The sequence below is a fragment of the Glycine soja genome, chromosome 11 (genome assembly GCF_004193775.1).
Source record: "Glycine soja cultivar W05 chromosome 11, ASM419377v2, whole genome shotgun sequence".
Lineage (NCBI taxonomy): Eukaryota > Viridiplantae > Streptophyta > Magnoliopsida > Fabales > Fabaceae > Glycine > Glycine soja.
The window spans coordinates 40,197,790-40,307,387 of NC_041012.1; the positions used below are offsets into that span (position 1 = coordinate 40,197,790).

Consider the following 109,598-nt stretch of genomic DNA (forward strand, 5'->3'; position numbering starts at 1 on the left):
AAAAACATTGAAGTATACTTGTGAAAGACATAAATTGGGGATAACGTGTGGATGGGCTTGGTAAAAGGTACAATTCACGTAAACGTTAGTCAACCGAATCAGGCTTTTGCTATATCCATTTTCCATTTTTGCTTAGTACACTATCTTTTGATGTTTTTTTAAAAAAAAAATTATTATCATATAGACCCTTTGTAATTTATACTTATATATCCCATTCCCATATGTATACGATGTCAATAGATCCTTTTAAGTTGGGTTCGTGAAGTCAGCTAGCAGCCCAATCCATCAAGAGCCATACATCATATAAGGGTCACACCTCTTAGCGGTCTTACCCCCATATCATAAGTCATAGTAACTCCTTTGTTGAGATTTTTTAGGGTCTCTTTAAATTTTATTTTCTTATCCATAAAAATTAAATACAATATTAGAAGGTTTATAAATATAATTTCAATAAAGAAATAAATTCAAGCAATACATTACTGTATAATAAATATATAAAATAAACTTTCAACGATTAAGAATAACATGCAATAACAAACACAAATATTCCAATAATTGATATAAATCAAGCTCGACCAAAATATGCAAGTTGGTAACAATATTACTAAATTAATCTTATCACTATTAATTTTTTTATTAAAAACAATGCAACACAATAGTAGTTATTAGGAGTATAAATAAATAAAAATTAATATTATATTAAAAAATTTAAATAATAATTATTTTAAAATTTATTTTTCTTCTTGTACAACAATTAACAATTATTTTACAAGGGAGTGAGTAAATTCTCTTAATTAAGAAGCTTTGCATCTAAAATAAAATAAAAAAAATTGAAGCAACATGTTTCTGTTTAACAAATATATAAAATAAACCTTTGAATGATTAAGAATAACATATAAACATTGCAAGAATCGGTATAAATCAAGCTCGACCAAAATATGCAAATTGGTGCATATATATGAAACAGAGATATTCTCAAGTCTGAGACTTGTGTTGGGTATCGTTGGAATCAGAGCTTGTAGGGTAACCAATTCCATGGCGATTATTAGGGAACATAACGAAAACAGTACTAGCAACTGCTCCAATAACCGGTGGCACCACCTGCATCAGAATCTTCTCAGCGGACTCAAACGCCGGGTAGAAACACCGCACGGTGTTGGTGTCAAGGAGTCCAAGCACAGCGAACACAACCAGCGAAAAGAACGCATGCACGAAGTCCCCGAACCGGAGCTTATACGCCGATAAATTAACAGACTCCGACGCCGGGGAAGGCCAAAGCCCCTTGGCAGTGACGAGGGCGTAGTGGCGCTCGCCGTCGCTGCCGGTGTAGCTGTCGGTGAAGGAGGCGAAGGCGCAGTTGAATGCGCATACGACAAGGAAAGCGCCAGTGAGGTACTTGTGAAGAGTGGTGCAGTGTCCGCTGTTGGTTACGACAGGGATGAGGAACTGGAACAGAAAGACAGTGCCGGTGGGAAGGAGCTTGACGAGGTTTCCGAGTCCCGAGAATGTTTTTGTGGACATTCTTGAAGATGATGAAGAACTACCAGTGGCTGTTTTGGAGGCTATAACCATGTTGTTTTTGTCACTCATTTTGTTATAGCTAGCTCTTGCAGTTGAAATTAAACTTGACAAATTTCTTTTTTATATAGAAGCGGGGAGAGGGAGAGAGGGAGTTAAAATTAGTTGCTTCTACGCAACGTGGGGAGGAGGAGGAGAGTTTAATTCTTGATGTAATCTTGCTTTTGCTTTTGCTGTTGCTTTTGGTTTTGGAAACAAAGAAATTAAGACAAACCATACCCACCCTGCAGCTTCAATTCTAATTCAAGCTTTCTCACGAGCGTTTTTCCAATTTCTTGTACCCTTTAAACGTGACTTCCTTGTGGCTTCTGCTTACTGCTAATTAACACTCGTAGAAGGTAGAAACCAACTGCATGTCCAAATACTCACTTTTTTTAGTTATATATATATTTACATGTAGAAATTGGTAGATATTATGGAATAGACTACCTAATTAATGAATAATAATCGTTCCCTTTAGAGGCAATAGAGTTCAAGATATTTTCTAAATATTAACATCCGGATGTTAATATTTGGAGTTATATTATTTAGTATAACTTTTTATAATATAATTTCTGTACGTAGTTAATGAAAAACTTTATATTATATATGAACTAATAAAAATCATTATAAGTGTCTCTTAATATATAGTTTTTCTAAGAGTCAACCAATATATTATACTATATGTTAATTAATTTATAATTAGATGACAACCTAAATTTACATTGAGTGCATAGATTATTTATTCCATTCTTATACTACTTTTTATTTCTATTAAAAAATTGTATGAATACAATTATTCTTATTTTTGGGGGGTATTTTGCCTTGCAACTGAAAATTAATTGAATGAGTTCAGCAGAATATGAAGCGGATACTCATTTGCTAGGTAGCAACCGTTGGATGACGTTATTTCTTGAGTAACAAAATTCTGAGCATAGAGTTCTCGTTTTCCTGGCTTGTGTGTATATATTATCCTTTCGCTGGTGGGAGGTATGCTTCATGTTATGCGTGTAGGATAACCCAACACTACCAATGTTTGACAATTATTTATATTAATCCTTTTTACGAGTAACAAAAGGTTTTGTTATATGTTGTGACTTATATGTTCTTATGATTTATCCACTTATTACCAACAATTCTTTGAGGCCAAACAGCTATATTATAATTGATTTAATATTTTATTAAAAAATTAAATATCAAAGTAAGCTTTCTCTCTCTCGAACATCCTCGCATTTTGCTGACTATTTATATGATAATATCATATAAAAGAATTTGATAATTACTTATTGAAATTATATTATATATACTGTTTTGTATACTTTTTTATAACTAATCTTTTAAATAAAATTCCCAATTATATGAATATGAATAGTGTTGTGTGAGCATTATTAAAATAATAAGATATTTATATGGAGATTTCTAGTTGCAGATTGTTTTTATTAAATATTAATTCATTTGAGAAGTCAAATTAATTCCATCTTCTTCTTTCTTTCACGAGGATCTTTTTTTTTTTTATAAGAATTCAAGGGGATCTTATACTAATAGTAAACATAATAATATTAAAACTTCATAATCATTCAGCAAATCAGAGTTTTAGCTTCCATAGCATGAAATTAAATTTACGTCCACGTAATTCAACTATCATCAGTTATCCCGCTTCGTATAAATTCTAAGCCAAATTATATGAAATAAACAATATACTTATTACCAAAAATCATATATAACCAACTTCGTCGATCAATTCTTGTACGAGGAGTGTTTGTTGTTTTGGGAAAAGTTATGTTTAGCTGAAATTAGTTTGAGCAAGAGTAAGATCATTCACAAATTCCTTGGACGGTACGTGTACCTTTTAAACAAACCAAGCGAGAAAGTCATGCATAATTAAATGATTGGTATCATTTGCATTCTGTGCATCAAAATTATATCCTTAAATATTTTTTTTCTGTTTTCCATCAATGATTGATTGGTATCAGATTTCGCTTCCCTTTATTGACTTTACAATATTAGAGTTAGAAAAAATAGCTAACTGCTGGATTTGGCTATTGCTCTGTTATTACGCACTTGCTGATTGAAGTTCTTTACTCCAACCAATATTTAAACCAATGAGAGGTTGAGATTTGAGAGTTGCGAGAAGTAAATAATGCTGCATAGTGCATACTAGGTACAAGGGTTTTTGTCAAAGGGTACAGTGGTATAAAACTTATTAATTAATCACAAAAAAGTATTGTAGTACTTCAAATTTATATTCTTTTGTGTAACGGTTAAAAGCGATTTTGTCATGATAATTTTAAATATTTTATACCTATTACCGTTGTTTACTCATAAAGTTTGATAAGTGTAAAATTTATATTTAATTGATAATCAATTTTAATTAAAAATAATTAGAATTTTTTTTATTTTACTGTTGTTTTTAATGAAATAATGATGATTTTAATATTATTTTAACTTTTGACAAGCATGAGTCAAAAGAAGGAAGATTACAAGTGTTTTGAAAAAAAAATAATGTAAAATCTTGAAGAAAAAGTTAAAGATTGGAACAGTTCGTTTAGCGTATAATACAGGTCCAACGCGTCAACTCACTAAGCTCAGAAAGCCGCACTTAAGGTGAGGTCACATGAATTTTAAGTTATCTTAGGTCAACTAGTAGGAAGTAAGGGAGAAAGACGCATCGAGACTCAGAGCACTCAAAGCCTGAGCATCTCTACTAGGGAAAACCTTCATCCTCTAGTCATTCTCCCATCTTCCTTTATTCATCTCTCTTCTTCTATGCGCATCAATCCCTAAAGTGTAAAACCTCTCATTATAATGAGAGGCTAAACCCCATTGTTGGAAGCTTGACGGATCAAATTCTTGTAATGTAACTCTTCCTTACTATCTATTTTCAGATTTTATTGTTCTTTTATGTGCCTTATTGTTATTAATTGTGGTCTGATCACCCATACTCATGTATTGTTTAGGAAGTAATGCATTGAAAAATGATTATTTTTTACAGAATTGGAAAATGACATCTAAATGAAAACATGTCTAGGAATAGAGTAATGTTGTTTAGCTTATTTCATGCATCTTTAATCTTAAACAATTTACTATTTTATCTTTGCAAAGGAATTTGGGAGAGAAAATAGATAAATTAGACGGGAAACTAACGATAGAGTATCATAGTAGATATGGATAAAAACTGAAATAACATTAGATAGAAAAAAATTATTAACATTACATTACAAGTATTTTTGGTATGCTAAGCTCCAACACATTTATATTTTGAATTCATCCTTCACATTTAAATTATTATTTCTTTTTCTTGTCATTTTGCCTTTTACTTTCCCCTTTAATTTCTCACCTACAATTTCTTATCTCTTATATTCTATCAATTACTTAAAAATTAAGTTTATATTAATTTAAGTACAAATAACGTTCGTATAGACTCGACACTCAAACTTTTATTTTACTTTATTATTTGTAACAAATTCATATATGAAATTATAATTTTAAGAGTGACAAATTGAGTCAACCCATTTCTTCCTATTATTATTTATTAACCTGTAAAAAATTGAGAGGACGAGTTTACCTATTTTTGTATAGGCTGAAGTTTTCAACTCTTTCCATTTTGTCAAAAGTTGATTTGCTAAAAGTGAAAAAATAATAAAAATGAAAAAGTGGATTGACGGGTTGATGAATTTTCTGAGTAATAATTAAAAAATTAAAGAAATCCAAATATGCATTAACATAAACATGATCCTCTCACCAAAAAAAAAAAGTATATAAACATGATCCACCTCTAACTCACTTTCTTGGCAAGTTGGTGGGACAAATGAAAATAAGTTGGTAGGTTGAAGTCAAATTGTCACGTGGAAAAAAACAAGTTAAATATGTTCGTTCAATTAGTTCAACATGCTTTATAACTCAATAATATATATATATGATGGTGGTAATAAGAAATTAAAACTTTACAAATTACTCAAATCTCTCTACTATTAGACCGAGTTTAATAAGTTTAATAATTCATCTCTTTTAAATAAGGGCTTACTTATATTTTTAATTCCCTTACTCTGGAAGGTATTATAAGTTTTAGTTCTCCTTATCTCAATTGCTCACATTTAATCTTTCTAGTTTTTCAATTGTTAAAATAAAATTAAAATCTATTTATAAATCTATAGTCAAATATATGATTTGATTTCTGAGTATAGAATAAGATCTTTTTACAATAATAGTAATAAAAACAAATTATTTATCAAAGTAGAATAGTATGAAAAATATTTATTGTGCAAGAGTTGTTTTTGTCACGTCAGATTCAGGAAATGTAATTCTGACTAATGTTTTGTGTTGTAACATTTGTCCTTTTTCATGAAGCTCTATCATGGTTATAGTATCACGTTGCAATGTTGGCACATGTGAAATTCTTACACGATACTCAATCCTAAATGTATTAGTATCAGGAGGCGTCATCCTGTGTACCATCTTTTGTTATTTTTTTAACTTTGGCCCGTCGTTTTCCTGAGATGAATAGGAGGCATCTTCCAAGATAATGCACCCAATGCAATTTTTCGAAAATAGAAGCGGTTTGATTCTAAAAGATGTGGCCTTAAAATATTATCGTTCCTGATCCTTCAAAATTACATGTCAAAGGTCGACCAAAATCTACACACATAAAAAATGAAATACACTTCACAGAATTACGACGTAGATAAACATGTAGTCATTGCAAGTGTGAGTGAAACAATAGGAGTAACTATTGGCTATTTCGAGTTGACTATGGCCTAGATCAAGAATGAAAATCAAAGCAATCCTTTCGTAATTTCAATGCAAATTGTACTTGTTAGCTTTCATTTAATGTTAACAGCTTGTCTTTCCTTTAATATTCTTAGTGCTTCTTTCTTAATTTTTTAGTTTCTATTGCATCCACTTTGCAATTTTATCACAATTCAAATCGCATCTATTATAAACATAATTGCAATGGATATGCCATCTTGGATGGTGCCTCCTATTCATCTCTGGAAAGCAACAACGACTGATCAAATTCCACATGATGGTGCCTCTTGTTCATCTTCGAAAACAACAAAAGACGTCACACAAGATGGCACCTCCGGATACTACATCTAGAATTGAACATCATGCACAAACTTCACATGTCTCAACAATGCAACATGATACTATAATCAAGATGAAGCTTCATGAAAAGGAACAAAAGGTACAAACAAGACGTCACTCAAGATGACATTCCTTGAATCAGACGTGTAAAAAACAACTCTTGCATTGTAAATATACTCTATTTTCATAAATATTTTTTTATTACTATTATTGCAAAAAAGTCAGAATAATGTAGGATCACACCAACCACATACGAGAGGGCCGAATGTAAGAGTGTTACTCCTAGCATTATTGTTGGTGCACCTAGCACTAAGCACGAAAAAATAGAAATATCCCTTACGGATCAATTTGATCCGTAAGTTAATTTTTAAGACTTACAGATCCACTTGATCCGTAAGTCTTTTATAGATCAAGTTGATCTGTAAGGGGAGAAATTAGCAGGGATAACTTTTCAATTTTCAAAGAATATTGGGTGCACCTAGCAACACTCCGAATGTAAACATTCATTTTATGGTCGTTTATGTGGGCCGGTCACACATGCAAAACGGGTGTTGCTAGGTGCACCCAGCATTATTGCTGGTGCACCCAACATTTAAGGGAAAAAGATTGAAATATCCTTGATCTGTAAGCCTTTAAGTTGATCCATAAAAGGCATACGGATCAAGTTGATCCGTAAGTCTTTTACGGATCAAGTTGATCCGTAGAAGTCTTACGGATCAACTTAATATGTAAGCCTTTTACGGATCAAGTTGATCCGTATATTGATATTAAGCGCATACGGATCAACTTGATCTGTAAAAGACATACGGAATAACTTGATCGGTGAGATTTATGGACCACCCTCATGCACACACATCACAAATGCGAAGAAAGGACAAGGATAATTTTAATATTTTAAACAAATATTGGGTGCATCTAGTAACACCCATGCGAAACATAATGTACTCTTGCTTTGTGGACCAGCCTTGTGGAACTAATGGGCTGCACAGAGCTGAGCCAAAATAATCTTCGACATATGAAGCAAGGGTAAACAAAAAACTTTATCATTTTACTAGGATGGTTGTGAATCTGTGAGATTCATTTACCCAACTTCATTTATTTGTAGGGGGTCCCACAAAATACATTAATACAATACTCATCTTTTTATGCTTTCTTGAACGTAACATGTATAATTTGCTTCAATTGGATTTTCAAAAACTACAGTCTGGGAATTGGTTCTGGAAATAGTTCCTGTAGGATAAACCATTGTCATTTTCCACATTCCAAAATATTTGTACACCAATACACAGTATAAGCTTTCTCAGCCATGGATATTAGTAGGCTACTCAGGCATTAAAACAATAAAAACACTCTTCTATCACTTAATGTTATTTTCTGGAATATGTTTAGTTTATGTCAAGTCTTGTAGTTTCTTGTTTAGCTACAATTGTAAACGATTTCCAATTTTATTTTTAATTATTACCGTAATCTTTTTATTATCAAATATTTTATACTTAAAGATTATGTTAATTAAAATTTAAAAGTATTATGAAATGAAAAAAAATGTTTTTTATATTTATTTCGTTTAATATTGGACTTCATTATTGCATAATTATTAGTATAACAAAAAGTCAAGAACTAGTGGAAAAAATGGTTTAAACTTTAACTGATCGTATGGAAAGAAAATATTTATTGTTAGTTTTAAAAATTTGTTAAATTATTATTTCAAATAGATAAAAAAAAATTGATACCATATACATATATTATATTTTCCTTTCTGGAGGAAATTAATATTTTTGTTGGTTCAATGTCAGACACATTTTAAAAATCTACAATCATATTGAAGATTTGGTTGACACATAACATTCAACATTAATTACATAATTAAAGCTGACAATATCTTTTCTTTATAAAAAAAAGGAGTTAAAACTGAGGCAAAAGTTTTGTTTTGAGAAAAGTGGATATGGTTCTGCATGGCATAGTTTATTTATTTAATTTCTAAATTTATTTCAATTCAAAGCCATTTTAAAAAATCAAATTCTTTACAAATCAATTTAGTAAAAGAAAAGAAAAAAAAAAAGTCACCGAACCAATTGAGAATTTCGTTCACACAGAACAATCATAATTAAAGAAGACACAACATGAAAATAAAGAGAGAGAAAAAGAAAAAGTTAAAGCTGACAAAAAAGTTATAGTTTTGAGAAAAGTGGATCATGATTCTCCATGTCCACGCCGTAGTTTTTAAGTGAATTTGAATTTTTATATTATTTTGAAAGGAATTAATTTATTCTTTCATTTTTATTTTATTTTTTGTTTTGTCTTTGAATTGAAATGTGCATAAAAAGAGAGTGCCTTTATGCTTAGACAACCTGGGTTTCTGTCCCAACCATACTTTGAAATCCGATTTTTGATTATCGAGACACTGCGTCATTGGTTTAAATGATAGGTCATTAATTAATTTGATTAAAAAATTTAAATTACATATGTATTTATATATAAATATATAATTAATATTATTTGAATAATAAATATTTATATATACTATAAAATTTAAAATAATAATTAATAATAAAAAAACATCAAAATAACATTATAGAAATATTTTTTTTTTAATTTTTTATAAAATTGATTAAATCGAACCGATTCAGTGTTTGACATGAAAATTCCGAATCAAATTGGATGACCAATCCAATCTAATAATAAAATTAATCAAATTAAATCACCAAATTTCAATTAGACGGATCCAACCGTCCAAACCAAATCAAATAAGTATGCTCACAACACAAGCAATAACACAGATAAATACAACAGCTGCCGACATTTGAAACAGGCGTGGCTATACTCATTTGTCTCTACACTCCACAGACAATGGCACAAATCTACACAATTCTCATTTTCACCAAATACCACACCAAATTATCGAGGTCTTTCGTCTCTCCTCTTCTAAACAAAACACAGAAAATTATAGACCACAATTTTATGGCTTAAAGAAGACTTCTCATCAAAATTATTTTAGAGAATTTACTTATATTTTGGAATTGGAAATGCACAAAAGCATAACCCAATCTTCTCCACCAAACCTTGGTGAGTTGGTGGCGTTTGCTATGCTATCCTCTGGTTGGCACAAAATATCCAAGACCAATTATTCTATGATCAAAGTAATGAAAAAATGCAATGGGACAATAATTCAGTATCTTTCATCCTTATACTGTTTCAATATTAGTATTATTTATATAAGCTAGTTTGTTTTTCTAATTTTAATTAATGATAATTCTTTTTGTTCATGGAGACTTTTATCTCAGATTATTTCAGGATGAAACAAAATAAATAAATAAAAAAGAAACAACGTCAAAGATAATCTGAACCTGGCCACATTTCCCTATTTAATTTTTCACTTTACATTACAAAAGGGTATACAGACCTACAAGCAGAATCGATTTTAGCCCACATAAAGAACCCCATACACTTCCGGATTTTACAAATCAACCCCCCATCTTCCTCCCTTTTTTGTCTTGTTTTTTTAATATAACTTATTTTTTCCATTCCTACCTGAAATTACAACCTAAACATACCCTTCACAACCCATCCTCCACCACCACAACCACAAGATCTTACATTCTTACAAGATGTCATAAATTACTCCAAACTTCTTTTATTAACACTTTCGCCCCCAAACTTTCCCAATTCCAGATCTGCCTTCCCGTTTAAAAAAATCACGGTCGGGTCATAACTCCAAAATCAGAGGGGCGTAAAGGAGAAGCAGAAGATTCTAGATTAAGGAAGAGAACGAAGAAAGGAACACAAGATAGGTTAGAGTCGGGTCAGACCCGACCCGAAATCCGGAAACGGCACCGATTCGGCTCATTCAAGCCGGAGAAGACGCCTAAGATCACGGGTCGCAGAGTCGGCAACCGCCACCGCCGGCTGCCTCTTCGAAAAAGACGGCAAGGGCAGCGCGCTCGGCGACGGCGACACCGCGAACGCGGATCCGGCGTAAATCTCGCGCCCGGACCTGAAATCCACGATCCGGATCTGCTTCGGGACCATATCCGGGTCGGGTCCGAGCCTCTGGGTCCCAACCACGACCAAATTATCACCTTCCTTCTTCAAAGCCTCTGTTTTCAGCTTCGAATCGAGCGATTCCCCCCTCCGAAGAATCGTGACCTTCTCCATCTCCAAACTCGAAAACCTCGAATCATCTAAACTGGGCCTTTTGTCCACAACCCGTTTTCTTTGTTCGGGTCGGGTTGTCGGCTTCCGGTTACCCCTGAAATAATTGTTAACGTTATTGTTTTTGTTGTTGTGGTGGGTACCATAGGTTCTTCGCCGGGAAAAGCCAGGCGGTGGAACACCGATGCGTTGGGTGAAACAATCTTGTGGCCGTAGAACCTCCGTGCCCATGATGTAGAATTTGAAAATAGAAGAGAGAGAGAGAGAGAAGGGTATAGATCTGAAGGAGGTCAAAGTTTTGTTTGGCGTAGGATGTTATGTTTTGGAGGTTGTTCCTTGTTTAACATATGTTGTGGTTGGCCCTCACCGGAAACAAGGAAAGACGAGGGGTGAAATGGGAAGAAAAAGAAAGAGAGGGGGTTGAGTCTGGGGAGGGAGAGAGAGGGTAAAGGGTGATATATAAGATGGGAGAAAGAGGAAGGAGACAAAGGTGGGGTGGGTTTCCACCGACTTTGCGACGCGCGTGGAGATAGAGAGAGTGGGTTTCATTTGACAAGTGGATCGGGTCTTTCCGTTAACGGTGGACGTTTGTTCTTCAACACGTCACACCCCGAAACTGACGTCAGGGAACGGCGCCGTGTGGGCTCGGTTAGTTGTCATTCTCGATGACCATGTTTCCAGGAAATTATTGTTTTCGGTGGGGTCCAGCTGTGGTTGCCCAATAATTATGCTATTTTCAAGATTTTTCTTTTGAAAATATTTATGTATGTTTCGGCCATCTTCAAAAGATTTGCTAAAAATGTAAAAATTGTAGGAATGGTTAGCCTAATATGCCACCTGGTCATTTCTCAGTAGTCTACTCCCACTCCCACTCATTACTCAACTATTCAAACTGGGAAATAACATTGTCATTTTTCTTTTATCGATACGTATTATTACGAGGTTTGGTTGGGATGATAGAAATAATTTAAAGAATAATAATAAAAATAAAATTAGATGAAAAATATTAATTTAAAATAAAATATAAAAGCTGTAGAACTTATTTTTATTTTATTTTCTATTTTTTATTGTCCCCTCCCTTTTTTCTCTTTTTCCTCAAGTCTTTTTATTCGGCTATCATATTAATTTTATATCTCATTTTAGACTTTTGCTTACTAATTAAGGAAATTATTAAAGGTTTAAAATAAGTAAAATATCCAATTATTTTAATTATAGTAGTGATAATGAAAATAAATACACTCACAATTCTAAGGCAACTGCTGCCCCAAGGAAGAACCTGAGAACAAAAAAAACTCTCTCTTCTCTCATTTAATATATGTGTAATTAACCAAAACAAATCTTTCTTTTCATCAAAAACTCTACTATGTTTAATTAATGTGAAAGAGAGAAGAAAGAAAAGAAAGACAGATAAAAACAAATATGGGAGATAATTAAGGTCTAAAAATAAATAGAAAATATAGAAAGTTGTTCCTAATAAATAAGGAAGATAGAAAAAGTCTTGAAGGACTTTTATTTTTAAAAAACTAGAAGAGTAGAAACAGATGGAGTAGTAAATATCAACATTAGTAGTTAGAGTAAAAATTTTATTTAAAATAAAAAATAATATTAATATGAAATCAAATGAAAGAGACATTTGAATATAATAAAATTGATATGAAATAGTCCTAAAAGGAAATAATATTTATGTGAGAGTTGTACTTACTCAATTCAGTAATGCTTAGTATAGTCAGTTCAATAAGTGTAACAGGCTTAGGCTTGAATTAGTGAAACAAAATACTTATTTTTTTAGGAGAATCACACATAATTTCTATACGAGAAAATCTTGCTCAAATTGGACATAATTATTATGACTGATAATTTTCTCTCTCGAAATATTCAATACAATTATTTAAATAGATTAATGCGCTGGTTAATGGTCATTAAAGATTACTTGTGTTTCTTGGTTATTTATTGTGTTAATATATAATTAAATGAATTGCATAAATCAATAGTTATAAATTAATATAATAATTTTACATGGAATTCTTAATTTATTTAATGTTATGTATTAATTTAAAAACTTAAGATTTTAAATTCCTTAACCTATAAGTTTTTATAAACTATCTTTTATAGATGAAATTAAACTTTTATATTTTAATAAATATATCAAAATATGGTTATGCTTTCGCGAGCCATGCATTGGTATATTTGTGCGACTGAATTTCCCCCTAACGAAACTCTTTTGAGTTCGATAGTACTATTGGGAGACTTTCCATCTAGTGCCGGACACTATGTTAATCAAGTTTATTAGTGTTAGCCTAATATACAAACATTATCTTCTGAACAATATACACATATCGATCAAATGAAACCACACGATTTGACTCATACTACTATTAATTTGAAATTAATATGTGTGCATGTTTATAAATAGAGAGTGATGATTTTGCACTTCACATGGCTTTGTTCATGCTCTTAATAATGAATGTTGTTGAATAATTCATTCTTATCTAGTTTTTAAAGAGCATCTCAACTTGGCTGTTCCCTTACCACCTATTTATTTTCTAACCTTCGATCATTCTCTAACCTATTTTATATTATTCATATAATATATTTTTATAATATTCTTTTATAACATTATTATTGTCATCATCACATCTTTCATCTTATTATTTTATATTTCTGTCTCTTTCCTTTTAATCTCTCTCATGATTGTATAAACTTTTTAACAATTTTGTTAATCAAAATAATTAATAATCCATAAAATCAAGGCTAATCTTTATAAAAGATAAACAAAAAAGATGTCCATGCAATATATTTAAAAGTAAGGGGTGAAATGGACATTTCACCTCTCTTCATGGGTGTCTGTGTTCGAATGAAGCAAGCGCAGTTTGAGTCAAGCTTTCCATTGCTTACTAAAACAGAAACACTTTGCCCACTTGAACCGGTTCTTGTCTCATTGGATTTTTTTATAAAAAAAAATAACAATAACCCCTTTAAATTGAAAATTCACTTTAAAAAACAAATGAGAAGTTATTAAAACTAATTACCTAAATTATTATAATATGATTACGAAAAATCACTTAAAAAATTAATTGTTAAAATTTAAATAGTATAATTACGTATATATACACATTTAGTCAGAATTTGCAGCATTAATTTTTGAATAACAAAATTATTATTCTTATCTTGAAACTTTATTATTTTTTTTTCAATTTGATTCTATAACTTTTTTATTTTAGTTTGGTCCATTTTATCAATTGTTATTTTTACCGCTACATTTATTTGTCAATTATTATAGTTTTTTAAAACTGTGGTAGTTTTTTACTACCACAAAAATCAATATGACAAAAACGTACCAAAATTGAAAATCATAAAGAGATAAAGGATTAAGGTTAAGATTTTATCAAACAAACAGCCCAGAGAATTCACAAGTCGTATGTCAATTTTGAAACCACACTATAATATTACTTTTTTATTCATCGTCACGAAAGTGAATTTAACAATTTAAGAGGTTTTCAAGTGAAAGCTTAGTCAAAATTCTCATAAAACTTTATAATGTGTATTAAGCGTAAAACCAATAAATATCATAAAGTAAAACCATTACAAAAAACTTTGAAGAACTGTAATCACACTTAAAAAAAATTTAAAAAGTTTTGATAAGTATGTTCAATGCCTTATTGAATGTCACATGTAATTGTTGTTGTTAGGACCTAAAGTTATCTAGCTGTTTAACAATTCTTTTAAGGTAATTTAACAAATTTTGTTAAGTTGTTAACATTATTTTAGATGATGATGTAAGAGTTAATATATTATCTGATATATATATATATATATATATATATGTGAGATTAATTATATTTTTATTTCATAATTACAATACCAAATAAATCAAAAGCCTAATTAAGCCAGGTCATTATATGTGTAAAGTAATACATTAATTATTATGTCATCGATATGTGATCATTGGTGTTGCATAAAAAAATTAGTTAAATAATTAATAAAATAGTAGTAAAATGATCAAAATCGTACAAATGTGATACTTAAATAACCTAATTGGTACAATTAAAATTTAGAGGATCGTACAATAACAATGTGTGTATGAGAGAAATTAATGAGGGGAATATGATATATATTTTTTTTGCCAGAAATATGCTTGTAAGCAAAGGTCTCTATGCATGTATTTTTATTTATTTTTTGTATGTTTCTACATTTCAAAATCACAAGGGTCAATTTAGTGAGGAAGTGCAAGTAATATTCATGAGATCATAAATTTTAACCTCAATACAATTTTGCTTTGGACATGGCTTAAGTTTTTGCACAATGGTTGATCACAAGCTAACCATACACCTCAACACTAGTAGCTTTGTTTGGATCCTGAAGTTGAATCTCTCACCTCAGTCTTAGGCCATTGACCCCAATGTAGATCTTGCGTCTTGCACTTGCCTAAACATGGACTATCGTCGTTATTTTACCCATAAACATCGTTGTTCTACCAATTTGCTTATTTTAGATTTTCGAATCTTAATTTATAAGTGATCATCGTCGTTGAACATCAATGCGAAGAATTGGAACATTAATTGCTACTTTTGACATCCCAAGGCCAGTCTTGGAGATTGTACACGTAAATTAAATAGTGTTGAATAGATTCCCAACGTGTTTGGTAACACGTCTATTGCTCTCGGACGTGGATCCAGTAGAAGTTATAAATAGCTTTTGCGTCTTACTGATTTTAACGTGAAAATCTGACTATACGTACGAGCAATTTAATTAACGAAGCGAATCGATATAAATATATGAACAAATCAATCGTCGTCATTACTACTTTAAAAAAGTTATTGTTTACGCATAAAATAATATGTTAGTGTTTACGAAGTTTAATAAATGAAAAATATTTCAGGTAATTCAGTTGATAGACTTGTGTAAGTTATACATATTATACTGAAATTATATTTTAGACATTTAGTATTCTAAAGTTATACATCTTATAATTTTTTAAAAATCTAAAATATCTTTCTTAGTATCGTTTATATATATATATATATACATATATATATATATATATATATATTATGAAGAAATAAAAAGAAAAATTAAAAAATATTAATAAAATAAATATAAAGAAAATAAGTTTTTGAGTTGATATTTGCTTAAATTTTTTTAGGAGTAAATCATATATATTTTTTTAACTTATTATTTACTAAATGATTATTTATTAGAAATTAAATATTTAAATAATTATGTAAAAAAAATTGCAACTCCCCTTTAATACACTCTTGGATCCATCCTTAAGCGGGGATAATTTAAAAAAAAACTAATTTAATGATAAATCAAATTATTAAAAGATTAATTTAATGATAAGTATTTAAATATAGTGTATATACAAATATAAAAATTATTTACGACATTAATTTAATGATATTTAATTTTAAAAATAAATAAAATAGGGCATATAACATTAGAGTTTTGTCTCTCTCTCTCTCTCTCTCTCTCTCTCTATATATATATATATATATATATATATTTTTTTTTTTTTGCTGGATTAGAGTTTTCTCTATATTATAATCGTTGCACTATGCTTTCCTTTTATTTTCCTTCGCCCTTTCAGTGTTTTCCATTGTAGCTCCCTTTGACTTAGTTCAGGACCCAATTCAATGTTGAGTTTTAACTTGTTTTTTGAATAATAATAATAAATGATTCTCTATCCCCCACATGTCTGTTTCAATAATTTTTGCTAGAAAAAAAAATGTAGTGGAAACAAATCAAATATGGTTTTGAGTTTTCATAAGGTGTGGGGTCGATTAAACCTTTTATCATAATAGTTAATTAATTGCAAAGAATATGCGCGCTGTGTGTGTTTTAGTCTCGTTTTTCCTGTACAGTTTACAAACACGGAATAGAAACTAATAGCATGGGAAGGAGAGATGAAACATCCAAAGAAGGGATAAGTGGCTTGAAAGGAACATGGGTACGTATCATTCAAAGGTGGGATCACAAAATGGGTTGGACTCATTTGTCAATTCATTTAACTCATATTTTTGGCGGATTAGATTAATGTGCTAACTTGTTTAATTCGTCAAGAAAATAAGGTGGGTCGGTCAATTTATCAGCTTTCTTTAATATAATAATAAGGTTATATATACATTCATGTTTAAGTCTTAAAGGATTGAAACAAAAGTTCTAATGATCTAATTATTCCAAAAGTATTAACTTCTTCTTTCGCTATATTTTTATAATTAAACTTGAATCCTTTATATTTTAGAATAAATAAGGAAAATTAATTAAGTGATAATTGACCCAACATATACAAAAATGATGCTAGGTTAAGTTTCATATAAATGACAATGTTGATTACGTTAATTCTAGTATGGCATAAGAGAAATTGAGCCAAGTTAATATATTTAAAAAATCTCTTAAAAATTAAGGAGAGAAAAATAACCTAAAAAAGCATTTGATTGGAATGTGGCATTTAAAAAATATTGCATACCCTAACCTGTCATTTTCTCTCTTAAAAAATATTGCATACCCTAAAATAATCAAATTTGACATAACCTAATTAGACTTATATATTATTTTTTTAAAGATCCAACCCATAAAATAATTAAATTTATCATTATGTAAATTAATTATTAAATATAAAATACATTAAATTTTAACCATAGTTTATTAAATTAAATTATTCATGATTTTTTTTATTTTTTAAGTTGTTATTTTGTTTTTATCTTGATTTTATTTATGTTTTCTCATGTTAATAGTCTATATATAGTATTTCATTTTTATCCAAAATAAAATATTAATATTGAAAATATTAATTTTATTAATTAAATATTATCACAAATTGATATCTTTTAAGCACATTTAGTATTATATACTTAGAAAATTTCAAACAAAAATAAATTATTGTTATAAAAAATTAATTTTATTAATTTAACTTGACCTAACCCATTTATAATCGGAGGTTGATTTTGATCAAATATATTAACAAAATTATACAAACTAAATTTAACACACAAAAATTTAACCGAGTTGAGTAATAAATTTAGTCAAACTCAATCCCTAAAGACTCTTACTTCCTTTGGATAAGTAAGTTGACATAAGATCTTGAATTCTATTACAACATATCTTATTTTAAATTTTTTTATGAGGATAAAATTTAAAGAGAAAAAGAAGAAGAAAAAACTCTTCAAAGTTTATTTATATAAAAAATAATTATAGCAAAATTGCAAGAATAGACATCTAACATGATGCGAAGTTTTAAAAAGAGAAGGAAAATGCAGGAGTATATATATATATATATATATATATATATATATGTTGTTGATAAAAACGTCATTTTAATTACTAAAAGTTAGTTAATATACGTGTGACTGTGTGAGTAAACACACATATATTCAATAATAATTAATATTTTAATCTCAAAGGTCACTGATATACAACGTGAGAGTAAGCACACATGATTAATGGTTTAACTTTTAACTATACTAATTGAGTAGTTAGGTAATAAGAAATGTCCTCCTAATCCTGAAATCTTGACATGATGAACGACCTACCTTTGACAAGTTGAAAACATGAATTATGGTTAAAACATTATGTTTGTTTTTAAAAAAGATGTAAAAGCTTCCTACATTGCCTTAGATTTTCAAACATTGTATTAACATACCATTACCAATGTAAAAATGTCCCACCAAATGCTCCTTTGCTGTGAAATTTCAACCATGATGGGAAAAGATCTGGGCAATTATTATAGAACAGCTTCAAACCAAAGATAAGAGGAACACATAGAGAAAATCTACTTGCACATCATTCAGATTTCTGGCTCTAAATGATCGACCAAAAGTTATGGTCACAAAGAAGCTGATGAGCAATCAAAAGCATTCATTAATGGGTTAGTAATTATATGCGATGATGAATGGCCCACTGAATACAGGAAAAATCTCAAGGTTTTTCGTTTCCCATCTCAGAGGCTGAAATGAAGGTGACACAAATTTTCAACCCCACAAAACTCGACATTATTAATTAGCACTAACAAATCATGTTTACGTTTATCAATAACTACACATCTGGGCCGATTGGCCCTTTATTCAACAAAAAACAGACTAAAGTACTTTCTATTTACACGCTACAGTTTTGATAAGTACAACCCCATATCCCCTTTTTATATTTAAATCACCCATTATACCCTTTTTCCTTAGCAAATATGGGGTGTGGAAATAGAAAGTGCCTAGACTAAATATCTAAAAGCCCAAAGGATGATTTTGGGGTCAGTTAGCCAGATGAATAAAATATTCATGATAGTAAGTAGTCAAGTCAAGCCATCCATTCTGGAATATAAATTTACACTATGGAATGGAATTTTCAGAATACAATGATAGATGCATGATACAATAATGGGAGTGTAGAATACAATAGCCCCAAATTAAGGTGCTCGGCACATAAAGCCACTCCAATTGAAGTAAGCTGTGCTAGGCCCATGCCATGCAACCACCGCACTCAAAACCTCAAAATCAAACGAAGCAGGTACATACAAGCATATATTTTAGTGTATGTTTAAATTTCACATGAGAGAATTGAAAAGCATTTTAGTCTCAAAGTAACAATTTTTTATTTTTTATTTTGTACTCTAAAGTTCACGTTATATATTAGAATCCGTAAAAAAAAATAAAAAAATTCAACTTCAATCCAGACATAACTTACTCTTTCAGGAGTCCTTGGGTTTTACGCAAGTGTATTTGCCGATTGAAAGAATGCAAAACTGAACAAGTGACCTTGTCTTGTTCTGAAACAACTCTATCTTCTGAAGATGTTTTATCAACTAAAACGAAAAAAGAAAGAAGGTGGGTGCACTACAATAATTTTTGGATTTGGATCCTCTCCAGCAAGGATAAGGACCGTAGGATTAATCTTATGAATGAGATTATGGTGAAGACCATCAGAGTCGTGGACCACGTGGTAGTAAACATTAACGACTTACCAATAAAATGAGAGCTTTCCACTGTCGAAACCGAGCAAATTAAACCAGCGGCGTCGACAAATAATCTTTCACTGTTCCATTGCAAAGAGAATCTTTCATTGGAAAATGATCTCTTCATAATGCCGCACTCTTATTCAATAGCTGGATTTGCTACTTTCATCTCGTGATTCACTTAGCTGCCGACCAAGACAAGGTCCCAACTGGTTCCTGAATCCGGTTCAGTTTACACTAACCAATTCTTTTAGTTATTTATTTTCATTTTCTGTTTGAGATTAATTACCGGAGAGTTTGCTAAAGGAGAATGCTTCGCTCTCCAACACAGTGAGAAGGCTCACCAGAGATGTATCCAAGGTGCAAATTACGTTCTTTGCTTTCTTCTGAAATCTGATTTTTTTATTCCATGCAGACTGCAGTTGTTGTTGGACTAATGGGTGGATATTGCATGCAGTTGGAGACTTTCAGAAAGACGCTTATGAAATCACTTCGCGAACATGAAGATAATTCTCTACGTTACTTTTATTCTATTATTATATTATCATTAAATGTTAACAAAGAGGGGTTAATTAGGAATCAAAGTTTAACATATATTTTTTAAGAAAATATTATCAATTCATTTTTATAAAAAAATTGATTATTATTTTTAATTAACTAATGTGTTTACTATTATTATTATTATTATTATTATTATTATTATTATTATTATTATTATTATTATAATTATTTATTATTATGGTTGTAGTTCTTGTGCAGAAGTATTTGTTTTGGTGTGCAGAAGAAGTTTTTTTATTTTTGTTTTTTATTATTATCTTGGCTTGACTTGGCTTAATTTATTATTAGTTTAGTAATCTTAATCTGCGACTATTTGTGAAATATACTAAATCAGTTCAACAAAATACTGTATCTACTAATGGGATTCTTTGAACGAGAAACCTTTTGAGATTTATCAATTTAAATCATGAAATTTTTCCTATAACTAATTAAGCTTGTAGCATTGCTTGGGCTTCATCTTACGGAATTTTGATAATTATCATGTCCGTTTGGTCAAATAAGCAATTGATTAATTTTGTGTAATATGCTGTCCTTTTTCCATTTCTTTATCCACCCTCCCCTTAAGGATCATTATGGATTTATCTTAAAAAAATAATTAGCATGTTTGCATTGTCTATGATAGTAGTAGCTAACAAATAAGATATTTATTTCGAATGTTACTGGGGGACGTAACATTTGGTTTGCATTTGAGTTTGGCACAGGAAGGAACCCCGGACATTGCCGCTAAGATACATAGTCAAGCAAGTTTCACCTCCACATCGCAATTTGGAGGTACTTTCAACTTGTCTGCTATTCATTATTCACCTTAATTTACTCTTTTTTGATCTATTAGTCTAGTTTTACAACAAGACAGCATTTTGATCCTACTGTGAATAAGCTGTAAGCAAATCGGCTTAATTATTTTAAGCTTCCAACAAACAATTATTTGAGCAGTATTTTTCTCATTTTGGGTTTTGATAATTAAGTTCTTATTTGATTGCAGATGATGATGCTTCTTCAACGCTTTCTTCTAGATCTTCTTCGACGCGAATAAACACTTCTGATATGGGAAGTTATTTAGCAGAGGATCGTGAGTCTGATGGTGAGTACTATCATCAAATGGGGCAATAGTATACATATCTTGTTTTTATGTATCATCAAAATAGACACGATGGTGCCTATATCTTTGGTTTGGTATTGCTGAAAAGTGAACAAAAATATGCTATTTATCTTCACCATTCTTGTGTATTTCCAAAAATATCTTAAAAAAAAACTTTGTTAATTTTCTCAACATGATTAAAATTCTGCACAATATTGTTAATTATATAGGTTGGGTAATTAACTACTAACATTTTCGTTCCAAGCCATTAACATTAACTAAATCCATTTATATGTAAATTAAAAAAATAAAAATACAAAAGCCATTGGTTAGCTTCACCTCTACGTGCCAAAGACGTGGGAGGGAGAGAAGTTGGTCATCCCTACGTGCAAGTTCATAAGCCTCTCTCCAACCAGCCACAGCCTTTTAATTAAATTTGACTATCTTAATTTCGTACAACTAGCTTGCTTATTCATTTTAATATTTTTTTTTATATCAAAGGGTGGAGAAAATTCAGATATGCATTAAGAAGAAACAAACAATGAATGAGCAAGAAACTAATTAAAGCCGTATTTGGGGCAACAAAAACCGGTGTGAGATAATGACAAGGTTGTAGTATTATCATAGAAAGACACAGAAAAATCATGCCAACCGCTACTTTCATTTTCATGTCTTTCTCTTTCTTCTCTTCCTCTCTGACTCTATATGCGTGCGCGTCATTCCCGTGGCTACCCTTTTGGTTCTCGGAAACTCGATCGTCTTGCCTAGCCTAATATAATTGGCCACCATGACCGATGAACAACGAGAACCACAAGCTTCCCCGAGGTAATGACTATCTATCTTTCGTTCATGCATATATGTATTCTTTTTACTTCTTTATTGGTGCATGTCACCATCACATTCTATTTGTTTTTTCATGCAACGTTTGTTTTTCATCTCATGCATCCATGGTTTGTCAATTTGTGTTTCTTCTATTAGTTTCAACTTTCAATTTGTATTTTTTTTCATGTTGGTCTCCTTAATAATATTAACCGACTAGTGAATAAATTAATGTACATTTTTTTTACTTCCAAGTTTTCAACCATGTGATGATGATCTTGATGTTGCTTTGATATTTATTTTTGTCTTGTGGTTCTGGCTGTCGGTGGCATTTGATCATATATATACATGATGGTTGCATTGGAATTTGTTTTTAGTCTCTTAGGCCATGCATGTCCAATATATTATTGTGTCATGCTCTTTGGTTTTTGCTGACAAAAGATTATGTTGGAAGCAATGGCGTCCACAAGTTAGAAAGAAAACAAATAGCTGAAAGAGAAAGAAAACAAATAGCTGGAAGGGATAGATCGGTTTTTAGAGGCAGGCGTCCACGACCTGGGTTTTCTGATTCATTTTCAAGCACTGGTAATTGAAATTCAATTCCCTTTCTCTTCTTTTCTTGTTTCCAACACTTTTTTGTTTTTGTTTTTTCTCCAAACATGTTGTGTTGAAGTGTTGAAATTTGAAACCTTAACTATTTTCATTCATTTGTTCTTTTTTTGTATTAATGCTGAAAATGAATACCATATTAGACTTGGAAGCTTTAGAGATTGAAGAGGGCTCTCCTAGGAGTCAAGGGTCTGAAACCCCAAGTTCAAGGGCCAGCACTTCTGATTCGGAGAGTCAGGGATCTTTTGCTGGGGCACCTAATACCAATAACCAATGGCGGGGTTTCTTTAAACTACTCAAGAAAGGATCACAAATGCCTTTCCAACCTTTTCACCCACTTAAAAATGTTCCAAAACTGACAAGAAGAAAAAGCAAGAGGATCAGGGAGGACCTCATTCCTTCTCTGAATTCTCCAGCTCTTCATGCATCTTTTGACGCTGAGTTTGGCTGCTTCAAATCTTCCTGGAAAAACTTCACTCTCGCCGAGATCCAAGCTGCAACCAATGACTTTAGCCATGGTATGCAATTCTCTTTACAGAAAAATCAAGTTTCTATTGATTTGTGTTAGCTAATCCATGGTAATTGGTATGCTAATCCAATAAGTCATTAAGTAGGATCTGTTTGAATAAACTTCTCTGTAAGCACTTAATGGATTAAAAAGAACTATTGCTTTGTATTAGCTAATCCAATAAGTAGGGTCTATTTGAATAAACTTCTCTGTAAGAACTTGTAGGAAAAGAAACCAAGAAGGAAAAATGAAATAAATTTTTCCGTAAGTACTTATGGAGAAGTTTATCCCAACAAACTCTTAATCCAAGTAACTCTAGAAACCTTTGTTTTTTTTTTTTTTTAATGATGATATATTGACATCATGTTAGCTTGGCTGATAAGCTATATTATATATGTTTACTTTTGAAGAAAATTTGATTGGGGAGGGAGGCTATGCTGAGGTTTACTTGGGCAAATTGGAGGATGGAAACTTTGTTGCCATTAAAAGGTTGACAAGAGGGTGCCAAGAAGAAATGACTGCAGATTTCTTGTCTGAGCTTGGCATTATAGTGCACGTGGACCACCCAAACATAGCTAGATTGATTGGATATGGTGTTGAAGGAGGAATGTTTCTTGTTCTTCAATTGTCTCCACATGGTAGCCTGTCATCCATACTTTATGGTATACATACTAACTAACCATTTTGAGAGTTTCTGGAATGCTATGCAAATTTTGGGATAATTACAAAAGTTATAATTACCTTTTTCGTTTTTCCTTTCATTTGCATGATTTCAGGACCCAGAGAGAAACTGAATTGGAACCTCAGATATAAGATTGCTTTGGGGACTGCTGAGGGCCTTCGCTATCTGCATGAGGAGTGTCAAAGAAGGATCATTCACAAAGACATCAAAGCTTCTAATATTCTTCTCTCAGAGGATTTTGAGCCTCAGGTGCCTCATATGCCTCACAAATCTGATTATGGAACTTCTTCTGTTCTAAATCAGTTTACAATCTTTATTGTTTCATCTAAGTAAGTTTGTTTAATGCTAATCTTACACCAGATATCTGATTTTGGGCTTGCAAAGTGGTTGCCCGACCAATGGACTCATCACACCGTCTCCAAAGTGGAAGGCACATTCGGGTTTGTATATTTAACATCTTCACAATCTTTCTATGTTTACATTTTTTTTTCTTTCCTTCTTTTCACCAATTAATTGACACTTTTTTTTTATGTTTTTCTTTTGCATTAACCTTGGATGCTACAACAGCTACCTTCCTCCTGAATTCTTTATGCATGGTATAGTAGATGAAAAGACTGATGTCTATGCTTATGGTGTGCTATTATTGGAGCTCATTACTGGTCGACAAGCTTTGGATAGCTCACAGAAAAGTCTGGTGATGTGGGTATGTCTGCCTTTGCACAAACAAATACTAGATTTTTATTAACCATCTTGACAAGGAAAATGTTTAATATTAAAAGTAAATAGGATAAACGATTTCTACAGAATCATCCAATTCAGCTGTCGTGCATGATAAGTTTGCTGACTTTTATAATAAATTAATAATCACTTAAAAAGTTATACCTACCATAAATTCTAATTTGTTGACAGTGAAAAGATACTTACACTAACCGTGCATAGAAATTAAAATCTAATTTTAATCTACCTTTTTACAAAATAATCATTGCAGGCAAAACCTTTGCTAACTGCAAATAACATCAAAGAGCTTGTGGATCCAGTTTTGGCTGATGCTTATGATGAAGAGCAGATGAAACTTGTAACCTTAACAGCTTCTCTGTGTGTAGACCAGTCCTCAATTCAACGACCGGATATGAGCCAGGCAAGTCCTTTATATATTCAGTAGATTGCTAGAGAAGGTTGACTTGTCCAAGCATCTTTGCACCAACCACTTATCTGAATTAATAGAATTCTCTCATATTACCATAATATCATTCTTTCTCTCCAAATGACCCTAACAATGTATGGAAATAATAGCTGCAAAATGGGTTAAGCATAAATAATAGCTGCAAATTTTGGTTAAGCATAAATAAACAAAAGCTTTTAATGTTTGTGTTTTTTTTTTTTCCTGATTGGATGCAGGTATTTGATATACTAAGAGGGGAAGAAGAGAGCTTAAGAATCATGGAAGAACGATCGAAGTCAAAACTTCAGAGGACATACTCTGAAGAACTCTTTGATGCAGAAGAGTACAACTCAACAAAGTTTTTGAGTGAGAGGGATCGACACATGGAGACTATTCTAGGCTGCAGTAGCTCTGTTACAGACGATGAAGAGAAAATCTAGCATATGGCCAGTGATTCAGATAATGTGTGTACAAGGAACTACATAAGTTGAAATTATAGGTCAGTGTGATTTATTTGCAGAACATGAACTGATTCTGATTCCACTTGAGGATCCAGAGCTGGCCAGCACATGATGGGGTTGAAGGGGTTAACAAAGACAGAAACTGAGGTAGAGGCAGAACCTCGTGTGGATGTAGCATGCTTGTCAATATTTTTATTTAGTCAAAATGATGATGAAGTTGGGGTATAATTTGTGAAGCCCAATTAAAGCTTCAGAATGGTTGCAGTGTCAATGATCATCATCAATTGCAAATACCCTTTTCAGCAAGTTGTTTAATTTTCTGTTGTAACCATAAGCAGATTTGTCCAAGAAAATTTCCTTTTATTTGTTCAATTTGTGCCATGTGATTTTTATTTTATATCTCTTCCGTAGTTGTAAATTTTTAGCTTTTAGTTTTCGAATATAAATTTAAAATTTCAAAACAAAATGTGTCTTTTTTTATATATAAAAAACATAATGTGTCCGTTAAAATAAGTATGAATTGGTTTTGAATCAATTTAAAACACTTTTAACTTCTTTTTCTTTTCAAAAAATGTTTCGGATTTTTTTTAATTTTTAATCGTAAAAGCAATCCATTTAGACTTAATTTCTTCATATTTCTTAAAAAATACACATTATTATTATGATTATCATTTCTTATAATCATTATTTTTTTAAACTATTATTATTATTATCATTATTATCTTATCTTTATTAGTCACTTATTATCATTATTGTTATTGTAGTTATTGTGTTGTGATTTCCTATATTTATCCTTTCGTTAATATGCCTTGACAGTTGACATAACAAAAGCATTTTTGTAACACTTAAAGTGCGCCTGACACTATAATTTTTAGTATTAAAGTGAAACCTAACATATAACTTTCCCTCCTCTGTTTTGCCCCACTTTATTGACATTTATTAGGTTAAAAAGTGCTGAAAAAATTGAGCTACTAATAATTAGGAGTATTCATGATCATGAATACAAACAAGGGAAAAAAGAAAAAAAAAGCAGTATTATTTTGCATCTATGCTTGATGGTGATTTGATTTGAGAACGACCATTTGATTCGAAAAACAGAAAGAAAGAATTGGAGTTATTTTAAAACAATCCCATTTTTCAAAGTCAATATATTTCGTTTAAGCATACGTCTAAGATCGTGTTTGGATGCATATTTTTGCAGTAAAAGAAATCATTGTTCAAATATAAAAAGCATATATTCATTTCCAAACAAGGCTGCTCTTTTATTTAACATTGGTGTGAAATTGTGTTTAAACTATTATTCTTTTTTTTTCCAATAATTATAATTAAGATTTTTGATTACCTTATAGAATTTCAAAATATTCTCACACCAACCTTGATCATTTGTATAAAAATTTAATCACATTTAAAATTTTTATCTCTTTCCAAAAAATGTATCATGCGGATGGATAGGGAACCTATGTTCTACCCCGAAAATGCAGCTATGTTGAATAAACCTTCAAATTCATTTTTGAAATATTACTCTTAAATCATTTTTAAAATAAAAAAATATAAATAATCTTTCAAATATTAAAAAATCATGTAGTAATTTTTAAAAATGAAAATGTCTGTAAATTGCTCCATGAGTTTTTAACTAAGCCAATAATAATTACTTAAAAAATGAAATTAATCATGATATAAAGCCTTCAAAAAAATCAAATGTCTCTAAAAGTTTGTTCTTCCTAAAACAAATCGTGTAAAGGCAAAGTACAGACAAAGTTAGTTAGAAATTGAAAGGGAAAGGGAAACGAAAATGAGTAGTAGGGTTTGGTGTGTGGTGATGGTATCAGCGTTGGCGTTGATGTTACAATGGCACGAAGCATTCAGCTCCTACGCTGGCTCCGCAAGTGCGATCATCGACCCTTCCAAGGTCAAACAAGTTTCGTGGAAACCGAGGTCTGTTTCTACTTTCTACACTACACATCGTTTGCATATGAAACTCAATTTGGTACTCAGCGAATGATAATGACAATGATTTGGATGTGTTTGGTGCAGAGCTTTCGTTTACGAGGGTTTTCTGACGGAATTGGAATGCGATCACTTGATTTCCATCGCCAAATCGGAGCTCAAGAGATCCGCGGTGGCCGATAATTTGTCCGGCGAGAGCAAGTTGAGCGAAGTCAGAACGAGCTCCGGCATGTTCATTCCAAAGAACAAGGTTGGTTCCCCCTTCTCTTCATTTATTACCTTTTATAATTGAATTTTTATGTGCTAGTGGTAGATCCGATATCAATCTTATAAGTACTTAGTGCATGTGGGGATGTAACGTAACTACAAAGGAACATTTGTTTTTTTTTTTTTTTTATCCATAGGAATTGAATTCGGTACCAGGGGGCTTATAACACTCATACAACATCTCAACCAACTAACTGAGTTAATCCTTGTGAGGAACATTTGTTTAATGTCTTTAACTTGGTTTTTTTTATTTTTTATTTTGACAAAAAATGGTAGAACGGGTAGACACTCTCAATACTACAAGGCAGGGCCCCAATAGCTTGTTGGGACTATTATTAGTAGAGCCCCATTTAAAAGATTGCTGCACAGGTCTAGATCACAAACAGTTTTACCCAGTCATAGATAACTCAACTAGTCTTTGAGTGTCAGGGGATCTCCCTAAGGAGGTTAAAACAATTGCATTGATCATTCTAGTGATTTGGAAAGTGAATTCCATCTATGAGAGAGAGAACATTCTCTAGTGATTTGGGAAAGTCAATTCCACCCATGGTTTTATTTTTTGTTATTTTGCATGGCGAGTTAGGGAGTATAGAGACTGTTTATAGAAGAATAACACGGTGAGTTACTTAGGGACAATATTCTGATTGGGGTTTGTGAGTTTTCCTAGTTGACAGGTTTTGTAGAGACTATGGTGGATATTTAGGCTTGCTCTGTTGTTTGAACATTAGTGGGTTCAACTTGTAATTCATATTATAAAAAAGAAAAAAACTGTGGTGGGTACTTTGTATGAAATGTTTTTTTTACTCTGTTCTGTTATTTTATAGGATCTGATTGTTGCTGGTATTGAAGACAAGATTTCATCATGGACCTTTCTTCCAAAAGGTATGGTTTATATAAAATCATGATGCAAGTCTGCATGGTATTATTGTAAAAGCTGTGGAACTTATATCTTTGCCCTGCTGATACTTGATACTAGGTTTGTATGACTTTTACTTGGATGTAATGGGTCGACTGCAATTATGATTGCCATTTGTTATTTTATTACTAATTTTGTTGGTTTTTCTCCTATAATGTCTGGATTATACACAATCAATTTAGGTTTTGGCCTGAAACGCTAACATTACAAGTGAATGAGAAGGTAGTCTTATTATTATTCTCTGTATCTTGGCACGTTTTGTTATCGTAACAGTAGTCTTTGGCTTTAAAATAAAGTCTTTTAAACTAGGGCTATAAAAAACATAGGAGGAAACCAATCGTGAATATGTTTTACTTGTCAAATAAAATATAAGCAGATTATTCCAGGACTGAACTGTGATGCTTGTTGGGCTCTGGAGCTATTATGATTTACAAAGTTTTTGAAGTTTTAGGGATCCCATTCTCTCTCTTCCATCTGCCTGCCTACCACGGCCTTCCAAAGTTTATCTTCCTGTCTTATTCTGCATGTCAGGAAAACCCTAATGTGAGTGTGATGCGTGGAATTGTTTATTGCAATTCTCCATTCCTCCAAACTTCTAAAATTCCACTGTGATCTTTAAACTTGTCCCAATTAAATAAAGGAGGCTATTATCATTTAATAATTTAAACAAGGAAACTGTGTTGATTGCAATATTGCATTGGGTGTCATCTTACGTGTTCAGTACATTCTTAATAGCAGTTTAGAAGGTTTAAAACCAGGACCTACATTACTTTATTTCCTAATAAAAACTTTCCAGTTTTATATTCTTAATAAAATAGGATTAATTAAAATAAACTGATTTTTTACTGAATACTTAATTGCTTTAATTTATTTAAATTTACCTTTTCCATAACTCTCAACATTGACTTTAAAGATGCTATGGTATATGGAAAGCATGAAGGGACTCTCATCCTTTTTTTTCCTGGGTATGCTACCCAACAAGCATTCAATTGGCTGCTGGTTATATTTAATAGAGCCACAAACATTTGTTACATAATCAATATTCAATAAATGCTTGACAACTCACCATAAGTACCATATCCATCCGGTACCATGGCAACTTCCAAGAGGGAAAGGAACAGTTTAAAGCATTCACAGTTTACTGGAGAAAATCAGAAATAGAGGGGCCAAAGAATAGTTATTGTGAATCACAAGTATCTTGTGCAAATAATCTTCATAAAATCATGTGCCTAAAAACCTCTCTTCATAAATTCAATTATTTTGTCTAATCAGTTAAATAATGACAATGTATTTTCAGCTTCTCTCCCTTCCCCTCCCCTCCCTAACCACTGAAAGGAAAAAAAAAAGGAAGATGCAATAGTCAATTCATTACAGTATTTGATTATTGATTTTCAGAAAATGGAGAAGACATACAAGTATTAAGATATGAGCACGGGCAGAAATATGATCCTCATTATGATTACTTTGCTGATAAAGTTAATATAGCTCGGGGTGGACACCGAGTTGCGACAGTTCTCATGTATCTCACTGATGTAACCAAAGGTGGTGAGACAGTGTTCCCTGATGCAGAGGTTTGTCTAGTATTTCACATATTTCCATAGATAAAAATATAATCCTGGTAAATAATTGCTTTTATAATTTGTCAAATTAGAGTTTTCTTGGCATCTGCATAGTTATAATGGCCTTGAGGCCTAACTCAGATCCTTATTTAGTTCTACAATTTTCTTGTGTCAACTGAACTTATCACTAGGAACTATTCGATATTTAAGTTACCCAAAATGTCTTGTGAGATTACATTCATGTCAGAGTTTCTCTCATTTCTTCACTAGTTGCTTGTAATTATTTTTAGTTTCTGACTATTTTAAGATTAGAGACTGAGCAAAAACTTTTGGAGTTAGTGTTTATACCTGATTGGACCTCTTTGGTGTATACTCAATTGGGTAATAATATATATTGACTGTACAGTGTACTTCTAGAAGATGCATGCTAAGAACAATTCAGTTTTTTGAGAAAGGAGAGGTTGAGGAGATGCAATAGCTGAGGAGTCTGAAAATTCCTAGTTCTGCAAAGGAAATTGTTTCTACCTTTTACTTCTAGTGACGAACTTTGATAAGATAACTTTATAATTCTGGTTTCAGGAATCTCCACGTCACAAAGGTTCTGAAACAAATGAAAATCTCTCTGAGTGTGCCCAAAAAGGAATAGCAGGTGGGCAACTGAACACATAGTTAGTTACTTCTATTGTTTTTCTTTTGTATTAATGTGTCAGCCACATTTGCTGCCTGTCGAATTATGTTAAATTAAATCATTAATTTTCTCTTCCTTCCTTGTATGGGCAATTCACAGTGAAACCACGAAGAGGGGATGCACTTCTTTTCTTTAGTCTCTACCCAAATGCTATCCCAGACACACTGAGTCTACATGCAGGATGCCCTGTAATTGAAGGTGAGAAATGGTCAGCAACAAAATGGATTCATGTGGACTCATTTGACAAGGTGGTGGGAGATGGAGGGGATTGCAATGATAAGCACGAAAACTGTGAGAGATGGGCTACCCTTGGAGAATGTACTAGTAATCCCGAATATATGGTTGGATCTCCAGGCCTTCCTGGCTACTGCATGAAAAGTTGCAAGGAATGTTAGAAGTGTTACTGAATGCTTTCCAGATTCCACATGGTATTTTTGACGTTGACTCAAATTTCAATTGGTTCTCAGATTTTTATTATGTATTTTCTTTTTTTGTGAATTGTATTGTATTCTGTCTCATTATAATTAGCTCTCAGATAGTGTTCTAGTGCATGGTCACACTTCAAGAGGTACATTTCGTCGGATACTTTGTATGTAAAACTACAAAAAAGGAAGTATACGTTGTTTTATCCCATGTTATTGTTTCCCCTCATTCTCGTTTTGTCAATTTGTCACGTTCACTTGTTGCTTTCATGGAATGAGAAATTTCCTGAAGTGATTCAAGAATTCAACAACTTAGCTGGGGATAGAAATTGAAAGAGAGGCAGAATACTTTTCTTATTACCGAGTAGATGAATAAGAAGCCTAATTGCAGATTGCAAAACATACTTCACTGCATTTCATATTGGGGATTTCACTGACTGGATCATGAGACATTATAAATTTATAGCAACTATTCGTGAACCTTATTTTAAGGAGAAGCATTTTGGCCACTATGGTGAAAAGAATAAGAAAGTAGAAAGTAATTGTAACATCCCAATTTTTGTAATCTAGCTTAAAAAGGATTGTTATTTATAAATAAATAAAGTTTTAGAAAAATGATGAGATTTTATAAATAAATAAATAAGGAGATATAATTATTAATTAAAATAATGATTTGAGAGAAAATAAAAAGGGTATTTCATTTATTTGTTTGATAGAAAATAAAATAGAGTTTGTTTTTATAAAATAAATATAGAGCAAATAATAGGCTGAGTACCCTAGGTATAAATAGTTATATCAAGTCAGGTGCCTCTTTTTGGCCTGATTTTTGTTTTTTCCCTTTTCCTCTCAAAACTCTTTCTTTTTCCTGCAGTCCACCAAACCTGTCTTAAAAAAACAACGATCTCGGGCTCATTCACCATTGGATCGTCGTGAAATTTGAGCACCACGTTCGCAACCCAATTCCGAGCATTCTCACCGTTGGGAATTTCGATATTATGTCTGAGCTTAGAGGAAAACCCTTCGCATTGTAGCCTTTTATTTTCCCGCAGAAATCCAAAATTGTCTCGGTAAAACTATGATTTCGGTTTTCTTAACCGTTGGATTTTTATGAAATTTGGATATGTTGTTCGAAATTCAATTGCTCACACTTTCACCGTTGAGATTTTTGAGATAATATTCGTGGAGAGACAAAAAGGAATCGCATGAAGACAGTACAAGTGGAAGTTTCAATCTCTTCTTCGTCTCTCTGACGTTTGGGAATTCTATTGGAGCAGTCGGAAGAATAACTGAAGGAATCTCAGGAAACCGCTAGAGATGTTACTATCGCTAGCTGAAGACACGTGAGTCCGCTCAGAGGTAAGGGATGAGTTTATCGCAATTGGGGGTTAGAATGAACATGTGTAGGGATCCTTAGAGAACTAAATTTGGTTTTATTTTGGGATGTTTATTGAATTATAATTTTTCTTTATGATTATGAATACAATATTATTGTGTTCTATGTACCAATTGATGTCCTAATGAGAATTGATTGATAAACTTGAGTGTTCTTGATGTCTTTGTGTTAATCCATGATTTTGATTAATTGATTTTGATACAATTGTGAGGAACTATTTCAGAGGTTTTACATTCCATGTTGTGATAAAATCTTTTGTATAAATTGTTATGTTGAGGTTATGAAATGATGATTCAAAATGTGAGTATGTGATAAATTGAACATGTGACAGATGATGAAATACATATGTATTGAGATGAGATGTGTGTATTGAGTTGTGAACTATGAATTGTGCAATCACACAATTGTAAGACTCTTTAAGGGCGAAGAGTATTGTGATGAGATCCACTGTGGGAACCCGACGAGTTAAAATGATTTTGAAAACAATTGAGTAGATGTGTGTATTGCATAGTTCATAAGTAAAATGTATATGATTCATGAGGTGTAATAACATGTTAAATTGAGATTATACCATTGTGATTGGGATTAAGTGTATGTGATAAATTGAGTATGTATATGATTGAGATATATATGTGCATTGAGTTGTGAACTATGAATTGTATAATCACACGATCATAAGTCCCTTCAAGGACGATGAGTTAATGCTAAGTCCCTTTTAGGGCGACAAGTTGATGTTAAGTCCCTTTTAGGGCGACGAGTTGATGTTAACTTTTAGGGCGACGAGTTGATGCTAAGTCCCCTTTTGGGCGACGAGTTAATGTTAAGTCCCTTTAAGGGCGACGAGTTAATGATAAGACCCTTAAAGGACGACGAGTTAAAATTATTTTGAGAACAATTGAGGAGTCGTGTGTTTTGTACAGTTCATAGATAGAGTCTGTGTGCTAAAATGTTTTCTGGGTTGGACCTGAATCAAGAGGGAGAGACCCTGACGGACTCTTCGGAGTGTAGGCCTTGGGGGTCATACGGTTTGAGTGCTCCTTTAAGCCTATGTTGATCCCAAATGATTGGAGCATTCTCGCAAAACACTGTGACCTTGACTGGTCTCCCTATGATATTACCTAGTGAGAGTGACTTGACTTACTATTGTGTGGTTTGTCTTGTCATGTACTCCTAGGCGCCCGACGAGGTTTTTCACTGACATGGTAACACATTGCATATAGGCTTGAGTCTTAGCATAACTGTTGCATACGCTTGCTAATTGTTTATTATGAAATTGATGTGTTATTATGTCTTGATCGGAGTGTGTGATTCCTGTGTATTGTGATTAATGATTGAAAAGTGTGATTGATGAATGACAAAGTGATGAAATAGTGTGAGATATGCTAAGTAAATTGTATTTGGCTACTATATGTTGTGTTGTTTCTCTCTAGTAGTTAGAAATGTGATAACTCACTCCCGGTTTGCTGTTTGTGTTTGGATCCTATGATGATCTTGAACTTTGTGTTCGGGGGAGCAGATGAATAGGTGGATGACTATGAAGAACCTTATGCTAGAGGACACGGGAACACCACGCTCTGATAGAATGTGACATTAGGATATAGGTTCTATATTAATTGTATGAAACTTAGATGACATTCTTTGAGCCGAGATGACTATTATTTATTTGAACAAGTTTGAATATGATGTAGAAGAAAGTGAATGTGAACCTTTTACCCATTTGAAAGGCTTGTATTTAAAAATGTTTTAAAAATACTTTTAATTAATATTTGAATTTTTATTCCTTTATTAATATATATGTGAGGGGTAGAGGGTGTCACAGTAATCATTGTAGGGCAGTGACAATTTTCTTCCTGTATCTAAGAGGTACTGTGTTTCCTATTTGGTGATCATTCTTTCACTAAGTCAGTGTTTTGTGAGTAAAATGATATCTCTAGTCTCGTGAGCATTATCTGACAAGTACAACATAAGTAAAATTGTAATTTAATTAATCATAATTTACTTTGAAAGAATAAATACAAAGAAAGTATGAATGTTTTCATGTTTTGAACACATTGATTTTTTATTTAATATTTTCTTTATAAAGTACTATTAAAAAAGATTAATAACTAATACAGCAAGAAGATATACTAGTATTCTTTTTTGATACATATATAACAATACTCTTTATAAAAAGTAGTAATTGATAAAATTTCTTCATGAAAAAAATATTGATGTGGTCCAATCTTCTTAATGGTGTCTCAAAATTAGTAAGTTGATTGTAACTCTTTGGTTGCATACTCACTCTTGTGAATATGGTCTCAAAATATTGATGTGTTGAATAAAGTTACACACATTTAGTTTATTGTGTGAGCAATCCATGCATGCTAGCTTTATTGTTTTTTTTTTTTTTTTTGGGGGGGGGGGCGTGATAATTTCTGCAATGCGCATGGAGATTTTAACCAAATTAATTTGGATGCTTTTTAGCTGTTAAAACATGCTATTATGGATGCGATGACAAAACCGTTGTCCAAATTATATGAGAAGAGAATAGAAAAGCTAATGTTGAATTGGTGATAAAGACACTTGGTGGGAGCATAGCCTTCCAAATCTCAATGGTCATGGAGTATATAATGGAGAGGAAAGGATCACAAAGAATCCGATTAAATCAGAGGAATGAGAAAGGTGCCCATGTTTTGTGGTCCTAGTGTTCCCAAGAGACGCTGCTTAGCTCAAGCTCCAAAAGATTCATGCTCCTCTAAGTGCATTGTACCTTGCAGGTGATGGCAACAGCCATAACTTACAATATCTTTTTTTAATCTCTATCTTTCCTTTTCTTTTTCTTTGTTATTGCAACGAATAGTATCAGATTGATTGCAAAAACTAATTAAATTGTACTAATAGATAGCAGTGAGAATAGTCATTGTTAGAAATATTCTGAGAAAGAAGATGAAAGGAATGTTGTGTTGTGGCAACAACCATTGTCTTGAAAGTAAATTTTGATGGACCTCTAATACAATCTGATATTCGGTAGCAACATGTTCCATTGGAGGCCAAAACGCGTTGGGGTCTCAAAAATGCTCAGAAGAATATATAGTAGGAGAAAAGTATAGAGAAAATAAAGTGGGAAATGTTGAAAAGTAGAGAAAGGTTATTGACTTATTTGGTAATCAAAATTCACATTCTCATTCCTAATATAGTGCACATGTAATCAATCTGTTGGCAAAGATTTAAGAATAACTTTTAATATTACAGAAAATATATGGATATGAATAATGGAAAACTTTTTTTTTATGTTTTTTCTTTCAAAAAAAATGAATAATGGCTAACAAATCCATTTGAATAAAAAAAATTGTAACTTCAAATATGGCAACAGTAATAAAACAATAAATATGCCAACACTAACAATTAACAAAGAAATGATTAACACATAAATCCTAAACCCTAAGTACGAAAGTAAATTAATACGAGTGGTTAAGAATTTAAAATTAACTTTCATTCTTTTCATGAATGTAGATTCGACTCTATATATGTGGTGCTACTAAAATCTTGCTCAATAATGAATAACTTTTAAAATAAATATTCTAAAGATTAACAATAATGGAAGAAACTTAAATATATATATACTATCATATCACCACTGAATGTATTGACCAATTGATATATAATTGTTTTAACTTAAATAATGACATTAATTTCAAGTCTTAAATATATTTTTTTATTGAATTTAAGTTTTACCGTTATAGGATTATGTAAGTTTACTTCAGCTAAATTGTCACTAATAAAGTCTAAGATAGTATTTGATAAACTAAAATGAAATGAAAAAGTGAATTAAAATATGAATTCTACCTCATTATATCATTCATTTAACTTTTTTTTTTTCAATTGTTTTTCACCTCTATCAAATGGAGGAGAAGGTGTACTAAAAGTTTAGAACATTTAGCGTGTAATATTATTGGTACAAGTGTTGAGAATGGAGGGATAGAGCCATAGATGAGGCGGGAATGAGTAATGTGTAACAAATAGTTAGGAATGAATGCTATAAATAAGAGAGAGAGAAGTGGTAGTGGGGTCCTTAATGGTGCATGAAAAATAAAGCAAATCGCAAAGCCAGAGAAGAATAAAAAGCCTTTCTCCCGGGGCCAGTCCAGTTCATTGTAGAGAGCAGACACCAACACCAAACCTTAAAATTATTTTGCCCCTCTGCTTCTCTCTCTGTCTTTCTCAGAAGGTATTCTCTTCATTTCTGCCACTCCTTGATTGAGCAATAATAAATATATAAAAATATTACTATTGTGTAACATAACATAACAACCACCACTATCTTCTTATGTTGTTTTGTATTGTGTGACAGACAACTCAAAAAAACCATGGACGTGGGTCAGATGCAGAGACAGTGGATCGACTACACCAAATCCCTCTTCCTTGAGGTAACCCCCCAACACACTCACAACTTGTCAATTATACTATATAACCATGTTCGTGTTCCTCCTCTACTTTTGTTTTGTTTTTATTTATTTATTGGTAGATCTGTTGTTGGGTTGCTTTCAATTCCTGATTTGTTTGTTTACTTATGATGGTGAGAGAAGGGCTTCCTGGATGGTCAGTTTCTGCAACTTCAGCAGCTTCAAGATGAGAACAACCCTGACTTTGTGGTCGAAGTTGTCTCTCTCTTCTTTGAAGATTCTGAAAGGCTTCTCAAAGATCTCACCTTTGCCCTGTCAGTACTATTATTATCATCATACCACTCTCCTTCTTTTCCTTCCACAGTTCATGCATTCATTTTTCACGCATTTAGAATTTTGAGTTGTCCCATCTTCATTCAATGGTGGTTATAATTGGACCATGCACTTAAAAAAGGCAACTTCCAAAGGTTTATAATTTTTTTCAGTTATACTTTATTTTATTATTTTAATGGTTAGGATTTCATGCTGTCACCTTTGTGGCTGCAGAAAATCAGAAAATCCACACTTGTTTATAAATGAACTACTGATTGTGTGAATGTGTGAAAAATTGACTGCACTGAATCTGCTTCTCCTTGTTTTTCTCCCCTTTCCCTTGTTGTCAGCTACAATGGTGTTTGTTAGACAGTTGTCTTATGTTAAGTGATGTCTTTTGAAAAGTGCATGATCTTCCATGTTCATGGGATTTTTTTCCTGTGCAGAGATCAGAATGGTGTTGACTTCAAAAAAGTTGATGCTCATGTGCACCAGTTAAAGGGTAGCAGTTCAAGGTATGAAATTTTATTAAAGCCAGCCAAAAATGTAAAATCCCTCAGAATCCGAATAAATTAGACTTTTAGTGCCATTAAGCTGTGTTTGGACCTGTCCTTAAAATGCTTGTGTAACTATTATTGGTTCCTAAACAAGTAGAGTATTTTATTCTCTAATACTCATAATAAAGACTAATCAAACTTAATTAGGAGAAAGTAGAGTTAAACTATGCTGTTTTTTCTTGGTTTGCTGAGACAAATTTGTTTTTGTTTGTCTGGTCCACAGCATAGGCGCGCAAAGGGTGAAAAATGCCTGCATTGCTTTCCGCAACTTCTGTGAGGAGCAGAACACAGATGCGTGAGTTGCTAATCTTCAGAAAATTGTTTAATAGTGTTTAGCCTAAGTAAAAAAATTTGAATGGCTAAGAAATTTGAGCATATGTTAAATGAATGCTCAAGTGCTAGTTTTTGTAATTTCATGGTCTGATCATGGAAAGTTTTTGATTGCTACAGGTGCCTCAGATGTCTGCAACAAGTGAAACAAGAGTACTGCATAGTCAAGAATAAGCTTGAAACAATGTTCAGGGTAATTAGATAAAAAAAAAAAAAGTTGAATAACATTCTATTACATTCTGGATTTGAAATTTATGTTTCTTTTATGGATACTTTGTTGCAGCTTGAGCAACAGATTGTGGCAGCTGGTGGATCAATCCCTACGGAACTGAGTTTCATTGGGTGACTGAGAGGGTTTGTAGAGATGCTTGTATTATGATCCTCTTTGTTAAAGATTATCCTTTATCTTATTAAGTCCATGGTGAATGTATGGGTTTTTATAAAGATAGAAGTTTTCCATCCAATGTACCTTTTTCTTCACCAAAAAGCTCTTCATAATTTGTAATCTCTTGCATGCTTTAATGAAGGATGATAGCACCATTAATTGAACTTTCCTCTTTTATCTCTCTTCCAAACAAGGAAGAAAATTAGTGGTGACAACACAATACAATCCTTTCAACACCAAATAGTCTAAATGAACATCTGAATTATGAATACCTTAGTTGGATAAACACTTATTTGGCACTTTCTATTTCTCTCCATCTTTCTCATTTTGTTCCATCATACTATAACCTATTACACTATCAAATTCTTTCTTTTTCAAGGTATAAACTAGTATCATTGGATGTACACAAAACTTTACTCTTAGCAAATATGTTTGGCCATGGGGAATGATACATGATTCTTCATTAGACTTCCCTGAGGTGATATGGGGTGGACTAGTGATGGTGATGCATCAAATGGCAATGTCCTATAAATGGCTTTATTTTGGCTGAAAGAATATAGTGGTATAAGCTTGTTGGCATCCCTTGGTTGAAAAATATAGGGGTATAAACTAATGGAGTTGTAAAGCCACTTTATTTTGGAATAAGAAACTGGTAAGGACGGCAAATAATTATTTTTAAATTGGTGTGGAAGATAAGAGAATCTTGGGAAGATATGATTCTTTAGAAGTCAAATCATGATGTAGTGGCGTTGTCCCTTAACGGAGTAAATCAAAGGAAATGAATGCCCAACATGGCCATGGCAATAGCAGCAAAACATGATCATCTTTGAATTTGATGTTGATATTCTTAGGATGCCTATCCGCAAGATAAGACATGCCAACCCCACAATGCTGTCAACTCACCAATGGCACGCTCACGCACATGCGCAGAAGTTTATGGTCGTTTACGCCATTTTATTTTGATTTAAATATTTTTTCTTCTTGTAATTTAGTTTTTTTTAATCCTTATAAAATATATTTATTTTAATTTTTATTCATAAAGTATTTTAGACAACATTTTGAATAGGAAAAAAAAAATATTGAACAGTTTAAAAAATATTATTTAAAATATTTTAAAGACAAAAAATAAAATAAAAATATTTTATAAAGATTAAAATGATTTTTTTGATTGGGACAGAAAACTAAAAAAATATTAAATTATAGAGATAAAAATATATTTAAGTCTTATATTTTTATATGAGAAAGTTTATGAGTTAAGTAGGAAGATTTTTTTAAGTTAAAACTAACCTTAAGATTCAATAAATATTTATAAAAATACTTATAAATTATTTACTAATTAAATATTTATATATAAAAAAAATGAAACTCAAATTCTTGTGAAACGTGCTTTCTTTTCCACTGAATTAATTTGTTAAGGTCGTTTTCTTTTATACAGTGAAACGTGATTTTTTTCTTTTTCTTTTTTGGGTAGAGAGCCGTAACTGCTTATTGATGATAGAGTCTTTAAACTTTGAATATTATATTTAGAAGTGTATGCTCGTTTTTTCACGTTTGAGATATAAAATTTGTAAGATTTATAATGTATTGTAGCACATTGTTTCATCCAAGGTTAGTAAAATTTTCATGTTGGAATATAAATGGTAATTACAAAATGAGAGCCAAAATCAGTATAGGTTAATCTGTTGTATTTTGCTCTTAAGTATTTATTATACCCTAAGTTACTTTTATTTGTTCTTTTCCTATATTAACTTGAAAGTCTGCATTAAAGCTTGAAGAATATCAACCACACAACAAAAAAACTATAGCGTACATAAAATCAGAAAAAAGATTTGCTACTTTTAACAGGGAACCATGAACAAGTGCTCTCTAGCTTTTATAATAAAGAATGTGGATGACTCCATTTCCTTATTTGATCTTCAAAGCTTCCTACCTTAGCCGATTGGTTCCAGTCACCGAGCCTCTTTGAATACTTTTCATGATAAGCCTTGGCATTCACATGGCTTAAAATTCTCACCAATTTCCCCTGTTCCTCATCCACCACCATTTCTCCATCGATGGACTCATCTCCTTCGGCCAACACTTTAATGCCCTTGATCTCAAATTTTTCTTTTAGAGATGAAGGGCCGTCAGCTAGGACAACGGCACCTAGAATTTCCCCTAAGAATGTGTCCTACAACATTATAAACACAAGCCGTAAGTAACAAAAACAATGTAGAAAACCAAAATGTTAGTAACGTAGTATCATATGATGTATAAAAATTAAATTCAATCTATGGAGTAAATAGTGTATATATTGGTAATGTAAATTTTTTATACTGTTTTCAGTTACAAATTGACATGTGTGATAAGTGTGTTCATATTTATAATTTACAATAACTATATTAAGAGTCATAATTACTACCATTTGTGTTTATCATGTTGCATTTATAATTTACAAGCTGTATTTATCATATGTATTGTGGTACTTCTGGTACCTGTTTCTAATATATATTTTTTTTGCCGATTTAAAAAAATGATTTGTTTGATAGTATTTTTTTTTACCCTGCGTTGCATAGAAATTAATCACAAATTAAACCGTTGAGTAAATATATACACAGTGAAAAGAATTTTTAAACTATCATTCAACTACAAATTGTTAAGTATGAAAATATTTTATTTTTTTATAATTATTTTAAAAGTTATATCTACCATAATTTCTAATTAGTTGTCTGTATAACTTTTTTTTTACATTCACCATACATAAAAATAAAACTCCAAACCTCTATGCTTTTGGTGATATTTTGTTCAAATAATTCTAGAGTCGGTCCAATTCCCTTTTGTTTCAGGCTCAAAAACTAAAGTTATAGCATTGAAGTTATACCATATGGTGATATCTGTGGTGGATTTGCTTCAGACGTTGTAGCCTTAATAGCACACGCTTGGAAAACACAGTTTCAGGTGTTTGTTCTATCCTACGCAACCAGCATAACATATGTGAAAATGAACTTGCTTTCTGTTGGACACTGAGTGGAATGAGTGTGATGTTAACTTCTGATTGAAACACTGTCTTGGCTGCTAAAGGATCCAGGAACATATTAAATTCTGCATATTGGTTGGAAGGAACAGAAAATATATTTCCTTTGTCACAGACATTCCTGCTGATGTGTCCCCCCATTACATAAACCTCCTGAAACATTTTGGAACTATTGTGTCATGTCATTACTGCAAATTATAATCATCTTAGCTACAAATCTTCCCTGACATGGTTAAAACATTCAAGTTCAGGTTTTACTTTTGTCTAATATCTAACTTTCATCAAATTGACATGGAACAAATTTACTTTTTAGGGACTATTCTTACATCAACTTTTGAAATTAAAACTTTAGTAATAAATTTCATTCAAAGGTTAGAAATTAAAACTTCCCCTGTTCAAACCCCAATATCACATTGTATAAAATAAAATCCTCCAACCTTTTATCAAATTTTCACTATATTTTCTACTTCTAAAATTTTAAAACTATTCCACATCTCAAATCCATCACAAGTTCAAAAAAGTTGGATAAAAAAATGAGAATTTGGTAGTTTTAAAAAGAAGAAAAATGATAAAGAAATCATATTTTTTTAATTTTAACAATATAAAGGTTTAATTAACTAAAATATATTAAGAGACTAAAATCACACACAATTTAAATTAGAAGGTCTGAATTACTATTATTCTAAAATGTTGTACAAAAGTTGTATAATATAACTTACCTCAATTCTTGAGCTTATGTTTTTCATTGATACAACCTTTGCCAAAGTAGTTAAGGGTCCATTGGTTAATACTGTAATTTTAGATTCTGGTTCCAGTGTTTGCATTATAGACTCCCAAATTTCCATAGCCAGTGGTTGTCTGAGTTCAAGGTGATCAGTATTCTGAGAAGTCTCAAACTTCATGGAATTTTCAAGTGTATACCTAATCAGTCACAACACACCAAATTGTTAGTGTATATCACGGGTAACAATTTTTATTTTCACTCTTATTATACATGTGCTTGTATTTTAACAAATTTTAAGCTCTTAACATTTCCATCAAAGCAAACCTACTCCAAGATGGTAAATTTTAGTGGTTTCTTCCAATATCAAATTCTCATATTATTATTTAGGTGAAAAAACCTTTTTTTTTTAATTCTTTCTTCAGTATAGTTTTTAATTTTACACAAATTCCATCATTTTAGTGGCAATAGTAGCTTCATTTCTCCACATAACCATCATGGTTCCAATAATTCCTTATGCATCATAATGTTGATGAGCACTTTTAAGGCAGAAAAGTAACTTGAAAAGAACCTTCTGGGACTACGTGGTAAATCGCGAGCAAGTCCATAAAGAGTATCAGAGTCCAAAAACCCACCATTTCCATGGGGAATGGCTTTAACATACTTGCAGTTTCCAGCGGTTGGGAATATTGGATCTGATTGATTCATTGGAAAAAAATCACCTAGACCAACTGGGATATCGTCACGACCCATCATGTGCAATAAGTCATAGATAACATCTATTGTTGCGGCATTTGCCCACCCAGTTGGGCTTACGATGATTGCCTAAGCCAAAAGTCACTATATGAGTCCATGTCTCTATATATATAAAAAAAGAATAAGTATAATTCAACTCAATAAATCTTGGATTTTAAGTGTCACATAACAAAGAAACATAAGTGCACAAATTACAACTAAAGTAGTTATGCCTTGAATTTAGATTTGACAACCTTCCCTCTCTAAAATTTGTGTTATAAAAATAAAAATATCCTGATTAAGATAAAAGATCATTAAGTGTTTTTTATTTGGGCACATTTTTGTGTGTCAATCTTTAAGTTAATACGGAATACCCAAATAAAAAAAAAAACAAAACTTAGTATACCTTAAGATTTATCACTTCAACATCAACTTTAAGGAGATAAAATAGAGCAAGAAAATCTCCTACGCTCATGTCCATGTCAAACACAACTGGTTTACCCAGTGTTTTGTTTTGAAAATCTGGCATGTAAGTAACTTCTTCGTAGTAAGGAAATTGTGTAGTGAAGTTGAACCTCCCGGCATGTTGTGGTTGCTTTAGCACCTGTGAACCACCACAATTAAAGAAAAAAATCCAGTTACTCATATCACTTTATATGGTTTGGCTACTCTAAACTGGAGTGACAGATGCACTATTAATTTAGAACATTAATGATTGAAAATTGTGATATTATCAAATATAGATACTTCAAAATGTAATTTAATTACGATCTCAACCATTGATTTTCTAATTAATGATTATTATTGCACTTTATCCTCTAGGGTGCGTATGAGCCAAATTTATTTTACAGACCCAATAACAGTTAGAGCACAAATTATTTAGTGATGTGATTCCTTTAATTATTGTTTTTTTTTTTTTACCTAAATATTGTGTAAAGCAAAATTGGAAATGCTTGAGCAAAATAAAAGTGAACTCACATTCAAGAAGCTTTTGAAATATTCTTTGTCAAGCTTACTCCTAACGTCCCTGTTAGGCTTTGCTTTAGTGGCGACAAGTACCTTCACCGAGTCAGGACCATCCACCTCAGCTGTATAACCGTCCTATGTAGCACATTTTGTATAAATAAGCATAAAAATTTTGTTATATGTTCGATTATTTGTGCAATCTTAAAGTTTTAAGGAAAAATAGAAAAGCAAGTACCTGACATCTCCCTTTCCCATTCTTCACAAAACAAAATTTATCTCTAAGCCCTTGTTGAACATGACCACTATGCACCCCGCCTTTCTTTAGATTGAATTTAGGAACTTTGAGGCCATCAAAAAATGGGTTGGAGCCATCAGATATCCCATAAGGTTTGTTTGAAGTAATTACAGTTATGTTCATGTACTCCATATGAGCAAATTCGTTTTCCCTTTTATTTTTTTTATTGGAGTTTCTCATGCTTGAGACCGCTACACCAGATGCGAAAGAGTCCCACATAAAATAACTCTGATAACAATAAGTCTTTATCAATATAAATTCCTTTTTACTCCATCACACAAAAGATATGTTAACAAGTGAAATTATAGGCATGTATGATATATGCAAACGTTATTAAGAGATTACCGTATAGAATTGGTTGTCAAGCTTATCACGAGCCATTTTAGCCATTTTCAAGGACTTGAAACAATATTGTGCTTCATATGTGTCTTGACTTTTTTCAAATTCATTAAAGAATTCTTCATTGATGGGGATTGTGTTTGTTGCATCAAGAGGAACAAGGGTAACAGGTATACCAGAATGAATCACCTAAAATGACATGTACTTTTTGGTCAAGAACCAATCACATCTTTCATTTATCTTTGCATGTAAACATGTCAATCTGAACCTTGAAAAGATTGAATGCTTATTTGATTATAGTTGCCATTAAGGGTTAGTTAAACAATGATGACTATTATTTACTTAAAAATGACATTTATTCAAATGAATTTAAATAATTTTTTTATGCTATAATATAATATAAGTACAAAACTTAAATATAATTATGTGGGTGGTGTTTGTGTCATTTTTCAATCAAAATTAAAGTTTATTATCCATATTATTGAGGTGAAACTCCAATTTTGATGGGAGAACAACACAAACATCACTTAATAGTTGTATATAAGTTTTGTCCATATGAACACATAAAACATTAGTGCCATCATAAAAGATGTTGGAAGGCCCTTTAGATAATATAATGCATGTTAACTTGTTATACATATAGTTTGAGACTGACCTGGTATGCTGCAAAAGGGTCACCAAATATATTGAACTCTGCATAAGGGTTCGCTTCGTAATTTGTGAATACATTGCCACGGTCACCACACTGCCCAGGAATGCAAGAAAAGGATGCATTTTTGGGGCAACAACTAGTTGGGTCTGTTGACCTCACAGCACCGCCCATTATGTAAATATGTTGTACATTTTTCTTCAAGTGTGGATTGTTCATGAGAAAAATAGCTATATTTGTTTGCACTCCTATCACAATCAAAGTTATAGGACCTGCAGATATTTTGTCAATCAACACTTGTTGAGCAGTTGGTTGTCCTAAGGGAGTATATTTCCTTATCCCCTAATTTCATGATGGAATCAACAAGAAAATGAGTATTAGTATATAGAATACAAAGTATCAGTTCAAACAAATGAATCAATTTTGTTGTAATGTAATTCTAAACAGTTTCAAGTCAAAGGTAAGTTGTCTAGAACAATTGGTACACAATTATGGTGAAGCTAACATTAACGAACATTATTACTAAAAGGAGAATGTTGGGGAGTTCAATACTATTTTTTTATATTATCGTAAGGAGTTATTATCTATGATAGGTAACATGTTCAATTTGACAATGTATATTATACCTGTGGAAGGAAAGCTTTTCGGATGCCATAAATAGTATCAATATCCAAGATCCCTCTATGGCCTATTGGAATGGCCTGTCTGTATCTGCAGCCTCCTGTCGTTGTCATTCCCTAATTCAATGAAATATTATTTGATCTAAATTTCAATCATGAACACGAATATGATGTTGTATAAAACTTAAAAGCAATTCCACATGTACTTTTGGGGCTATTTTTTAATCAAAATTGAAGTTTCACCTTGGTAATATGCAAAATAAAGGTTTCCATTAAATGTCAACACGAATTACCAATATGAAACTCCAATTCTAATCTATGGCCAATACCAAAAGTACCTATGGAATTGTATCTACATTTTGTCCTATGATGTATTATATGCTCCGTGTATTTCTAGCTACTTAGAGGTTTCCTAAAGAAAATGAAAAGGCCACACATACTTGTTCTATAATTGAAAGATATCCACCCACATTTGGGAGAATGGTACCGTCTGGGAGTATTCCACCCTCACCTCCCATTCCAACTGCTATGTCATCTCTCCCCATCATGTAAAGTATGTCATAAACTTGATTCACAGCATGTCCGACATTAGTCCAAGCATTTGCATTGATTGTGACTCCCTACAGATGTTGGTATGAAGACTCAAAACATCACAAAATTCCAATCCCTGAATGGTAAAGAAATGCTTAAAATGGTTCACAACATAACCATCCCCCAAGTAATGCCATATATGCAATGTCAGCTTCATAAGATCAAATTGTGTGGGCTTTACAACACATGGAGACGAACAAAGTACTACTACGTATTGATAGCCTTTTTTTTTTCTGAGAGAAATATTGATATCTTTTAAAACACACACTTATGGCTTATCCAACAAAAAGAAAGAACACACACTACACACTTTTTAATATGACAATTCCTTTATTAAGCCAACAGAAACAACAATAAGTTTTGCTTGGAAAATAGAAATGATTTCAACCAAGGAGTAAATGATTCAAGCCAATCAGTAAATGCTATGATTCACAGTGAAAAAACTCAAAAAGGAGAAGGAAATAAAGGCAAGATTAACATGTGTTGCTCAATTTGCTTTGGTTCGCTAACCTCCAATTGAAACTCTGATCTGTTGAGCTTCAAAAGGTAGAGAAGAGCAAATACATCATCAAGATCAACATCCGTATCCAAAAGAATTCGACGAGGCTTGGCCGCCACAGTAGTTACTAACATAATGAATACCACAGCTACCCATACCCTCATTGGAAACATTGTCTCCACTCCAAGTGCAACCCACCAGAATTCTCTTATGTTCAAATACGTAACAGAGAATGACAAAGATTCAGAAAGAGGTTTGATGAAAATAGTAAAGTAAGAGTCATGAAAAGCATGCAAAGGAGAGAATTCATGTATTGTGTGGAGGAAGTGAAAGGCACGTAAAAAAATTATAAGGAGGTAGAACTAGAACTAGAACTAGAAGTACCTTACTGGCTTGTTAGAAAGTAAAAATGAGAAGCAATTTAATTTACGTGTTCATTGGTTTCGTAGTGCATAGCATAACATACATACTATATTAATCTATTCTGACAATCTACATAGAAGGATGAAGAGACAGAGAATTAATTAATTTATGGAAAATAAATATAAGCTGAATGAAAGAGTATAGTAGTAAAATTGGGGTGATTCATGATCTGAGTTTAAAGACCAATGCTATTTTATTCCATTTTTTTGGTTGAATAACGTCGTTACAAGTGTACTTGTTGCTGTTTGGTCTTCCAGAAAGGACGAGAATGGAAATAAAATAAAATAAAAACTATTTTATTCTTATCTTTGCGTTTAATTTTACCGTTTAATTAATCATGTTAAAGCGGATGATTTTGACTTATTGATAAAGCAAAAAAAAGAAGATAAACAAGGAAACAGATAAAAGAAAAAAAATGAAGGAGGAAGATACCAACACACACAGCTTTGGTGCTGTAAAGGATGATACAGTGAGCTTAGCTTGGTTGCTGCTATTAGTGGTGATGGATCATGGTGGCTTAAAGATGGAACGTTCCATTTTTATTTTGAGTGAAAAAAAGGGAATCAGAGAAAGGACTTAGTTATTGAATGGGTCCGAAAGAGAGTGTTAAAGAATGAGAGTGACAAATGGTGATGATAGAAATTGAAAGGATACAAATGGGTGAGAGCTGTGTGATGATCTGTTTGTGTTCGTATGTATGTTTTGGTGTGGAGAAAAGAATGTGCTCTGTGTAGTGTAGTTGAGAGAGACAGAGGGAGAGAGATAGTCAAATAGTAATAATACTTTCCATTGCAATTTTTACAAAATTTCAACACTTTAATATTATTCTATTCAATTAAAATCTAATTTAGTGAGACAACATGCAATAACTATATTCCTAATAACTAAAAGCGGTTGCCCGAGTATCAAATGCTATGCTAGTATTGTTATATATAAAAAATAAAAATAAAAACAGTGTGCTAAATGGATGCCTTTCTCAGTGGACGAAATCTCTATTATTTTTCAACTAAAAAAGGAAAATAATTTTCTTTACAATTTGGTCAAAAAGTGAACGTATTTTTATAGATGCAATAGGGCACCGGCACTACTTAGCATATTCTTGCCACCATATGTAGAAATTTTGCCTAAAGATGTTTTGTGTGCTCGACCTAAATTCTCTTTAGCTTTTAAAGTCAAATGACTTGAGTGGAGGCAGCGAAACTTACTGTTTGCTTTTTAAAGTTGAGTTTTAATAAATTAGCTGATTTTTCTTTTTACATATAATAATAAATTAAAGACTTGACTGTACTTCTGATCCTCTCCTTTTTTAATTTCATAATTTGTGTTCCCTTATTTTAAAATTGCTCAAATCTAATCCATCGGTGGCAAAAATTCACAAAAAGGTTTTATGGTAAAATTTGAATCCATAGCCTCAAACTTAGTACATACTTTATGGTAGAACTTGTTGGGTTTGTCTTCACCAAAACTTCTATTGTCATGTTTTGGAAGATTTTCTGTTTGCATTTGTCTTAGAATGTTGTTTTTTAAGTACAGGAGGTCATGATTTACACCATAAAAGGTTGTTCTGCTCACCATCGGTTTGCTTAATTAGCAAATTCCATAGCCTCGCTAGCTCAGCAGCACAAGAGGTCACAACTCGCACGGACACATGTTTAAAGGGAAATTAATATTAATAGTCTAGCAGATTCATTTGTTAAGCATAGATTAGCCATGCGCATGGGGAAATGTTGTTAGTATTTTTAGGATAAAATATGTTTTTAATTTTCAAATTTTCATATAAAATAATTTAGTCCATAAATTTTATAAAATAAAATATATTTTAAATTTTTTCTCTCAATCCAATATTAAAAAACATGCACAAGTTGGAGAGTGCTTTCCAGATACCAAAACCATTTTTTTATAACGTTAAATTACAGTTCGAGAACTAAAAATAAAAATATATTTTATCCATTTTTTTTATTTGCTTACATCTCGTTGTTGACACTCTAGAGCTTGATTTTAGCGATAGCTATTTTGGTTTTTTGGGCTATTAAGCTCCTTTTTATCATAATTTTTTTTTGTCAAAAAAATAAAAAAATTTAAACGAAATCAAAATGGTAACATATTAACTCAAATAACTAAATTAAATAAAAGAATTAAAGACTAAAGTACAGAAATTATAATCTTGCAAAAGTATAATGAGTAGAAAAGCTTCAAAATTTTAAAATTTTGAATGACAATTACCCACTCATTTATCACTTTATAAAAAAAAGTGTATTTGGTCATACATTTCACAATTTTGGACCATACATTTCATATCCTATGAGATATCTGTGAGCACCTGTATTCTAGTTGGCTTACACAGAAGTGCCAGTAATATTTACAGAATTTCTAATGTATTTATATTTTATTTAAATTAGCACATGATAATTTTAAGAAAAAATACATCCGATTTTATAACAATTATCTGATTCAAATAAATAATCCTATGTGTAAAAAAATCCATTAAAAAAAACTAATCTTTTAAATGAATGTCAATTCAAGTGACTAGTTCTAGCACCCAGCTAAGAAATACCCTGAGTCACTACAAAAAAGGTGCTATGCTTTTTGCGACAAATGACTCTCTTTAGCTTGGGTCAAACCTCGCTTTTGTCCTTCATTAACCGCTCTTGAACTTTCCACACGTGAAATGTATATAACATGCATCTTTTGGGGTTGAAGAAATAACTATGTTTTTCCCCCTAGCTTAGAGAATGTCTCCTCTCAATATACTGGATTAAAGTTTAATCTTTGCGTAATATAGTTTATCTAATTTTTTTTTACAAAATAAGACAAATTTTCCGGCTAAAATAAATAACTATATGGATTGTGAATTCATGGTTTGGAAAATTAGACCAAATTGAACAAAATATCAGTTAATTAACTAGTTGGGGAAATCCAAAGCAATCTTATTTTCAATCAGCCGGTCAAGAATAGACTAAAATTATAACAAATCAATATACGGGCCGATTTTTAAATTTTGCATTATAAGAGAACTAAGTAAGAACACCATATGTCCTTATAATTATTTGAATATTAATTTCTTATATTTTTCTACAAAATTATAATTGATATGTGACAATCAATGTTCTTTAAGAAAATATTTTTTATAGAAACCAAAAGCAAGACTATTTAATTAAAATTATTTAAATTTAAAATATCATTACCGTCTTTATCTACACAATAAAATTATATATATATATATATATAACCGTTAGTTTGCGATAAATCACGCAAGATATTTTTGTAGAAAGGCATTGCATTAGTCCTACAAAGTACAAAATATGTGTTACATTGTCACTAGGACCACAGACCCAATATGTGTTACATTGTCACTAGGACCACGTCACTAGGACCACAGACCCAACTGACAAAGTATACACGTGAAAGGCTTGGCATATACTAGGATGAAGTTTAAAGTGTGTGACCCCTCTCTAGCTTCTTATCTATAAACCAACACGCATACCCTGCTTTTTCAAACCAATAGCTTGAAATGAATTGGAACCTAATGGATGGATGGATCCATTGACTCCCCCCCCCCCAAACTGAATATTATTTTATATTATTAAATATCCAAAACTTAATCATAAACCCTTTTACATAAACAAAAAATGGCTTAGAATTAATTGAGTGATGTGTACCATCTTATTATATCCTCTCTCTTTTTTTCATATTGGATATCATTGTTCCATCTTCCATGAAGCTTCCTTCATCCAATGAGCCTTTCTTTTTTATATAATGATCAATGGGGTTGTTGAATGTAGGGCATCACACTCAGGAGCCCAATTCCATCTGAATCATTATTCCACACACCACAATGGAGGTTAAAGTTGACCTATTGAAGGTAATTAATCCCACGCAAGAGCCTCAAAAAAGAGGTATGGCACACACTTGCATGTATAATAATCCGAGAATGGACTCTATGACTTAAGGTTGTACACATACTATTATGGTAGAAAATGATTACAAGTAAGAAAACATTGGCCAATCAATTTGAAGGAGAATGCACTTTCAGTGTGTTTTTGGATTAGATAATAACTTAAAGGGGTCATCCAAGAGCATGCTGGAAATCATGAATCTTCAAGGCACACACGAGCATTTAATAAGGATGGCATTTCTTTTAAGATGTGTGTGAATGATCCACTTTAGGATACAGATAAAATTCGGCCCTTTATATATAATCATGCTATTTAATTATCAAGATTCGTTTTTCATGCACTCATAATAATAAGTCAGTGTTCTCCTCCGTAAGCCGATCGACCCTATACATTGTGGGCATGTACCATGATAACTCATTTTCAAACTCTGGCACAAAAAGTCAGATCCAACCACCAATAGCATGCCAAGATGTTGTAGCTATTGTTGATGTGCTGAAATAATAAGTCTTGGTCTTTAGATCATGTTTAAGCAGATAATGCTTAAATAGGCTTTTATAAATGATGCATACTTACGAATTGCTTCGATATAGTCAAAGATGACACTTTGAAAAGGATGAACAGAGCCTCCTGCCAAAAGTCATTGTTAATATTTAAGGTCAATTACCTGGATTTGCTGGGTTGAAATCTCAGCTGAAAGTGGTATCCAATATTTATAAATTGGGGAGTACGTTATCCAATGCACAATTATTTTCTAGAGAGATCTTAACTATTTTTTATTGGAGACAATCCTACTTACTGTATATCCAAGACTTAAACATGAGATAACTGTGGTTCAGTTAGAATAACTTCATGTTAGATAGGAAAAGAACATGGTTGAAGAGGAAAACAAAGCGGGAATTAAAGCTGAGTTGTAGCTTGAGTTCATACTCAACGTAGACATTAACAAAATTGGAAGTGGCAGAGAAGAAAGGAGAAAAAAATTGTTGATTTAGGGATTTTGTTTATTATTGTTGTTGATTTGGGGATTGTGTAAGATCTTGGTGATTTTTTATTATGACAAACTGGAGGAATCATTTTTAGTAGTTTTTAACCTTCAGAGACTATTTCATACCTGATTAAAAGCTCTATCAATTATTTTTTTTACAGTTTTTAACGGTCACAAAATGAATCACCACAAAATATAAAACAAAATAATTAAATTGATTATGTCATAATTTAAGGGAGAAGAAAAAAAAAGTTAAAAGGTTTTGGCAAGTCAAATTTTGGTTCAGAACCTAAAAATCAAATTTTAAAAAAGTTAAAGGAGTAAAATTATAATTAATCCAAAATAATTTAATCATATAAAAAGTAAATTAAATAATATTATGCAATAAATAAAAAGATTAATTATACTTCTGATCTCCCATTTTTAATTTTTTAATTTTGATCACTTATTTTAAAATTGAACAAAATTCTAGTCCATCCATGGTGGAAATATAAAAAAAAAAAAAAATACTCAAGTTAAAATTTGAACCCAAGATCTCAAAACTTAGTGTATATAGACTTTCATAAGAAATTAAGAATCATTAAATCACTTAGCTTGATTAAAATATAGTGAAAAAATATATTACCTATAATCACTATAAAAAAAAGGTGCTTTTTACATTGGTGTTTCTAAAACAATTGTAAAGAACCGTTTAAAAAGTATGACGGAGAACCAAAAATTTACATAATTTTTTTATCAGCAAATATTAATTATTAATTTATTAACAAAGAAATTTGAACCTATAATTTATTTCTATCTCCCCCCTTTCTCCTTTACCACCAAATCACATTATATCTCATTACATAAATTTGTTATTACTAAATAAATAATATAATATTATAAAATCAAACAAACAATTAATAACTTATATTTTTAATACTATATATCTTAATTATCACTTAATCACTTTGTATTAAATAATTTCCTCTTTTATAAATAATTTTTATTTTTAATCATAACATTTTTTTTTCTTTGGATACTTTAATGATTAACCACTCTCATTAGTTTAAGACGTACACCAAGCTTAAGGATGACTCCATTTCCTTCTTTGATCTTCAAAGCTTCCTACCCTAGCCGATTGGTTCCAATCACCAAGGCTATTTGCAAACATTTTATGATAAGCCTTGGAACTCATATGGCTTAAAATTCTGACTAATTTTCCATGTTTCTCATCTACCACCATTTTGCCATCTATGGACTCATCCCCTTGGGCCAAAACTTTAATGGGCTTGAGTTCAAATTTTGCATTTAGATTTGAGGGGCCATGGCCATTAGCTAGGACAACCGCACCTAGAATTTCCCCCAAGAATGTGTCCTACAACATTATTATAAACACAAATCGTAAGTAGCAGAAACAAATTGTAGAAAACCTATGTCCTTTTTGTCCAATCACAGGAAATAAAAGATTAGTACTGAAGTTTACCATATGATGATATCTATGGTGGATATGCTTCAGACGTTGTAGCCTCAATAACACACGCTTGGAAAACACAGCTTCAGGTGTTTTTTCTGTCCTACGCAACCAGTGTAACATACTAGAAAATGAACTTGCTTTATGTTGGATACTAAGGGGAATGAGTGTGATGTTGACATCTGATTGAAACACTATCTCAGCTGCTAAAGGATCCAGAAACATGTTAAATTCTGCATATTGGTTGGAAGGAACTGAAAATATATTTCCCTTGTCACTGACATTCCGGTTGATGTGTCCTCCCACTACATAAACCTCCTACACATTTTAGAAGAGCTATGTTATGTCATTACTACACATTACAATCATCTTAACTACATTTCTTTCATCACATGGCAGAATGTTAAGGTAGAATGAGGTTAGAATATTCAATTTTAGTGTTTTCTTTTGGCTAAAATATAACTTATATCAAAATGACAGGAACAATTTTCTCACTTTTCTATGGCTACTCTTGCATCAACTTTTAAGGCAATTATCACTTTTCTATGTTATGAAACTCTCACTTTTCAATATAAACTTTTTTCAAAATAAATCAGCTAATTTTTTTTAAACTTTTTTTCTTTGCAAAACTTATCAAATTAAATATCCAATTTCTTCTAAAAATAAAAAAATTCAAAACTTTTCCTTTTCAAATTCTAATGTCAATTGTATAAAACCATTCATATTTTAACTAGTTTTTTTTACTGTTAAACTTCTATAATTATTTAGACCTCAAATTCATCATAAACCTTAAATATTGGATTAAAAAAAGAATTTGAGAATTTTTAGATAGAAGAAAAATGACAAAAACTCAAATTTACTTAATTTTAAAAATAAAAGTTAATAGGCTAAAAAAATTAAGAGATTAGAATCACACACATTTTAAATTAAAAAAAAAACACTTATTACCACTATTCTAAAATGTTGCAAAGCAAATGTATAATGTAACTAAATTACCTCAATTCTGGAGCTTATGTTTTTAACCGATACAACTTTTGCTAAAGTAGTCAAAGGTCCATTGGTTAATACTGTAATTTTAGATCCTGTTTCCATTGTTTGCAATATGGACTCCCAAATTTCCATGACCAGTGGCTGTCTAAGTTCAGGGTGATCTGTATTTCGAGGAGCCCCAAACTTCACAGAATTTTCAGATGTATACCTAAGCCACATGTTAATTTGTTAGAGTTTATTATAGGTAAAAAAAAGAGAGTAAGTTTACAAGCATGCCACTTGAATAAAAACCATATATAACAAACGTACCCAAGTTAAAAGATGCATTGATATATAATAATTTTTTATACTAAAAAAGTGCAATATCATAATTTGATGGATTGTATTATTTCAGTTTTACACCATTGTATTCACTACTTTCATTTCATAAGGATTGACTTCTTACACAAACTACATATATAGTGAGTCTTATGTAAGAACTCAAAAGGTGAAACTTATGCATGAATACAGTGGAAGAATAATAGTACTCTTTTTAGTAGCAAAATATAGGTTTCTTTTTTTCATATAGCCATAATAATTTCAATAATTTTTCGGGCATTATAATGATGATGAGCACTTTTAAGGAAAAAAAGTAACTCGAAAAGCACCTTCTAGGGCTACGTGGCAAATCACGAGCAAGTCCATATAGAGTGTCAGAGTCTAAAAGTCCACCATTTCCGTGGGGAATGGCTTTAACATACTTGCAATCTCCAACAATTGGAAATATGGGGTCTGACTGATTCATTGCAAATGCATCACCTAGACCGACTGGGATATCATCACGACCCATCATGTGTAGTAAGTCATAGATGACATCTATTGTTGCAGCATTTGCCCACCCAGTTGGGCTCACAGTGATTGCCTAAACCAAAAGTCATTATGTGAGTCCATGTCTTTGTGCAACAACATATAAGTATAATTAAAGCTATAGTATAACTCAACAAATTAATAAATACGAGCTTTCAAGTGTCACGTAACAAGTAACATAGCTTAACAAATTACAACTATAGAAGTTATGCCCTGACCTTAGAATGTACAATTTTTCTCCTCCCTTAAATTTTTAGAGTAATAATAATAAGATCAAATGACGTATTTAATCTTTTATCTTATTTATTTAGTTCAATTTGATCCTTAATCTTTTAAAAAGTTTATTTTGATCCTTTATTTTTTTAAATAGGTTCACAATAATCCTTCCTTCTATGAAAAATTGACACCACTAATAATTACACATATTGACGACTAAAAATTACTAAAAATATGTTTATCAGTTTCCCTTCTTCCTTCCTCTTCTTCTACCTGCACACACCAAAATCTTTCCTCAAATTCCTAACTCCTTTCTAGTATTAGTACTATACCTCCACGTGGTGGGGCGATAGCCACAATGGCCTATGAAGGGGTCCAAGAAGAAGCCAAAGTCGCCAATCATCATAGCGCAGGAGAGCACCAACATGCTCCATGCCTACATACTTGAAGTTGACAACGATTTATGGCACCGGTTAATTTTTTACTTTTGAACTATCAATTTTTTGTGGATTTGTTAAAGGGTATATGTGTGCGCCTGTTATTATAGTTTATGGATAATTTTAAATGCTAGACTTGAGTTGTTGTGGTTGTCATTAAACTAAAATGATCTATTTTGAATTTGCAATAGATGACATGTTGTGGATCATAAAACTTTGAGATTTAAGAAGAACAAGAAATATTATTAGGGTTTTGGGTTTGCAATGGAAGAAGGAGAGAAAGAGGAGGAAGGAAAAGGAAGAAGAGAAGGAGGAAGATGAAGAAAAAAAACTCACATTTTGTAGTGTTTTTTAACCGTCAATATCTTTATTTTATTAACAGTATTAACTTTAGATGAATGAAATGAAAAAATCATTTTAAAACAATTTAAAAAAATAAAGAATGAAAATGAATTTTCTAAAAGAGAAAAGACTAAATCGAACAAAAGAAATAAGATAAAAGATCAAATAGGTTATTTGACTTAATAAAAAAAAACTTATTAAGCTAAAAGATTTTGAAGAGTTTTTTTTTTAATTATATAAGCACATTTTCCATGTTTTTTTCAATCTTTTAAGTGTAGAACACCTAAATCAAAGAGTGAAAAATTTAAATACCTTAAGGTTTATCACTTCAACATCCACTTTAAGAAGGTAAAATAGAGCAAGAAAATCTCCTACACTCATGTCCATGTCAAACACAACATGTTTCCCTAGTGTTTTGTTTTGAAAATCTGGCATGTAAGTTACTTCTTTATAGTAAGGAAATTGTGTAGTGAAGTTGAACCTCCCAGCATGTTGTGGTTGCCTTAAAACCTGTTAACCACCGAAATTAAAGCAAAATTCAGATACTTGTATCATTTTATAGAATTTGGTTCCTTTAAACTAAAATGATGGTTGCATTTTAGAGAATAAAGTGCACTCACCATTGATAATTAGAACATTAACGATTGGGATTGTAATAAAATCAAATATAAATATTATAAAATCTAAATTAAGTTAACTACAATCTTAACCATTGATTTTTTTAATTAATATTGTACTTTATATTATCCTATAAAGTGCATAAGAGCCAAGCCCTATTTATACGCCCAATAACAGTAAGGGCACATAGAATTTAGTGGTGTGTTTCTTTTTAAGAAAATATCTCATAAAACAGAATTGAAGAGGTTTGAATAAAATAAAAGTGAACTAACATTCAAGAAGCTTTTGAAATATTCTCTGTTAAGTGGGTTCCTAACTTCCCGGTTAGGCTTTGCTTTAGTGGCAACAAGTACCTTCATTGAGTCAGGACCATTCACCTCAGCTGTATAACCGTCCTATACAGTAAATTTTGTAATAAATAAACACAAACATTTTCTTATATGCTTGAGTATTTATAAAATCTTAAAGTTGAGCAAGGAAAAAGAGAAACAATTACTTGACATCTTCCTTTCCCATTCTTCACAAAGCAAAATGGATCTCTAAGCCCTTGTTGAACATGACCACTATGCACCCCATCTTTTTTTAGATTGAATTTAGGAACTTTGAGGCCATCAAAGAATGGATTAGAGCCATCTGATATCCCATAGGGTTTGTTCGAAGTAAATACAGTTATGTTTATGTACTCCATATCTGCAAATTCATTTTCCTCTTTATTTCTTTTATTGGAGTTTCTCATGCTTGAGATTGCTACACCAGTTGCGAAAGAGTCCCACATAAAATAATTCTGTTAACAATGAATCATTATCAAAATGAGTTTCATTTTACTCTACTAAACAAAAGATATGTTAATAAGTGAAAATCGCAGGCACATATGATATATACAAACATTATTAAAAGATTACCTTATAGAATTGATTGCCAAACCACGCATCACGAGCCATTTTCACAGACTTGAAACAATATTGTACTTCATACGTGTGTTGACTTTTTTCAAATTCATCAAAGAATTCTTTAGTGTATGGGATTGTGTTTGTTGCATCAAGAGGAACAAGGGTAACAGGTATACCAGAATGAATAACCTAAAATGACATGTACTTATTGGTCAAGAACCTATATCTATGAATTTATGTCCGCATATAAAGACATCAACCTAACCCTTGAAAAAGTTGAATGCTCAATTCATTATATTTGACAACAATAATTAAACAATTATTACTATTATTTACTTAGCAACGACATTTATTCAAAATGAAATTGAAAACATTAACCTAAACTTTGAAAAAACTAAATGCTTAATTGGTTACAGTTGACAACAAGGGACAATTAAATAATGATGGCTATTTACTTAACAATGTCATTTATTCAAAATGAGCTTGAATATTTTTTATGCTCTACTGTAATAATATAAATAAATAAAGCATTAATGTCATCATAAAAGATATCAACGCATGTTAACATGCTAATAACTTCTCCATATAGTTTGAGCTAACCTGATATGTTGCAAAGGGGTCACAAAATATATTATACTCAGCATAGGGGTTAGCTTTATAATTTGTGTACACGTTGCCGCAACCATCACATTGCCTAGGTACGCAAGAGGTAAAAGCATCTTGGGGGAAACAACCCGTTTGGTTTCTTAACCCCACACTACCACCCATGATGTAAATGTGCTCCACATTTTTCTTTAGGTGTGGATTGTTCATAAGGAAAATAGCTACATTTGTATGCGCTCCTAACATAATCAAAGTTATGGGGCCTGTAGATATTTTGTCAATCAACACTTGTTGAGCAGTTGGTTGTCTTAAGGGGGTATATTTCCTTCTCCCCTAATTTCATGATGCAATAAAAAAAACCAATATTTAGACTACAAACAATTGAAACAAATTAATCAATTCAACTACAATGTAATTGTAAATAGTTTCAAGTCAAAGTTGTTGCAATGCGGCTAATTGTGAACAAATCAATCAATTAATCAATGTGATTGAGTTGGTAATTAGAACAATTAGAATACCATTATGGTGACATTGACTTGTACTTTATTATTGAAGGACAATTAATGTTGGAAAGTTCAATTTCTATAGTACTATAATATGGGTAATTATACTAAAGGCAACAGGTTCAAATTGACAATATTTATTATACCTGTGGAAGGAAAGCTTTTCGAATGCCAAAATTAGTATCAATATCTAAAAGCCCTCGGAGGCCCATAGGAATGGCCTGCCTGTATCTACAACCTCTTGTTGTTGTCATTCCCTAATTCATTGAAATGTCATTTGATATAACATATCAATCGTGAATAGAAACATAATGTATTATTGTATGCTCTATCTATTTCTAGCTACTTGGAGGCTTACAAAAGAAAGAAAGGAAAAAGGTGACACATACCTGTTCTATAATTGAAAGATATCCACCTACATTTGGAAGTATGGTACCATTTGGGAGTATGCCACCCTCACCTCCCATTCCAACTGTTATGTCATCTTGTCCCATCATGTAAAGTATGTCATAAACTTGATTCACAGCATGCCCAGCATTAGTCCAAGAATTTGCGCTGATTGTTACTCCCTACAAACGCATGCATAAAGACTTAAAACATCACAAAATTCTAATCCTTTAATGATAAAGAAAATGCTCAAAATGGTTCACAATATAACTATTTCCCAAGTTATGTCAAATATGTAATGTCAACTTCATTACATCAAATTGTGTTGGTTTTACAACACTAAAAACAAACAAAGTACTCACAACAAGAAATTTGCCATATATATCCTCATGAACACTTATATAGGGATAGTCATTAAATTTGTATGTATAGAGATATCATATACCTACAAACATATAATGGGTGAGTTTGGTTATGCTTTTTTTTCTAGGAAAAAAAATACTTATTTTATAAAAAAAAAAGTATTTGGATAAGCTACTCGTTATTACTTATGAAAATAAGCAAATGCGAAGCGAAGTTGGTGAAAACAGGGAGCTTGATTTAATGAAATTTTGGATGTTTTTAAGGACGAGTTTACACAGCAGTCGATTCCACCTTTCTTTTGTCTTCATCATTTCTGTTAGAACAATCGTGACCTATCTCCAGAAGTGTTTCTCTTCAGATAAGGTTTATGGAGTGTGGGATCTTCATGAAAGACTTCAAATCTTGGTGCAAATCTTCCAACACCCCATGGAGGCGCTCCACCCTGCCATTCTCCATTGCGCAAGGTTTGCATCTGGCGTGGCGAGGTAGAGGTAGATCTGTACTGGCAGTCATGTTAGTGAATGACTTTGGCAGGTGGCCCGGGGAAAAAGAGAAAATCTGATTTCAAATTCAATCACATTATTTTCCCCTAAATCTCAGAGATCGCATATCATCCTCGTCGTCATGGAGAGCATCGAACGACCTCACTCATTATGAAACCAAGTGTTGGTGCCGATTTCTTCTATGAAAAGGAATCATTGATTTATTGGTTACCATTTTACTATACGTTTTCACAGAATGCATCAAACCTGGGGCCATGTATTTATGGTTATATCGTTGTCTTATGGGAGCTTCGTGGCATCAACTACAAGATTTATCTTTGGCATTGTGGGGGCCTTTGTTGTAAGATCCTCGCTTTGGTGGATAGCAAGGTTGGGATCCTCAAAGGTTTGTTATATGATACAATATTTCTCTGGTGTTGATTTATTTGAGAGGAGGGACTCTAGATGGTGTAGACATCATATGATGTGTTTAATTTGTTCATATATTCATAGTACGTGGTGGAAATTTTGGAGGATAAATCACTTTTTACTTGTATTCTTTGTGAGGGAGAAGATATTTCATTTATGTTTCACATTGTATCCTCTCTTTAATGAATTTATTTGCTTATCAAGAGTGAGAATTAATCAAGAAAAGAAATAAATGGGAAGGTATGAACAAAGTGTAACAAGTCTTTGGTGTTGTTAATGAACTACAATGTGTACGTTTCAGCTACCTGATTATTAGCTTAGCTTGTGTCAACGCATACTATGAATGAAATGGAATTTTATAGGGTGTTTGTAGTTCCTATCAATTTAAAGCCATTATTTTATGTTTGTAGTTCCTAATTTTATTTAACCTGATGTGTCTCTCTTTAAGTTTACTTCTTCAAACTTCAAAGCTGAATCGTGAAAAGTGAAACATTAATAGTAATACATAAATTGTTTGAAAGTCATCATAATTACGGCTATCCTAAGCCCACCTTAGTTGTGGTGGATAATTGTGGGAAAAGAGAAGTGTGTTAAAGTTTCAAGTAGTGTTATGATAAAGTACATAAGGGAGGATCAATTCTCACCTTATAAGTTGATTTTGTAAGGTTATTTTATACTAAAACTTGCATTATAACATGGTATTCTAGCTTATCTTAAACCCATTGGTGGGTCACTTGTGTTAAGGCAGTGGACAAAGAAAGGTGTGTTGAAGTCTCACATTGATTAGAGATAGTATTATGATAGAGTATATAAATGAGAAACATTCATCATCTTACAAATTAATTTTATAGGATTGAATTACGTTAAAATTTGCGATGTAATAAAGATTACATATGCCAAATGATGTAATGTAATGTTCTATTACTATAACATTACTTTTATTTATCAACAAGTGTTTGTTTCTATTATTATATGTAATAGAAGTAGGTTTTGAAAATGTGAGTATATATTACATACACCATAAATGTATGGCTCTATGGTTATACCATATTGAGATACAATAAATAATTTATCTTAAATATTGCTAATATTTATTTATATTTATACAAATAAATTTTGAATCCATTGCCAAAATTTAGGGATTATAATCAAGTTATCTAAGGAAACTAAGGGCTCGTTCGTGTGTTGTTGCATGTTTTTGGTTTTTAGTTTTTCAATGTCATTTATGGAATAAGATGTGTTCAATAAAATTAGAGCTAAAATAGTTTTTAATTCAATTTCAAAATATTTTTGTATTCATTTTCAAAATCAAGAAAAAGGAATTATGAATTTAACTTTTAGTTTTAAAAAATACACTTTCACTGTCACCACCACCACCACCATAATCGTCGTCACCAACACCATTTCGTCACAATCACCACTATTGTTGTTGTTGTTATCACCATACCACCATCAGTATCACAACTATCATAATTGATGTTGTTGTTATTATCACCATGACAACCTCCCCCACCACCATTCTTCCACCATTGTCATCATTGTTGTCACCACTCTTATTGTTGTTGTCGCCAATGTCACAATTTCTATTGTCACCACCATTAGTGTTATATATCTTTGTTATAATTGTTATTCTAATGATTGTGTTATTTTCTTAATATATTTATTTTTGTTGTAAAAAATATATTTTTTCAAACCCTTTACTATTTTTAGAAGTTTTAATTATTTATTATTTTTTATTATTTTTATGTGTTGATATTTTTTTATATTGCGTTATTTCATAGTGTGAAACAAGATAAAATTAAATAATTGATTATTCGTCTTTGATTTGCAATAACTTTTTAGAAACTAAAAACAAAACAAAACTGAAACTAAAAACTCAAAACTAAAACAAGTTTTGATTTTTAAAAATTTAAAAACTAAAAATAAAAAATTACCTTGAACGGGACCTAATTTTATGATCAAGTTATAAAAAATAAATAATATTTTAAAGTTGTTTAAGGAAGATAAATTAACTAATAGAAGTTTTTGTATTTTTAGATGAAATTTTATTTCCATCTGAAAATTTATGGATATTTTTTAGATGAATTTAGGATGAATTTGAAGTTTAGAGACATTTCTCATATGAAATCCAAGGAAAAATAAAAAATATTTCAGCCAAGTAATGAGTAAATCATTATTAAACTTAATCAGTGAAAACAATGATTCGTGGTAAAAACAAACAAACAAAAATAGAAAGGAACAATAAAGGCCAACATCAACGTGTTGCTCATCAGTTTGCTTTGGACTACTAACCTCCAATTGGAACTCTGATCTGTTGTGCTTCAAAAGGTAAATAAGAGCAAATACATCATCAAGATCAACGTCTGTATCCAAAAGAATTCGACGAGGCTTGGCCATCACATTATCCAAAGCAACTCCAAGAGTTGTTAACATAATCAATACCACAACTACCCAAAACCTCAATGGAAACATTCTCCAGGGTCAAAGAGTGACCAGAATTCTCTTATGTTCTAATGTGTAATAAAGAATGAGAGAAAGATTCAGAAAGAGGTTTGGTGAACATACAAAGTCATGAAAAACATATTTTGTCTGGACAAATAATAAAAAATGATAAAGATTAAAAAAAATAACATAAAAAGGTTTTATGTATTAATATTCATAAATTTATTTTGTCTGTTTGCACTAGCATATTTATTTGTCTACTGTACAAAATTTATACAAGATTATAATTTATTAAGAAACTGTCAATTATTAAATTACAACATTAAAACTGTACAGTCATATTAAAACTGTACATGTACAAAAAGTCAATATAATTAATAACTTCATAAAGTATATCTTACACCAAATCAGATTTAACTCAGTTTGGTTAAACACACTATTATCTTACACCAAAACTAATAAATATAGTATGTCTAATAATCAAATACTCACTATCTCATTATAATTGTGGTGCAAAAAGAAAAATTAAGTCTCAAAATAATTATTATTTTAACTTTTTTTAATATAATAGTAATTACATTAAAAAATAAGTTTTTTAGTAGTGATATCTCTTATAATATAAATGATGGACAACAAAAAACTATCAATGAATTCATGAAAATAAGGTTAGTTTTATAAAATTGTCATTTTTTTATCTAATTGTTAGTTTTTCATTATCTGTCAAGAAACTTTGGATGATGATGATGATTATGGAACAGGAATAAATATAACAATTTCAAAACAAATTAAAGTCAAACTTCAAGATTCAGAAGAAAAAAAAAAACCTTAAACTAACATATTGATTCTATAGCATTTACAAATATATTTTTTACAAAGAGAAACTGAAATACATGAAGGTGTATTTGATGGAAAATATGGTTGCTAGCATGGAATTGAGATGCCCTTGCTAGGAGATCAGCAATGTAATTAACTTGTTGCCTTTTATAAGGAGATAAGTTTTTGTACATACTATCTCTTGACCTATAATTATTTTAAACAATAATAAAATACTCATTTTGTTTCCTAATGTAAGTGTTACGTAAGAAGAAAATTTAAGACGATACTCATTGAAAAGTGTACCAATTCGTTCAAGTAATATTTTAAAATGATAAGATTGAGTATTGTTTATGTAAGGATTTTGTTTGTACTCAAGATAGTGTATACCCAATTTGTGTGCAATTAATGAATGAATTTAAGAAATGTGATTTGAGTCATTTTGTTTGTAAATTAGATATTTATGTGATTCTAGACTAAGGCTAAGCAAAGAAAACAAGCACGAGGAATGGAGAAGAATTGTGAACGCATGAGTTGATTATGTTGGGGGTTTTCTACCGAAACTTCTCTTAACGTAAGATAATTAGTTTTTCTTTATTTAATAGTACTCTAGTTACCACCTACATTTATTGAAGTACTCTAACCATAATTCCTCACCTTAGAGAGACAATTTCCCCTAATTCATTTCTTAATCCCTCAAGAACTAGCTAACTAAATTAGTTGAATTGCATGATTAACAGAGATGTATAACCAGGCTAAATCACCTCACACTATCCCTAGCAATGAAACATTTTAGATGTTCTTTCCAGTTCTAAGGATTAACCGTATTTTTCAATGCCTAAACCCTAACATAGCATATAAATGGGTGATCAAACCAAATACATGAAAATAAGCATAAAAAGAGACAATGAAACTACTAATAATATTAAATAGATAATGAGAGTCATCACATCAAGAGAGTTTGGTAGAATGCTCTCCAACAATGAGTTGTTTAGCCCCTCATTGTCATGAAGGGCTTAACTATACAAAAAGGGTGAAAAATATGAAGGGAAAAGAAATGAAGATGAATAAGTGGAAAAGGAGTGTCTCCCAATGACTATCTTTTTCTTCTTCCTCAAGTTCTAGGATTCTATTTTGTCTCTCCACGAACACCCTTTTTCTTCTCTTTTTTCACTTAAAAATCATCCCGAGCCGAGATTCCACAATTTTGCGCTAAGCACGGGTAAGTGGTTGAGCGCTAAGCGCTCCTTCGCATGACTTCAAATTCTTCAAGCTGCTTTTTAGTCGCGCTAAGCGACAACAACTCGCTAAGCGAACCTAGTGCGTTAAGCGCGAATACTGAGGCTTCAACTTTTTTCCTATCCCTTACCTTTGTTTCTACAAAATAAAAACCACCAAACAGTATAAATTAGCGGTTTAAGACATCTATTGCACAAAAACTCATAGGATGCCAAAATTCCAATGTTTCACACAAAAAAAAAACAATAAAATAGAAAAATATTACTTATTCTTATATGTTTTAATTACATAATCTACTTATACACATCAGTTGTCGGGTAGAAGGAGTAATTGAAATTTCAATGCATGAAAACATTTGTTAAATTTAATAAATATCATTGTTAATATTATTATGAGTAAAATAAAATGTCCAATAAATACTATATTTATTGAATATAATATATAGTCAATAATCGAAAAAGAAAATATAGTCAAACCTCGCACACAAAAAGAATCCTTAACCCAACATATTACTCTGGAGTGTTTAAGCTTCTATAGAGGTTTCACACAATCGTCAAAAGGAGAAAGAAAAAGATAAAGAACTGAGATAGAGAAAATAAACTCAAAATTCTTATTCTCAGATTCAATTACATGACTTCCTACTTCTTATTTATAGATAAATTTATAAGAAATAAAGAGCAAATCCTAAACCAAACCTAATGATTGCAAATCCTTAAAAGATAAATCTCAAAATACATATCCCAATTAGATTATTAACTCGAAATCCTAATAAAAGAAATCATAAAATTGAAATATCTCTAAATACCTTTAAATTTGTCTCCATGTCACGCCTGCCACTGTTTTTCATTAATTTGACTTTTTTATGGTCAAATTTGCTCGGGATACCTTCAAGAAAAATTTTAGCGTTGATTTTGTGTTGATCCAACTTATACAACTTAAAATATGCTCAAAATACTACACCTATATTAAACTGCAGATGGAAAATAAAGTTTGCAACTTGAAGTCGAAATCCGTTTAGGGTCTAGACCGAATCTATTCACGACTTCTTCATCAAAGTTGTAGATTTTCTTTAAGCTTTTCATAGACACCAACATACAAAACTCAGCTGGAAAATTAAAAAGGATAAAAGTTAAAAAGATATTTTTAAAAAAAAGATATAAAAATCAAGAATAAAAAAATTCAAAAATAATTTCTGATTAATTCACAACTCTAATTATAAATAATTTTTATAACATAAAAATAAAACTTGGTGTTGAAAATATTAAAATTATCATTGATGATAGTTTGTAATTGAGTTATACTATAAAAATTGTGTATATATTATTTTTCTTATAATTAAGAGTCTTTATGTTTTTTACTTATTTAGGTTTTAATATTTATAATTTTATTTATTAGCGATATAATATTATTTTTAATCAAGAGTTAGTGCAAAATCATAAATATATTCTCTGTAAGAGGTAATCTTACTCTAGCCAAATATAAGCTACAAAATTTTCACTCAGATTATTTAACACAATTATATATTTAAAGCTCAAACTCAAGATCACTATGAATCAATAAAATTAAAAGAAATAATAGACTGTTGTTCCATTCATTTTATGCTTAATATAAGTTGCTTAAAAGGTAAATCATATATTGATGTATCTGCTGTTGCATGGCCTTCTAAACACATCTTTAACAAGTTGCTTAAAATATATTTTTTTCTTTTTTTACCACAAAAGTTTTCATAGTATATTATAACAAATGATTTTTTCATAAATATGAATGTCAATACTTTATGTTTAGATTTTTTTTTCCCCAATCAAAGTGTAGTGATACTTTTTAAAAAAACGCGTAAAAAACATTTCTCAAATATTTAAAAAAATTCCTTCATCATCAATGCAAACTTCAAAGCCCAAAGTTATGAAGATATAATAGGGCAGCAAGGAATTGTGCTCGTTTAATAGGGGACAACACTGTACACTAACCGAGGCTTTATGTTCATCCATAGAAACGTAAAGAACAAGGTATAGATCAATGTAGCAGATTTTTTTTAGGGGACCCTTTCTATAACTAGGAAAATAGAAGAAGTAAAAAGAAAGACACGAGAAATCCCATGTAGCTAGCAAAATATAGTATGGATCCAGACACATATGTACAAAGAGCATGAACTATAGATAAAGCAAATTTCTCCTACGAATTCGACCTTCTCTTTTATTTGGAGAAGCAGGGGCTTCATCACTCCCAGGAAATTCCCACCTGACAACATCACCATCCCAAGCCGAAGAGATCATCATTGGATAATAGGGGTGCCAACTACAATCCCTTACAGGTGCCTCATGATGATCAAGTTTTGCAACTTGTGCACCACTTACCTACAAATAATGTTTATAGGCATTGATATCAGCTAAGCTAAGTCTTCATACAAATGCAGTAGCTGTTGATAAAATAATATATAAGTAATTCCTTTTACCAGGTCATATATGTAAACAGATGAATCACTAGACCCTGTGTAAATGTACTTTTGACCAGTGCTGCAACAAGAAATACACAAGAACAATATGTCATATTCTCATTCTTCAGAAAAATCATAAAAGAAGCATTATTGAAAGAGGAATGCTACCAAAACATATTCCTGTCACTTAACTAACAGCTATTGAATTGGTTTGCCACTATAAAATATATATAGGTATTTGATTTCAAAGTAAATGATCACAAGCAATTTCAACACCTAAATATGTTGGACAAGTTTGAATCTTATATCATGTAAAAGAACAATACACCAGAGTAAGAATGTTCTAAAAGTATGAGTTACCTATACGAAGGAGAGAAATAACAGCGCACTAAAGTACGCAACACTGAGTGACCTTTATATGTTGCTAATGACTGATCATGAGGATGCTTTAAATTTCTTGCATATTCAGGGTAGTCCATCCATCGATAGTCCCACTCATCATCTCCAAGGCCAAGACTGTTGGTTTAAGAAATAAACATAATTGTTAAATAAAATGGAGTCACTTTTGTTTATTTTTCTTGGGCTTAAGTGTTGACCATAATAAAATATCATCCCCATGTCAAAATCAAAATACATAACAATGAGTAGTGAGTCTATGCACAAAAACACACTCATGTGGAAGAGGAGTTAAGCTTTACGATTATTAAAAACTAAGATGAATAACCATCCAATATATCTCTTGAAAGACAAAGTTCCACTTATGCAACATCAGTAAACTACAGTCAGTAACATTGTAACAACAATTCTCAGTTCAGTGGTTCACAGTTGACAACCAGAATAACATTTATAAGGGGTTAGAAATAGAATCAATCAGACTCGTTGTAACTTCCAAACTCAATGAATAATACTTCATGGTTTTGCAGATTTTATTTTTCAAATTACTGTAGTTTTGTTTCCCAGGGGGAGAGGGGAACTGTTACAGCCACATTTGGATTGCCAACAAAGAGGTCTTATCATAACCAAGCTCATTTAAAGAATTTAAAGATCACATTGAATTTAAACAAGATAGGCCTATTTTTTTTTTTGTTTTTTTTTCAATTCATGTCTCTGTATATTCTTTCTTCCTTCTACTTATTTCTCTTTGAAATACCTACTCTAACATAAAAGCATTTCAAGTAGGTTATAGAGGGAAACAATAGAATTCATTAGCATAACTATGAATCTACATAACAAAGTGAGAGATAAAACAGATTTACTTTATTGCATTAGAAGACATCTTCCTTATATCCCATAATTTGGTAGTTTGATCTTTTCCATTAGAAATTAAATATCGACCATCCCCACGGCTATCAATGAATGTAATGCCTTCTAAATGTCCCATTAAGATACCAGCTGGTTGTCCTTTGGCGACAAAACAACGCCTATCCCACACCTGCACAAGGTCACAACAGCTTTTTGTGGAATTCCTCCAACGAGCAATTGCAAGCAGAAAAACCAAAGCTATGTATTGAGAAACAAAAGGATAGACATTTAAGAGTGTCAATGAGCAGCAACTAGAGAGCTAGGTTAATCGTAAGCTCATTTAATTATAAGCCAGGTCCAAGCTTCAAAGAACATTGTCCTTGGGCTTGCACCTTGAGAGATATTCTGCAACTACATTCATAAATATGTATTTATTATATATATGTCATATTTAATAAAGTACTGAGTATTTAATGGAGAATTCGTTCCTTAGTTTTCAGCATAAGAAAAAGATATCCATCTCTTGCAAAGCTTAGTTCATTGAGTCACAAGATTTCAGAAATACTCTTACTAATGCAAGCAAATCTAAACAACCCAGTCACTATAGTATAAACATTGCATGACTTTGATCAACAGTTGACACTTGTATTGTCCAACTTTGGACTCTTTATATTGTCAAACTTTCTCTTCTCTTCAGCAACCTAGCTAATTCATTAATCTAGAACACATCAGATAGGCAGATACCATATTAAATGTTAGAAACCATGTTCACTTTTTTGACAATTAATTTGACTAGTAACAAATATGCTAATAGCCACATTTCAACTAAAACTTCACAAGCAATATAGACAAGCAATAGAAAGCCTAAGATTTTTTCACAAAATCATCTAAACCAAAAATTCCAAGCATTTGACGAATATTCTTACAAGCATGAAGACTTAAAAAAACTTCATTTATTTTTTTGATTGGCACTTTGAGGAAAGATAATCTCGAAGAATTTGATTTCTCAAAAAGAAAAATAAATCAAGAAATAAGCTTAATCTTGAAGAACATCTATATGCTGGTTTCATTTTAACATTTTGAGGAAAGTTAATTTATTTGATAAAAAAAGATTATTGTTCTGACAAAACTTTTTTAAAAAAAAATAAAAAAAAATCATGATATCAAATACTTACATGTCAGTTTTCAAGTTAGTTGTATTGGGTCCAGTCCAGAAGAAGAAATAGAGAAATGAAATTCCAGACTTCCAGGCTCTCATGAGGTATATAAATTAAAATAATATTTCAGAGTAAATTTACTACACATTTCTTCATAGCAAGCTACTCAGGAATATTAAGTAAATGATGAAACAAATGAAAACTATATCCTTAGCATTACAAGAAACTCCTAAGCCAATTGCATTGCCATCAACTAAGATCAAATTGCATCAACTACCCTTTCACCAGAGCTCTAATGCCATGATCAGTACTGTAAACTTAACTTGCCAATAATGGAATAAAGACATACATTAAATAAAAATATTGCTGCCAACATAGATATTAGTGGATATTAACAAATTCAACATAACCAAATTATGAATGTTACCTTGATAAAACTATCATCACTACCGGAATATATTAGATGGCCAGATTCATCAGCAAAGCAGACAGTGTTAACATCAGACTGCAACATGAAAAAGGCACATCAGATATAATCCAATTTCTATGCTCGCAAATAATGGTCCTCCTGGATTCACTATATGCCACTTTAAATTGATGAACAAATGATTAACAATTATATACAAGTCATTCTTTAAAGATGAAGGAACGGGAAGAGAAGATTCTCAGACTCAAAATTTGGCTGTCTTAAGGTCTATGCTTCCCCAAAACCCTTAATTGCTCCCACAATGAACCACAAGATTCAGTTTTGACAGATTCAGGTCAACGTATCTAAATTGAGTTTCAGCCTTTATTCTGATTTTAAGCAGTCAGCCAACTTTCAATAAGATTCCTAATATATTTGAAACTTTTTTTTAATTATTCAAAAATAGAAATTATAGCAAATAATATTATAATACCTGGTGAGCAGGTATTCTAAGGCTCAGCTTATCTGCTCCAAGATCATATACACATATCGAGCAATCACTAGTTCCAGCCACAAGCTCCCGCCCATCCGTTGAAAATTTGACAGAGAAAATTCCAAATTCATCATCACCATTATCAGAAGAGAAATTTAATCCATAGTGAATTTCCTGCAATAATAGAAGGGCTCCTGAATGTAAATAAAACAATTATTTAATGTGTCTATACACACACAGATGCATACATACACTTTAGAGAAATATACTTTAGGTTAGAAGTTTAAAGCATAAGAACAAATATGCTACTTAATAACAATAGATAAGCAGGGTGGCTCGTTGGCTGTGTCTTTAACAAAGCATTACAAATTTTCCCATTCTATATGTGAGTTTGGAGAGACCTCATCCTATGACCTACAATTCAACAGTAGTAGGAGCATGCTTGTGACAATGTAAGAATCATTTCATTATTTTACAGATTCAAATTGCTTAGAATAAGGAGCCAAGTTTTGCATTAGCCACTAGTATATCTTAAAAAACTAACTCATACAGTAATTGCAAATAATATAACTATCACACAACTAGGAAAAAACTGTAAATGTATAACATCTTCCTACTTCTTTACAATATTATAAAAAGCTATGAAACTATATTTCTCTGGCTATAATGAATGGGAGTGAGAAATTTTCAGTACATACTGTAACATTTGCTATTGATTCTATTGTGCCAGATCCCACAGTAACAATATGGATAATTGGTGACATACTGGCATAAACCTGCAATAGTTAGTTGGCAAATTGTCAAATGTGAGTTGCAACAAGTTAAAAGAAACAAAGTGATAAATAGCTCAGACTTATATAAGATTCACATTCTTAATTGGTTGTTTATAACAGAAAATTATTAATCCTAGTAATGTCCATGAACGCCACCTCCATTGTCAGTCAACTCAAACTTACAAGATAGAGTTGATCTGGCGAGAGAGATGTATCAGTTACTGTCCATCGTAACATTCTAGCAGAGATGTCCTTTTTAACTTTCCAGCCCCGGTCAACATCATAGATCCTGATGTGGCTTCCCTGTTTTACAACAAAGCACAAACAACTAAAAGTGAAGATCTAGAGACCCTTATGCACTTGTACAAAACTCTTAAATTTAACAAAACCTTCTTTGTCTTCATACATATTTATGTACACACTAACTGCGATGATAATGATAATACTAATAACCTGGAATCCAGCAATTAAAAGAGAACCATCAGCCGAAAACTGTGAAACATACGCACGGCTTTTCATCCGACCCACAATCCAAGGACCTTTGGTAGGCAAATAGCGGCTTAACACATGACATCCATCTGCTGATGAAAATCTCCCTCTTCCAGAATAATTACCTTCTCTACCAACCAACATTCTCACAGTAGATACAGGTAACCTCATCCTACCAGGAACAACACAACCCAAAAGCTCATGAGGACTTGACCTAAGTTTTGTGAGCTGTGCAATTTCATGATCAAGATGATCATCCCTTTCTCCAGTTATTCCACTTGAAGAAGATTCATTACTGGCACTACCATCACTACAAATACTTTTATTTTTGTTCAATCGACTCATAATTCTCTATCTATATCCTGCGAAAAGCATAAGTCCAATAAGAAATACTGAGCCAGAAGACTTATTAATCACAAATACACAAAAATCTTGTAATTTTGAACTGTTTCAAACCCAAAATGACTATCAATACTAACATTCAGTGCCAATAGAGAACCCCTTTCAGTCTCAACTATGAAGAAGCAAGCCAAATGAAATAAAGCAAAAACAGATGTTGCTCAGAACCAAACGTTTTTCAAGTATAGTCCTTTTTGGTTTATGCAACAAAAGCGTAGGTGTGAAAATTGAAGAGAACCACATAATTAAACAAAAAGAAAGGAACTTTAGTCCAATTATGAGTATTAAAAGGAAAATGAATATCCGGGTACCAAATGACATTGCACTGCACTGCGACTTATCAAACAGTTGAAGTAAAAACTGAAAAAATAAATAAATAAATTGAAAAAGGGGTTATTGAGGAATGAAGATTGAAGAAGTGGACCTCTGATTGGAACACGAAGTAGAGTCTTGATTCACTTGTTTTGCTTCGGTTTTTGGTGTAGCAGTGTGTGTTTGTGATGAAAATTGGAATGAGCGAATATTAAATATTAGAAAATTGGAAATGTCAAAGCCCCTTCATTTCCTTGGCTTTGCTTGATTTCTTCTCAATTTGCATACGTAAACAACACAACACATACAAGGTGTTACATTACAAACTCCCAGGACCCAGGTAGCGTCAATCTTTCGTTGAATTAAATACTATTAGAAAAAAAAAAGCTTAAAAAATCTGATTATGACATTAATGCATACTTGTATTAAAATTAAAAATCACGGTAAAAGTATACTCCCTCTCTCACTAGTCTCAAATATAAATATAAGAAGAAAAATAATATAAAAAATATTTTTCAATTAATTTTATCTTATTTAATGATATTATTTCTAAAATATTTTTTATTTAATTGAGATTTATGATTTTTTTTTATTTTTGATATCAAATTCCAATGAAATATAAATTGGAAAAAAATATTTTTAATTAAAATTAATATAACTAAATGTAATTAGTTAGTGTGATATTTTTTTATTTTTTTATCTGTAAAAATTAAATATGGTAACAAGAAATTACCATACTCACATCTCAACCAAAATAGAAAATTGTCACTGTAGTAATTGTTCTTCAAAAAAAAATCATATCTATTTTGTTCGTCATTTATAAAAATAGAAAATATACATGAATTTTTTTCATTAAAAAATTAGTCAATTAATTATAATTACTAAAACTTTTCAGAAACACATGTTTTTAGTTTCCAATAAAGGACTAGAATCACAACACTTTTAGTGAATGTAGAGAAAAAAAATATACAAATTTTTATATATAATAGCTTAAACTAATATTTTAAATTTTAAAATATTTTGAACTTTGAAGGAATAAAATTATATTTTACCTTAATATTTTCAAGAGATTAAATATTTAAAATTAATATTTTATAAGATACTAAAATGATTAGAATTAATGAGATACTATAAAAACATATCGTACTCAATTAGAAAATAGTCAAAATACTTAATAAAAATTATTTATTAAAATATAGAAAACTAATATTTATATTTATTTAAATCAAAAAATTAATAAAGTATATTAAATGATATATTTCAAAGTCAAAATAATATTATAAATATACTCATTATTTAAATAATTAAAAATATTTAATATTTTTATATCAGACTTTATTTCTAAGCCGTGTAAGATATATGTACAAAAAGCAACTAGAATTTTGATATATCTGGTTGAGGTAATAATTATCATCCATTTTATAAAAAAACGCAAATTAATGATGAACTGAAGAATTTGGATAGTTCCCAAATTTAAATTTTTCATGTCTGTATTGCGACAAGCAGAAGAAAAATGCTCAAATTATCGCATACTACTTACGTCTCCGATCCTTTTTATAAGTAAATATTGAATAGTGTAACAAAAAATTTGCAAACCAATTAAGTTAGATCCTTTCCTTTCTAATCCTTTATATAAGAATAAAATATTTATTTTATTTTTATTTTGATTATAAAAAGTATATAATTATATTTATTGATCTATTAATAAAATTTAAAAAATATAATTAGTTAAAAAAATTTAAAAAAAAATCACCACTTAAATCATTTAATGATATGAATAATTTAGAAATGAAATTAAAATTTATAATATTATTAATTAAAATTAATTAATTTTATTATTTTTGATAAATTAAATATTTATTTATTATATATAGAAGTAGAGATAGTAATATATATATATATATATATATATATATATATATATATATATATATATATAGTTTTTATTATAAAAAAAACCCTTAAATTTGATAGCCTTCCTCTTCATATTAGAAAACCTCAACGCGTCTCTATCCACCTGTTCCAAATTCGAACAACAAGGCATCACAAGAATCTTAGGTGAATTTTTTCAAGCAATTAATGAAGCTACAGCTGTATTACTTTTTGTAAAGTAAACAACAAACCATTAAAAAAAATCAGAAGAGGCAGAGGCACGGTGTTACAAAATATGGTTTATTATTATTATTATTATTATTATTATTATTATCAAATAAGCTAATATGATGCATTATTATTATTACTACTATACAACAAAAAAATGGATATGGCACACTGTTATTTTATGCCTTGACGTTTTTAAATGTATCTAAAAGAATTTTACAAATGATGGTGGTAATGATTTGACAAGGTCTTGACTGTTGCTGCGTGGTTTTGCTCTTTTATCTCTATGGACTAATCCAAGCCTGAATCTCTTCCAAAGTTTTTCCTTTGGTTTCTGGGACTAATTTTGTGACAAACAGAATAGTTAAGAGGGAACTTCCAGCATACAAAAACAAAGTACCTGTCCAAAAAATAAAACCATATAAATACATTTCACTAATTATAGTCATATGTGCACAAGAATGCTAATTAACTGTGTTTCTATAGTTCTATTATGTGCTTACCAGGAGAACTCCAGCTCATAAGAGAGTTGAAAGTATACGAAACTATCCAAGCTCCTAGCCAATTAGCCAAAACCACCAAGCTTCCAGCAATTCCCTTCACATGAATGGGAAAGATCTGAAATATGAAAAGTAGCATTAGAATTAGATAGTACATTCATTAATTTCTTTGGTTTTCCTACCATCAAGATAGGAAAAAAGAAAACCCTTCATAAATTTTTAACTTCTGGTCTTTACTTCAACTATGTTCTTTGAGGGGGTCTTATATAGGAGGGACAATAGTAGCTCCAGTTGGCAATCTTTTGTTCCCTTTTTTTTTAATTGGAAAACAAAAGAACTTTTTTGAAGCAAATATTGATGATTGGCTACCATTTCAATGTTGACTAGCTTTTCTTTAACTATATGCTACAACTTACAAGAGCCTACCTATAACATTATAATTTTTTTTTTGGGTCAAATGATACATACCTCTGACATTATCACCCAAGGAACTGGTCCTACACCAATTGAATATGCTGCTATGTAGATCTGATCACAATAAGATTCAAAAAATGGAAGAATTTCAAGTTTAAGTAGAATTTGAGAGAAGGGGGATGGTTTTTGTTTCAGTAAACAATTGAACCTAAAACTTCATGTAAACTACTCAAATTTCCTCCCTAATGGGTAGGGGGATGTTGTAGAACAAAACTCACCAACACACCAGCAACTGCAAATATCGGTGCGCACTCAAGCATTAAGCTTTGGTCCTGATCCATCAAGTCATAGAGACGAATTTTAGAATAAAGACACACACATACACACAATTTATGGAGAAAATATTGTACATTTTATACTAAAAGACTTTTTTTTTTTTTAAAGATTATTTTATACCAAAGACTTGCCTTGAGAAAGAAAGCAATAGCGGCAATAAAGCAACCTAAGAATGTCCCAGTTGCGGAAACCTGCATGTGTACAAGAGTTTTTGTTAAGCACCAAAATTCTTATTCCACTCACTCTTAGTTGGTCTTGTTAAATAAGTACTTGCTAATAGATTTACCATCATAAGAGGTCTCCTTCCAGACTTATCCATCAAAATGGCTCCCAATACAGTAAATGGAACCTGCCATTCATTGTAACAATCAGAAGAAGTTTAAACAGAATAATGTAGTTACACTCACATGATTAATTTATGAGAAACCGGTTGAGTGATCAACTACCTGCAAACAAGCATATGCTATGGTACCAGCTTTTCCTGAAGAAAGTCCTGCAGATCAAGTAGTTGAGAAATAAATATGACACACACAAGAAACATGTTTCTCTTGATATTCTAAAATCAGCATGTATTATTTCTCACTTACCAGCTGCTATAAAAGTCTCGGCTGTGTAGAATCCTATGCCATTAATTCCAACAAATTGTTGGCATACCATCAACCCGACCCCAATCTGAAATTGTGACAAACAGATAATTTAGATCCTTTGAGTAATTATGCCCATTGTCACAAAATTTCTGCTGGAGAAGTGTGGCACTTACAACTACAGAGCGCACATGTTTGCTTTGGAACAAATCCAACAGCTTAATCTTAGGAAGGCTTCGAAGAGTTTCAATAGAGTCCTGTTTGGCAAAAAAATAAGTCAGCTCAGGTTACCAAACATGTCAACTTCTTTGGAAATTTCTTTGAAGGTTTTCAATCAGTAAAGAGAGCTTGGAAAGTACCAGAATTTCAGCAGCTTCATCAGAAATATCAACATCTTTACCCCGAAGTCTCCTTAAAGCTAGTTGAAATTCTTTTTCACGGCCAACCTTAGCCTACAAAAAATACATACATACATGTTAATTTTCATTGCTATTCCTGTTATATTTATATATAATAAAATAAAGGAGCATTTGGTCCTTAGATAATGATTCTAGCTTAATAATGCATACCAGCCATCTGGGGGACTCAGGGATAAAGCACAAACCAATCAGCAAGCAAATGCAAGGCACTAACCCTTCAAAGTTCAAACCAAGCCAACAGTTATACCTCTCTACCCATAATTTATTACACCTTAGGGTACAATTCAAAACTAACGTTATTATGTACTTACCCGCTAGTGCAAGTTTTCTCCAATGTATGACACTTCCTAATAAGAATGAGACTGACGCTCCAGTAACAATCAAAAGCTGCAAAACAATCAAAGTCAAAACCAAAATTCAACTCAATTATACTTAAACTTTAAAATTTTAATCAGAGAACAAAATGCATTAATTCTTAATATTCCCTCACCTGATTTGTTGTTGCAAGTCCTCCTCGAAGATTTTTGGGTGCTATTTCTGCTATATATACAGGAACCTGTTCCATTTTGCTGACTTTTGTTAGATATATTATAGTGAAGAGGCCACATATAAATATATAGAGAGAAAAAAAAAAGGCAATACACTTGTATAAAATAATCTTATACTATCATCCAATAACAAATTACCATGTATAGTAAGTTTGTTGAATTTTATGAAACTACCTTAAAAGTCATACTAACGGTAATTTGTGATTGAATGAGGACATAGTAGAACATCATCATTAAACTCATAGATAACTATTTAAGTTAAATGGAAAAAGCCTAAACTTTATGAATGAAAATAAACAAATGTTTGGTGATTATCAAAATTAGTTACCACGTATGATATAAGTCCAATGCCGTACCCTGTGAAAAATCTTCCCAGGTCAAGGGAGTAAGAACCCTGCAGTAGACTGAATAGAATAAGTGAACCTATTTTATATTTAGCAACTTAACAACTTTTCCTAATATGAACACATATTGTGCAGAAGATGCATACCTTTGAGAAGAAGACAGCTAACCATCCAGTAATGCAAAATCCCGTTGAAATCCTCATAGCCTGTTTGTCAAGGAAAGTACACACGGTTCAAAATGTATAGTTTTCTTGTGTGAACACATTATATACAGCACAAGCAATTAAAAGCTGAAAGTAATGTTAGAATAACTTCAACATAGACTTCATTTATTAGGAATTTATTAGATTTGACATACCCCTTTGCGGCCAATGAAATCTGTAATCCGGCCGCTGGTTATAGCCCCAAGCATAGCACCAATGGTCACTAATGAACCAAACATGGAAAACTACCAATCCCCAAAAATTAAAAAAAAAAATCAGAAGAGAAATACTACTATTATATAAATGTGAGTGAGAAGGGAAAACTAGAATACTAACCTCAGCAAGAGATAGACTGAGATCTTCCCTTATAGCCGCTTGAGTGGGCGATGAATAGCCCACCTGCGAAAATAATTAATAACTTCAACTTAACATAGAAAAGGTGAAAACAAACACATGCAGTGAACTGTATTTTCAGAATGCTTCTTTCTCAAGCCATAGATACCAAGTTTTTCGCTTTTTTCTTTTCTTATTTTCACTTTCCATAGTTTTGTCACTGAAAACATACAAAACAGCATAGACTGTGAAGCAATTATAATGTTCATGTGCTTAAGGATACTTACACAATTTCCAAATGTGAAAGAACCACAAACGGCAACAAGTGTGCTGAGCAAAACCATTCCAATGGATCCATTTTCCACACTCTTATCTGATCCAACTTCTTTACAAGCAACCTCCTCTGGTTGAATGAAGGGCTCTTGCAAATATCCACTCTCCACATCCTTGTGCTGCTCAATTGCCATTTTCTTAAATAGCTAGAAAGATGGCCTCAAAAAGACAGTGATAACACAATAGCAACAATTAGAGAATATGCATGCAAAAGCATGCTATGTTGGAGGGTATTTATATTGCATGCACCACAGCAGCATTTTGGGCAGATGTTTCCAATGTTGTCCTGATACTGTTCATTAGGTAATAGAAGGAATTAAGGGTATGGCATGGTAAAATGAACAAGCGTGTCAAATTAGACATGTGTAAACGGCATTTGGAAATGAAGCTGTCTGAAGGCCAATTACAACAAGCCAATCTATGAGAAATTATTAGAAAGTTCATTACAGCACATGTTCAGGATTCTGATTGATATTTATGTGATACATATTCAAAAAAATTAATTTATAAAAAAATTAATGACACTTAATTATGTGATATATATAGATATTAATGAAAATCACAATAATCCCTATTATATCCAAAAACAACCTAATAATGGATTAGAAAGACCAAGTTGTTGGTTTCTTTGGTAAACAATTTGCAAGGGGATGCTGTGGCCAGTGCATGATTGCCCTTTGCTTATTCATCTCAGCTTATGTGTTTCTACTCGGATGGAACAATCCAAGCTATATATCAATATAATATGCCTGTCATATTGGACTGCAGGCTTTAGAATCCATTCCATATGTTTTCATGGTTTTGGGTATACAATGATTGGGCACATGCATGGAAATGTGTGAGGCTGGAAATGTGTTCTCTTCAATCATGGAAGAGTATTTCTTTAGGTCTCAGGATATAAAAATAAAATAAAATAACTTATGTTTATCAAGAAAATTAATTAACATCATTTAATTGCACCAATTTTATTTAAAAAATATTTTTTTCAAAGTATGAACTTGATATAAAAATAAAAGAGAATCATTAAAAATAAAAACATCAATTAAATAAAACAAGTCAGAGATCCTGAAGGTACTATCCTTCTAGGCTTCCACTGTCTCACATTGGCCTAGAATTTTTCTGCAAAAAAAGTTCCAAACCACAAATTTTAAGTGATGCGCTTACATTTTCCTTGGCATTAGTACATGTCATTCTCCTATATGCGATTGATTTTGTTTCAGATTGTCGTGAGACAGAAAATCTGGCAGCATAATGAAATCTTGATGCCAATGTTTTATCGTAACCAAGTTGTGATTTGGTAATGCTACAGACCACATGTGTTCTTGGAACCTTTGAAACATCTTGGCTAAAATTCCACTGAAAATAAAATTAAAGTAAAAGAAACAAAAATTTCCCATTATTAAACAGACAGCTGCTTTTAGGAGCAAATTTTTCTTTTTGGCTGATACTATGATGTTTAATCACACACAGACACTATACAGTTAGTGAAAATGAACAATGAACATGCTACGGTATATCAAATAAGATTGACACATTTGCATGGAAGTCATTTAAAGACCAACAGTAACTGGCATTATTAGTACCTAATAACACCTTGATTTTTGTCATTATAAGTGTGATTTAGAAACACCACTCCACTAGTCCACTTTTACAATATCTTCTCCAATTTACCTTCTGCTTGGTATACAGATGAAATAGATGAGAAGAAAGGAGAAGTGTACAGAAGAGAGTGAAGGTGGGAGGATGTTGATCGTTTGGTAAGAAAGAATTACAATGAAATAAATATGTGAGACACACATGAAAAAAATTCCAGAGACAAGCGATGATTTGTGCAAAAATGGTTGTGTGATATACAACATAATCTATAATGTTGCGAGATAATCTGTTATGTTAAAAAAAAATAACTTAATCTTTTATGTTAATTTTTTTTTTCTCTTTTCTATGTTTTTATTTCTTCTCTATTCTTAAGCCATATATATACATATTCAGTTTTTGCTCTATTTCTGTTTTTCTTTCCCAACTACTCTTATTCTCTCCTATTTTTCTTCTTCTCTACCAGAACATGAGCATGATTAACAGGAATTAGTAACCTGAACATGATGATGAAAACGAGGAGGTAGGTTCGGACTTTGCACAAACTGCGTTGAAAATGATGACATGCCTAACATGGTACGTACTACTTGGAAAACTTTACTAGTGGAAAAAATGGTCAACACTTTCTGGGTCTATCTGCGCTCTTTCTGACACTTCAGAATCTCAGATGAAGACGCACAACCATACAGTTGTACCTAAAAGGATAAACTGTTATAACTTTTTTTCTCTCCCACATAATAGTTTAAATTTTAAAATTAGTTTGAAATACGATATTTTATATTAACTGTGGACCAAACGGTATAGTTACTTAAATATGATAGATGAATTACTATAAATTTTTTATATTTATTTTTTATTTTTATAGATAAAAGTAAAAAAAAAATTATGGGATGGCGAGTATAATAAATAGTTTAAAATAAAAATGAAAAATTCTTTGACTTCGATGCTATCAAGAGAAGTTTCTGAGCTTGTTTGGGTAATAATTATTGCAATTCTAATAGTATTATTTTTTGAATTTATATGTTGTTTATCTGGAGCTAACTATATTGTTTAAAATGAAGTGTTGTATTTAGATTTAATCTTTCACAAAATAAAACTAATTCAATTCTTCTGCATTAGCTGACAGAAATTAATCGTCAATTGTCAGTCGACAAAAATTAACTATTAGTCAATTATTAATCATCAAGAATGATTCTTAATTGTTAATCATTAGAAAGGATTATTTTAGTCTTCAATCATTAACACAAAACAAGTTAAGATTCATTGATCCGTATTAGTAGATGATTATCTACTAAATTAGCCGTTAACCAATAATAAACGGCTAGTCTCAATAGCAAACTTTTTTATGTTAACACCTCTTTTTTCTTTTTTTCTCCTTTAATTCTTGAAATTTCATAGAACCTCAACACGTCTCTATCCACCTGTTCGAAGTTCGAACTACATAGCATCAAGAAGCTTAGGTGAATTTTTCCAAGCAATTGATTAGTCACAAGCTGAAGCTACACCTGGATTACTTTTTGTAAAATAAACAGCAAGTCCATTAAAAAAATCAGAAGAGGCAGAGGCACACTGTTACAGAATGATTTTTTTCTTATCAAATAAGCTAATGATACATTATTATTATTATTATTATTATTATTATTATTATTATTATTATACAACAACAAAAATGGATCGATATGGCAACATTATGTTATTTTATGCCTTGACGGTCCTAAATGGATGTAAAAGAATTTGAAAAATGGTGGTAATGGTTTGACTGGGTCCTGCAGTGCGTTTTTGATCTTTTATCTCTATGAACTAATACAAGCCTGGATCTCTTCCAAAGTTTTTCCTTTGGTTTCTGGGACTAATTTTGCTACAAATAGAATAGTTAAGAGGGAACATCCAGCATACAAAAACAATGTACCTGTCCAAAAAATAAAATCATATAAGTACATTTCACTAATTATATATAGTCATATGGGCACAAGAATGTTAATTAACTCTGTATCTATAATTCTATTATTTGCTTACCAGGAGAACTCCAGCTCATAAGAAAGTTGAAAGTATATGAAACTACCCAAGCTCCTAGCCAAGCCACCAAAACCACCAAGCTTCCAGCAGTCCCCTTCAAATGTATGGGAAATATCTGAAATATGAAAAGTAGTATTAGATACATCATACATTTCTTTGATTGATCAAGATGTTAGAAACATTCTATTTTGGACACATTTTCTCTAATTAGTTAAAATTTATTGGAAATCACATAATTGTAACTCTCAGTATTTAGCAAATCTTCTCATAATTTTATAATTTTTAATAAATTTTGCTTAAGTGTGTATAAGAATATGTTACTAACAACCTGGTTCCTACCATCATTGCTTCCTATTTCCTTTTTTCAGAAGCTCAAGGACAGGAAAAGAAAATAACCCTTCATAAATTTTCAATTGCTGGTCTTTACTTCAACTATTTTCTTTGAAGGGGCCTTGTATAGGAGGGACAAAAGTAGCTCAATTTGTCAATCTTAGGCATTTTTATTGGAAAACAAAAGCTTAAAAAATGTTACATCTCTTTTATGAAACAAATATTGATAGCTACAATTTCAATGTTGACTAGCTTTTCTTTATGCCTAGCTATAATTCTTGGTGCCAAATGATACATACCTCAGACATTATCACCCATGGAACTGATCCGAGCCCAATTGAAAATGCTGCTATGTAGATCTGATAACAATAAGATTCAAAAAATGGGAGAATTTCAGGTCAAACAAGAATTTGAGAAGGGGGTGGAGGATTGTAACTTGCAAACGTGTGTTGCACAAGAAAACTCACCAGCACGCCAGCAAATGCTAATATAGGTACCCACTCAGGCAATAAGCTTTGGTCCTGATCCATCAAATCATAAAGACGAATTTTAGAATAAAGACACGCATTCACTCAATTTATGGAGAAAATAGTACACATTTTTTTTTACAAAAGACTTGCCTTGAGAAAGAAAGCAATGGCAGCAACAAAGCAACCTAAGAATGTCCCAGCTGCGGAAACCTGCATGTATACAAGAACTTTTGTTAAGCATCAAAGTTCTTATTCCACATACTTCAAGTCAGCCTTCACAATTAAGGGCTGCAAATAGATTTACCATTACAAGAGGTCTTCTTCCAGACTTGTCCATCAAAATGGCTCCCAATAATGTAAATGGAATCTGTCATTCATTGTAACAGATGATGTTCAGACAAAACAATGTATAGTCACATGATTAATTTATGAGAAATCAGTAGATAGATCAACTACCTGTATACAAGCATATGCTATGGTACCAGCTTTTCCTGAAGAAAGTCCTACAAATTCAACATTTATAGAAGAATAAATATGACAGATGTACAGAACAAACTGGTTTCTTTTTTATTTTCCAAAATCAGCATGTAATATAATATCTCTTCTCACTTACCAGCTGCTACAAAAATCTCAGCTGTGTAGAATCCTATGCCGTTAATTCCAACAGATTGTTGACATGCCATTAAGCCGACCCCAATCTGAAATTGTGATGACAAAACCATAATTTAGATCTTTTGAGTAATTATGTACATTGTCATTGAATTTCTGCTAGAGAAGTGTGTTGTTACTTACAACTACAGAGTGCACATATTTGCTTTGGAACAAATCCAACAGCTTAGTCTTAGGAAGACTTTGAAGAGTTTCAATATAATCCTATATTGTGAAAAATAAGTCAGCTCAGGTCATCAACATATCAAATTGCTTTCAAATTTCTTTGGAGGTTTTCAATTATTCAGTTAAGAGAGCTAGGAAAGTACCAGAATTTCAGCAGCTTCATCAGAAATATCAGCATCTTTACCCCGAAGTCTACTTAAAGCTAGTTGAAATTCTTTTTCACGGCCAACCTTAGCCTACAAAAAATACATATATACATACATATTAAATTTTATTCCAGTATTCCTCTTATACTTATATAGTTGTATATCTTCAAGAATAAAATAAAGGAGCATTTGGTCCTTAGATAATGATTCTGGCTTAATAATGCTTACCAGCCATCTGGGGGACTCAGGGATAAAGCACAAACCAACCAGCAAGCAAATGCAAGGCACTAGCCCTTCAAAATTTAAATCAAACCAACTGTTATACCTTTCTATCCATAATATCTTACAGTTCAAAACTAATGTTATTATATACTTACCCGCTAATGCAAGTTCTCTCCAATTTATAACACTTCCTAATAAGAATGAGACTGACCCTCCAGTAACAATCAAAAGCTTTAAAACAATCACAGTTAAAACCAAAATTTCAACTCAATTATACTTAACTTTTAATTAAAGAAAAATATACGATAGTTCTTAATTAATATTCCCTCACCTGATTTGTTGTTGCTAGTCCTCCTCGAAGATTTTTGGGTGCTATTTCTGCTATATATACAGGAACCTGTTCCATTTTACTGATCGTTGATAGACATATATTATAGCAAAGAGGCAGCATATAAATAAATGAATTAAATATGTTTGTTCTAATAAATGATAGAATTTTATTTTGGATCTCTAATAAAAAAAATTATTTTGAGTCATTAATACATTAAAAATTTTGTTGAGTCTCTCTTATCAGTTATGTGATGATATGATATCATTATAACACATTAATAAAATTTGAAAAATTTGTTTGTAAAGTGATATGTCATCTCTCAATTAATGATAAAAATTAAAAATAATATTAATATTATCAGGGATTCAAAACAACAAACTAAATTATTAGAAATTTATAATAAAATTTAATCATTTATTATTAACCTTTAATATATTTTAGTCTAATTAAATAAATTAATATATATATATATATATGAGATTTGTTGATGTATTTTAAGATAATCTTTACTTATTTATAAAAGTTAAATGACACGTGCCTAAACTTCATAAATGAAAATAAATAAAAGTTTCATGGTTATCAAAATTAGTTACCACGTATGAGATAACTCCAATGCCGTAACCTGTGAAAAATCTTCCGAAGTCAAGGGAGTAAGAACCCTGCAGTAAGCAAAATAGCATAAGCGAACCTATATATTTTGTATTCTGCAACAACTTTCTTTAGTATGAACACATATTGTGCAGAAGATGAATACCTTAGAGAAGAAGACAGCTATCCATCCTGTAATGCAAAATCCTGTTGAAATCCTCATTGCCTGTTTCCCGTGATGAAAATTAAGTAAAGTTTAATTGATATATGGTAATGTATAAAAAAAATTATCGTGTGAATTATAATTAATTTTTAAAATAATTATTATAAAAATTAACAAATTTATATAAATAATTTGTGATAAGATAATAGTCTAAAGGGTAAAAGACCGTTATAATGTCTGTTTATGTATTATTTATTCAAAATGTCATAATTAACATGGCAAGACCATAATACATAGTTCAGAATATAGAAAAATTCTTGCGTGAACTTAGTATACAGGCACAACCAATTAAAATCTGAAGATAATGTTAAATAACTTCGATATAGACTTTATATATTAGGCATTTAGATTTCACATACCCCTTTGCGGCCAATGAAATCTGTAATCCTGCCGCTGGTTATAGCTCCAAGCATTGCACCAATGGTCACTAATGAACCAAACATGGAAAACTACAAATCCAAAAATTTTAAAAATAAATAAATAAATCAGAAGAGAGAATATTATATAAATGTAAATGAGAAGGGAAAAATAGAATAATACTGACCTCAGCAAGAGAGAGATTAAGATCTGCCCTGATAGCCGCTTGAGTGGGTGCTGAATAGCCCACCTGCCAAAATAATTAATAACTTCAGCTTAACATAGAAAAGGTGAAAACCTTTTGTCTGTATATTTGGTGACACTTATGGTTTGGTTCCTAACCAAGAAAACAAACACACGAACTAGTGAACTGTGTTTTCAGAATGTTTCTTTCTTAAGCCATACACCAATTTTTCACTTTCCATAGTTTTGTCATTGAAGACATATACAAGATAACGTACACTGTGTGGCAATTATAATGTTCATGTGCATAATTAAGGGTACTTACACAAGTTCCAAATGTGAAAGAACCACAAACAGCAACAAGTGTGCTAAGCAAAACCATTCCAATGGATCCATTTTTCACACTCTTATCTGATCCATTTTCTTTACAAGCAGCAGCAGCATCCTCTGGTTGAATGAAGGGCTCGTGCAAATATCCACTCTCAACATCCTCATGCTTCTCAATTGCCATTATTAAATAGCTAGCAAAATGGCCTCAAAGAGACACTGACAACACGAATAATTAGAGAGCAATATGTTAAGTTGTGAAAGGAGGACATGCAAAACCATGCTATTTTAGAGGGTACTTATAGTGCATGCACCACAGAAATCATTTTGAGCTAATGTTAATTTACAATGTTGTCCTGGTACTTTTCATTAGGAAATAAGAGGGAATTAAGGGCATGGCATGGTAATATGAACAAGCGTGTGTGTCAAATTAGATATGTGTAAATAGCATGTGGGAATTAAGCTGTCACTGATGTGGCGATTACGTACAAGAGGGCAGTGTAGACCCTCTTCTCTCCTCAGAGTAATGGATTAAGAAGGAGCAAGTTGTTAGTTTTTTGGTAAACAAGTTGCAAGGGGATGGTGTGGCCAGTGATTGTCCTTTGTTTATTCATCTCACCTTACGTGGCTCCTACTCGGATGGGAGCTATATATCAATATAATATGCTTGTCATGTTAGGCTGCAGAGTTTAGATGTTAGAATTCATTCCATATTTCCATGGTTTCGGGTTTAATTACAATGATTGGCCTACATGCATGGAAATGCGTGATGCTGGAACTCTGTTCTCTTCCATCAACAATGATATATTTAATTAGGCAAACGCCAACTAAACTAAGAGAAAACTTTATCTTAGGATGCGTAAAATTATATTTTTTATTTTTTATTTTTTATGATTTTTATAATAAATATTTTTTAATTACTTAATCAATATTTTAAGTTACTAATTGATAAGAACCATTTATTTATGTAGTAAATAATTTGCAGACAATTCAACACAACAAACATTCTCTTGATATTCATTTCTTTTTTATTTGTCTTTTCCTTAGCTATCATGTTTACATTTGTTTTTCTTCTGTATATTTTGCTATCAGAGTGTTTACTAGCAGGCCAGGGGAGTGCCATACACCATTTTCCTTAATTAATTAATTATATATATATATATATATAATATTTTCCCACTATTTATTTTTCTTTCACTTCATTTTCTTATTTATTTCTCTTGTATTATTTTAAATCATTTATCATATATCTACCTTTCATATCTTTCTCTTCATTTCTTCAATTTCTGCAGCTCAAAGGATGTACAGCAATGGTTTTTCTTAATATGTGTCTTATACACACTCCATTTATATGTCACCTCATGAAATTTTATTATGTAAAGTACAACGAAAAATATCTAACCAGTTTCAGTGGCTGTTAGATTTACGAGTACCTTAGTGTTAAATATTTATGTACGAAAAAAATTGTACGGACCACGGAGCACAACAAAATTATCGGCTTATGCCAGTGTCTGACTTATGTTTAATATTTATTTTACTATTTACACAAACTAATTACATAAATGCTAATAATACATTTAATGCTAATAATACATTTTTTTAATATATTTATTTTAACACACACTCTTTTGAAACTTATAAAATTACAAAATTAGGAAAAAGAGAAAGAAAGAATCATTAAATAAGAGGTGAAATTTACAAAAATTTATGATTTTTAATAAATTTTAATTAATAATAAAAAATATGTTCAAAAGAGTATTTAGAAAGTATATTAGTAGCATTTTTCAACTATCAAACATACTTATTCTCAATTTATCAATATAACTAATTTAGCTTCAAATTTTAAGAATGTCCATTGAATACGCAATTCAGGGTAATTTATTTTCTTTATCAAAATTTTACTTCACTTCAGATAAGAAAATTTTAAAACTAAACCATGTTGTACCTTGGCGGTGTGTCCATAAGTTGATCTAAACAACTCATAGATCAAAACAATAAAAGAATGGCTACGGTATATAGTTTATGACTTTTCTAACCCTTTTATTGTTTGAAAGACAGCAAAGGTTATATAGAAAATAAAAAATAAACAACATGACAGCAAAGGGACCTTATCAATATCTGCCCTATTATTGGTTTGTTCAATCAAGCCTCCGGTGCCAGTTGCTTGATTACGGTATCTGGGGAAGATTTGGTTTCTCAATGTTAGGGGGGGAAAATAGCATTATTTTGAGAACATTTTTTTAATGAAGAATTTAAATTTTTATTCTTAAATAAGAATTAATAATTAATCCTAATTAAAATTTATTTTAAAATTGGTACACTGTTGTCTTAATTCAAATAGTTTCATTTTATATTTTTTCTTCAATTTTAAAAGTTTCAATTTTAATTTATTTATAATTAGTAAAATGAAATATTTATGATTAATCATGAAAAAACATTTTCTTTATTTTATTTTTATTTATAATATATACTTAAATTAAAAATATTCGTGCAATTAATGCAGGAAAACTTGCTAGTACTTTAGATGATATTTCCTTGCTTATAAAATAGAAGTAGTACACAGTTAACGTTGCTTTATTTATGAAGCTCACTTTATATTATTATTATTATTTTGCATAGAGTCTCGTATCAACTCTACCAAATTAAATTAATAGTAGAAGCTGTAGGTGAGTCATGATTTTTTTGGCATAAATGGGAGTACGTACGTAGAGGATGATTGAATTTGCAGGTCTAGCTAGCAGGGTCCTTATCTACTTTGGAGCCTCTTAATGGAAGAATTTTATGTGAAACCCTTTGTTCCTCAGTGTGAGATGTAGACTAATCTGCCTTTATTTAAATTAATTTGAAACACCACGTGGAGTTATGCTAGTACAGTCACAGCCCCTCCTGCTCATATGATAAACAGTGCGAATGTGTATTTTTATATGGATTTACATTATTTCGGTCCTTTTTTTCGTGTTATCGTCATATGCTTCTATTTTGAAAGTATAATCAATCAATTGTTAGACATGTGAGCACTATTTTGAAATAGTTGACATTGTTAGAAAATATGAATAAAAATAAGTAATAAGAATATATAATAGGCTTAAATAATAATTTTGTACCTAAATTATTTAAAATACCTCAATTCAATTGGATCCTCAAACTTTTAAGTGCTCTAATTTGGTCTTAAATTTTTTTAAAATGTCTCAATTAGGTCTCTTTCGTCCATGAACAGATCTAAAAGTATATTAAAGGCGATCAAGTTTTTTTACAATTATTTAATAAATAATAAGTTTAACAAAAATTATCCATGAAACAAATCTCTCCTTATTTTATAATTTTGAGTTACTACATTACAAGGATTACTATTTAAAATGTTATAATTTCTCATATTTAACTAATTACATGCAATTTATGAAATTATATTTAAAATGTAATTGAAATTTGAGTTTTTCATCACAAAGAAAAAGAAGGATATTTTGATTTATTTTAATAAATTAAATAAAATAAATTTATCCATGAAATTTATAACAATTCATACACTCTTACTCAACCAACTTAGTTAGACTTTATTGAGAGTATATATTTTATTTGTGTTAAATATATTTATATTTAAACATATTTTATTATAAATTCTAACTATATTTTAATTAATTGAATTGTTTAATTTTTTTAATTTTTTCATTATGTTAAACATATTTATAATTAAATTTATATAATTTTTTGTTTATATTTATTTTTTTAAAATATATATTATAATTAAATGTATTTAATTATAAATATTAAGTTTATTTTGAATTAATTTAACTATTTTTTAAATTATTGTTATGATAATTTCGAATTATATATTTGTAATTAAATATATATACTTATAAATTAAAAAAATTTTAATTTAAGTTAATTTATGTAGTAGAAATTTGTGGTTACTTAATGAAACAAAATGGAAAATAACCAATCCGGTTGATTCGTAAGTCATCACGATACTAGTCCATGGCTTTGGCGTCACAAAATGACAAAGCATTCAGCGTAATGAATATTTAGCCCATGGCATATAATCCTATGCGTGGATGGGATACAGTGCACTATGTTATGATATATTTATATATATTCTATGTATGAAAAGCTTATGTAAACGGAAGAAAGCAACTATTAAAAGTGTCCTTTAAATTAATCTTTACGTCATGTGCTTCAAAGCTTCACAAAATAGGTGGAAGTTTAATTTGTTCAGGATATTTGTATGATTGTATCGTCTTCTTCTAACACATTTTTCAGCCTAGCTAGCCCTAGGACTGGTCAACGGTAATGGATCTAATTGTCCCCTCAACAATTAATATTCTCGTATTATTGAACGCGTAATATACAATGTCTGCTTTTCTATTGCTACCAATAACTATGTCTTCGTACGTAGGCATGCTACCAAATCATTGAAACATTATAATAACTAATTAGTGGAAAATAAGAAAATTAAACAAGGATGTTACATGGAGACAGCTGAAAGTAACATCTCCATCTATAGGAGTGGAACATGTTACCAATACCATTTTTTTTAACTGAATATTACCAGTAACATATCAACTTGTAATTAGTATTAATTAGTATCAACTTGTAATACGATATAGTAGTAATAATGTTATTAATTATGATATATGGAGACAACTTGTAATACTAACATTAATACGTACGATATAGAAAGTAATAAGTTGATTTTCCATGCATGAATGATATGCAAAATTTTGGCTAATGGACAGAATAAAATTTTCGTTGTTTATTACTCGTTAGTCATGAAACAACTTTTGGTTCCAGTATAAACTATTCAAAAGACCAAAATACCCACTATATGTTAGTATTGTCAACTTGTAATTAGTATTAATTATTATAATTAGTATTACAAGTTGATATACAAATCATAGAAAGTAAAATCTCCCTCTTATTTGTTACCAATAATTAACACGATATATGGAGACGGCTGAAAGTAACATATTGTATTAATTATTAGTATAATTAGTATCAACTAGTAATATCTATACAAATAATTTAAATTTTTGTTAAACAAAAATTATATTAACAAAAAAACTTAATACTTAACATTTTTAATTTATAATAATATTTTTGTAATAAAATATACTTTATCTCTCAAGAATAATAAGGAATATGTGCATTCAAAGATGAACATTATGGAGACAAAATCGAGAAAGTGATAAGAAACTACGTCATGAAGTGATTACAAGTCTTGCTTTCGATTAGAACAGCTTCCTTGTAAGCTTGTAGCACATATATAATTTTATTTTTGACCTATAAATAACATCAAATGTCATTAAATATTTTAAAATTATTTTTTTTAAAATATTTAACAACTAGTTAATGCCTTGTCATATTAGTTTTAGTTTAGTTAATTTCACATGGGCACACGCGATAAGTTCTTAACTTGGTCTTCAAAATATTTTGAGAACATCAATCTTGTTAGGGAATTTAGGAAATTATAATTATGAATTATCAGTGGTGAGAAGAGTATAAATAGCAGGGGAAAAAATACTAGTAGCCTTCCTTCTCCTTCTATCGTTTTACCTTTTGAAAAACTTAAATCAAGAAAGATATATAATTTAATCTAATTTAATTTAAATCATAAATATTTTCTTTATTAGATAAGTTACTAGTAGTGGTAGACTAGTAGTACCAACAGCAGCATATTATAGAAGAACTTAGTTCTGGTATTTGAGATGTATAATCGATTGATTATTTTATTTTAGAATATTTGGCATATTATATAGAAATCTTGACAATATTCAATGGGAAAATCCATTTTTAGAGTTAGAGTGGATAAAAACAGATCATAACGGTGAAAGCGGAGTAGAATGTTGATTGAGGTACAAACATTACAATGGCTTTGCCTCACAGTCATCCACTCCAACTACATCGATCACACTATTAGAATTTAGAACCAATTCCAAAGGACAGTACTGTTAGTGCCTGGGGCTTAATTGTTCAATGATCTTCTTTCCTTCATTTCTTATTGTTATTCTTTCTTCTTCTTTTTTTCATTTTAATCGGGCTATAATAATACTAATAATAGAAAATGGACTGAATGTTTACAATCTTTCCAATTTAACAACAGTTTCTCTTTCATACTATCAAAAACTTTTCATAATATTATATATGATTATTATATGGGATTTAACCTGATTTATCAAACTCGGCCACTCACAAGTTAAAAATGAATCGAATTTAAAACTATAAAGTAAAGTTATTTTTAATTAATTAATTCAGAAAATGAACCACACTTGTTCTTGGAGTTGAGTTAGGATTATAGGCCTAATACACACTTCCATGAAAGTTTCTTACTTTACACATTTCTAGAGAGAGATCTAGCATAAACACCCAATTGTAATAATGGTAACATGAATTACAAATTTTAACTATTAATGATCAGACTCGTTGCAGTCACAGCACCTGCAACTGCAAGTCCCTCTGGACATCCGATAAAATTGGTAATGCACAAATTAGCAACCTTGGATTAAGCTTTCCAATGTAATAAACTACCTAATCATCCCAATAACACCAGTTTATTTAGTGTTACAACAAATATGTACCAACTCGAAGACAAGTACAAAAAAATACTAATAGTTAAACAAACACCTTCTAACGGATACTGCTAACTCACTAACCCTACCAGGATGAAGGACGGCAACACATACCCCAAGACATACAGCAACCGAAACCAACACAAAAATAGCTGGCCGAAAGGTCAAGAATCCCCTGCCCAAACATCGACGCCCGTATCTTTCAGGCAACTCTTCCATACTCATTATAATATCCCTCTTCAAAAGTGGTATTCTTTCCATTTTCTCATTAGAAGTTGGACTTTTCACTTTCAGTACTCCCCACTTCTCATCTGCTCTCGACTGGATACCCTGGAACAAATATCCGTGTAGAAAAAGCATGTTAGCATCAGAAGAACTAAACCATTTAAACTAAATTCTAAAATTTATAAATAAAAACATACTCCAAGTTCAGCTAGAAGATAAGAAATTCAGGATAAATGGATAACAATAGGGTGTAAGATGACTCTTTTTAATCTAATTCTGCCTCATTTGTTAACCATATAACTAAAGGAGTGGTAACCATTGATCCCTTCTATTATTTCAATGAGTAACCCAAAACTCTTGTTTCTTTCCCTTAATTTTTTTCTAGGCATGCATACTTTTTCCCTTTCTTTTTGTTCGATCTTACCCCTGCTCCCAACTTTGAACGTGTTAACAACTTCCTTCTGTCTAACAATCATTGCAAACTCTCCAATAATAATATCTTAAACTCAATTGTTGTCAATGAAATCTGCACACCAACACTTCAATTGCTAAGTTCTAAGTTATCAAATTAGAATCAATTTTAAACTGTCAAGAGCTCTAACAAATTGATTGCCATAGCCACCAGTTTAGAGTACAAGAGTTAGACAGCTTATATTAACACCGGATGCATCAATATTATTTTCCATTATATGGTAAGAAAATGACCATAAAGTAAAATTAAAGCATTTAAATCTAAAACTAATGAAATTAATAGTCCCAACCTGGCTGTTAATTGCAACTGATAGCTTGTTATCTTGGGAGCAGCCCTGAGCAAGTATAAAGCCTTTCATTTCAGAGTGCACAATTATACTTTCACTTTTCGGATGTTTCTGATATACGGCATTTCTAGCATTATGTATGTGATTCAGGAGTTGCATTATGTCAACATCACTTGTCCTATTAATTACAACATTGGATTTCATGCTTTCTGTCAAGATCATCAAATTTGGTAATATTTTTCCCAAAATGATTGTTGAATCATTGCATATCAGAAAGTCCAACAAATGGCAATATCTTTGAATTTGTGAAGCTGTCATCACTCTGTCAAAATTTTCTGAAGTGGTGTCCTTAAGCAACCATGCTATATCTACAAGTAAGTCTGATGATGATGTGTGACTAAGTGCAAAAGTTTCGCATGAGCTACAGATAGAACCACCAGATGCAGACCGAAATTGTTTAGAAAGGAGAGATACATCTAATTTTTGTTGCAGTGTCTTCATTTCAGTACAAATTTTTTTATCCCCAATGAGTACAGGAATAAAGTTTGATAAACCAGATTCATTCTCCACCTACAAAAAGCAAAAGGAATATGATAAAACACAAGGGGTAAGAAATATGAACTAGCATAAAAGCAACACTTTAAAAAAAAAAAAAAAAAGATCTTCCATCCTGATTAAACTCGTAAATGGATTGACAATCAATGCTTTATTAAATCAAAAGATGCAGACAATTTATCTTAATTTGATGCTACCACAGTTTTGCATGCTCATTATGGAGATCTTCTGATGTCTTCAAATTTAGTAATCAGAAATATAAACTAGCACAAATTAACATATATATATATATATACACACACACATTACCAATAAAAAAATGCACACAAATTATATGATCTGGTTAAGCTCAAACTACTCAACTGTGACCATTAAAAATTATATTTTCATTAATTTGTTTGATGAGTTTCTAGCACAAACATATGTGTGCGCATACAACACATTTAACAGGCCCAGCAGTAATTACAGTCAACATCAGGTGTTCCCAATGCATAAGCTAAGAAACAAAGCAGTAAGCAAATAAATCGTCCAGGTCAAAGCACAGTTAAAGGAAACAGAACTATAGGTTAATTATTACCTCAATAAATGCAGGCCCAAAGAGACTTTCCTCTGTATGAGGAACATATATCTTGTATAACTGATTGTCAAAAGCACAAGAAATGTTGTCTTCAGTCCAGCTATGTGGAGAAGGCACACAATACTCACATTTCAGATACTTTCCAGAAAACGATACAAGAAGCCTGTCAAGATGACCACCTCAATAAAGTCAGAAAAACATTGACAAGTGAACCAGAATCTAAACTAGCATTACAAAGATTGATACATTTGAAAATAAGAATATACCAACTGAAATAAAACAAAGTATAAAGCATGACCAAATTGATATTACATTAGATATGCTAACAGAATTGAGTTTGGAGAAAGACAAAAAAGACTATAACAAAGTTAGTGTCACATATGCTGTACATTTACCATGCTCTGGGACTAAACCACATAAGGAACTGATTCCAAAATAAAATGAATTTCGGGATGTGAACAAGTTGAGTTATTTGTGAACTATTCAAGCTCAACTGATTAAATGTTCATTCAAGCTCATTTGTTTAATTAAATAAACAAAGTCAAGCTTGGCAATGGGATCAATTATTTAAACAAGCCAAGTTCAAGCATTACAAGCTCAACAATAATGGCTCATGAATAGCTTGTATATTTAAATTGATAATGAAGATTTAACTAGTCTTTGTTATTTATATATCATTGAAAATATGTGGAACTTTGTTGTGAGTTTTTTTCTCGTTAGTTCGCATGTCAGGTTTTACAGCCCAGTAAACCCATTTCAGACCAAAAAACAATAACACAAGCCATATTTCTTCTTTTGTTGACCAAACCCCCACACCTAAACTCCCGCGCCCCCATTCCTTTGTGAAATTAATCCTTGGCTCCATCTCTTTCACTCACACTTCATCTCTCTCACACCCACTTCATCCCATTCTCTCACGCTCTCATCTCTCTTATTCTCTGTTTGCTGCAACTGCAAAGCTTGTGGTTTCTCTTGTTCTGTTTGTTATTTGCTGCAACTCCCATCTCTCCCGTTCTGCCTGCTGCAACTGCAGGACTCTAGTGGGTTTTGTCAAGTGGCTTCTCTGCAACAACTAGGCTTGTGGGTTCTTTGTTCGTGTCTCTCATCTCTGATTCTCATTTATTTTCTTTACAAGAAGTGTTTTATAACTTTGTTATTTTTTGCTCTGCTTCTGTCATCCCACTTGTCAGATTGCTGCACTAGGACTGTTTTATACTTATGATTTTGAATTTAAGTTCAATTATGCTACTTTTTTATGAACATATATATGAATGTATAGCATATATATGACTTTCATACAATCTCCCAATCCATTTTATGAAATCCCGATTTATGATCCTAACTCCCCTTCTCGGTAAGATTTCGATTTTGACTACCATGCTTCTAAGTTCTAACAGCATAAAACAGTCTCTCTTCAACCAGCATGAGATAACCACAAGAAATGGTTAAGTTATGAATTATGAATATAAATCCAAATCAATCATAAAACAATATATAGGAGACAAACAGCATTACATGTCAAGTCTTACTTCTTTCGAAGTTAATAGGTTCTTGTTTATTGGACACAAAATACTTAGATTTTGGGTTCAGTATGATCTAAGGATGCTCCAAAACCCTCTTTCATAATATTAGACATTTCCCGCTCTCTTTTTGCTTGCGGATGCTTACCACAACTTTATGTCCTCAACATTGCTAAAAACATATATAATGCACGTATGCAAACAAGCATGCTTATGTTATGTCTATTATATATAAATAAATGCAACAAAAAACTGGTCTAAATTATTCGAGGTGACAATTACCTACCGAAACTTAGGCTGCAGTAAGTTACTTCCACAAGCAACAAACTCCATAGGTTTGCCAGCCTCAAAGTATGTGGGATGAACATAGTGAAGCTTCGGTGCATGCATGTTTACCTTGACATTCGTCACAGAAGTTCCATCTGTAACCATTGAAATGTGCTTGTTGAAATGATAGAGTTTAGGTATAGAGGGGGAAGAAAAAGATACAAAGACTGAATATATGGAAATTGATATTGACTTGATATGGATACGATGTGTTACAACTTACAATATGATACAAAACATAAAGCAATAACCTCATTTATATTAATACTAGATCATAATCCTAACTAAATAAGGAAACAAAACATGAAATATTAATAAATATGGAAACCAATCCAATAGAAACTTGTTATAGATTAATTTGTTTTGGAAAAATTAGAACATAATGCACATCTCCAAGATGAAGGATAAATAGCATACAAAACTATTAATATTGTCACAAGAATCAAGGTATAAAATAATAAAAGTGAGTGAACCAAAAAGAAGACATATAAAAACACCCGCACATACATAATGAACACAAAACAGCAAAAAACCTTTCATAACACGGAAGATCATGTCATTCAGATGAACTAGTGCAGTGCCTCTTCCAGATAGCATCTTTCCAGGAGCAACAATATCATGCACATACTCCAAAGGGTCTTTCAGTAACTGGTTGATCCACAAAAGAGAAAGAAAAAATGAAACCCGGAAAAAAAAAACTAACTAATCAAATTCATTAAAAACTTGAAAAAGTGAGAGAAAACAATTTTTCTTCTTTTTTTTAGTTAAAGTATGAAACTCTAGAGTCATCAAATTAAAAGAGGGTATCAGATAGTATATAGTAAATAGTAAATTAGAGCACAAATAAGCATCTCAATCGGCGAAATTTAGCAAAAACTGCCCAGAATAATGAGCAGAAGAAAGAACCATACAGTTCATTAGTCAAATATTGTGGAAGTTAACTGGTAATAAGACCACTTAAACATGACACAAGAACACATAATGTAAAGAACATCAACTTGAACCCTTACATTTATCCACATGATGTTAGGCATTGCAATAAAAATTGTCAGGATCGTACACCCAGGGCGGATATATCCCTCCAACTCCACAGGCATACTTGCCAACCATTGGAATATCTGCAAATGCATTTGGCAGCCTGTTAATCAGTTACTAGCATGTATACGGTAGAAGATCTTGCCACTATTCAAATACTAAACTGCAATAACAATGCTTTAAAATACTTGATGTCGTAGCCTTCTAGGAAATTCCGCAGGATTCCAATCATAAAGCTTAAAAGAAATCCGACCTGTTTGGCACTACAAATGAACTTTCAATCAGCAAACGCTAACCATGATTTCGTAGTTCCTACAAAATAATATAAATTTGGAACAAAAAGGGCAACCCACCATAGACGAATAGGCACTCTTATTGTCACAATAAGAAGGCGAATTGGAAGTGTTCCCACTATTCACTCGCGTTTCACCAGAAACAGCCAAAGACACAACACTATCACTATTAATATTCTGGGCTTCAGGAGCCGAGCTCGGAATGGGAGCCGGTTCATCTTCAAGATCCAGAGACACTCCAACGTCGTTGATATCGGTACTCAAATTCGAACAATCTGTACGATTCATACTCAGCCAGTGAGCATTCTTGCAACACAAAAACCAACTTTATTTAAATGAAGAAAACAACGGAAAGGGGGGATTTTGAAACTATCAGCATGGCATAGTAATACGGAATACTAAAAAGTAAACCTTTTCCAGCTTCCACATCATAATTGTTTTCCTCGTTTTCGGCAACAGGTTGAAGTAGTTCACTATGAGTAGCCCCTCCAGAATCCGCCGTAGGCTTTCTTCTCCTTCTGGTGTTATGCCGCTCTAACTTCCTTCTACAGCTCCGTTTACCCTCGTCGAAATCCGACAAAACGTGAAACCTGCGAAGAAATTCGCAGAGTTAACCGTCAATTCAACAACACAATCACATAATAACATTCAATTGAAGCACATCTCAAACAATAGAACTAACTAAGCAGCGAAGTAATAGAATCAAGTGACGGAATAGAGTTAAACGGAATCGCATAATTGAAGCACATCTCGAACAACAGAACTAACTAAGCAGCGAAGTAGTAATTGAATCAATCAATTGATGGAAAAGAGAGAAGAGAGTTAAACAAAAAAATCGCACTTTCCACACTGTTGGCAGTATCTCTTGGCCTCGCCGTTGAGCATAACGGTGGCGGCATTAGCGCAGCGCAAGCAAACCCTGTGTCGGCGGTGATACCCTTTCAGCTCTGAGATATCGACCTCGCAGGCAGGGACCTGGCAGCGAGCGGATGCAGATGCACGCGCGGTGCGGGCGCGTTTCTTGCCAGGCAAACCCTCGTCCTCGAGTATGGCGTCGAGTTCGGGGCAGGCGCAGGGGACCCGACCCGCGAGGAAGTTGGAGCATGTGAGCCTCGGGTCGCGCTTTCGGACCCTGTCGTTTTGAGGGATCTCGCTTGGAGCGGGGTGGTCGTTTAAGGGAAGAGGGAGAGAGTTGTTGTTATTAATAATAATATCTTGGTCGTCGAGGTCGAAGTCGAGGAGGTAAGAGAAGTCCCAAATGGAGGAAGGGTCTTCGGCGTCGTCCATGACTGGGAGAGGAGGGAGAGACAGGGGTTCCATGAAAATTGGAAATTGGAAACCCTAATTGAATTGGAATTGTGTAGTGGTTGGTGGTATCGTTTGTTAGGGGTTGTTGGATGTTTGGCGGAGAATGGAAGAAACGGCGTTGTTTAGATCTCTTTCTCTTTCTCTTGTATTCAGCAACAACTGAACGTGATCGCTGATGGGGTCATCGTGGCGACATTTGCAAGTTTACTCTCAACTACGCGCTCACTTTCTCCTACCACGCGCGCTTTATTAATTTCTCTATTTTTTAATTATTAATAATATTAATTTCTTGTTGTATTAAAAAAATATCACAAAAGTCATACTTAAGGAGCTAAGGTTAAGGGACGTAAAAGGAAAATATGCATTTTGTCTTTATAAATTAATTAATTAATTAAAATAATAAATGGGAAGAAGTGTACTACTTCCCTTTTTAGAGGGTTGGTTTAATTAATATATTCAAACTCTTTTTTAATATTTTAAAAATACTATATTGATAACAAGAATGCCGATTCCTCTTTTGAAAATTAAAAATATAAAATGAAGTAAAAGAAAAATGTAAGGAGTAGAAGGAAAAAAAAAACACAAACTACCCTTAAATTTTGTGAAATTACGTGACTTTTTTTTATGTTTTTTTAACATTTACAATGTTCTCACTCCTTCCTTGTAAAAATATGAAAATTTATATAATTTTATGAAATTTCAAAAATAATTAACACTATAATTTACTCAAAAAAATAAATATTTTACCATTAATATGTGGTAAAAATGTTGATAATGTCAGAGCGCACAGTATGACTATGACTATATTTAAATAAGCCATCAATATGGTCAATGAAGTATGAGTATCACTCTCTATTAAATAATCTTAAAATTAATGAAATTATATAAATAATCATTAAAGTATTAGAAATGATATTACATAGTCCTTTCAATATTTTAAAAATCAATTTGCCCCTTAATATTAATAAAATATACCAATCCAAGATTAGGGACTAGTTATATAATTTTATTACTAGGGAGTAGTTTAGGATTTTTTTTTAAAAGGTAATACTTAAAAACTAAATTAATGGTTTATTCATTATATTTTTACCATGCATATCTGTTTCTATTTTCTCTAAATTGCAGAAAAAGTCTTGTAAGTGCATCCTATTTGAGTAGAATTTATTACTTTGCAAATAACACTTGACTCAATAGATAAGAAAGGTAAAAACTATTTAAAAGCTAAATGGGGTACAGCTATCATCATTTGGATATACTTTAGGAAGGTAAGTACATTTTTTTAGAATAAATTACGAAGATAATTATATTTAAGTCAAATTAAATTATTATGAAAAATAAAAAAAAATAAAAAAATATTTAACGCAATTATATAATCAAAATTAAAATTCATAATCTTTTATTAAATTGAAATAAATCACCTATTTTTTATTAATAATGATATGATATATACTATGTAATAGATTTGACTTCTTTTTTTGTCATGGTGAGAAATGACAGCACCAAAACCTAAGAAGCTATGGAAATGTCATTCTCATAAACTGATCCCAAAGTCTATCACTGCATTAGCATCTCGAGGAACAAAGTTAATAGAGCAGGTTCAATCACGAACCGATATAAGAGTAAATAGTTTATCCCAGAGACTAATTGATTAATAATGTTTTTTCTAAGGAATTGATGAATAATGTTAAAAGTGATAAAGTATACGTTAAATAATAAATAAATAAAACTTATATTGTGTTTGTTTTAGTTGATTTGAGAACGAAGGAAGATAAAAATAAGAATATTTTGTAGTTTGGTTAGCATGGAACCGGAAACAGAAGGAAGAAATGTGTGAATCCCACAGGACTTTTGTTTCTCCATATTGAAGATTTTAAGTTATGAATTGAGACAAAAATACCAAGTGTTCAGTGTTGCAAACAATGACATTATGCAGTGCTACTTTTATAGTTTCTATTTGAGTTTTTTTAGAATTAAATATATTTTTTAACATGAATAAATATAATATAGTAAAAATTTGCATCCTTTTTAATTATTCTTTGATTTATTACAAATTAAAATAATTATGTTAAAAATAATGGAATGAAAATTAAAATTTTAATTAATATAATTTTTTTTTCATATAATGTATTTATTTATTTATACTTAATTTTTTTACTCATCCAAATAAATGGAAAGAATTTCTTTTTCTTTCTTATTTTTATCTATCCAAACAGCATATATTTTATTACTCCATTCCTCTTTTATTTTTATCACTCCTAATTCTTTCTTTTGAAATTCACTCATCTCTATTTCACTTCTTATCCAAACAAAATATTCTAACAATATATATAATCTAAAATTAACTAGAATACCAATAGTTCATTTTTTATTTGATAATTATATTAAGTTTTATTCTACGAAGTACATTTTTCTCACTTAAAAAAATTCAAATCATATTAGTTATTAAGTCATTTATTCTCTTTGATGGTTATAAACATATCACAATCATAATTAGACACATGGTAAGTATTAAATAATAATAAGAATTGTTTTAAAATTTTAAATAGAATCATATTACAAATTACAAATATTTTTTTTTACCGATATCTTTCTTTAAAATAGTTAATAATGTTTAAAGACAAACATTAAATATGGGCACATTCTTCGGTCTAGATTCAAATTTTGATTCATTGTTGTAACTCACAAGGACCAATTATTTCTGCTAAACTAAATTTTGTTCAAATTTTTAAATAAGATTTTTTTTTTAAGATTATAGGCATCCTCTTCTGAAGTTGTTTGAGTCTGTATAGTCCTCCAATGATAAAGCTTTTGCTCTTACTATAAGTTTTTAATGTAATTGTATTCGAGACCACCTATTTAAATTAAAACAATCTCATACTGATTAGTTAAATTATAAATTATTATGTATATTGAATGATACATTAAATAATTGCATAATATTAATTAAGATATTATAAATGATATTTAAATTATTTAAAATTAAAATTCTAATAGTTGCTTTATTTACTATGTAAATATGCATTAAATTATAATATTAGTTAGTATTATTTTTAATCAAGGGTTTTGATAGACACCAGTTAAGAAATTAAAAAGAGTAATTTTTTTATTGAAAAACATGTGTAAGGACATTTTAAAATTATAGGAGAGCTTAATTTCACACATCTCAATAAAAAATAATTATTTTTTACTTTCTTGATCAATGTTTTAAGAATACTAGTTAATATTTATCTTTAATCAATGATTAATCTTTCACTTAAAAAAACAAATGCTGCTCCATTCATATTTATAAAAGGTTGACTAATTTACACATGCTAAGAAAAAATATTAATTTAAGTATTAACATTAAATTTATTTGTAATTATAATTTTTTACAAATTTATCCTTAACAATATTGAGAGTATATTCATTTTCTTCATTGGGGATAAAGAAACAATTTAAAGTAGCATTCAATTATGAATTACTTCATTTATCCTATTATAATCATCTTGTAAGAAAAAAAATATTCCAAAATTATTATCATTTTAATTTTTTAAGTAATATCAATTATTTTTCTTACTTATATCCTTTATAATATTAATGATATGGGTTATAAGAACTAAAAATGAATTAATTATGATAAAGTTAATTTTACTAACTTGTTTGTTATTCTCTTTCTTCTACTATTTATTAGTTTTTTTTACCTGTATAAAATAATTTAAATGACAAATACAATAAGAGAAAGAGAGTAAAATAAATACCAGTATTTTAATTAAAAAATAATAAATTTACAAGTTAATTGAAATGAATTTTTATAAAAATGATGATAAAGTTTTTAAACTATATCTTATAAATGAGTGATGGAGGTAGCATTTAATGACAAATTTATCAAGTAGGGATATTTTTTTTTCAAAATTATTAATGGGAGATCATTTTTAAATTATTACTTATTTTGAAATAAGTTATAACAGATGTAAATCATAACATTCATTGTGACTTTTTTTTTTTTTAACTAAAGTCAAACTTTTTTATGATTTTTAAGTCGTAGCATTTGTTTTTTGTTTTAAGAATTTAAAGTCGTAAATGTTTATTTTCTGACAGTAAAGTCATAAAAGTTTTATTTTTATTTTTTTTAGAAGTCATATATTTATTTATGACTTATACTTTTTTTTGTTTTATGTTAATTTTAAAAAAAGTAATTTAATTATTTAATAAATAAATATATTTTTTACTTTTTTAGTTTTATTTAACATTTTGTATATATTATTTTATTTAATATATTTCTTATATTTAATATTTTATACATTTTTTACTAATGTTACGAAATTTTATTTACTTTGTAAATGAAAAAATAATGCAAAATACTTAAAATTAAAAAGACTTAAATTTAAATAAAAATATTAAAATGTTTTATTACTAATATTAAGTTATAATTTATGAATTAATATTAATTTTATTGTATAAATTATTTTAATATTAACAACAGAAAATAATTTAATAATAAAGAGAAACATAAATAGTAGAATCAATATTACTACGATTATGTTATTCACTTTTACACAATAAAAATATTTTTGACATCAACACATGTTTAGATAAACTCATTGTGGTCCCACTATTAAAATTTTTGTTAAATGAAGATGTGATTTTCATTTAAATTTAAGTATTCTGCATTATTTCTTTCATTTAGAAAACAAATAAAATTTCTTAACATTGGTGGAAAAAATAATATAAAATATTAAATATAGAGAATATATTAAATAACATAATATTAAAAAATATATAAAATATTAAATAAAACAATATAAAACATATATACAAAATATGAAATAAAACTAAAAAAAGTTAAAAAAACATTATTTATTAAATATTTAAATTAAAAAATTACAAATTTTTAAAAAATTAACGTAAAACAAAAAAATTAGAAGTCTTAAATAAATATACGACTTCTAAAAAACCCTTTAGTAGTAAAAAAAATCTTTTATGTCTTTAAAGTTAAAAAAAATGAAAAAAAATCTTTACAACTTTAAAGTTGTAAAAAAAAATACTACAATTTAAAAGTCATGAATTAAAAAAATAATTGAACTCATAGGAAAATTTTACGACTTCAATTTAAAAAAATAAAAAAATAAAAAAATAAAAATCGCAAGGTATATTATAATTTTCAAATAAGGAGTCAGTCGTAATATATTGAAAAAATATTTGTGAAGTGGTAATTTTGGAAAAAAATTACCCCACTTTAATAAATTGACTATTTAATATTGTGCATTGAATGTCTGTCAATCTTTTAGTTAATTAATACTTCTGTAACAAAACCACAAAAGTCATAACTTTGTATCAAGATTCCCGTTGAATAATATAATAACTCCTGTCTTTTTCAACAGTAAAAGTCATAACTTTTTTAATTAATACAACAAAAGTCATAATTTTGCAATTGTTAAAGAATAAATGATGATCTGGATTGGGAAAGCTTGGCTTGTGAAAATAATTTTAAGCCAATTAATCCATATACTTGGTGGTAGTAATATACTACTTCACTCATAATATGTAATAATTAAGCCGAAATATTGAATAAATGTCGCAAATGACCTCCGACTAGTAGCATTTGATGACCTCCTCTTTTCTTAAGTGTCGATCTGTAAAATATTTTTATTTTATTTTTTAGGATATAATTAACTATTAATTGTTACTATATTTTTTATCTTTATCTATTTTTAATTGTTCTATATTTATTAAAAATTTAAAATTAATAAATAAGAAAAAAAATAATATAAAAGATATGCTAAATAATTAAATAAAAAACATAATAAACAGTAAGAACATTAATTATATTTTTTAAAATTTTATGCCACAACTTCAGACCAATATAAAAAACCTGCAATAACAATCTCCTTAAACTTAAAAAATGCAAGAGGTATGGGATGATAAGGTGGACCATTATCATCTAAGGAATCTTTTGATTACATCCATTAAACAATGAAGGGCCATAGTTGTTGGTTGTCAAGTAAAGTAACTCATCTTTCAAATCCAAAATAAAGTCAGACTCGAACAAATTGATGCCAGAGCATTGCCCTATATTTTTCATGTGTAAATAAAAATTAAACCAGTCAAATCAAAAGAACTGCAAGGCAGAAGCTATTAGAATTCCCTAACCCATGACAAACAAATATAAAAGGGCGTGTTCGGGAGGAGGGTGAAGAGAAAAATAAAATGGGAGAACATAGATAAGAAGAGAAATAAGTCAGAAATAAATTAGAATATGCTAGAAATAGAAATGATTTGATTGAAGAGGAATAAGATAAAATAAAATATATTTAAATTAAAGTGATTTTGTAGGTAAGAAAAAAAGAGAGGAGAAATTAACATTAAATAAAAATATATTATTATTTATTTTTATTATTAAATATTTATTTATTTATTTATAATAATATTATTAATATTTATTATTATATTAAAAAAGGTGGGAAGAGGGCTGATGATGGCATGCGCAAAAGTACAAAAACCGAGAGAGAATGCCAATCTCCTCATATTTGTGCGGATGATTTTAATCGTGGGACCCACCGGATTTTAAAATCATCCCAAATCTTCACTTTCCCCTTTCTGTGCAACCAAACCGTGCCTAAAGCTTCTTAGCCTGCTATTTGTTTGGGTTAATAATTTTTTTTTATTTAATTACATTTTATCATCTCTAATTAGAGATACTAACGAGTAAAGATCACGTTGATATTGAATTTAAAAATTAGACTTAATTGTATTTTGAGTCATCTTTTTATAATCATTTTCAATTTAGTCTCTCCTTTTTCATTTTTGGTTTATTTCTCGTATTTAATTTTGGTCAAGAGAGAATGGAGTTTGACAAATTTAAACCTACCTGAGGATTTTTGAGAATTAGAAAGTACAATTATTTGCAGAAAAACTGTTATAAATTGAATGAAAGAATAAATAAAAATATAATTTATAACGATTTTCCTATAATTGTGGCGGTTTTTTTTTTTACAATCTGTAATAATCTTTAATTTTCAGTTATACTTGCCATGAATTTTTATACGTAAATTTGAATTTATCTTAATCTTGTGGATCAAAATATAATACATTTTCATTTTACCAAAATAAAAAATGAATAACTTAAAAAAAAATCAAAATCCAAACTTTTACTATTTTATAACAACCAAACACATATTTTATCCTTAATAGAAATATCGAGGTATACTTTACTGCACATTCGCACATCATTCAAAACAATTGATATAGTTTTAAATTTTATTAAATGAATATGAGCATTATTGTGCACCACAAGTGCAACACCAGCTTACTAACTTAAAGGCCCAACATAATCATGACTCATGGCCCAATACAATCATTACTTAAGCAACTCTAGAAGGGTGTGTTTACATTTTTATTTTCTATTTTTATTTTTTATTTTTATTTTTTGCAAATTATTTTCATTTTTATTTTTTAAAATTCTGGAAATATGTTCAGTTTAACGTCTTATTTTTTATTTTCAAGAAATAAAAACAATATTTTATTGTTTTTAGTTTTTTGTTTGTTTGAAAAAATATTTTCACTAACAATATTTTTAAAAATCTAACCAAATACATTTTTATCACTATTCTCTATCTCCAGTGAAAATGAAAACAGAAAATAGTCAAACCAAACACCCCTTATACATCTCCTAATTCGGTTGCAAGATATTTCGACCATTTTTTTTTTTTAACAACATATCAATGATTTTTTACCTAGTTCTTTCATGCACAAAATAACTTTAGGAACATTGGACATTCTTCGTTGTGTACTTTCAGCTGCCACAGCCTAGGGAATCTACCACCCTATTCTTTGATAATATGTGTCACTCACAAAATCCTGGCTTTGAAACTGGCCGTTTGGAACATTATATGTAGCATTTGGGCTTTTGCATTTGGTAAGGAGATTTTGTTTGCTCCTTTTTCTTTTTTCTTTTTGCACCTTTCGTCTATTTTTTCCCTACAAAAATACTCTTCATGAAAGTTATTGTTTGCAAAATATTTTTTTTTTTAAAATGTGATATATCATGAAATTAGCTTTTGTAATATAATCACCTTTTAATATATTATGAAAATCAGTTTTTGTAATGCAATCATTTTTTATACATTACAAAAACTAGTTTTCATAATGTAAAAATTAACATTATTGAAAATAATTTTTGTAATATATAAAAAAAATGCATACGGAAACTATTTCTTTCAATATACCTTTTATATTATTGAACCTTTTTCTTTAATGCTTTACATTATAGAACCTAATTTTGACAATTAAGTATTTTTATAATAAACTAGTTTCCATAAACAAGGAAAATAGAACTAAAAAGACACTTACCGAAGAGTACATGATGGAAGCCGATGACTAGAGGTAGAATGTAGCCCAAGAGAATTCAAAGCACGCCTACACGTTCGCCTGCAACCACTTTTTTTAGGGTGTGCAAAAATCAGTTTGCAAAATATAATAAAATCGAATTGGTTCCAAACGATTTAGCCAATTTGATTTTATATTCAAATAATTAAAACTAGTTTATAAAATTGGTTTAAAATTAAATTGATTTTAGAAATTTGGTTTTGCACCAAATTAGTTTTAAACTGATTTTCAAATTATTATTTTCAAATAAAAAAGATTCAGGTGAGAACCACCTCAGCTAACCTAACCAATTTTTGTAAAACAGTAAACTTTTTTCCCCCAAGCAATTCGTATCTAATTTCGTACTTGTTTGGAAGGACTTATTCATTATTTAAATTTATCTTATAACATAAATATTTTTGTAAATAATTGAGAAAATTTATAAAAAAAATAATTTGATTTATTAATAAAGTGATTCTCAATTTATGTAAATGAATTATTTAAGATACTTTATAAAAAACTTATATCTTATAATGAAATAATTGTTTTTTATAATTTATTATTTTTCAATAATATAAATAATTTATACATAAATGTTTTTTTTATGAAATAAACACTTGTTGAATAAATACTTGATTAAGCTATTTACTCAAACCCACCTAACACCTTATTAGGTTTAGAGATACTCATTTTTCTTGTGGCAACGTAATCAATGAATTTGGTTAAATGGCTAGAGCTGAAAAGTGAACATGCATGAAAATGATTGGCAGTGGCTATTTGCTATTTCGGGACTTTATTCAACTAGGTCATCATCCGCAGGTAATATTTTAACGATAATCAATTATGATCACTGAGAAATGATAGCTTCTTTCAAAAGTTATAGATCATATAATTTCTACCTGGCGCTCGATTTGATTTTTTTTCTTCTTCTGTTTTTATTTTTAAATAAAACAGAAAATAAAAATGAAATACATGTTGTTTCAAATTTAGATTTTTTTTTAAAAAATATACTCAAAACTAAAAATAGCAAATCATCATTGTTTCTAATCTTTTCTATAAAGGTAAAAACGCCATCATATCTGAAATATTTTCTACTCGATACACGTTTT

General features: G+C 30.7%; 11 protein-coding genes across 24 annotated transcripts; 3 read left to right on the forward strand and 8 right to left on the reverse strand.

Annotated features, from left to right (window-relative positions):
* Positions 1–785: 785 nt before the first annotated feature.
* On the reverse strand, positions 786–1,609 carry LOC114375130 (protein DMP2-like). The gene has a single exon (XM_028332876.1). The coding sequence runs from the start codon at positions 1,588–1,590 to the stop codon at positions 976–978; it is 615 nt and encodes a 204-aa protein (XP_028188677.1). The 5' UTR covers positions 1,591–1,609; the 3' UTR covers positions 786–975.
* Positions 1,610–9,971: 8,362 nt separating this feature from the next.
* Positions 9,972–11,242, reverse strand: LOC114376239. Its single transcript, XM_028334242.1, has one exon. It carries the CDS (start codon positions 11,020–11,022, stop codon positions 10,483–10,485), a length of 540 nt encoding a protein of 179 aa, XP_028190043.1. The 5' UTR covers positions 11,023–11,242; the 3' UTR covers positions 9,972–10,482.
* Positions 11,243–22,134: 10,892 nt separating this feature from the next.
* On the forward strand, positions 22,135–26,006 carry LOC114376015 (receptor-like cytosolic serine/threonine-protein kinase RBK2). Of its 2 annotated transcripts, XM_028333913.1 has the most exons (9): positions 22,135–22,193; positions 22,642–22,772; positions 22,940–23,314; positions 23,715–23,966; positions 24,081–24,235; positions 24,347–24,426; positions 24,554–24,689; positions 24,975–25,124; positions 25,385–26,006. In XM_028333913.1, the coding sequence occupies exons 1-9, from the start codon at positions 22,156–22,158 to the stop codon at positions 25,586–25,588; spliced, it is 1,521 nt and encodes a 506-aa protein (XP_028189714.1). In that variant the 5' UTR covers positions 22,135–22,155; the 3' UTR covers positions 25,589–26,006. The 2 variants fall into 2 exon arrangements, with proteins under 2 accessions (XP_028189714.1, XP_028189713.1); XM_028333912.1 differs by lacking the exon at positions 22,135–22,193 and having other exon boundaries at positions 22,565–22,772.
* A 1,310-nt stretch (positions 26,007–27,316) lies between these two features.
* On the forward strand, positions 27,317–31,637 carry LOC114376016 (probable prolyl 4-hydroxylase 4). Its single transcript, XM_028333914.1, has 6 exons — positions 27,317–27,544; positions 27,644–27,806; positions 28,648–28,705; positions 30,135–30,310; positions 30,878–30,947; positions 31,086–31,637. Exons 1-6 carry the CDS (start codon positions 27,402–27,404, stop codon positions 31,379–31,381), a joined length of 906 nt encoding a protein of 301 aa, XP_028189715.1. The 5' UTR covers positions 27,317–27,401; the 3' UTR covers positions 31,382–31,637.
* Positions 31,638–36,836: 5,199 nt separating this feature from the next.
* On the forward strand, positions 36,837–38,969 carry LOC114373715 (histidine-containing phosphotransfer protein 1-like). Its single transcript, XM_028331236.1, has 7 exons — positions 36,837–37,008; positions 37,132–37,207; positions 37,367–37,497; positions 37,942–38,010; positions 38,276–38,347; positions 38,503–38,575; positions 38,666–38,969. Exons 2-7 carry the CDS (start codon positions 37,148–37,150, stop codon positions 38,726–38,728), a joined length of 468 nt encoding a protein of 155 aa, XP_028187037.1. The 5' UTR covers positions 36,837–37,008; positions 37,132–37,147; the 3' UTR covers positions 38,729–38,969.
* Positions 38,970–40,435: 1,466 nt separating this feature from the next.
* Positions 40,436–48,329, reverse strand: LOC114376294. 8 transcript variants are annotated; one of them, XM_028334352.1, is made up of 13 exons: positions 48,051–48,325; positions 47,207–47,402; positions 46,576–46,725; positions 46,112–46,222; positions 45,492–45,827; positions 44,843–45,025; positions 44,438–44,725; positions 44,215–44,337; positions 43,643–43,840; positions 43,073–43,326; positions 42,500–42,701; positions 41,628–41,933; positions 40,436–40,937 (listed from the first exon to the last, which is right to left on the reverse strand). In XM_028334352.1, the coding sequence occupies exons 2-13, from the start codon at positions 47,366–47,368 to the stop codon at positions 40,641–40,643; spliced, it is 2,610 nt and encodes an 869-aa protein (XP_028190153.1). In that variant the 5' UTR covers positions 47,369–47,402; positions 48,051–48,325; the 3' UTR covers positions 40,436–40,640. The 8 variants fall into 8 exon arrangements, with proteins under 8 accessions (XP_028190153.1, XP_028190151.1, XP_028190155.1 ...); XM_028334350.1 differs by having other exon boundaries at positions 46,546–46,725; positions 48,051–48,324; XM_028334354.1 differs by having other exon boundaries at positions 46,546–46,772; positions 48,051–48,323.
* A 5,178-nt stretch (positions 48,330–53,507) lies between these two features.
* LOC114374232 lies at positions 53,508–63,543 on the reverse strand. The gene is made up of 12 exons (XM_028331851.1): positions 63,348–63,543; positions 59,784–59,963; positions 59,541–59,651; positions 58,889–59,224; positions 58,301–58,477; positions 57,895–58,182; positions 57,671–57,793; positions 57,093–57,290; positions 55,587–55,840; positions 54,946–55,147; positions 53,962–54,267; positions 53,508–53,853 (listed from the first exon to the last, which is right to left on the reverse strand). The coding sequence occupies exons 1-12, from the start codon at positions 63,525–63,527 to the stop codon at positions 53,563–53,565; spliced, it is 2,646 nt and encodes an 881-aa protein (XP_028187652.1). The 5' UTR covers positions 63,528–63,543; the 3' UTR covers positions 53,508–53,562.
* Positions 63,544–67,463: 3,920 nt separating this feature from the next.
* Positions 67,464–73,582, reverse strand: LOC114376429 (LEC14B homolog). 2 transcript variants are annotated; one of them, XM_028334542.1, is made up of 10 exons: positions 73,367–73,582; positions 72,508–72,905; positions 72,238–72,357; positions 71,980–72,057; positions 71,282–71,455; positions 70,810–70,887; positions 69,240–69,415; positions 68,344–68,499; positions 68,002–68,062; positions 67,464–67,903 (listed from the first exon to the last, which is right to left on the reverse strand). In XM_028334542.1, the coding sequence occupies exons 2-10, from the start codon at positions 72,886–72,888 to the stop codon at positions 67,700–67,702; spliced, it is 1,428 nt and encodes a 475-aa protein (XP_028190343.1). In that variant the 5' UTR covers positions 72,889–72,905; positions 73,367–73,582; the 3' UTR covers positions 67,464–67,699. The 2 variants fall into 2 exon arrangements, with proteins under 2 accessions (XP_028190343.1, XP_028190344.1); XM_028334543.1 differs by having other exon boundaries at positions 72,508–72,898; positions 73,367–73,578.
* A 1,882-nt stretch (positions 73,583–75,464) lies between these two features.
* Positions 75,465–81,634, reverse strand: LOC114376428 (sugar transporter ERD6-like 16). 5 transcript variants are annotated; one of them, XM_028334537.1, is made up of 20 exons: positions 81,459–81,634; positions 80,533–80,724; positions 79,323–79,514; positions 79,039–79,101; positions 78,858–78,947; positions 78,646–78,705; positions 78,484–78,549; positions 78,098–78,163; positions 77,919–77,994; positions 77,758–77,822; positions 77,548–77,640; positions 77,365–77,445; positions 77,192–77,276; positions 77,051–77,097; positions 76,891–76,953; positions 76,736–76,795; positions 76,547–76,600; positions 76,323–76,382; positions 75,858–75,972; positions 75,465–75,754 (listed from the first exon to the last, which is right to left on the reverse strand). In XM_028334537.1, the coding sequence occupies exons 1-20, from the start codon at positions 81,534–81,536 to the stop codon at positions 75,639–75,641; spliced, it is 1,722 nt and encodes a 573-aa protein (XP_028190338.1). In that variant the 5' UTR covers positions 81,537–81,634; the 3' UTR covers positions 75,465–75,638. The 5 variants fall into 5 exon arrangements, with proteins under 5 accessions (XP_028190338.1, XP_028190339.1, XP_028190341.1 ...); XM_028334538.1 differs by having other exon boundaries at positions 79,323–79,487; positions 81,459–81,633; XM_028334540.1 differs by having other exon boundaries at positions 79,323–79,660; positions 81,459–81,629.
* Positions 81,635–82,635: 1,001 nt separating this feature from the next.
* LOC114375046 (sugar transporter ERD6-like 16) lies at positions 82,636–87,268 on the reverse strand. Its single transcript, XM_028332789.1, has 18 exons — positions 86,987–87,268; positions 86,666–86,728; positions 86,481–86,570; positions 86,065–86,124; positions 85,904–85,969; positions 85,311–85,376; positions 85,135–85,210; positions 84,986–85,050; positions 84,755–84,847; positions 84,570–84,650; positions 84,391–84,475; positions 84,234–84,280; positions 84,082–84,144; positions 83,928–83,987; positions 83,775–83,828; positions 83,607–83,666; positions 82,978–83,092; positions 82,636–82,870 (listed from the first exon to the last, which is right to left on the reverse strand). The coding sequence occupies exons 1-18, from the start codon at positions 87,170–87,172 to the stop codon at positions 82,755–82,757; spliced, it is 1,446 nt and encodes a 481-aa protein (XP_028188590.1). The 5' UTR covers positions 87,173–87,268; the 3' UTR covers positions 82,636–82,754.
* Positions 87,269–93,290: 6,022 nt separating this feature from the next.
* On the reverse strand, positions 93,291–100,347 carry LOC114375660 (squamosa promoter-binding-like protein 7). The gene is made up of 10 exons (XM_028333508.1): positions 99,680–100,347; positions 99,250–99,428; positions 98,899–99,113; positions 98,734–98,808; positions 98,521–98,628; positions 98,044–98,158; positions 97,470–97,605; positions 95,664–95,826; positions 94,535–95,101; positions 93,291–93,878 (listed from the first exon to the last, which is right to left on the reverse strand). Exons 1-10 carry the CDS (start codon positions 100,156–100,158, stop codon positions 93,585–93,587), a joined length of 2,331 nt encoding a protein of 776 aa, XP_028189309.1. The 5' UTR covers positions 100,159–100,347; the 3' UTR covers positions 93,291–93,584.
* Between the last annotated feature and the right edge of the window lie 9,251 nt (positions 100,348–109,598).

What these genes read in the sequence shown, in the direction of transcription:
- LOC114375130 (XM_028332876.1), bottom strand. Translation starts at nt 1,590, where the DNA reads ATGAGTGACAAAAACAACATGGTTATAGCCTCCAAAACAGCCACTGGT.
- LOC114376239 (XM_028334242.1), bottom strand. Translation starts at nt 11,022, where the DNA reads ATGGGCACGGAGGTTCTACGGCCACAAGATTGTTTCACCCAACGCATC.
- LOC114376015 (XM_028333912.1), top strand. Translation starts at nt 22,580, where the DNA reads ATGTCCAATATATTATTGTGTCATGCTCTTTGGTTTTTGCTGACAAAA. An exon ending in CCTGTCATCCATACTTTATG is followed by an intron (nt 23,967 to 24,080) that starts GTATACATACTA and finishes GCATGATTTCAG; the next exon opens with GACCCAGAGAGAAACTGAAT. An exon ending in AACGACCGGATATGAGCCAG is followed by an intron (nt 25,125 to 25,384) that starts GCAAGTCCTTTA and finishes GATTGGATGCAG; the next exon opens with GTATTTGATATACTAAGAGG.
- LOC114376016 (XM_028333914.1), top strand. Translation starts at nt 27,402, where the DNA reads ATGAGTAGTAGGGTTTGGTGTGTGGTGATGGTATCAGCGTTGGCGTTG. An exon ending in CAAGTTTCGTGGAAACCGAG is followed by an intron (nt 27,545 to 27,643) that starts GTCTGTTTCTAC and finishes TGTTTGGTGCAG; the next exon opens with AGCTTTCGTTTACGAGGGTT. An exon ending in ATGGACCTTTCTTCCAAAAG is followed by an intron (nt 28,706 to 30,134) that starts GTATGGTTTATA and finishes ATTGATTTTCAG; the next exon opens with AAAATGGAGAAGACATACAA.
- LOC114373715 (XM_028331236.1), top strand. Translation starts at nt 37,148, where the DNA reads ATGGACGTGGGTCAGATGCAGAGACAGTGGATCGACTACACCAAATCC. An exon ending in TTAAAGGGTAGCAGTTCAAG is followed by an intron (nt 38,011 to 38,275) that starts GTATGAAATTTT and finishes TCTGGTCCACAG; the next exon opens with CATAGGCGCGCAAAGGGTGA. An exon ending in GAGGAGCAGAACACAGATGC is followed by an intron (nt 38,348 to 38,502) that starts GTGAGTTGCTAA and finishes TGATTGCTACAG; the next exon opens with GTGCCTCAGATGTCTGCAAC.
- LOC114376294 (XM_028334350.1), bottom strand. Translation starts at nt 47,368, where the DNA reads ATGTTTCCAATGAGGGTATGGGTAGCTGTGGTATTCATTATGTTAGTA. An exon ending in ACCCTTTTGCAGCATACCAG is followed by an intron (nt 45,026 to 45,491) that starts GTCAGTCTCAAA and finishes ATGTCATTTTAG; the next exon opens with GTGATTCATTCTGGTATACC. An exon ending in ACCACAGATATCACCATATG is followed by an intron (nt 40,938 to 41,627) that starts GTATAACTTCAA and finishes ATAATGTTGTAG; the next exon opens with GACACATTCTTAGGGGAAAT.
- LOC114374232 (XM_028331851.1), bottom strand. Translation starts at nt 63,527, where the DNA reads ATGTTTCCATTGAGGTTTTGGGTAGTTGTGGTATTGATTATGTTAACA. An exon ending in ATTTCAAAAGCTTCTTGAAT is followed by an intron (nt 57,291 to 57,670) that starts GTTAGTTCACTT and finishes GGTGGTTAACAG; the next exon opens with GTTTTAAGGCAACCACAACA. An exon ending in ACCATAGATATCATCATATG is followed by an intron (nt 53,854 to 53,961) that starts GTAAACTTCAGT and finishes ATAATGTTGTAG; the next exon opens with GACACATTCTTGGGGGAAAT.
- LOC114376429 (XM_028334542.1), bottom strand. Translation starts at nt 72,888, where the DNA reads ATGAGTCGATTGAACAAAAATAAAAGTATTTGTAGTGATGGTAGTGCC. An exon ending in AATCAATAGCAAATGTTACA is followed by an intron (nt 71,456 to 71,979) that starts GTATGTACTGAA and finishes CTATTATTGCAG; the next exon opens with GAAATTCACTATGGATTAAA. An exon ending in TTAGAATACCTGCTCACCAG is followed by an intron (nt 70,888 to 71,281) that starts GTATTATAATAT and finishes TTCATGTTGCAG; the next exon opens with TCTGATGTTAACACTGTCTG.
- LOC114376428 (XM_028334537.1), bottom strand. Translation starts at nt 81,536, where the DNA reads ATGTTAGGCATGTCATCATTTTCAACGCAGTTTGTGCAAAGTCCGAAC. An exon ending in ATGAAGCTGCTGAAATTCTG is followed by an intron (nt 77,446 to 77,547) that starts GTACTTTCCAAG and finishes TTTGCCAAACAG; the next exon opens with GACTCTATTGAAACTCTTCG. An exon ending in TATGAGCTGGAGTTCTCCTG is followed by an intron (nt 75,755 to 75,857) that starts GTAAGCACATAA and finishes TTTTTTGGACAG; the next exon opens with GTACTTTGTTTTTGTATGCT.
- LOC114375046 (XM_028332789.1), bottom strand. Translation starts at nt 87,172, where the DNA reads ATGGCAATTGAGAAGCATGAGGATGTTGAGAGTGGATATTTGCACGAG. An exon ending in TAGCATATGCTTGTATACAG is followed by an intron (nt 84,145 to 84,233) that starts GTAGTTGATCTA and finishes AATGAATGACAG; the next exon opens with ATTCCATTTACATTATTGGG. An exon ending in CATGGGTGATAATGTCTGAG is followed by an intron (nt 83,093 to 83,606) that starts GTATGTATCATT and finishes TTCATATTTCAG; the next exon opens with ATATTTCCCATACATTTGAA.
- LOC114375660 (XM_028333508.1), bottom strand. Translation starts at nt 100,158, where the DNA reads ATGGAACCCCTGTCTCTCCCTCCTCTCCCAGTCATGGACGACGCCGAA. An exon ending in GATCTTCCGTGTTATGAAAG is followed by an intron (nt 97,606 to 98,043) that starts GTTTTTTGCTGT and finishes CAATGGTTACAG; the next exon opens with ATGGAACTTCTGTGACGAAT. An exon ending in TTACTGCAGCCTAAGTTTCG is followed by an intron (nt 95,827 to 97,469) that starts GTAGGTAATTGT and finishes TCATCTTGACAG; the next exon opens with GCTTCTTGTATCGTTTTCTG.